Raw genomic sequence first — 144,179 nt, 5'->3', positions numbered from 1 at the left:
CTATGTAGTGAGACCCTGCTTTAAAAAAAACTGCAAGCAAAATAGGAGGTTGTGGATGTAGTTCATTCAGTTGAGTGTGGTGATTTGAATAAAAATGGCCCCCATAGGCCTATAGGGAGTGGGACTATTAGGAGGTGTGGTCTTGTTGGAGGAACTGTGCCACTGTGGGGACAGGCTTTGAGTTCTCAGATTCTCAAGTTAGGTCTAGTGTGGCATCTCCTCTGCTGTCTGTGGATCAAGGTGTAGAACTCTCAGCTCCTTCTCCAGCACCACGTGTGCCTGGGTGCCGCCATGCTTCCCACCATGAGGATAATAGACTAAACCTCTGAAACTGTAAGCCAGCCCCAATGAAATGTTGTCCTCTATAAGAGTTGCCATGGTCGTGGTATCTCTTTATATCAATAAAAACCCTAAAGGAGATACCTAGTATACACGGAGTCCTAGATTCAATCCTCCCAGCATCACACAAGCCAGGCATCATAGCACAGATCTGTAGTCCCAGCACACGGGAGCTAGACACAGAAAAACTCAAAGTTCAAGGCTGTTCTTGTGGGCATAGCAAGTTTGAAGCCAGCCTGGGACTACATGAGATTCTGTCTCATTAAAAGAAAACAGAATGCTTGGGTCAACAATAGCTACAAAGCACCACAGTATTGTTGAGGCGGTAATAATGAGCTCACTTGGAGCTCACTGTACACAGGGCACAATGTGCTCTCTGTATAATCCTTCATTTTTTTTTTTTTTTTTGGTTCTTTTTTTCGGAGCTGGGGACCGAACCCAGGGCCTTGCGCTTCCTAGGTAAATAATCCTTCATTTAATTGTCCAGTCGTGCGAGGAACATGTTATCTTCACTCAGTGCAGAAGGGACCACTTATACCTGCCGGGAATGGAGCCGACTGGGCTTGCCGGGAACGGAGCCGACTGGGTAGCCTGGCTGTGTACTTGGAACCAGCATCTCTGAAGCCGTAGTTATCATCTGTTGCTCTCGGCCAGGGATGAGTAAGATGAAATCTGCAGGCAAGTTTCTTCCTGTCAGATGGTTGGTGATGTTGGCTTAAGGACTCAGTGTTCTCCTCACTAAAACATCCTGAATACGGTGCTGTGGGGCCAGGGGTGTGGCTCCGGGTAGCATATTTATCTGGCATGGTCAGGGCGTAAAAAACAAGTAAATTGCTGCAGCCTGAAACCATTCTGTCCAACTCTTCCTCCTCCCCTCTGCCCTTTTGAAGGAAGAAACCTAACCAGGCCACACACGACTCTGCCCAGACCTGCCAGCTTGTAGCTGGCAGCTTCTGAGATGGCGTCCAGTGATCTCCACCATCTGGTACTCATTCAATCTTTGTGTGACTCCTCCCCTGTGAAGTTGACTGGACCTGGAGATTAGCTTCCAGATAATAGAACTCAACCAAGAGGTGAGACGTCGCTGTTGAGAGTACTTTACAAAAACGGAACCCCACAAAGTACGTGCAAACAAACCAACTTGGGGGGCTATAGTCTGTACTGGCTGGTTTTGTGTCGACTTGACACAGGGTAGAGCCATCAGAGAGAAGGAAGTTTCACTTGAGGAAATGCCTCTATAAGATCCAGCTGTAAGGCATTTCATCAAGTAGTGATTGATAGGGGAGGGCCCCGCCTATTGTAGGAGGAGCTATCCCTGGGGCAGTGTTCCTGGGTTCTACAAGAAAGCTGGTTGAGCAAGCCACCCTTCCATAGCCTCTGAATCAGCTCCTGCCTCCAGGTTTCATCCCTGCTTGAGGTCCCGTCCTGACTTCATCCAGTGATTGACTATGATCTGGAAGTGTAAGCCAATAAACCCTTTCCTCCCCAACGTGCTTTCTGGTCACGGTATTTTTGTCACAGCAATAGAAACCCTAACTAAAGTATGGTTCAAATGGTTTGCCTAACATGCAGGAAGTCCCAGGTTCAGTCCCCAGAACCACATAAATCAAATATAGTGGTATATACCCTTGATCTCAGCATTTGGAAATCAGAGGCAAAAAGCCTAAGTTCAAGGTCATTCTTGACTACATAGTGAGTTTGAGGCCAGCCTAGGACGTGGGAGACCCTGTCTCAACTGCAAATACAAGGAACCCTCCTAGAGAAGAGTGTTACATGTACAATGAGTGTGGAAAAGCCTTCACTCATAGTTCTAACCTCCACAAACTCCAGACAAACTCTCACCTCTGACTCTCAAACAATATAACCTCACCAGGACTCCAAACTTGAACATCTTTTTCCTTTGCTGGGAGGAAAGACAGCTCTTGCACCACGAGATGATCTCCAGGGATCATGTAGGATGGAACTGTGGGTTGATGTTGGACAATACCATTAGGGACCAAAGGTCCTCACCCAACAACCTAGTGTAAGGGTCCAAGAATCACCGAAGACTGACACCCAAGACTCATAGTATGCAACAGTAAAAAGCACTTATTCGGCAACATTTCCTGCATGCTGGAGTTGGTCTCTCCATTTTGGAATGGAGACCCATAGTGGGCTTGAGGGCCCAGCTTCTATTGTCAGGGTAATTCCCGGGAGGGCGTGTGTTCTTTTACCTTCGTTGATTAGCTCTATCTCTAGAGGTCTGACTGATTCTACCATTGGTTGGGCTCTGAAGACTTCCCAGGAGTTGCTTACTCATTCTAGTTACCTATTCTTGCTTCTGGCCAGATGACAAGGTGTTCTTGGATCGGCTACCCAAGGCTGTGGTTGGCTGACCATGGGTTCCTGGATCCAGGTTCTTACTTCTGGGAAACAGAAACTCAGGCCTAGTCTCTCAAATGGCCAGTTTGCAGCCTGTCATGGAGTCAACCTGGTTCTGGCTAACTCAGTCCTCTTATTCACCCCTCTGATTTGTAACTGAATCAAATCATTAATTTGTCAGTTCTTTTTCCCAGAGAGTCAACTGGGCCTAAGAATCATAAGTTATTGCCAAAATGCAGGCCTTTCTGACTGAGCACCTCAGCCTGTGAAATGAGGTAATGGATGTCATGTTTTTCTTCTGTAGCTGCTTCCTGCTGACGTTAGGACATTCTTCTGGGGGGACCAGGAAGCTGAAATGCTAGTCAAAGACTGTGCAATAGAGCATTTATGAGAAGCATCTGATTAGATGATCCAGCTGAAAGTCAGGAACTGTCATGTCGACTGGACTGGTTAACATCAGCTTTCAGCAAGTCAGAGTTTTGAAGGCTTGCGGTCCTCAGGTATTCCCCGGATGGAGTCTCTCAGCGTCGGCCAGGTGAAAATCTGCTGGGACAAATATAGACTGGAGACAGAAGTTAAAATTATCTAGCAATTGGGGAAGGCAAGAAATCCCAAGACCAAGGGGAAAATCCCATTTTTAAGGACAGGTGGATGTACTTACCTGGAGTCCATTTGATCTGTGGCAGACAGAGCCAAGTCTCAGGACTCTTGACTCCCTGAAGCTTATGTGTGGTTTAGTTTACAAAAAGAAGTGCATTAGTAGCTACCATTGTGTTGAAATCCATATTTTAGAAAAAGTAGATAGCAGGTATCTGTAAGACAACAGACCTGCTGGCCATTTGTTCTTGCAAACAATGGTTAGTTTCCTGGACCGTGCAGTTAAACTTAGATTCTCTGCCAGGGATCTGATGTCGTCCTTGAGGTGTAACCAGACTAGGTCCAGCAGAGCGGAGCTGGCTCTCTGCCCGTGGTGTCTCTTTAGGTAAGAGGGGAGAATAAAGAATCTGTAAGCACATAAAACACATGCAGACAGAAAGATGTTCCTGGGAAAGCAAAAAGCAAAAAGCTAAGGCTGTCTTGGATGGTCTTCCTGCTCACAGAAGGCCACACGCCCACAGCTAATTCAGAAATCAGATGAGCAAAGCCTCCCAGATGGGAGGTTCAGAAGGATGTCCCAGGCTGAATGACAGAGAATGCATCCACTGTGTCCCTCTCGGCCTCCAGATGGACAGCAGAGAGAAAAACAGACTCAGAGATAGATGAAGCATGCCCAACTTACCGGTCGGTGGGGTGAGAAAATTCCCCCAAAATGCTCAGCTATTTGAGTGGGGAGGGTCAAACTTAACAGGAATTGATAGTCAGCCTAACACCTGATATAGTTAATTATAAGTTAATGCTTTATTTAGACTCCAGTTTTATGATTGCAATGTACAGTTTAGAACAGATAGCTAAAGGAAAGAAAGATTGTTTAACTCAGATATGCTAACCATCAAACCAGTCAGAGATCTGCTGAATGTGGCATTTAATATATTTAAATCTACTGTAACAGAAACTCCCAAATCCTAACAATCCCCCCCCAAAGATCTCCATGAAGAAAAGAGCACAACAAAGGATTCCACAGGGATTGTGGTATGTTAACCACTGAGCTTAACTGCCTCGATGTCTCATCCAATGCCAGGGCCTACTCTGAACTGTGAACACAAGATGAGGTCATCTCTCCTAAGTTCCTCCTCCTCAGGAGGGCCTCTCAGACTTGCCAAAACTGACAGCTGAAGATTTACCCTATCTGGAGACCTATATATCCCCCAACAAAGCCATTCACATCACAGGAACCTAATAGGGTAGTCATCTGTGTAATGAGTAAACCTGTCATTCTAACTGATACATAGTCAGTTTATTACAATGTATCCTTCTGGTGGTAAAATCATGAGTGAAATTGGATGGATCTACTCCCCAAGTCAAGTATGATCAGAAGAAAAGAGACCACAATTCGGGCTGACATTGAGGACTTGAACATGAGGATGATCTAACTTCAACAACTGTCACTCATTGATCACTGGATAGACGTCCCCTTCCTCCGTCACCACTTCTTGTACCACTCCTCAAGCTGAGCATGGGAGAATGACCTTCCCACAGAGGAGAAACTTTTATTTTAAGATTTTTACTTCAGTTTCAATTATGTGTGTATCTGTGTGTGAGTTCCGGTGCTAATGAAGACTGGAAGAGGGGTATCAGATACCCTGGAATGGGAGCTACAGGGGTTTGTGAGCCCGCAGCCCAGTGTGGCTACTGGGAACCAAACTACTGAACCATTTCTCCAACCTCAGGAGGATCGTTCTAGAGTTAAAGGTAGACAAGTAGCTGCGCTTCTTTGCTATAACCTGCAAACAAGCTTTCGTCAGAGCCTTGTGGGAGACTTTGAAGAACAGGAGGGCAGCTGAGCCAATCCCAATGTACTGAGCTACAAAAACCTGGGCTAATAAGTGTATATTGTGGCAGGCCACTAAATTCTAAGGCAATCAATCATGTTGTACTAGCCAGTGAGGCCCACTAACTTGTTTTCCTTACAGATGCTTTTCTCCAAGACAATTTTTTTTCATTAAGCATCATCTTACAAACACGCTTTTTTCAAGGACACAGTTGTAAATCTCTCATTACAGACAAGAACACCAGTATATAGAGACGGTAAAGCTTTTTCCCAAGATGAAATGAATATTAAGTAGAAGGACAAAGATTCATATCTGCACTTCAAGGTCCATGTTCTTGCTAACAACAGAGCGACCATATGGGAATTAATGTATGTAAATATTAACTAGGAACATAGTCGTAGAATATTCACTAGAATGTTCATAGAAACATCTTCACTAGAGTGACTTTCTCTGCAGATGGAGAAAATGAAAAAAAGCAGGGGAGAGGAACATAAAGACTTCCCAACTTGTAAATAGTTATTTCTCTAGAAAGACACATTTCATCTCAAAATCATCTTGCATAGTGAGAGGCTGGATATTCTTTTACGATTTTTATACCTGTGTTTATACAATTCTGTATCATACGTTGATGAAAAAAATGTTTCTATCTTGGTGTGGTGGCACAAGAATTTAACCCCTACACTCACGGGGGAGAGGCAGGCAGGTAGATGTCTGAGTTTGAGCCTAGTCTGCATAAAGAATTCCAGGCCAGCCAAGGATACATAGCGTGACTCTGTCTGGGTGGGTGAGGGGAGGAGATAAAAAGAAATAAAGCAAAAAAGGTTCTGATATTTTTGTGTATATCTACATTTTACACAACTATATTGTGTGTATGGGGGGGTGTCTTAGAACAAACCTGCAGAGAGACAATCTCCAGGAGGTAAAAAGGCAAGTTCAGTTTAACACAACTAAGTAACTGACGGTGGTTTAAACTCTTGCAGTCTGAATGTAAGTGGTTTCTTTTAGACATACTTAGCCATGGCACAACTGGGGAAGAATTATTTTGGTGATAATTAACCCAAACAAAGCACTCATTAAAAAAATATCCTTGAGGAGCAAAGTAAGCTAAACATGGATTGGGCGCAACTGCATCAAAGCCCTTTGGAAACTCCGTAAAGATAGGCTCTATAGATTGACTGAGGAAAACCAAGTTTATGATGAGACTCTGGTAGATGATCCAGTGGTAGAAAGGTTGGTCTCTAGCCACACTGACAAAGCAGAGGAAGGTCACCAGGCTAGTAAAGTCTGCTCCCATCCTTCCCGGTGGAGAACAGTAGTGCGTTCCTTCCAGAGAAGGAACGACCCCGTGTGGATAACACTCCAGGTTGCCCAGTACCTATCTGTGAACATGAAGACCTCCATGCCTCCTGCAAATTATAATTATGAAACCTGAAAACAAGTGATTCTGGAAGACTCTGACTCTACAAAAGATAAAATGGCCGCTTCACATTTAATAGCATGGGTTTCTGTATTAGTCCCATTTTGTTGTTGCTAGAGCACCATGACCAAAAGTGACTTAAGAACAAAACAGTTTATTTTGGCTTATATACCAAAGAAAGAATCCATAAGGGTATGTGTGCTGGTTTAAATATGCTTGGCCTACAGGAAGTGGCACTATTAGGAGATGTGGCCTTTTGGAATAGGTGTGGCCTTGTTGGAGGAAGTGTTACACTATGTAGGTCTTCTAGTGCTTAAGCTTAGCCCAGTGCAGAAGAGATCTCCTCCTGGCTGCGTATGGCTCAAGATGTAGAACTCTCAGCGCCTCCAGCAACATGTCTGCCTGTACCACTGCCATGCTTCCCGCCATGATGCTAAGGGACTAAAATACTGAAATCGTAACCCAGCCCCAATTAAATGTCCTTTATAAGAGTTGCCTTGGTCATGGTCTCTTTACAGCAGTGGAAACCCTAACTGAACAGCAAGAAGGTGTGGGTGCAGAGAGCTCTAACAGGACACTGAGATCTCGTATGCTCGACCACGAACACAGAGCACAGAGGGCGAGCTGGAAGGTGAACAAAGTTATGAAGAAAGCTATGAAAAACGATTACTTCCTCCAGAAGGGCTTCACCTCCTCAGGTTCTACACTCGCCCCTAAACAGTGACACAACTGACGGCTATAATTTTTAATTACAACATACGTGTTTGTTGGGTGTATGCAGAAGCTAGAAGCCATGCACTTTGCTAGTGTGTGTAATCAATGGCACTGAGACAGCCACAAAAAGTTAGAATTCCCACATGACCCTGCAATTCTACTTCTAGGTATGAACCTAAGACCTGGCATTTAAAAAAAATACTTTGTACATTAACACCAATACCGGTTTTATTTAAAAATAGCTAAGTACCAAAGATGACTGACCCATCAATAGATTGGTATAGATTTTTTTAATATACAAATAAATGTATTCAATAACCAAAGAGCTACTTATAGGACATCTAATTTATACAAAGCACTAATTTTTGTTTTGTTTTAATTTAAAATAGGTTTTTAATACAATGTATTCTGATTTCAGTTTCCCCTTCTGTGATGACTAGTCTTGGTTGTCAACTTGACTACATCTGTATTTAACTAAAACTCAAATTGCTGGGCACACTTTTGAGGGATTTTTTTTTTAATTAAATAATTTGAAGTAGAAGACCCACTTTTTAAAAATTTTAATTTAACTTTTTTACTTACTCATTTTACATCCCACTCACTGCCCCCCTCTCAGCCACTTCTCCTCTCCACTTCTCCTCTAAGTGGGTGCTTCCCCTACATAACCCCCCAACTCTTTGAGGCTAGACAAACCTTCTCCCATTTAAGCCAGACAAGGCAGCCCAGCTAGAAGAACGTATTCCACATACAGGTAACAACTTTTGGGATAGCCTCTGCTCCAGCTGTTCAGAACCCATATGATAGCCAAACTGCATATCTGCTACATATGTGCCTGGAAGCTTAGGTCCAGCCCGTGTATGTTCTTTGGTTGGTGGTTCAGTCTCTGAGAGCTGTAAGGATTCACGATAGTTGACTCTGTTGGTTTTCCTGTGGAGTTCCTATCCTCTTTGGGGCCCCACAATCCTTCCTCCTCTTCTCCCATAAGAGTCCCCAAGCTCCATCCACTGTTTGGCTGTGGGTGTCTGTATCAGACTGAGTCAGCTGCTGGGTGGAGCCTCTCAGAGGTTAACATGCTCCTCCTGTCTGCAAGCATAACAGAGTAGCATTAATCGTTCAGGGAAAGGAGCTTGCCCATGGGATGGGTCTCAAGTTGGGCCTGTTATTGGTTGCTCTATCCCTCGTCCCTGCATCTCCTGTAGACAGGAAAAATTTGAGGAAGGAAGTTTAGTGAGTGGGTTTATGTTCTTATCACTCCACTGGGCTCCTGCCTGGCTACAAGGGGTGGCCTTTTCAGGTTCCATATGCCCAATGCTGTGAGTCACAGCTAAGGTCACCCTCCTTGATTTTTGGGTGCCTTCCTTATCTGAGGCCTCTCTAGCCCTCCTCCTAGGGATGACTTCACCTCCCCACCTTGATCAGTTGTAGATTTCCATTCATTCTTACGGCCATCTGGCCATCTCAGCGGTCTCTCCCCACACCTGTTTCTAACCCCCATCCCCCTTCTCATCCCCTCTTGCACTCAGTTCCCTTCCTCCATCTGCCTCCTATGAATAATTTATTCCCCCTTCTAAGTGAGATTCAACCTACCTTTGTTTGGGCCTTCCTTCTTGTTTAGCTTCTTTGGGTCTGTGGAGTGTAGCATGGGTATCCTGTATGGCCAATATCCACTTATCAGTGAATACATATAAGTCATGTCCTTTTGGGTCTGGGTTACCTCACTCAGGGTGATGCTCTCAAGTTCCATCCATTTGCCTTTATGATGGGTTAGGGTTAGGGTTAGGGTTAGGGTTAGGGTTAGGGTTAGGGTTAGGGTTAGGGTTAGGGTTAGGGTTAGGGTTATGATGCCTTTGTTTTTAATAGCTGAATAGTTTTTAATTATGTAGATATACCACTTTTTTTATACATTCTTCAGTTGAGGGACATCTAGGTTGTTCTAGTTTCCAGCTATTATGAATAAAACTGCTATGAACACAGTTGAGCAAGTGTCTTTGTGAAATGGTGGAGCATCTTTTGCCCAGGAGTGGTATGGCTGTGGAAGACCCACATTTTTTTATTGGATTTTTAAAATTTACATTTCAAATGTCATCTCCTTTCCTGGTTTCCCAGTCCATAAACTCCCGATCCTATCCCCTTCTTCTATGAGGGTATTCCCCCACCCTATTCACCCACCCCTTCCTGCCTCCCTGCCTTGACAATCCCTGACACTGGTGGGTCGAGCCTTGGCAGGACTAAGGGCTTCTCCTCCCATTGGTGGCCAACAAGGCCATCCTCTGCTACATATGCAGCTCGAGTCATGGGTCTGTTCATGTGTACTCTTTGGATGGTGGTTTAGTTTCTGGGAGCTCTGGTTGGTTGGCATTATTGTTCTTATGGGGTTGCAAACCCCTTCAACTCCTTCAATCCTTTCTCTAACTCCTCCAGTGGGGACCTTGTTCTCGGTTCAATGGTTGACTGCGAGCATCTACGTCTGTATTTGTCAGGCTCTGGCAAAGCCTCTCAGGAGAATACCAGGCTCCTGTCAGCATGCACTTCTTAGCATTGGCAATATTGTCTGGGTTTGATGGCTGTATATGGGCTGGATCCCCAGGTGGGGCAGTCTCTGGATAGCCTTTCCTTCAGTCTCTGCTCTAAACATTGTCTCTGTATTTCCTCCTATGAACATTTTTGTTCCCCCTTCTAAGAAGTACTGAAGCATCTGCACATCTATCTTTCTTCTTGAGCTTCTTGTGGTCTGTGGATTGTGTCATTGGGTAATCCGAGTTTTGGGGCTAATATTCTTTTATCAGTGAGTGCATAACATGTATGTTTTTTGTTTTTGTTTTTTTTTTTTGTGATTGGGTTACCTCATCCGGGATCATATTTTCTAGTTCCATCCATTTGCGAATTTCATGAAGTCATTGTTTTTGATAGCTAAGTAGTATTCCATTGTGTAGATGTACCACATTTTCTGTATCCATTCCTCTGTTGAAGGGCATATGGGTTCTTTCCAGCTTCTGGCTATTATAAATAAGGCTGCTATGAACATAGTGGAGCATGTTTCCTTGTTGTATGTTGGAGCATCTTTTGGGTATATGCCCAGGAGTGGTAAAGCTAGGTCCTCAGGTAGTGCAATGTCCAATTTTCCGAGGAACCTCCAGACTGATTTCCAGAGTGGTTGTACCAGCTTTCAATCCCACCAACAATGGAGGAGTGTTCCTCTTTCTCCACATCCTTGCCAGCATCTGCTGTCACCTGAGTTTGATCTTAGCCATTCTGACTGGTGTGAGGTGGAATCTCAGTGTTGTTTTTATTTGCATTTCCCTGATGACTAGGGACATTGAACATTTCTTTAACCACTTCTCAGCCATTCGATATTGCTCAGCTGAGAATTCTTTGTTTAGCTTTGTACTCCAGTTTTTAATAGGGCTATTTGACTCTCTGGAGTCTAACTTTTTTTGTTCTTTGTATATATTAGATATTAGCCCTCTATCAGATATAGGGTTGGTAAAGATCTTTTCCCAATCTGTTGGTTGCTGTTTTGTCTTAATGACAGTGTCCTTTGTCTTTCAAAAGCTTTGTAATTTTATGAGGTTCCATTTTTTGATTGTTGATCTTACAGCATAAGCCATTGTTGTTCTGTTTAGGAAATTTCCCCCAGTGCCCATGTGTTCGAAACTCTTTCCCATTTTTTCTTCTATTAGTTTGAGTGTATCTGGTTTGATGTGGAGGTCCTTGATCCACTTGGACTTAAGCTTTGCACATGGTGATAAGAATGGATCGATTTGCATTCTTCTACATGCTGACCTCCAGTTGAACCAGCACCATTTGTTGAAAATGCTATCTTTTTTCCACTGGATGGTTTTAGCTCCTTTGTCAAAAATCAAGTGACCATAGGTGTGTGGGTTCATTTCTGGGTCTTCAATTCTATTCCATTGATCTACCTGCCTCGAAGACCCACTTTTAGTTCACATCTTCAAGCTTGGAAGACCCACCTTTAATCTAGGTCATACTTTCTGCTGGAAGCCTAAATAAAGGGGATGGGAGAAGGAAGCTTCCTCTCTCTTTGCTTCCTCTCACTCTTGATAGCAAGTCGATTCTTTCACCGGCATTAGAATCTACTTCTTCAGGATTCTGGTGTATACTAAGGATCAGGTGAGATATCCAGCATCACAATTACTGGATTCTTGGACCTTCTGTTGGTAGACAGCCATTGTTGAACTTACTGGATCATATCCTGTACATTTGGTGCATGGCATGACATCATGAGGCATGCAACCTACCCTTAAGAGTAGTTTGAGGGGTTGGGGATTTAGCTCAGTGGTAGAGCGCTTGCCTAGGAAGTGCAAGGCCCTGGGTTCGGTCCCCAGCTCCGAAAAAAAAGAACCAAAAAAAAAAAAAAGTGTATGCCCCACACAAGAGTAGTTTGATTCCCCAGTAAGACTCCCTTAGAGAACATTAAGTTTTCATTTGCAAGTGATTATAATTGAAGATCACTTCTGGGTTACAGATAGGTGTATGTGTTCACTTCTCCTGCCAGCTCTAGGACCCCATCTGGTGCAGTCCTGTAGAGGCTATGTGCATGCTACCTCAATCTCTGTGAGTTTATATATGTCAGCCCTCCTGTGTTTGTAAGGCCTTGTTTTCTAGGTGCCCTCCATACTCTCCAGCTCTTACACTCTTTCTTCTTCTGAAAGGTTTCATAAGCCCCAAGGGCAGGACTTTGATGGAGACATCCCATTTAGAGCTGTGTGCTTCAGGGTTTTTCTCTCTCTGCATAATGTCCGTCTGTGGGGTCTCTGTATCCGTTCCCATCTGCTTCAGGAGGAGGCTTCTCTGATGAAGGCTGAGGAAGGCACGGTCTATGAATGTAGTGGATGGTCATTCTGAGTCGTTTTATTGCTGTATCTTTTTTTATTTATTTTTTTTCGGAGCTGGGGACTGAACCCAGGGCCTTGCGCTTGCTAGGCAAGCGCTCTACCACCGAGCTAAATCCCCAACCCCTTATTGCTGTATCTTTAGTACAACAGTAGTATTTGGCTTTCCCCTAGGTCCACGGTGTGTCCAAGTCCACCCAACTGCTGGGGTGGCAGAATGTGGGGAGTTTGACTGAGCTTATCCCACACCGCTGAGACATGAGGATGCTGTGACCAAGGGGGTTCTCTGATTCTTGGACATCCAGGCACCACTGTAAAAGAGTCGAGAGTGGAGTCAGGGCCCATGGGCTGAGGACAGTGTCAGGCCTGTCCAGGGCTGGGGAAAGGGGAGCTCAGGCTTAGTTCAGCGGTAGTTGTCCTTAGCTTGGCTGTGGTTGTCTGGGAGTGCAGAGAGGCCTTCTGTGGCTCTATAGGCTCCCCACAGCGGATCTTGATGAAAGAGACAGTCCATGGTTCTAAACTGTTTATTGACTGTTCATGTCAGAAAATGGATGCATACCCATACTGTACTCACTTTTCAGGGTGGATCAGAGATTACCTTTTATAGGGAGGAATGTCTGGGAAGGGAAGCTTATTGGCTAAACCCTCAGGGCCTCTAGGTACCTTATTAGCGTGGAGGACTGTTCTGGGCCTATGGGACCACAGGTCACCTTTCCTTATGTGAGGAGTGTGGCATGTGTTCCAAGCCAGGGATCTGGCAATGAGTGAGGAGTCACCCAAACCTCAGGTGTGTGCCCACCGAGTCTCTGGCTCTCAACCTGTTCTACCTTACCAAGCTTCCTGGCATGGTTTCACTGTCCCACAGCTCATAGCTATCCAGTCTCAAGTTCTTGGTCACCCAACTAGCATCGGGTCTGACCTCCATCTATTGGAGTGGGCTTGAAGTCGAATGAGATCTTTGTTGGTTACGCCCACAAACTCTGTGCCACCATTGCACTAGTGTATCTCACAGGCAAGAAAGCGTTATAGATTGAAGGATTTTATATGGGTTGGTGTTTACCTTTCTCCTTTGGTAGCATGCAGAGTACCTTCAGTACCAAGAACACTAGCTAGTAGGGGTGAAGGTTCTCTGTAGGCACCAGTTCCACTTCTCCATGTTCAGTGAATTGTGCAGGCGTCATTTCCAGCAATAGTTTGTAGAGAGTAAGGCCTGGGTTGTTTGGAGTTTTCCCTGGGAACACTTTGAACAACAACTTGATTAAATGTAGCCCATCCCCTGTACTGAAACTTCATGCATTGATGAGAGATGTCTAGCTGGGACTGTTTCTCCTGTTATTTGGTGATTTTTGTTTAGATTAACTTTATATATGTATATATCTTAGGAAGCGTCTACTGTGTTGAGTTTTCATACTACACTTCAAGTGGCTCTTAATCTTAGATGTCCCTTCCTGTTTGCCCTCCCCCTCTCTATATGATCTTCTCATTCTTTCTCTACCCCCCCCACACACTATCTGTCCATAACTATTTCTCCTTCCCTAAGGAGATCTGCCCCACCCATCCCAAATCCATTACTCTCTACATAACCTCTGGGGTTCTATGCATTGTAACTTGATTATCTTTGACTTAACAGCTGGCATACACATACAAGCCTATACATTCCATACCTAGCTCTGGGATATCTCACACAGGATGAAATTTCTAGTTCCATTATTTACCTGCAAATTGTATGATTTTTTTTTAACGGTGGAGTAATATACCTTTGTGTAAATTACTCCATTTTCTTTATCTATTCATCCACTGACAGGCATCTAGGTTGCTTACAGTTCCTGGTTGTTCTGAATAGAGCAACAATGAATATGGATGAACAAGGTTCTCTGTATTAGGATGAAGCATCCTTTGGGTATATGCCCAGGAGTGGTTATGGCTGGATCTTGAGATAGATTGAAGATCAGTGTGTTTTTAAAAGTCATGATATAATCCTACTTGCAGTAGAATATTGCTCATCTGAATGATAATGAAATTCTGATACACGATTGAACCTTGGAAACACTATGCAAAATGATATAAGACAGACAATAGAAATGTCTTAAAATTCTCTTTCCACAAAGTTCCCACAGTAAGCAAATCCATATAGATAGAGATTAGAGCAGAGAGGAGCTTTTCCCAACAAGATGGGATTTTAGGAGCCAAGGAGGGATGAGGGGGGATGTAAGATGGGCTCCAGCAGCCGGATTAGTGCAGCGGTCATCATGGTCAGAGCGGCAATGACTGCAGAGACTCAGGTCTGGTCAAAGTGATCCAAATAAAGCACGGTTGAATGCTTAGCCGCAAATGTTATCTCACCCCCTCTAAGGCAAAGAGGACCCTGGGGAGAGTGTGGAAAAGCTAAAGAAGCTAGAGGGAATTCTGGAATGTTTGGAAAATGGCATCTGGGCATGACGTCGTCGATATGTTCTCTTTAATTTTAGGTCTACTTAATTTTATTTCTATATACATGTATGTCTGTATACTGTAGAGGTAAGAAGAGTGGATCAAATCCTCTGGAACTGGAGGTATAGGCTTTTGTGAGCCACCAGAAGAGGGTGCTGGGAACCAGATTCTGGTCAGCTGTCACACTCGAGTTTCCTCAGAGAAACTGTGACTGCTTGCACAGGAGGGGAGGGGCTTATGAAGGCTGGTTCCTACCCACCCCTGACGATCTCTAACCAGTTGGCGGTGGCTAGGAGAGGGGGAGATGTTCTCTTCAGGGTTTGGTTGTTATGGATACACCGTGATGAATATGCTCAGTGTTGAGAACCTGTGTCCTGTAAATGGTTAATGTGGCTGGATCTGAGGTGCACACCTTTCATCCCAGCACTAGGAAGACAGAGGCAGGAAGAACACGAGTTCCAGATCAAGCAGGATTAAAGGAACCCTGTCAGCAACAACACCAAAAGAAAAAGTAAATTTTTATGCTGTGCTACATATTGTATTAGTTACTGTCCATGATGCTGGGACAGGGTAGCCAAGACAAGCGGCTTAAGGTTTACTCTGGCTCTCATTTGGTGGGTAGAGTCCATCATGGGGGCAGCGGGGAAGGGGGGGTGACATGGTAGCTCACATTGCAACCTGAAGTGTGATGTTGCTGATGACCTCACAGTGCAAAAGCAGATGGAGTGATGCTCAAACGTAGCTTCTCTAATTTTGAAATCCTCAGAAAAGCTAGGGACGCCTAGAAAACAGCTCTAAAAATGTTACAGTTTTAACAGATCTAATTTTCAAAAGGTCACCGAGAAAATCGAAAGGTCACCCCATGAGCTAAGGAGATGGTTTGGTGCACAAAGTACTCATTGGGAAAGCGGGCAGACATGAGTCTGGGTCATCGGCACTCACACCATTAGCAAAAGGCTCAGCATGGTACCGTGTACCTGTTATACTGGTGTTGGGGGACAGAGACCTGAGGATCAGGGAGCTCACTGGCCAGTCAGTGGTGTGGCTCAGGGGCAGAGCATTTACCTACACATGCAAGAGTTTGGGTTTAATCCACAGCACATAGACAACAATACGAAAGGCTTGTCCTTAGCGTAAGTTTGACCACTATTCTCCATGCTCTCTTACGATGGGAGATAAACTAAAAGTCTTCGAATGACAAAATGGGTGTGTGCGTGCCTGAAGAAAAAAAGAATCTTGTGACCAGGAAGGAACAGTAAAGTAAAGCACTGAGGTGCAAGTTTTTTTTTCTTTCTCCTATTATTAGTATGAAAGTCGCTCGAGAAAAAAAATAATAAAATCACACTGATTTGGCAAATGAAATGTCTCAGGATGATCTGTCCACGTCACTTCTTCAAGCTGATCCCGGCTCCTTCAATGAGTGCACTTTGGAAACATTCCTAACTCAAAGGTGAAGTATTACTTCTAAGTGAAGACTCCCTCGGTGCCTTCTTTCCATTCTAGTGCTTTTAAAATATGAGCTTGGTGGCTTTATTAGTTACCTTCATTGTTTCCATGGTGATAAATCCACAGCAGAAAGCAGCTTAAGGGAGGAAGGCCTTCTTTGGCTAACAGTCCCAGGGGATATGGTCCGCCATGCCTGGGAAGCCCATGGCAGCCAGAGCTTAAGGCACTTGGTTTCATTGCATCTGCAGTCAGAAAGCAAAGTACGATCAATGAGATTTGTCTCTCCCTTTTTTCAGTCTAGGACCCCTGTCTATGGATGGAGCCACTGCCTTTTTGATTTGCCTAGTCGGGATGGTCTCTCGCAGATATGCCACCATCATACCCAGCCACATTAATCATTTACAGGCATAGGTCCTTAGTATTGAGTAAGTTTATCACTTCCTATCCATAACCATCAATGTTCAGGACGTTCTCAACTTTTCAGCATAAGCTCTGTATTCACTAAACTGGACTTTCATGATCATCATGGTCATCATCATCATCATCACCACCATCATCATCATCACCATCATGACAGTGACATAGACGCATACACCTTATTCTACAAATAACCCAAATCAGTAAGATATATTTCTAGCTCTTCATTGGTATGTTGACAATATGCGCCCGTTCAGTAAAACAGAAGCACATACAGGGGCTCGTGAGCCCCCTTCTCTCCCTGAGGGACTGTTGACATTTAATGGTTGCTGAGAAAAGAGTGCTCCAGGGAACATCCTCCCACCAGCACGCGTGCGAGCGACTCTAATTAGACTCAGCGGGCATAAAGTATGGGGGTGGGGGGAGCCCGCTGGGAAGATGGAAGCGGGGCTGGGAGAGGGTAATGGGGCAGGGAAAAAAAGACTAAAAGTCATTATATACATGTAGGAAACTGTCAAGGAATTTAAAAAATGAAGCCCATATAAAGTAGACCAGTAGTAGGAAAATATGTGTGCATTTTAGTTTGTGTCAACTATTTTAATTCTGGCATAAACTAAAATAATGGACTAGATGTCGCAGTAGTTGAACTAAGTTGATCTACACAGCTGTTTGTCAACCTTCATAAGAAGAGAGTTTGAGGGCTGGAGAGATGGCTCAGCGGTTAAGAGCACTGACTGTTCTTCCAGAGGTCCTGAGTTCAATTCCCAGAAACCACATGGTGGCTCACAACCATCTATAATGAGATCTGGTGCCCTCCTCTGGTGAGTCTGAAGATAGCTACATTGTATTCATATATAATAAATAAGTCAAATTAAATAAAAAAGAGTTTGAAAGAAGGAAACACATTCCTTTCATCCCATTTGTCTTTAGTCCCCTTTTGGATGTGCGCAGGAAGTGAGAGATGCGGCCACTGTGAAGTTCAGATGCTTTGTTAACTTGACCACATCGGATCTGGACAAAGCTGTGGGCGTGGCTTCGAGCGATCATGCAGATTAGGGAAATGAAAATGGGGTGGCCCCATCCCATAGGCGGGCGTCCTAGACGGCATAAAAGGGGGAGTGGTCACAGGACATCAGCATTCATCACACTTTGCTTTCTGACTGTAGACGCAATGTGACCAAGTGCCTTAAGCTCTGGCTGCCATGGGCTTCCCAGACCATATCCCCATGGGCGGACCATATGCCCTGGGACTGTCAGCCAAAGGCCTTCCTCCCTTAAGCTGCTTTCTGCCCTGTATTTATCACCATGGAAACAACGAACACAATACAGCCGCCACGCATACTCTTAAAAAGCAACAGAATTTGAAAAGTCTAGCTGGTTGTCGTACTTACTTCTGCTGCTGGGATAACGTGGGGAATAGAGATAGGAGATTCAGCCCAACTGTCACTGCTAGCTACCCTGGAGTACGAAAAAAACAAGAAAGGCCCCGACTCCAAAAGTGGAACCAACTCTCAAAAGTTGTCCTCTAACCTCAATAGTGCTGTGACATGTGACACACTCCACACACATATTGACAGACGGGTCAAGCAATCAAACAAAGAAAAAGTAGCAAATTTCCTTCATACAATAATGCAGAATTTGGGACAGGAGAAGTTGCTCAGTGGCTAAGAGCTCTTATTGCTCTTCCAGAGAAATGGAATGGGATTCCCAGAGACGATCTCCTTTAACCGAAACTCCAGAGGATTCAACACCTCAGGCTTCCTCTGACTCTCTACTAATATTCTCATATCCACATGTTTATGCACATGTACTCACTGCATACAAATGCACACACACACACACACACACATGCACACATGAACACACATACATGCACATGAATACTCACACACATAATTAAAAATAATTAACTTTTTAAAAAGAATAATACAAAAGATGAGGGAGGAAAAAGAAAAAGCATGTTTTGGTTTCCTAGATTGCTATTGGAATTTATCTTCTGTCTCTACGGTTCAAGTGTAGTTATGAAATTAGGCCAGTTTTTCCTCACGGCCACATCTGTAAACACCTTTGGATGGCAGGGTAGTTACAAGACCTCACAATCATGAAGATGACATTTCAGGAGCTATTCTCCATCAGAGATGACGTAGGAGGTTTTTACTGAGTCTGTCCATCTGTTTAATTGCCAATTGTTTTATGGACAAAACCAAGCCAGCTACCAGTGAATCAAAGCAATTTCACTTGGCTTGGTTCCTTCTAATGAGAACAGATCTACTAATGCTAGCGAAGCCCACCCTTCCCCTGATGTATTATCTACACTTGTGCTTCCTACAGTCTACCTTAAGCCAGCAGAATGGAATGATTGGGTATTGTTCTGGTAAACCAAGCCCCCAGAATAATTTGAAAGACAAAGTACATCTTGCTAAGGTACGGTATGGTTACTTACTTACACTGGTTGATGTTTTTTATTGCTTTTAAAAATATCTTTATTACATTTATCTATCTTGTCTTTGTTGGGGTTGGGCACAAACATACACACACATGATAAGGCCAGAGGTCAGTATTTAGGAGTCAGTTCTCTTCTTACACCACATTGGCGTTCTTGGTCATCATCCTGCTTGGCAGCACGCACCTTTACCGACAGAGCCATTTCAGTGATTCATTTTGGTTTTTGTTCTGAGACAAGGTCTAAAGTGGCCCAGGTTGACCTTGAACTCAGTATGTAGGTGTGAATGGCCTTCAGTGCTCCATCCTCCTCCTTCCTTCCCCAGCCCTCCGCCACCCACTCCCTCCAGCTGTGATGCCAGGCGTGCTCTGCTGTGGCCAGCTACACTAGCTGCTTCTTTTACGTGGTTAATATTCGTGAGATAGCATGTGTGTCACTGAGCTGCAGAAATGAAAACGATAATCACAGTCATGTGGGCCTCCATGCCAGAGGTTTCCACTGAGATCTCTGGTCTGGCTAGGTTGGCGGGTCCAGGAGAAAGGAGGACTCCCGCAGGTGTTGTTCTGCTTCCATTTAAGGCGGGGCTTAGCCAGTAGGAGACCGACTAGCAGGCAAGGGGTGCAGGAGGGCTTCTGGCAGAGATGATTTAGGGAGAGTAGATCTCTTCCCCAATCAGCGGTGTTGCAGAAGCTCTCAGACAATGCAATAATTTCTGCACACCTTTAACTCTGAACACGGCCCTTAAATACAGTTTTTTGGGTGGGTCACTTCATCTACATATTTAGGGGCATGGTCCTGTCTCTACCTCTGATCAAGTCCTCACCTGCGGAGGAGGGGCTTGGGGCATTGCTCTACTCCACTGGTCTGTCTCAATCCTCTCTACAGGGGTTTGTGTGGGCTGCAGCTAGTGAGACCCTGACCTGGGAGGCTGGGAATGCACCTGCTGTCCCTTTTAGGGTCTTCTGGGGATCAACGTGTCTCAACCAGGAATCAGGGTACCTTTCACTGCCCACTGCCCCACACAACCAGGCTGGCACTGCAGCAGAGCTCAGTTGATGGAGCGCTTACCTAGCATGTGTGAAGCCCTGGGTTTGATCCCCAGTCGCGGATAATCCAGGTGGTGCACATCTGTAGTGCCAGCAGTTATTGAGTACCAGTGGGAGGATCAGGATGTTCAAGGCCATCCTCTGCTACGTGGAGAGTTTGAGGCCAGCTTGGATTATTTAAGACCCTGTCTTAAAGAAAATTAAAAATATGGAAGAGAAGGCTTAATCTCTATGGCCTATTGGACACATGTGGAGGACACATGGCCAGATGAGGTGCTGGTACCTTGAAGGACTCCAGCGTCAGAATCTGACTTCAAATAAGATTGGAATCATGGCAGGTCTACAAACTGATACCCAGTTCTAGTTTGATGGCATTAAAACCACCCTCAGAATTATAATGAACTGTGTGCTGGCCACAAGTGAAATGTTACTTTGATGTTCTTCTAGTTCATGTTAAGGTCTAAAATCCTCCAGCCTTAGAAGGAACAGAAATGGACACTAACACGTTAAGCTCCCATGCCACCAGGAGATGAAGCCACCTTATGCAATATTGCATTTGTATGATAAATCATGAATCTGGATGGGTGTCATGCGCTCATATACACATCCCACATCACATAAAATGGTATGTAAGAGGGGCTGGCTAGATGTCTCAGTGATTAAAAGCACTTAGTGTTCCTCCCACGACCGTAGGTTCCTGGTGCCCAGGTGGAGCAGCTCACAGCCACCTGCAACTTCATCTCCCAGGAGTCAACACCCTTTCTAGCCTGAATGGGCAGCTACAGGCAAATATACACAATTCCAATGAAAATGAAGTTTTCAAAGTTCTATAGGGGCTGGGCCGTGCTGGTGCGCTCCTTCAGTGCTAGCACTCAGGAGGCAGAGGCAGGTGGATTCCAGGGCACCCTGATCTACAGAGCGAGCTCCAGGACAGCCAGTGCTACACACAGAAACCCTGTCAGGAAAGGAAAAAGTCATATAAGGGCTGAAGATGTATCTGAGCGGTACAGTTCTTGTTAACATGAGAGGTCCTCTGAGTTTATCCTCAGCGCCTCAGAAACGGAGCATCATGGCACACGTCCATAACCCCAGCTGTCATTGTGTGGAAGCAGGAGGAAGACGTTCAAAGTCATTTAAAATTTTTTTTGAGACAAGTCCACATATACTGTTAGAAGTTAAGTGAAACAGGCACCTTTAGGGTCAAGCTCCCTGATTGACACATCTTTAGAGCGTCTTTTCATGTTTTCAGCTAAAAGGAATACAAAGGAACACATCTGGGGGTTCCAGCACCCCATTTTTATACCCAGGCTGAGCATGCCCAGTGGAAATGGAACTACTTTGATATGGTCAAATTTCGTCATATAGAGATGGGTAAGTGCCACAGCAAACCCATGTGTAAAATTAATATATACTAAGAAAAAGCAGTCCAAAAATAGTTTGCTTATCAGATATTAACATATTTTCCTGCTCATCTCACTTATCGTGCTGCCTGTCCATGTCACATTTGTAGTTTGGCTGCTGAGAGGTTCATCTGGACCTGCACATGTTGAGGGAAATTCCAAAATGCCTGTACTGAAGATCAAAAAATAATTTAATAACCAATTGTAAGAACTTGGAGTTTTAAACGTACTTAAGACACATGTTGCCCATGTCCAACACTTGGGAGGTGGAGGGTAGGGGGATCAGGAATTTGATGTCATTTTAGCCACACAGAAAGTTCAAGGCTGACCCTGGCTATGTGAGACCGTCTGAGGGAGGGAGGTAGACACCCAGATACAGAAAGAGTGGCTAAATGGTTTTTGCTATTTCCATATTTTGGCTTGAGATAAATTCTTATGTGGCCCACATTGACTTTGAACTGTGTATGTAGCTATGAATGGGAAACTTCGGATCCTCCCCATGCACCGAAGCACTGGGATTACGGGCATTCTGGTGCTGGTGATCAAACCTGGGGCTTTGACCACACTAGGCAAGCACTGATAGCCGGAGGCACTCTCACTCTGTCGCTGCCTCTCTTGTGCCTCAGCTTTTCACTAGGGGCCCCTTCTCTTCAGGCTGGCCTCTTTACCCATTTAATACAGAGTACCTTTGAAAACTCCTTTGCTTTCTGGGGGAAGAAAAGGTCCAGGTTTATCTTGATTTTGTTTTCCTTTCCCAAGATGTAGGATCAGATATTTTGAAAAGTCCAGTTGTTTTGAACTGAGAACAGTATTAAAGAAAGAATGGGGCAAGCAAAGCTGGGCACTGAGAATGCTGGGAGGCAGGATGACGTCAGAGAAGGCACTACTCAGGTTCCCCGGGCAAAATAAGAAACTCAAAAGGAACAGGGAGATCATATCCAGGTTTTTAAATTCGTCTCTCAGTTCTGTTTGGTCTTGCTGTGTTAAAGAAACTTATTTTTCAAGTTTGGTAAGTGTAGTCCTAGTTCACTTGTTTGTTTGTTTAGCCCTGACAATTGGACCAAAGGTTCTGAGGTGACACAGTGATTTTGGTGATTTTTATTTTAAGACAGGGTCTCATGAAGTTCCCTAAGCTGGTCTTGAACTCACTCTGCCACAAAGGCAGGCCTTGGAACCTGTGATCATTCTCATCCTCTGGTGTAGCTTGGTTAGAGGCCCATCTTATTTTATATTAATCATAAAAAATTTAGTCTAAACTGTCTCAGGAAGCTGTGTCTCCTAATTTTATTTTCTCTGAGACTTCACTTTCTCCTTCTGTTTCATTTATCTATCTACTTGTCTGTCTGTCTGCCTATCTATCTATCTATCTATCTATCTATCTATCTATCTATCTATCTATCTATCCTGTTTGTTACCAGGAGAGGCCAGATGTGGCCATTAGATCACCCTTGGCCTAGAGTTACAGACAATTGTGAGTCACCCAACACAGGTGCTGGGAACTGAACCCCAGTCCTCTGAAGAGCTCTTAACCTCTGAGCCACCTGTCCAGACCCCCTTCTCCTTCATCCTCAGCCTAAGTATTCTGGATGTGCTCCCAAGATGTGCAGACCCAGGGTCTTCAACTGCATGTTCCCTTCTCTCCCATACCAGGAGTGACAAGTATCTAAAAAAGGTAACCAATCCTTCAGGTGCACCTCCCAGCTTCAGACCCATCTGATAAGGAAAAGCAATAGACAATAATGGCAGATAACAATATTCAATGGCAGACTATTGGTGTCCCAGGTGTGCTTGGTTTTGAGTTCTCTGTCTTCCTTTCACAGTCTCCCAAGTGTTGGGAGTACACGCATGCACCCCCAGGCCCAACAAAAACCTTATTTTAACTTGATTTTTTCCATTATGTTTTTTTAATGTTTATGCCAAATGACCAATGTGCTTGGTATTTGCATAATCATTTGTTTGGGCTTCTCCGAGGACTGTGAACCACTTTCAGCAGTCCTTAGACGGAGAGCTGTCTTGCTGTTGTAGAACTTGGTGCCTAAAGCAGACAAAAGTAACAGAAAATAGAAAATGAAACTAAACCCTATTTCTAAAAAACAAGAAAAAAGCCTAAGCTAACACCAGAATGATTGGAAAGCTATATTAAGCAGACTAGAAGAGTCTTCCCTTAGGAAATTGATTGCAAACCTTCTCTATTTTTATTGCTGTCTCTGCTTCATTTCATGGAACCATTTCATAAGACCAGAGCTACAACATCATGTTTCTGGATTCAAGCTGCTTTCAGATATCCCCCTGACAATATTGCCGGCGATTCCCAGGCACCTTGGCCCATCTGCAGAGACTTGTGGAAGACTTGCTTTTGACTCAGCGACTTCAGATAGAGGCAGTTCTAGTAGACTCTTCTTTACCTTGTTTTTAAGTGAGGGCTCCACAATATTGGCCCTGCTGGTTCTCGCTCCTGAATTCCAGGATTCTCTCTGCCTTGGTGTCTCTTTAACTAAAGCACAGTCTCTCGTGACCAAACCAAAATCATTTGGGGATTTTTTTGGTGGTGGTGGTGGGGGTAACTGAAGCCCGGGAATCACACATTGGGGGGCAGGGTTCCCATGGAGCTGTGTATTCTCAGTCCATATTCTAAAAATATTATAAGGTTGGGATGTATCTCAGTGGTCGGGCAAGGTGGCCCAAGGCCCTGGGTTCGATACCCAGGACCAGGAAAGAAAGGAGAAATCTTTTCATTTTTCTCCCTTTTTTAACTACTTGCAGGCACACACACACACACACACACACACACACACACACACGCATACATACACATATACTCACATACATACATACACACACATGCATATACACATCATACACACACATGCATATACACATCATACACACACATACATATACATCATATACATACACATGAACACACATATACACACATACATAAAACACACACATGCACAGACACACATACATACACACACACACACACACGCGCGCGCGCGCGCGCGCGCGCGCATAGAAATTGACCAGAATCAGTTCTCTTACCATGTAGGTCTCAGGAATGGAACTCAGGTCCTCAGTCTTGGCAGCAAGCACCCTTACCTATTGAGCCATCTCCCTGGTCCCTTAAGAACTTTTAAAAAGAAAATGACTGAGGAAGAGAGAAAAGGGTGGAACGGGTCTCATTTTGGTGAAAAGAATAGATGGGGATATCTTACATCTCAGAAGCATCAATTTGTTCAGTTTTATTTTATCATCCAGTCATAAATGCCAGTTTTTCTCTTTTTTTTTTGAGCTGGAGTGGGGGTCTTATACTGTCTGGATGACCTGGAACGTGCTTTGTAGACCAGCCCTGGACTTCCTATGATCTGCCCATCTACGCCTCCTGAGTGCTGGGATTGCAGACACTGTACGGAAAAGATGACGGACAGAAGCTCCCCGTGGGTAACCAGTGAGAAAGAACGAAAAGGAAGACCCGCGCAGGCAGCTGTACACATGGCTGTCAGGCAGACGAGCTTGCGGAGGTCTCAAGAGTTTGTTAAGTTGTCAGCGAGGGTTCATGGGAAGAACAGTGTGCAGGAAGGAGTGCAGGATGTTTGCAGGAAGATAAGCAGATATATCAGTTACCTGGGCATGGTACACACCTGGAGAGTGGAAAATCGGGGACAGAAAGCCAGCCTCAGTGAACTAGATTGTTGGGGGGAGGGCGGCAATGGGGGGAGGATGGGGAGGGGAACACCCATAAAGAAGGGGAAGGGGGAGGGGGATGTTTGCCCGGAAACCGGGAAAGGGAATAACACTCGAAATGTATATAAGAAATACTCAAGTTAATAAAAAAAATAAAATAAAATAATTGATATAAAAGAAAAAAGAAAAGAAAAGAAAAGAAAGCCAGCCTCAGGCTACAGAATGAGTTTGAGGACAGCCTGGGCTACATGAAACCCTGTGACAAAAAAGAAAAAGAAAAAAAGAATGAGAAAGGACACCGCCGGAACCTGAAGGAAACAGACCGCATAAACAGTTCTCTGCACCCAAATCCCGTGGGAGGGAGAGCTGAACCTTCAGAGAGGCAGACACGCCTGGGAAACCAGAAGAGACTGCACTCTGTGCACATCCAGACGCCAGAGGAAAACACCAAACGTCATCTGGAACCCTGGTGCACGGAGGCTCCCGGAAAGAGCGGCACAGATCTTCCTGGTTGCTGCCGCCTCGGAGAGGACTTAGGCAGTACCCCACGAGCAAACTTGAGCCTTGGAACCACAGGTAGGACCAACTTTTCCCCTGCAAGAAACCTGCCTGGTGAACTCAAGACACAGGCCCACAGGAACAGCTGAAGACCTGTAGAGAGGAAAAACTACACGCCCGAAAGCAGAACACTCTGTCCCCATAACTGGCTGAAAGAAAACAGGAAAACAGGTCTACAGCACTCCTGACACACAGGCTTATAGGACAGTTTAGCCACGGTCAGAAATAGCAGAACAAAGTAACACTAGAGATAATCTGATGGCGAGAGGCAAGCGCAGGAACCCAAGCAACAGAAACCAAGACTACATGGCATCATCGGAGCCCAATTCTCCCACCAAAGCAAACACAGAATATCCAAACACACCAGAAAAGCAAGATCTAGTTTCAAAATCATATTTGATCATGATGCTGGAGGACTTCAAGAAAGACATAAAGAACTCCCTTAGAGAACAAGTAGAAGCCTACAGAGAGGAATCGCAAAAATCCCTGAAAGAATTCCAGGAAAACACAATCAAACAGTTGAAGGAATTAAAAATGGAAATAGAAGCAATCAAGAAAGAACACATGGAAACAACCTTGGACATAGAAAATCAAAAGAAAAGACAAGGAGCTGTAGATACAAGCTTCACCAACAGAATACAAGAGATGGAAGAGAGAATCTCGGGAGCAGAAGATTCCATAGAAATCATTGACTCAACTGTCAAAGATAATGTAAAGCAGAAAAAGCTACTGGTCCAAAACATACAGGAAATCCAGGACTCAATGAGAAGATCAAACCTAAGGATAATAGGTATAGAAGAGAGTGAAGACTCCCAGCTCAAAGGACCAGTAAATATCTTCAACAAAATCATAGAAGAAAACTTCCCTAACCTAAAAAAAGAGATACCCATAGGCATACAAGAAGCCTACAGAACTCCAAATAGATTGGACCAGAAAAGAAACACCTCCCGTCACATAATTGTCAAAACACCAAATGCACAAAATAAAGAAAGAATATTAAAAGCAGTAAGGGAAAAAGGTCAAGTAACATATAAAGGCAGACCTATCAGAATCACACCAGACTTTTCGCCAGAAACTATGAAGGCCAGAAGATCCTGGACAGATGTCATACAGACCCTAAGAGAACACAAATGCCAGCCCAGGTTACTGTATCCTGCAAAACTCTCAATTAACATAGATGGAGAAACCAAGATATTCCATGACAAAACCAAATTTACACAATATCTTTCTACAAATCCAGCACTACAAAGGATAATAAAGGGTAAAGCCCAACATAAGGAGGCAAGCTATACCCTAGAAGAAGCAAGAAACTAATCATCTTGGCAACAAAACAAAGAGAAGAAAAGCACACAAACATAACCTCACATCCAAATATGAATATAACAGGAAGCAATAATCACTATTCCTTAATATCTCTCAACATCAATGGCCTCAACTCCCCAATAAAAAGACATAGATTAACAAACTGGATACGCAATGAGGACCCTGCATTCTGCTGTCTACAGGAAACACACCTCAGAGACAAAGACAGACACTACGTCAGAGTGAAAGGCTGGAAAACAACTTTCCAAGCAAATGGTCAGAAGAAGCAAGCTGGAGTAGCCATTCTAATATCAAATAAAATCAATTTTCAATTAAAAGTCATCAAAAAAGATAAGGAAGGACACTTCATATTCATCAAAGGAAAAATCCACCAAGATGAACTCTCAATCCTCATCTTCGGTTGGTTTATATACAAGTGTGCAATTTCTAGGCTTGAAAGTAAAATGATGCTATCTGGTGCTGGATAGAGGAGCCTTATTTTTTATTATGGCAGCTTGCTATTTTTGTAACATGGTGATTTGGTTGAACACAATAAAGTACAGTAGTAACTGATCTCCCCTTCTTCCTGGATGAGTGAGGAGATGATTAAATGTTGATGTCAGCATCCTTGAGCATATTCAGATGAGCTTCTGCTTCTGTTGAAAAGGATGCTGTGTTTGATTGTGGTCCGAAGCTTTGAAGCACTACTTGGCATCTCCTTCCTTGGAGGTCTCACTGTTTAAACATAACAGATTTGATAGCTTGTTGGTAAGGTGAGGTCCAGCTTGTCTCCACTAGGTCATCTTCATGTGAATCCGGTGGTTATACGTTTTTGTTCTAGGTATATTTCATTTTTTTAATAACGGTTTTAGCTGACATTCATGGAGAGAATGAATCCTTAGAACTGTGCCACTAGTGAAAGGAAATCCTGTCTAGAGTATGTTTCTTTACAAAGCTGTGTCACACAATCCTTTGGGCCCTCTGCTGGAAAAGTAGAATCAAGTCTCAAATAATGCCTTTTAAATTGTATCCTCTAGTATTATAGATGTAGGACAGTACTGTATCATACCTCTGTGGATGTAAAATAGCTTGTACCTGCTTTATGATACGTAGTAGTGACCGTGCTTTATCAGAGCTGTTTTTAATGATGTTGCTCAGAATGTTTTCTTTCCAGATGATGATTGAGAAGCTAATTTTAAAAAAAAAATGGTGCCAGGTACCACAAGAGTAACAGAACTGTGCTGTTTTCTCGGGTTTTGTTTTTTTACTTTTTTTTTTTTAATGGAGTGTGCTGGATGTCTCTACAGTTTTGTTCAGATGACTGCAGAACCTGGAAAAGCTGTTGCTGCTGTTGATGCATAACACACTGCTATTATTGGTCTTTTTATATAAATATATATATACAGAAATATAATTTGAATTTTTTGAAACTTTAGCTGTGCTGTCAACTTTGGAAAAAAGTATCCCCGTTTACTGTGTTGAGTTGGCACTGTACAGAAATTAACAGCCATATTGGTCTAGAAATGTTGAACTTAAGTTTTTTCCATTTGTACAGGGGTAACACACTGTATTAAATATGTAAGGTCTTATCTACGTGGGTTTGATTACAAAAACTAATAAAGTATTCTCTAAATTAAAAAAAAAAGAAATCTAACAAATTCAGCAACACTCACAGAACTTTTTATTTCAATGCTTGTTTCTTAGATGCCTTGGGTGTTTTCTTCCTTAATTTTATACATTATTGTTATTTTCATATGTAGTACATCTTTTACCATCTTTGGTAGAAAAACATTTAAGACATTTTGTAATTTTTTCCTTATTCCACAATTTAATTAGTAATGTCTTTAGAGGTACCTTTAATTTCCAAATTATAAAACTCAGGACTTATGACCACCTATGCCAGTATTTTCATATTTTTTGCTTCCTTTTAGGTTATTAATATCACATTAAAAATAATTTAATAAAATGTATGTATTTGTTATTTAAAAAAAAAGAATGAGAAAGAGTCAGGCAGTGGTGGCACATGACTTTAATTCTAGCACTCAGGAGTCAGAGGCAGGTGGATCTCTGAGTTTGAGCCCAGCCTGGTCTACCAAGTAAGTTTAGGCAGGGCTACACAAGCACTGTCTAAGGAGAGAGGGAAAGAGGGAGGGAGGAAAGGAGGGAGGGAGGGAGAGAGAGAGAGAGAGAGAGAGAGAGAGAGAGAGAGAGAGACTGGTCAATGGAAAACAGTAAGGAACAGAACAGACTTGTCTGTAAGAGATTATGACCATGAGTTTAAAATAAGGGTATTTTGAAATAGAAACTTCTAGCTCTTTGGAAAGTTAGTTATGTCAAGTGATGTTTTGCTGGGGCAAACATGTGAAAGGGGCCCGGATGAAGGACTATAGATATGATGCCACAGACAGTGGAGGATGGGCACCGGGCACTGGTTGGTCCGCCTCACTATTCTTTGGTAACAATACAGCTGTATCAGTTCGACTTCCATAGCCCTGTTGAGCCCAACTTGTGGTAGTGCTGCCATTGAAAGAAACTCGCCAGGAACTGCTCCTGAGGTTCCCGCGGCAGCTTACCACTTCAGCGGCCTCGCCTCAGGCGAGTTGGTGAGCCTTTCGGTTTTGACAGGATTGAACTATAGCTACCGGTTCCTGCCTGCTGTCTGCCTGCCTAGAGGACAGGTCTGCAGCTGCTGAGTCATATTTAGTGTTTGCTACAGGACTGACTGCTGAGAAAGAAAGTCGAGCTTGCCCCCAAAGAACTATGAGGGTCCATTTCCCCATAACCTAATAACTTCTCTCTCCCTCCACCTCAGCTGGAGGAGGGCTAGAGGAGAGGTTGCACCCTTATTTAAAGTAGGTTGAAAAAAACTTATGCCTACAGTATTTCCCTGACTGGGTGGTCCAAAAAATTTTTATCTGCTAAGGTGGTAAAGGAAAACTGTCACTCTCTCCATTCTTAGGATGAATACAAAAGGGTAAGAAAGAGATGAGATTACCCACAGGGAACTGCAGAAGTATTAGTCCACAGCGTCCACAGCAACAAGGAAGGAAGGCAGCTGCAAGGGTCAGGGCTAAGGTCGTCAGTGATAGAGAACTTGCATAGCTCGAGTGAGGCAGGAGTGTAACAGTAAGCCAGTGCTGTGACAAAGACAACCAGGAGCTAGGACAGCCTCTCCCAGAATGTCTGTCAGTGAGATTTATGTATCTTTCAGTCTGTGACTCTTGGCTGTCTGTAAGACGCACACAAGGCACTATGAAGAGATAGGGATCATTTGCTTGGTGGTTCATTTTCTTCTTTCTTGTTTGGCCTGAACTGCAAATAAGCCAATTTTTCTGTATCAATTCGTCTGTGATTCTAAGGGGATGGGTCGTGGATTTGAATATCAGGTTATTAGTGGGGCCTGATACTGGCAGCCTCAAGAGACTGGATGGGCCAGGTGTGGGGGAAAATACCTTTAATCCCAGGACTCAGGAGGCAGAGGCAGGCAGATAGCTGTGAGTTTAGGGACAGACTCATCTGTATAGTGAGTTCCAGGCTAGCCAGGGCCATAAACTGAGACCCTGTCTCAAATAAACAAACAGATAAACGAATAGAAAGAGGTCATATGGCCCAGGAGGTTAAGAATGAGTGATGTTTAAGGTAAAAGTACAGGAGTGGGTAGCTGGGGAAACAAGATTTCAGAAAGTTAAAGGCTTTTTTTTTTAACATTGGCATTGTGATATGAGCATTGGAAGTGGTTGCCAGAGATCAGGTAGGAAAAAAGGACGTTAGAGACGTCTTGGGTCTTTTTCATCATTACATCTTAATGCATTGTCTTAGTCAGGTCTCCACTCCTGTTAAGAGATGCCATGACCAAGGCAACTCTTATAAAGGACAACCTTTAATTGGGGCTGCCCTATTGGGTCAGAGGCTCAGTCCATTATCATCAAGGCAGGAAGCATGGCAGCATCCAGGCAGGCACGGCCCTGGACGAGCTGAGACTTCTACAGCTTGTTCTGAAGACACACAGGAAAAAACTGGATTCCAGGCAGCCAGGAGGAGGGTCTCAAAGCCCACCGCCACAGCGACCCACTTCCTCCATCAAGACCACACCTATTCCAGCAAGGCTACACCTCCTAATAGTGCCACTCCCTGGGCCAAGCACATTCCAACCACCACATGCATTAACAGTAATATTAGTAAAGAACAACGGTGAGGGTAAACCTTCCCTGGATCATCCCTTCTGTTCAGGAGTCCCTTTCCTCAAAAAACAACATGAAGGTGGAGAAGGCATTTGCCATCCATCTGACTGACCTGAATTCGAGCCCTCAGACCTGTAGGGTAGATAAAGAGAACTCCCTCTATGACCTCCACACATGTGCCATGGCACAGGTATATACCCCTCCCCAACATACACTAAATAAGTAAAAGCAATCTATTTATTTTTATAGTAATAATGTTGATTGTGTTTATATCTTATATCTAACTGCTTTATTTTATTCTAATTATCTTTTTTGTATGTCTGTGAGCATGAGTGTACACACACACACACACACACACACACACACACACACGGTCAAAACTAGAAAAGGATATCAGATGTCCTCTTCTATCTATCTCTCTCTCTCTCTCTCTCTCTCTCTCTCTCTCTGGGTGTGTGTGTGTGACTTATTCCTTTGAGGCAGGGTCTCTCCCTGAACCCAGAGCTCCTGTTTTTTTTGACTAGCAAGCTCTAGATATCTCCCTCTCTCCTCCCCTTCTTTTTCAGGGATCATAAACGTGCATGGGACCACACCCAGCCCACTATGCCAGGTTGGGATCAGGACTCAGGCCCTCTTGCTTGCACAGCAAGCATTCTCACTGGGGGACCTTTCCTCCAGCCTTGGTTCTCATAATCTGAAAGTTCATTTGTCCTGAACTATCACCTACCAACAGTGGCAGGGTCATCTCATGGCCCTCTCCCAGTAAGCCTTTCCCTCTTCTTGTAGCTAAAATACCCAGGAAAGGTTGACTTACATATTAGAGAGCATTTACTAAGACTCTTTCCACTGTTTTGTTAAATATGGCCTTGGTTGTGTTTTTTTCTTGGCGTGTTCTCAATCTCAAACTACCTTCTCAGGGTATTCACGGTGTCTCAGTTCTTGCTTGGCCGTTAAGATTACTTCATTTTCATCACTTATTAAATGTATATCTCTTTCTGAATTTCTTAAAATAATAGATAAAATTTATGAGGAAAGGTTTCAGGTTCAATCCTCGTCACTGGGAAACACAATTTTAATATGGTTTTAAGTAATTAAACAAGTTAAACCAAGACATTTGGATGCTGATGATACGTCAGTCTCTAGTTGAAGCTCTGGGTATTCTAGTGGAAGAAATTTTACAGAAATTATTTGTCTTCATTAATTGTATATTATCACCAGCTAAGGGACATACAATTGTTTGAGGTTAGCTGAGACAGGAGGAGTATGGGTTTGAGGGTAGCCTGAGCTGAACAGTGAGCCTCTGTCTCAAAAACAACAATAAAGACAAAAGTGTACCTGCTAGAGATCTGTTTAACCCAGCACTTCCTCTCTAGGGATCTATCCTGGGATGCATTGAGTTTGTTCATGTCTTTTCCCATTTTCTTTTATCATGAAATTAAGCCCAGGCTGGCTTTAAGCCTATTGTTTGACCAAGGATAAATAACTCCCTTCCCCCCCACCACCCCCAAGTTCTCAATTGTTAGGATTATAAGTGAGAACCACCTTCTCACCCTTCTCTACATTCTGAAATCCGCATAGGCACAAATACAATCCTGCCGCCATTTTCTATCTCAAAGAGCAGCTAGCAACATGGAGTGATAAAGTACTGATAGGAAGGTAAGGAACCAGTAAAAGTCTGAGACCAAAAGCTGGTCATGGTGGCGCATGCCTCTAATCCGAGCACCCAGGAGACGGAGGCAGGACAATTGGAGTGACAGGCCATCTTCAGCTGCAGAGTGAAATTGGGACCAGCCTGGGCTACATGAGACTGTCTCAATAAAAAAAAAGGGGGGGGGATGGGAAGGCATCTTGGCAGGGGACACAGTGTGAAAGAAGGGTGAAGGAGAACAAATATGTGTGCCAATGCTATAATAAAACACATTACTGTGCATACCAACCTAATAAAAAGGCAATAAAGTGAGCATACATCACCAAGTCATGTGTAGCAGATGTGTGCGTCTATGATATCTGTGTGCAGAAAAAAGAAGTGAGGGAGATGGCTGAAACTGTCGGTGACAGTTAACTCTGGAGGAAAATTAGGAGTGGGAACGAGGTAAGTTATGATCAATCCTTATAAATTTAGTACTGTGTGAACTACTTGCAATGATAATATATTTGTGTGTCATTTGTGTATATTTTTTAATAACGGGTAAGGGGTGGGGGGAATCGCATGGTGCTTCAAAGAAGCCAGAAAAAAATTCTGACAGATGGTCTGACAGAACAGTGGGGAGGGAAGCATAGGAAAAAAAGCATTAGGAGGAAAACATAGGAAAAAAAATATCAAGTCAATATCCTCAGTTAATTAAAAGTAGGAGGGAGGGAGGGAGAGAGAGAGAGAGAGAGAGAGAGAGAGAGAGAGAGAGAGAGAGAGAGAGAATATCCAAACAGCCAGAACCTAAAACCAAAGTAGGAAATTCGAGAGACCTTGAAGCTGTGCCCTGTGACCACAGCTCATTACATCTGTGATTTATGAAGATTGTTTTGTCAAACCCCGAGCACGGAGAGTGTTTCTTACAGCTCTATTTCAAGAGGCTGGGAGGCATCGTTTCATTTCAACACCCAAGAGGGAACAATCATGAGCCAAGAAAGATTTAAATATCCCCAGAGACAAGAATTTTGCCTGCCAACTTCTAAGGAGCTGGGATTTTCTTGTCATGATGAACCGAGATGCTGGGCACAGAATGAATTCTCAGGAAAGAGCCAGGGACTAGCAGGGTGGTACATTGACAAGTCAGGCATTTTTATTAAGTCTGGTTTTGCTTACTTACTTACTTACTTACTTACTTACTTACTTACTTACTTACTTACGTACTTACTTTATTTAAATAAAAACTATTTTGTTTGATGCATGCTATTCCAGATAAATATCACATTCCAGCCAGCAGTTCTTGATTTTTAGCTGTCCTTTTGAATTTTCATATTACTGCTGTAACCTAGCAGTTTATAAGACACCACCTCACAATTATCCTAGGTGGTTCTTGAAAGAAGCCTAGGTGGTACGATCGGACTTGGTTTACGAGTGAGGAGGCTGAGCTCCTGTTGGAGGAGGGTCATGAGGTTCCATTGCAAAAGGTAGAGCTGGTGCAAATCTGTCAGCTGACACAGCGTCCTCCATGTTGCCCAGGCAGAGATGGTGTTTGATATTTCCTTGGATGGTATTTGTAGTGTAAGGGAAAGATGGTAGATGGTTTGTGGAGGAGCAGAAGTCATAGGGTCGTAAATGATGTGCACAGGCTTAGAGAACTAGGGAGAGGGCAGGTAAATGAGAGACCTTGTGTTAGTCACAGGGTTTTTAAACCTGTTATGCAGATGTGTATAAAGCACAACTGTCACACTGAAAAGGGACAGGGCTTAATTAACACCGTGTTCCACCAGACATATTATCAAATACCCAAGGTTCTATCGCTTGGGAGGAGGAGGCAGGAGCATCAGGTCCGGGGTCACCCTCTGCTACATATGGATGTTGAGGCCAGCCTGGGCTACTGTCACAAGAAACAAACAGACAAAACAACAACAAAAACTAAGCAAAGCAAAGCAAAACAAAACAAAAAACCAACTGTGAATTCTTGTCAAATTATAGATAAATGTGAGGATGGACATGAAGTGGGGGAGGGGCCATACGAGGGACTGTACCAATGAAAGTGCAAGAGATGGCCAAGTGGTAGGAACCCAGTCATTTGGTAGTTGTGTTCATTCCCCCCCCCCCAACTTGTTACAGTAACAAAGGTGACTGAAAGAGGGAGGTTTTATTTGGTTCAAGGTTTTAGACTCTACAGTCCAAGATGGAGGGACGGCCATGGCAGTGAAAACCTGAGCAAGCTGACCATGTTGAATATACAATCATAAATGAGATGTAAATGCTTCTGCTCTGCTGGTGTCCTGTTTTCATTGCTGATGCTGTGATAAGAAAGCAACCTAGGGGAGAAAGGCTTTACTTTAGCTAAGATGCCGGGCTCTAGTCCTTCACTGTGTGAAGGTACAGAAGCTAGAGCTTGAAACCGATGGCTAGATTTATACCCCCAGGGTGAGAGAAGGTGAATCATGTGTCCCTAATACTCCACTCATTTTCTCTACTCTTATAGAACCCAGGACTGAAACCCAGAGAATGGTGCTGCCCAAAGTGGACTGAGTCTTCCTACGTAAGTTAGTGCAACCAAGACAGTCTCTCAAATCATGCCCAAAGGCTGACCTGAGGCAGGTCGGTAGGTGATTTTTGGACCACAACAAGTTCACAAATGTAGCTCAGGATAGCCTCAAACTTTTGAGGTAACCAAATAAGATCTTCAGATCCTCCTGCCTCTACCTCTTTTGTGTCACTGTGCCCAGTTTGTGTGGTGCTAGGAACTGAACCAGGGCCTTTGTGAATGTCAGTCATGCCTCCTACCAACCGGGCTACATTTTTCCCCACAGGCAACCTTTTTTTTTTTTTTTTCTATTTTTCGGAGCTGGGGACCGAACCCAGGGCCTTGCGATTGCTAGGCAAGCGCTCTACCACTGAGCTAAATCCCCAACCCCTCACAGGCAACCTTTTACAAGTAAGTACACGCATGTCTTAGGGTTTCCACTGCTGCAACGAAACACCAAGACCAAAAAGTAAGCTGGGGAGGAAAGAGTTGATCCAGTTTCTGATTCCAGATCCTAGTCCTTCATTGGAGGAAGTTAGGGCAGGGCAGGAACCTGGAGGCAGTTGCTGAGGCAGAGGCTGTGGGGGATACTACTTCCTGACTTGCCTTCCCTGCCTTGCTCAGCCTGCTTTCTTATAGAACCCAGGACCCTCAGACCAAGCAAGGATGATACCACCCACCATAGGTTGGGCCCTCCCTTACTAATCACAAGTTGAGAAAATGCCTTACAGCTGGGTCTCATGGCGGCATTTCCTCAACTGAGGCTCCTTTGTCTGTGCCGACTGTATGTAGCTTGTGTCAACTTGACACAGGAAACCAGCCAGTACAACAAGTGTGTGGGGTATGTGTCTGTGTACACATGTGCATGTGCGTGTGGAATCCAGAGGTTAATGTTAGACACCTTCTTCTATTACTTACTACCTTACTTTCTGAGATGGAGTCTCTCCATATCACTAAACATGGAACTTACTTGAGACATTCTCAGCTAGGCTATCTGGCCAGCAACCCCGTAGGATCCATCTATCTTGAGCACCTTCTAGCAGTGGGAGTACAAACACATGCTTGTGTAGTAAGCACTTTACACACTGAGCCCTCCCCCTGCCCCTCATACACCACTTTTAAAATCCCTTCTTAAGGCAAACTTCGACAAACTGGACTCCCGGAAGTGATGCTGTGTGCAGAAGAGGGCTTTGTTCGAGTCCTGTAGTCTCGTGTCTGCATGATAAAGGCATTTGGCTTCTGCTTCTGTTGGCTCTTCATTATTTAAATGATAGGATGGAAAAGTCTAGTGGACACCTGAGACTCAGCCAGTAACAGAGCCTCTGTTATCCTGAGTGCTAGTCCCTAGTCAGTCTTCCTGTCAGCTCATCCAAAGACTTCAACTAACAGACCCATATCTTTTTGTTTGTTTTCAGGCTGACTCTCCCTATTTAGAACTCACCACCTGTAGTGCAGGTATTAAAAGGAATGCACCTTCACACCCAGATCAAATCTTTTTTTTTTATTAGTTATGACTGAGTAGGCTCCTTGCTTTCTTCATGTCTGAAAGAAAACACTGAACATTGAGATTTTGGGTGGCCTTTTTTGGGGGGAGGGGGTGTTGTCAAGACAGAGTCTCTCTGTGTAGCCTTGGCTGTTCTAGAGCTCACTCTGTAGACCAGGCTGGCAGCATTGATTTTCAGTCAAGGCTGTCAGTGCATTATTTTTTCCTGGCGAGGGGGTTGTAAGGATAGAAAAATGTAGAACTCGCAAGCGTTAATTTTCTGATTTTATATGGATCGAACCTTGATGATTACTATAACATGAACCCCATTTAAAAAACAAATTTAGATATATTGTAATTTATGTATATGAGTATTTGGCCTTTGTGTATGTACCGTGTGTGTACCTAGTGCTTGTGGGAGCCTGAGGAAAGCATTGGATCTGGAGTTACAGGCGGTTGTAGACCACTGGGTGGGTGGGATCTGAACCCAGATCTTTGGCAATAATTGCTCTAACAGCTGAGGCTCTTCTTTAGCCCTGCCACGGTTTTTCTTGTTATTGTTTCATTGTTTTACTTATTTGTGTGTGGACACAGGGTCTTACATAGTCCAGGCTGGCCTTGAACTTGCTATGAAGCTAACACTGTTTCTGAATCCTCCTGACGCCACCTTCCTAGTGTTAGGAATACAAGCTTCTATCACCACACCCTGCCAAGGAAAGCCTTTTGATTTCTCAGATGTGTCTCCTGAAAACTCTTGCTCTCTACAAATCTGCTTATGTGACCATTAATGCCATGGGCATCTGTGCACAAAGGAGTGAACCCTCATTGTCAATGAAGAGCCCTGCTGGAAGTTCGCTAATCCGTAGGCTAAGAAAGACTTGAGCACAGTCTAACCTGCACAGTGACTGTCCCAACCCAGTGCTAGGTTCCATCCCAGCACCGAAAACAAAAGGGAACAATGGCAACCACACTGCTGGAGAAACAAAGGTGTTCAGTGGGGGGAGATGAGAAATCTGGTGAAATACTTGGTTCATGGTAATGTTACAGACTGTCACTCTAGTTTACTGTATATCCCTGAAACATGGGTTTGTCTCTCTCTCTGTCTCTGTGTCTCTGTGTGTCTCTGTCTCTCTCTGTCTCTCTGTGTCTCTCTCTCTGTCTCTCTCTCTCTGTCTCTGTGTCTCTTTTTCTGTGTGTGTCTCTCTTTCTCTCTCTCTTTCTCTCTCTCTCTCTCTGTGCAGTGAATGTGCAAGTGTGTTTTCAGGTATGTCTTATGATGCATGTACATGCAGAAGCTAGAGAAGACCATATGGAGTCCTGCTCTATCAGCACCTGCCTTATTCCCTTGTGACAGGGTATCTCACCAAACCTGGAAGTAGGTGGGCAGCCCGCAAACCCCAGTGATTCTTCCATCCCTGTCCCCAACAGCATAGGGGTTATTGGTATGCACAGCCATACCAGCTTATTACATGGGTGCTGGGGATCTGAACTCAGGTCCTCATGCTTGCATAGCAAGTGACCTTAACCACTGAGCCATTTCTTCAGTACTGTTCTTGGGTCAAGAGTCAAGGGTGAAGGGTCAATCTTCACTCTCCAGCTAGATCTTCCAAACAACTTATCATGATCATTCTGTATTATTGCTGTAGCCATAGACCAGAGTATTGCTCAGCCCTGGCTTTGGAGAAACTTCCTCTTGCAGTAGCTGGCAATTAACACAGAGACAATGTGCAGAGAGTGAGAGACCTTGGAGTGCTCGTCCTTAAAAATGATATCTTTATTAAATGTGTCACTTCAGAGCTCAGGGACAGATGCAGAAGAGGAGATGGAAAGATTGCAAGAGCGGAGGTGGTAGATGACTCCACAGAAACCGTGTTCTCCACACACAGCAGGACCAAAATACACATGAAAAGAGAGACTGTGACCGCACAAGGTCTGCCCAGCTTTAAGCCAGACAGGGTGGTGGCACTGGGAGAGGGAAGTGGACGTGGTGTCTCACTCCTAACTAGGAAGCCGTTCCTGATTGATGCCTGCTGGCAAAAGAAAAACCAGTTTTCTCCAATAGAGTGCCATTGGTTATATCAACAATAATCCGGGCAGGCCCCATGCCCAGTCGTTGGCCAACACAAGATGGACACTGTTCTAGTGCAGTATTTGTTTTTGCAAAAGAGAGAATGAGAACATGAAGTTGGGTGATAGACGGGTAGGGAGGATCTGGGAGGAGTTGGGGGAGGGGAAATATGATCAAAATATATGAATTGTTTGCTTTTTTGTTTGTTTTTAGTTTTGTTTTGTTTTGTTTTGTTTTGGTTTGGTTTATAAAGACAGGGTTTTTCTGTGTAGTTCTGGCTGTCCTGGAACTCCCTCTAGACCAGGGTGACCTCAAACTCACATAGATCCACCTTCCTCTGCCCACAAGAGTTGGGATTAATGGCGTACTCCACCACTGGAAAAAAAAATCAGTGAAAAATAAATATCCTTTTGAAGGAAAATGTAAAAGAGTCTGACTTTTGAGACTAGGGACACACCCAAGTGTATTGCAAGGAGAAGCCTGCTTTCATGTCCTTGTTTGTTTATGGCACACGCATGTGCACACACAATTTCTTCCCCACCACCTCTTTCTTTTACGCTTAGGCACAGAAATGAAGGTCAGAAGAGATCTCTGTGGAATTGGTTCTCTCCTTCACCCTTACAGATGGAGTTTTATAGGCTAGAACACAGGGTGCTGTGCTTACACAGCAAGCACCTTTAGCCACACCCACTGGGCCATCTCGCCATCCCGGTGGTTCGATGATTGTGGAGGATTGTGAACTTTGCAAACTCCATAGACAGTTTCGATCACCTCTCACTCTTCATCAACATTTTCCAAGATAAGCTTGCCCAACCTTGTCCTAGCCTGTGTGAATGGCTGCCTATGAAATGCCTCCCAAGCATGGACAATGGTTGTAAGTAAGCCTGGCACTGGTGACAAATGTCTTTAGTGCCAGCATACGGGAGGTAGAGGCAGGTGGATCTCTGAGTTTGAGACCAGCCTCAGTTCCAGGACAAACAGGGCTATACGGAGAGACCCTGTCTCAAAGAATGAAAAAGTTGTAAGTACTTTATCTAGTGTGCTACTAACTCCTTTAGAATTTTTCTACAACTCTGTAAGGTAGCTATGGTTAGTGTTTCCACTTACTAAAGAAAAGGACGATCTGGGTGTCAGCCTGTAAGGGGGTCAGCAATAAATGAAATAAAATAAAATAATAAAGCAACCATGGTGGCGTGGGCCTGTAATCCCCGTGCTCAGAGTACTGTGAAGTCAAGAGGAGACTGGGCTCTGTGCCAAGGTCAAGGCTAGCTTGCACTACCTCACTAGGCAGTGTTTCAAAAAGAAAAACTAACTGGGGTAAGGGACTCAGTTGGAGGGACAGTCAGGAAGGGCAATTGAAGAAGGAACAGACAAGGACAAAGTATAGTGACACAAATGCATGACAGACGATGCCATGCTGAAACACTGGATGTTAACCTAAAAAAAGCTAACAAGGGGCTGGGGATTTAGCTCAGTGGTAGAGCGCTTACCTAGGAAGCGCAAGGCCCTGGGTTCGGTCCCCAGCTCCGAAAAAAAGAACAAAAAAAAAAAAAAAAAAAGCTAACAAAGGTCAATGAGAAGCTGGGCCAGCTTCCTTTTGTTTGTTTTGGTTTTTTGAGACAGGGTTTCTCTCTGTAGCCTTGGCTGTCCTGGAACTCAGTCTGTAGACCAGGCTGGCCTAAAACTCAGAGATCCCCTTGACTCTACCTCTGAATGCTGAGGCTGAAGGGGCAATGACACCACCGCTGGGGGAGACTTTTATTATGTCCTTCGAGGGTAAAGTATTTGCCTAGCATGGGCAAGGTCTTGAATCTGGGCCCTAGTACTGTATGGTGGGTGTGGCTGTGGCTGTAGTGTGGGTATTTGGGGGAGGAACACCTCAAAGTTTAAAAGCAGGTGGGCTTGGTTAGTTACTTCCTTCTCCCTGCAGTCTCCTTTGTGAAGCTGAAATGTGGAGGCTCAGGATTTTTTTTCTTCCCTCAGTAGTCAGTTCTAAGGTACGTTACCTTAAATGCCTTATCCGAATGCTGTAGGACCAGCATGCCTTTGTAAGAATCCCGTGGGCGGAGAGCTAGAACCTCTCAGACTCAAGTAAGTGACAGAAAGTCTCATGGCCTGAAAGGCCCGGAACGGAGCCTGATTTTATTCAGTGTGAGGGCAAAGCCATTTGAGTATTCCGAACAAAGGAACATCATAATTTGATTTCTTTGCTTCTTACAGATCACTGTGACTAATGTATAGAAAATAGACTGGGATGGGAATTGAGGCTGAAACAAAGAAATTGCTTACAAAGCCACAGAAATACCCAGGAGCACCAGGACTGTGGCTTGAGCAGTGATCCCAGTCCATGGGAACTGCAGGCAGGAGCTGCAGGCCAACCTGGGCTAAGAACTGCAGGCAGGAGCTGCAGGCCAGCCTGGGCTAAGAACTGCAGGCAGGAGCTGCAGGCCAGCCTGGGCTGTGAGACAACACCACAAAATAAACAACCACAAACAAATAAACAGAACAAGTCCCGGTACAAAGTATAAACAGTCTGGGACAGGGTAATAGCAGCACAGGGGTAGGAAATGGGTTTTTCATCCATTTTATGACTAAAGCTAACAGGGCCTGTGTGATGGCTTGGCTCTGGGCTAGCTCCAAGTTTTCAGGCCCTCATGGCCACTTGAAAAGAAAGTTATTACCTTTCTGCTTTTCTCCAGAAAGTGAAAGGATGACATTAACCCCCGTTTGTCTTCATTTAAAGACCAGGCCTGATTTCTTTTTTTTTTTTTTTTCTTTTTTCTTTTTTTCGGAGCTGGGGACAGAACCCAGGGTCTACCACTGAGCTAAATCCCAGGCCTGATTTCAAAAAAAGGTCGTGAGGCCCCAGCTCCAGGGACAGACCATAAAATCCAGAAGAAGTTCATAAACCCCCCTCCCAATGAACAGCCTGAGGATAACCACAAAAAATGGGGGAATGTCTTATCTCAGAATGGTTCATCTGCACTGTGCAGCCCTACCTCATCCAATGGTTGAACGTTCATGACACAGGGATGCAGCCCACTGATGACATGTGACCCCCCTAGCACCCACCAATGAAATTGTAGATTACCTAATCCCTCTAGAAAGTCCCCACCCCCACACCGGTCCCTGTAAGAAGCCCTGTGTGCCTTTGTCTGGGGTCGACATTTCAAAGAATGGTCAACCCCTGAGTGCTGGTTGCTTCTACAGAATAAACGCTCTTTGTGTTTGCATACTCTCTGAGTCTGAGGTCTTCCCTCAGCGATTCTTGGACCCTTACAGGAGAATATTTATAATTGCACAGTTCACACGTTTTTATTTCCCAAGTATTTTGGAATTATGTTAAATGTGGATCCACTTGACTTTTTGCAAATAGATGAAACAAAACTTTTTTTTGTTGTTGTTCTTTTAACAAATTCACTAACACATCTTTTTTTTTTTTTTTTTTTTTTTTGTTCTTTTTTTTTCAGAGCTGGGGACCAAACCCAGGGCCTTGCACTTCCTAGGCAAGCGCTCTACCACTGAACTAAATCCCCAACCCCTCACTAACACATCTTAAGTACTAAAGTCTTAGGTACTTATGAGTCTTAGGTACTAAAACTTGAACATTCAGGACACAACCAAGGTGCTGAACTGCACAGGGAAACATTGCTGGGCCTCTAAGTCTCCACAGGTGTAACCCTCAGATTCTGCAGGAAGAGTAGGAGTTCAAAGTCAATCTCAGCCCAAAAGAGAGTGCTGCAAGCCTTTAAGTGTGAGGCAGAGGCAGGCAGATCTTTGAGTTCGAGGCCAGCCTGGTCTACTGAGTGAGTTCCAGGACAGCCAGGGTTATACAGAGAAACCTTATCTCCAAAACAAAACAAAACTAAACTTCAATCTCAACTGTGTGGTGAGTTTGAAGCTAGCCTAGGCTGTGCGAGACACTGTAACACAACCAAACCCCACCCCCACCTGCACTCCACCTCATCCCCCCCCAACCCCCACCCCAACTCTAACCCCACCTCCACCCACCTCCACTTCCACCCCACCCCCACCTTCACTCCTCCCCACCTCCACTGTACCCCCATCCCCAGTCAACTCCACCCCCACTCCAGTCCCACCCCCCACTCCACCTCACTCCCAAAGACTGAAGCAGAGCCCCAGAATTCACGTCTCTGACTAGTCACCAGTATTGCTGCTGCCGTTGCTCTTGTGCCTGCTAGAGCAAAGGTCTTGTAGAATGAAGTTTGAGGTAAACGGTTCATCACAGTGAGGCAGCCGGTCTTGTAACACACGTGAAGTCAGGATTCGGGGAGCAAAGGGTGTTTTCTATCTGATGGTGTGGAGGAATCCTCAGGAAAGAAGGGTAGAAAGTATGGGGCTGGAGAGAAGGTTCAGACCTGATGCGCACTTGGTGCTCTTGCAGAAGACTGGGGTTTGGTGCCGGCACCCACATGGCACTCACAACCTTCTGTAGCCCCAGTTCTAGGGTACCTGACGCCTTTTCTGACCTCTCTGAGCTCCTTTGTGTATGTGATGTACATTCCCATTCAGGTACACATGTACATACATGTACATATTAAAAAGTAGTAGAAAAGTGAAGTGGGTTTTTTTCATCCGTGAGAGCAACAATAACTAGCCAAGTCTTTCCCCCCAAACCATAGAAACTGCAGAAATGTGAGATCCAATCCTAATCTAAATATAAACACCATATTTCAAACACTTGCAAATCATTTCCCTTTCCTTCCTTTTTTAGAAACAGATGACAGAAAACCTTAAATGTTATTTCATAAGTAGATGCAGCAAGGGGGAGTGTTTATAATACTGGAGTTCAAACGACTTAGCTTTGATTCATCCTGTCGCTGTTATCTAATTCTGAGGGGTATTTGAAAAGCTCATCAGAATGCTGAGGGAGGGGCTGGGGGACAGCTTGCTTCTTAGAGCATTTGCTGTTCTTTCAGAGGATTGGAGTTTGGCTCCTGGCTACTGGATCCAGGTCCAGGGGGATCCAACAACCACTCCTGTATGTTTCCTGAGCATGCATGCTCACGTGCGCGCGCGCGCGCGCGCACACACACACACACACACACACACACACACACACACACTTTCTTTCTCTTTTTTCTTTTTTTTTCGGAGCTGGGGACCGAACCCAGGGCCTTGCGCTTGCTAGGCAAGCGCTCTACCACTGAGCTAAATCCCCAACCCCACACACTCACAATCTTAAACCAGGTTAAACTATCTATACAGGTGCAAGTTACCCCCAAGCATGTCAAACTCCCAAATTTAGTTAAAAATAGCAAGGGAGAGGGAAATAATGTAATAATTCTACAAATCCTTTCTGGGAGACATTTTTTCAATCTCAAACTTTTTATTTTTTTTTTATTTTATGGATATGGATATTTTGCATGCATGCACCACATGTATGCCTGGTGTCCTCAAAGGTCGGAGAATGTTTTGGAATCCCTTAGCCTCAATACTATGCCTCTGTTTTTATTATGTAGGTGTATGCTCACATGCAAAATCACTGCATCTCTTTCCTGGAGCAAGCTATGAAACTCCCTAAAATTTGCAATTATTTAGATATATCCAGTTGAAATATGGGGTGGGGACAGTAGTTAAAGCCTTAAGTGAACTTGTTTTCCATTCATGACTTAAAATTTTCAATCACATGGAGCTGGATGGTGGTTCAGAGATTCAAGGTACTTGTTGCTCTTTCAGAGGATCTGGGTTTGATTCCTAGAACACACAGGGTGGCTCATCTATTTTTTTTTCTTTTTTCTTTTTTTCGGAGCTGGGGACCGAACCCAGGGCCTTGCGCTTGTTAGGCAAGCGCTCTACCACTGAGCTAAATCCCCAACCCCGTGGCTCATCTATTGATAACGCCAGTTACAGGGTATTCAGTGCCCTGTCTGACATTCATGACTACCAAACACACATGGTGCAAACATCTACGTCCACATTCACAACCACACCCACATTCATATACACTTACACACACACATACACATACACACACATAAACATATACACACACATACACACACATACACATATACACACATACACATACATACATACACACACATACACATACACATACACACATACACATACACATACACAAACACACACATACAACACATACATACACACATACACATACACATACACACATACACATACCCATACACATACACATACACACACACATACACATACACACATACACACATACACACACATATACATATACACACACACATACACACACATACACATACACACACACATACACATGCACACACACACACATACACACACTCAGGCAAAACGACTCACACATAAAATAAAGTGAATAAATCTAATAAAAAATTTGTCACCTAAGATTTCTCTATGAAAACAATATTGAAAAATTTAAAGAATACATGTGCAAAATCATGTTCTTCAGTCACATAGCAATCTTATTCTATTGTCTCAATCTTGCAATTTTAAAATCATTTCAGAAAGGGCTGAGAAGAAGGCTCGGGTTGGCCACTAAGACAATATCCTCTTCTCTTCCATAGGACCCAAGTTTAGCTCCCAGCACATGCTGGGTAACTTAGAGCTCCTGTAACTTCAACTCTGGCGCATCTAATGCTCTCTTTTGCCCTGTGGGCACCTGGGCACACACATGGCATAGGCATGTATACACATATACATACATATAAATAAAAAATCTCAAAACATAATTTTGAAAAGATGAAAACATTTTCTTCCATTAGAAACATCCACCTTCCTGTGTTCAAAGTACACACCTTTCTGTGTTCAATGTACACTGTATGTCAGAGAATGGCAAGTGTCTGGATGTAGTGGTGCATGCCCGCAGTTCCTGCTCTCAGGAGGCAGCAGGTGGTTCTCTAGGAGTGCACACATGCACGCGTGCATGTGTGCATGTGTGTGCGTGCGTGTGTGTGTGCATGTGTATGTGTGTGAGAGAGAGTCTTCAAAATTAAATGCATTATTTTGCTTTCTTTGATGATATAAACCTGTAATTCCAACACTTAGGAGGCTGCAGAAGGAGGATCCACACAAGTGTGAGGCCAGCCTACATCATACAATAAGTTTTTTCTTCCAGCTTGGAATAGTGAGCTTCTGTCTCAAACAAGCAAAGCAGGGGACAGGAGAGATAGCTCACTGGTTAAGAGCACTGTTTTTCCAGAAGGCTAGGATTCAGTTCCCAGTATCCATATAGTTGTACACAAGCAGCCATGGCTCCAGTTCCAGGAGATCCAACCACCTCTTCTGGTCTCCCTGAGCTCCAGACCTCACATAGTGCATGGATATACATAAAACTAAAATCACTCACATACATAAGCAATGACAGATCTTGTGTCAAGGGAAGTGGACAGTGTTTCTGAAGATAGTAGCAGAAGTTGACCTCTGACCTACAGACACACACACACACACACACACACACACACACACACAAATTTAAAAAAAAACAAAATGAAGAAAAATTCACCTTTCCATACTATAAACACTATGACCGAGACAACTTATAAAAGGAAGGATTTATATAAGACTATGGTTCCTGAGAGCTGGGAGACCATCACCCCCATGGATGGGAGCCTGGCCACAGTTAGGCAGACAATGCACTGGAGCAGCCACTGAGAGCTCACACCCAGTTCCACAAACAAGAAACACAGAGAGAGCACACTGGGAATGGTGCTAGTCTTCTGAATCCTCAAAACCAGCTCCAGTGACACAGCTCCTCCAACAAGACCACACCTCCTCATCCTTCCCAAACAGTTCCACTAACTGCTGACCTAGTATTCAAACATGTGGGCCTTTGGGGGCGGGTGCATTGCCAGTCAAATCACATCTTGTCATAGGTGGTGAAAAGTCTAGAACTTTGTTCTCATGTGAGCTTACATTTTGCTGGAGCTCTGAGTGGCCAAAGCCTCTACCTTATCTAAGTCTTGGTTTTCTTTTCTGCAGAATGAATGTAATATTCATGACTGTAATATCAGTGCTTGATATTAGTGTATATGTCATGAATATCAATTTTTTTCCTGGTCTTGTTAAAGGAAAAGTAAAGTCATCTAGAATGTCATGCTTCAAAACCACAGGTTTGAAATATTCTTTAATTTTGGTGGTTCACCCTGGCTTCTTGCTTCTGTCCCCTCACAGTAAGGCATACTGTGACTGCTAATGCAGAACTCAAAAGTCTGGCCTTGGTGTCCCACTGATGGTGAGATTGGCACCGGTAATTGAAGTCTCCTCCTTACCCATGGGCTGTGAATGCCCAGTTCACTATATTACCCAGACTGGACTCTAGCTTTTAGGCTCAAATGATCCTCCTGCCTCAGCTTCTCGAGTGCCAGAGATTTTAAGCGTGTAATACTCTGTCCCATGAAACTCTTACATTTTAAAATTCCATCTTTTGGTATGGTAGTGAGACTGCAATTTCAGCACTTGGCAGAAGAATCGTCCAAAGGAGGCCAGCTTGTTCTGCATAGTGAGTTCTAAGCCAGCAAAAAGATGAAAAATTAATTGAATTCTGTCTTTAGACATTTGGATCTATCAACGTCCTATCATCAAGTGCGACACTAAGTTCTTTTCAAAGTCTACGCTTCCTTAGAAGTCACTTTGAAAGCCTCTTCAAATAGACCCCCGAAAGGAAGCGGGACCATCGTCTTAAGGGCTTAGCCAGCAACTGAGAATTTGATAGCATGCAGCAGAATTATCTCTGTCTGACTAACAGGGGAACAGCGCCGCTCAGTGGGAGGCATAGGAACTGCGCCACTAAACATCTGCGTGCTTTGCCAGTCGCCTGGAAGCTTCTACATCATTCACAGTGGCCAAAAACACGACCTGCCCTGACTCCATTGCTTGAATCTAGGAGGCAGCTACTGGTGTGGTGTAGGGACCCAAATAGTGGACGGAAAGAACTGATTCTAGAGGTTGTCCTCTAATCTCCACATGTGCATGGTGATACTCTGGTGACTCCTCCACCCCGCCCCTCCCATCACACATCTATGAATGTAAAAGGGGGACCAGTTGGGGGGATAGTAAGGGAACAGAAGGAGTTGGGGGGGGTATGATCTAGCACAGTACTTTCCTGCATGATAATGTCGCACTGAAACGTTATTATGTTATATTAATTTATAATAAGAAAAAAGAGTTCTTCCCTTGTAGGGAAGAAATGTTGGGGAAGGCCTGAGGGGATTGGTGACACACACCTACACTCCCAGTACTTACTGGCGAGGTGGAGGCAGGAGGATCAGAAGTTCAATGTTGTCCTTGGCCTCATACTTATTTGGAGTCCAACCTGGGCTACATGAGACCCAAAACAAAAGTAAAACAATAAATAATATTTTGATAAACTATTTGGGGAAGGGCTAGGGCATCAAGAAATTGCTCAGTCAATTCACACCTACACAGAAAAAAAGGAGGACTGTTCCTTTGGGTTTTTAGCCAATTAGAGATATATGGAGGAGAGAAGGGGGCATCGCCAGCAAAACAGAAACAGGTGAAGACCCCACACTCCTCCCCAGACTTTCAGGAAATTATACAGAATCAACAAACATTTGGCCGTGACTGATTTCTTGCAGAAGAGCAATGGCAGGCGAACAAAGGGAAAACGTAGGTTACTTCTGAGAGCTACTTGTGCAGGACAGTCTGCCGTGAGGTGATGGCGTGATAAACCACAAGGCACTCAGCAGGCTTGCCCAGGAGCCCTCAGGTTCTCAGCCTCTTTGGCTCTAGGTTACATAACTCTATGATTGTGGTGATTAATCTTGAGTGTCAACTTGATGGGCTTTAGAGTCACCATGGAAACAAACCTGTGGGGAGGCGTAGAGGGAGCTTTTAGATTAGAATGAAATAGGAAGACTTACCCTAAATATGGGCAGCACCATTCCATGGGCTGGGATCCTGGACTGAGCCCCAGATCCATCCCTAAAGGCGAGTGCTAGCTTCATCTCCATCATCTGAGAGTGGAGCCCCAGCTTCATCCCTCAGCCCCCGTGAGCACCAGCTTCACCCTACACCCCCACCTGTACTTCCTGTCTGCTGAGATGAGTGATTGCCTGGGGCGCCTGCTGTTTGGGTATCCTGTCAGGACGGACTATGTGCATGAGCTGTAAGCCGAAATAAACCCTCCTTCCTTAAGTCTTCCTGATAGTCTGTCTCCAAATCAAGAAAAGTATATGATACGTTGACCAAAAGGCAGGGTCTCATATTCCAGAGAGAGGCGATTGCCCAGAGGTGGGGCTGGGAGGCAGGTATGAGGGTGATCATCCCATCTCTGAGGAGAGATGAACAGAAGCCTCATGGTTTGCTAAAATTCACCAGTATTGGATTTAGTACCTGTGCCATCTGAACTTCTTCCAGGGGAAAAACATCTAATCAGGGAGATTGAGCAGAGTGATTTTCGCTTGCTTAGGACGATGCTGAAATTAATCAAAAGGCATTTATTAAATACGTAATTGGACTTAGTGCAGCACTGGATGCCCCCGAAGAGCACAGTGTGCACCTGGCCCCTTCACCCCAGCAATTTATAATAAGGAGAAGTGGAGAGACAGGGGAGGGGGGAGGGGACCGGAAGGAAGCTAGAATTTCGTGAGTTCCTCAAGTGTGGCAATCTTATGCAAAGAAAAGATTTCTTTTTCAGTGCTGGAGATTGAAGCCACTCTTCCTCTACCCCAAGAGGCAAGCTTCTACCACTTACCTACACCGTCAGCCCTTGTTTTCCCTTTATAAATGTCGGTCTATCCACTTTACAGACAAGGAAAGTGCTGGAAGTCAAATTTAAGTTGAGTTTGGTGATTCTGAGGCTCTCTGCTCGGCCCTGGTTTGCCCTGGAAGGAGGGCAGACTGACAAGAAAACATGCTCAGGATATAAGGATTTGTTAAAACTGTAAGACATGGCTGGCACAATGGCTAAGCAAATAACAGTGCATGCCATACAAGAGATGACCTGAACGCTAGAACCCACGGTGGAAGATGAGAACCAACCATGTCCTCCACACATGGTGTAGTGTGCATACACGCATGCATTCACATGTCCGTGAGTGCACACACACACAGTAGTAATAATAAATATAGATAATAATGAGCTATGTGATAAACTGGTGCAGTGGCTCTCGCTGTAATCCCAGTGCTTGGGCAATAGAAACAAGAACATCAGGAGTTCAAGGTCATCCTGTCTACTATACAGCAAGGTCAAGGACAGCCTGAATCCATAAGTGTGTGTGCTGAAGAGGAAGAAAAACATAAAAAGAGATGACAAGACAAAGAAAGGGAAAGATGTCAAGAAGGGAGGAAGGAGGAAGAAAGGAAGGACAGACGGATGGGAAATACTCAGAGAATGAGAGGGTGGTTGCCCAGTTTGATGCCCCTCAGCCTTCCTGATCTATTTCCCGTCTTCTCAGCGACTGCACACGAACCCTGTTTGTTCTGTTCCTTACCACATCTCTCATTTTATCCTTCTCATACCTTGCTAACCTATTCTTATTGCATCCCGTGCTCCCCCACCCCCTGTCTTCTAGTAGAATCTCCTAACCATGCCGTCATTTTCCTTTGAACCCAACTACTATTGACTGTGAGTTCACAGCTGGGCTGTGTGATGGCTCTGCCATACAAGATCAGGAGTTCAAGGTCATCTGTAGCTACAGAATGAATTGGAGGCCAGGCTAGGCAACATAAGACTCTGCCTCAAAACACAAAAGAAAAAAAGTCCAACTCAGCTAAACTGGATCTGAACTCAACCTTCCTTATTTTTAAAATATGTTTAGATATTTTTATTTATTATTATTTGAGGGGCAGGGTGTCCGTGGTTTGGTGTACATAGAGGGAGGTCAGGGGATAACATTGCAGAGTTGGTTCTTTCCTGCTACTTAAAAAAAAAAAGATTTATTTATTTACATATGTGAGCAGACAGATACTACCTTCAGACACCAGAAAAGGGTATCAGATCCCATTACAGATGGTTGTGAGCCACAAGGTGGTTGCTGGGAATTGAACTCAGGACCTCTGGAAGAGCATCAGTGCTCTTAACCGCTGAGCCATCTCTCCAGCCCTTTCCTGATACTTTTCATGGGTCTTGAGGATTGAACTCAAGTCATCAGGTCAGGCTTTCAAAGCAAGCACCTTTACCTGCTAAGCCACTCAATGGCCTGACTTTCTGTATTAAATCAAGGGGGGGGGGGAGAGAGAGAGAGAGAGAGAGAGAGAGAGAGAGATTCTTTAGGAATGGAGGTGATTGGTAAGTGACACATGATACTGTGAGTATGAAACCTTAAACTCATTACATCACACACAAACATGCACATGCTCGAGCATGCACATACACATTCCACATTGCTGCCGTGAAATCAGAAAGGAGACTAGTTGGGAAAAGGAAGGGAATCAGTGGGAGGGAACACGAGAAGGCAACGGGTGCTATATAAGCCAAATTCCTTATAAACACGTATGAAAATGCCACCATGAAACCTATCATTACATATAATTAACAGGCGCCAGTAAACGCTTATTTAAAAGAGCAAAGTCCAGTTAAAACTGTGCAGCACATAAGGAGATGTTCTTTGAGGATTTCAGGGTTATTCCTTTCCAGGGCCTGTAGAGAAGCTGGTTTTAGGGAGAGGAAGGAACCAATATGATTCAACTACCTGTTCCAGGACAGGAGGACAGGCATTCTTCCCAACGGACAAGTCCAGCCACTGTCCTTGGGGCCCAGTCTGCTCAGTGTTGATGACACCTTTGCTTCCCAATTCCTCCTCACCCACAGACATTACGGACTCTTCCTCACTTCTCTCTTTACTTCTTCATGAGATAGTCTCATGTGACCCAGGCGTGCCTCTAATCTACTATAGAGCAAAGCCTGGCCTTGAACTCATGATCCTTCTGCCTCTTCTAAGTCCTGAGACTACAGGTGTGTGCTACCACACCCAGTTCCCCAGTACGATTCAGTGTGTGTGTGTGTGTGTGTGTGTGTGTGTGTGTGTGTGTGTGTTAAAACTTGGGCTGCAGAGATGCCTCAGTGCTACTTAGATACACTAACCATTCTTCCAAAGGACCTGGGTTTGATTCCCAAAAACAACTGTCAAACTCTAGTGTCAGAGGATCCAATAGCTCCTATGGCCTCCCTGGGCAACAGGCATGCACACAGTGCACAGCCCCCCATGCAAATAAAACACTGAAACACATAAAATAAAAACAATTTTAAAATACTTTGTATGTACAAAACAACTTGTCAGGTGGGTGGTGTGTACTAACAATGCCAGATTTCACTGTGCAAAGGCAAGGGGATCAGGAACTGAAAGTCAGTTTCAGCGCACATCAATTTCTAGGTCAGCGTAAGCTACTTGAGACCTTGTTTTAATTTAAAAAAAAAAAATGAGGACTAACCAATGGCTTTTGCTACCAAGCCCGGGATTCACATAGTGGTGACACAAGCCTTTAATTTGAGCACTCCACTAGAGGAGACAAAGACAGGTGAATCTCTGAGGGTTCAAGGCCATCTTGGTCTACATAGTGAGTTTCAGAACAGCAGAGCTATGTAGAGAAACCCTGTCTCAAAAAGCAAAACTGAAACCAAAAATAATCAAAGGACAGAAAAAGAGATGGGGAAAGAAAAAACAGAAACAGAATACCTAAAAAAACAACAACAACAACAAAAACAACAAGAACAACAAAAGCTACAGGAATTTCCTGTGGAGACAACTGTAAATTTGTTATACAAATTAGAATCTATTCTAGGTCAGTCCCTCTACAGGTGGAATTACAATTTTTACTGCGTCTTTTTCCGAACACAGAGCTATCGCTGCAAACAAAAACTACGCAACAGAAATAAGTTAATGTTTAAAGAGTAGTTGACGAAACATGGTTTAAATGGTTGCTCTAGAAATTCATTTTTTTAATTGCCAAATCTCTGATAAACGGATGAAACAACCGCCTGGGCTAGACCGACACCCAAAGCGGGAGTCTGAAGGGAGGGCCACACTCCTCCTGGCTTCTGATCGGCTGATCTAAGTCGAGGGGCGTGGCCTTAGGGGCGGGGCTGGCGCAGAGTGGGTGTGTCCGGGGCGGGGCGCGCAGGTCCAAGTAGGTGCGACTGTCCCGGGCCCTCGGCGCCGGGGCGCTGGTGGAGAGGTCAGGCTGGCGGGGCATCGGCCCGCGACGGCGGGTCATGGCGGCGGGCGGTAGGCTGGAGGACGTGAGTGAGGCGCCGAGCCCCGTCGCCGCCATCCCGCTTCCTGTGCTGAGCTCAGGGGGCGGAGACAGCGGGCTGGGAGCTACCCAGAGTCGCAGCGGCTCCACCATCGGGGACGCGGGGTGCGGGGTGCGGGGTGACGCGACGGGCGGGGACCGCGGATTCCGGGAGCGTCTTCCTGTGTAATCGGAGGGACACGGCAGGGTTGGCGCGGGGGACCCTTCAGTCGGCGGCTCACGTGCAGTGCGCGTCTTTGGTTCCGGAAATGAGAGCTTCACGTGATGCTCACTACCCTGATCGGTCCTTCCTGGGAAAGACTGACAGGCGGACTTTTACGCCCGGGGTGACCCGGCTTATGTGGGCCCTCCTGCTGCGACTGGAGAGCACTGGGTTCCTGGTGTGACACTGGTGCTTGGGCTAATAGCCTCCCTCGGGCGGACCTGTAGCTCTCATCTCCCGGAAACGCAGATTGGAGCATAAGTGTATCATGTGTTTTGAATGTAGGCATGATAGGAACGGAAAGATGTTTGAATCTTAGATGCATGCCTGCTTGCTTTAAAAAAAAAAGTTCCAGGTGGCCCACTTCGCGGTGTAGCCAGTATAGAATGATAATACAATTGGAAAAATCTTGAGTTTATGAACTCATTAAGACACTGATTAATTTGAAATCAGGTGAGAGGGGGGGTGACACTTTGAGAGGAAATTTGCATTTGTTTCCAGAACAAACTATTTTGTCTATTGGCATAATAAAAGCCCTGCCCTTGAGAAATGCAAGGCTGACATTATGTTAGCACAATGACCTGAGCTAATAACTAATAAAAACATTAGCATGGTCTTACATTAAAAAAAAAAAAGTTCCAGAACTGTAAGAGCTTAGATTCTTGTGTGTTTGGGTCCTGCAATCATTTATTTACTTATTATAGATGTGCTAGGTAGCCCTAGCTGGCCTGGTACTCATTATATAGCCTAACCTGGCCTTAAGTTTGCCTAACTGTTCCCTGACAGCCCATTTTAATGCCTCAATGGTGGGAGTACCTTGCCACCTAGCTAGTTGAATTTTCTCCATGAAATATGTTTCTAACAATGGAACTAATCTAAAGCATAGCGCATTGCTTTTGAAATTTTACGAGTGAGATTTCATGGACTGACAATTTCTGGAAGGAATAAATAAGAGGAAAATGAGTGGTTTAGAAAAAACTCGAGCAGTGTTTCTCGGTGCTAACCTGCCCTGGAGTTCTTGGATCTTTCAGAAGTACAGTCCTGGATATTTCTTTCGGCAAACAATCGGGGATGGGTATTTCACCAACAATGAAGTGGCTGAACCTATGGACCTAGGGAGGTTGCCTGCCTTTGGTATTTTGTAGATAACAAAGTGCACATTTAGTGAGCTGTACATGGGCTATGTTGCAAGCCCAGGTGCTTAAGCGAGTCAGTGAATGAATGGCTCGTTTATAAAGACAAGGACTTGTTGCAGCTTTGAATAAATGAACACCCAGGCCTCTGAAGGACCCAAACAAAGGCAGCTCAAAGGGTCTTAAGTAATAGGAGGCATTTTAGAGTCCTCACTGGGGTGAGTGTATAGCAGGCCTAGCTCGTATATAATGACACTGAGTTTTTAATATTTTAAAGCTTAGGCTTTTCATCGAGGGCTGTCTTCTAGCTACTCTAACCTGACTAATCCTGGCACTACGTCCTGCTGTGGCCAGCTCTACCTCTGCTCAGCTCAGGCGCCTCTGTTTATTCCCTTGTCTGCTGTCTGAATCCCTCACCTCTGATTTCTTCTCCCAGAATCCCTTTCTCCCCTGGAAAAGTCACCCTCCACCCCCTGCCTAACTACTGGCTGTCAGCTCTTTATGACAGCCAACTAGAGACAATTCTAGATCAGAGCAGGAAGAACAAATATTTACAAAAATAGAAACCCAGTAATGGGCCATAGAAATGGGAAGACCAGAATCCTAGCATTTAGCTCTCTGCTGGTACAGAATTAACAATTGAAAACAGAGACACACCTTCACAGTATGTACTCTGACATGAATATGGTGCTGTGACCTTACCCGAGATCTGTCTACAAACCATCTTTTGTTGTATGACAACCCTCAGACCAAGAGAGGCAGAGGGGAAATATTTAAAGATATCCCACATGAATTTTGGTTTTTTACAGGCTCACACTAGGTGACTCAGGCTAGCCTCTGGCTTACGGTAATCCTCCTGAAGCCACTATACCTGGGTCCTAGTAAGACTTAATACACTATAGACATAGGTCCCCAAAGGAAGTAGTTACTGGGGGAAGAAAATGAAGAGGTAGTGTAGGGACCAAAATAATAGCTGAATTCTTTGGTAGTAACTCAGTCATAAGTCATGGAAATGGGTTGGGCGAGCATGGTAGAGTTCTTGCTTGCTTAGCATGCACACATCCCTGAGCTCAGTCCTTAGCACCACAGAAACCAGGCATGGTAGCACACATTTGTAATCCCAGCACTGAGGAAGTAAGGGGAAGGAATCTTAAACTTAAGGTCACCCTTGGTCTTAGGGAGCTGTCGGCCAAAATAAAGGAAATGAAGGAGTAATTTGGGGTTCTGGGGGTGTAGCTCAGTGTTAGAGCATTTGCGTATCACTCATGTGGTCCTAGGTTTGTGGTGGGGAGAGATTTGTAAGAAGACAGAAAAGTTGATCGATAAGTTGATTGAAAATGATTCAAGCCAGGCAGTGGTGGCTCACACTTTAATCTCAGCACTCAGGAAACAGGCAAGTGGATCTCTGAGTTTGAGACCAGCCTGGTCTACCTAGTGAGGGTCTACGATAGCCAGGATGACACAGAGACACCTTGTCTTGAAAAACCACCAAAAAAGAAAGAAAGAAAGAAAGAGAGAGAGAGAAAGAAAAAAGAAAAAAGGAAAAAGAAAGAAAGAAAGAAAAGAAAAAGAAAGAAAATGAACTTTGTAAAGCTACAACTTGTCCTATGACAAGTTGAGAAATGAATTAAGCAAGGAGAAGGTGGTGAGACAGGTAGGAGTGGTGTAGAGATGGAAGGGGTTTCCTGAGAGCTCGGGACATGAAGAAGAGAAATGAAGGCTCAGGCTGGAAGTGTGTGTAGAGTTCTTCCAGAGTGCAGCGAGTCCGGTGAAGCATTTGGGTTCTGACCTGAGGGTAATGGGGAAGTACTCACAGCTTTTGTGAGGATAAACCTGAGGGTTATTGTAGACCTCTTGAGAGCATCGAGGAAGACTCCTCAGGTCAGAATACTGAAAGGTTCTAGCAGAAGACCAAGGGAACTCGGAGACAGAGTAGGAAGGGTGGCAGAAATCAGAGATCACATAAAGAACAGGAGAGTAATGAGAGTTCATAGAGGCTGGTATGTGTCTCAGTGACAGAGCACTGCTCTAAGGTTCAGCCCCCAGTGGCAGAAAATAGCCGATTAGTAGAATAAATAAACACATCCCAGGAAAAGAAGGTAGGAAGATGTTGGGCTCAAGACTAGCATGGGCCACATTTTGAGTCGAGGGGAGAGGTCGATATAGAGGTCAGATTTAGTGGCCTCCTTCTTTAATCCCAGCACTTGGAAGGAAGAAAGATGTGGGTCTGTGTGAATTCACAGCAAGTTCAGTCTTTGTAGTGAGTTCAAGACCAGCAGGGTTTTGTGTGTGTGTGTGTGTGTGTGTGTGTGTGTGTGTGTGTATAAAATGGCTCAAGTCAGGTGTCTCCTAGAGGCAGAGGCAGGCAGATCTCTTGAGTTTGAGACCAGCCTGGTCTACAGAGTGAATTTCAGGACAGTAAGGGCTACACAGAAAAATACTGTCTTGAAAAATGAAAAAAAATTAAAAGAGAAGAAAATAACAAATCACTCAGTCAGCCAAGTGCTGTACTAAGCAGGTTTTTTTTTTTTTGTGTAGTAATTTGTTTAAATCTTCCTAAATTTTTATTAGTGCCTTTTTCAGAGAGGAGGAAATTGAAGCTGGAGAGATTGCTCGTTGATTTTACAGAGGACTCAGGTTCTATTCCCAACACCGACCCCCCCCAACCCTCCCACCCCCGGCGTCACAACTTTCTCTAGGGGTCCTGATGCCCTCTTCTCGCCTCATTGAGTACCTCCATGCATGTGGTGTATGTACAATACATACACATAAAATAAAAAATAAATCTTAAAAAAGAAAGAGGAAACAAATAGAGAGGTGGACGTAACTTCCCCATAGCCTGGAAGCAAGGGGACTTGAATTTTGTCTTGGTTTAACTTGGGGACTCCCTATCCCAAAAGCCACAGCTCTAACGACCTCTGATCACAGTTGACCCCCCTCCCTGTGGCCTAATTTCTTCTGATGAGCCTTTGTGCTGCTGCGTGAGCTGTGGAGACCTGTAAAGATAGATGTGGACCATATCCAGATTCCTGCACCAGTGTCTGCCGAGTTAGTCCCTGTGACAGACAAGGAATTAGTGTGTCTAATGTTCTCTACCAGGAAGGATGGACAAATAGGCCTTGGACAAAAGGAAGAAACAAAAACTAGGGAAAGCCTTATTGCCTCTCATGACAGGGAGACACACATAGTGTGTCGGGGACAGCAGTGACATGCTCCAGGTCTTGGGTGTCCAGGAAGGAGCCCTGATGGGAATTAGAATTGTAAGCCAGCCTGGTGGCGATGCAAAGGCAAGAGGCTTGCCACAAGTTGAGTTGAAGTCAGCAAGCTCCTGGTCAGCCACACGTCTCTAGAGAGATTTCCAGGCCCCCCAAACACAAGCAAAATCACACCATAGATTGTGGCAGACAAAGTGGGAGCTTCCTTGTATTGAGTACGAACGGCACAATAGCAGCATGAGGTGTTCAGTCTGAAAATCAAGCAGCAGCAGCATCCAAGTCTGGGTGACACCTTAGAGTCCCATATTGAAATCTAGTACCGAGTGTTGAACCAACCCAGGGCTTCACACGTGCTAGGTAAGAGCTCTGTCTCTGAGCTGTTATCATCCATCTTACTTCTTAGTCTTTAAAAAATAAATTGTGTGTGTGTGTATGTGTGTGTGTGTGTATGTGTGGTGTGTGTATGTGTGTGTATATGTGTGTGTGTATGTGTGTGTGTATGTATGGTGTGTGTATATGTGTGTGTGTGTGTGTGTGTGTATGTATGGTGTGTGTATGTGTGTGTGTGGTGTGTGTATGTATGGTGTGTGTGTGTGTGTGGTATGTGTATGTATGGTGTGTGTATGTGTGTGTGTATGTATGGTGTGTGTGTATGTGTGTGTATGTATGGTGTGTGTGTGTATGTATGTGTGTGTATGTGTGTATGTGTGTGTGTGTATGTATGTGTGTGTGTATGTATGGTGTGTGTGTATGTGTGTGTATGTGTGTGTATGTGTATGTGTGAATGTATGTGTGTATGTATGTGTGTGTATGTATGGTGTGTGTGTGTGTGTGTGTGTGTGTTAGATTTACTTTAGCTATATGAGTGTTTGGATGCACACTTGTATGCATATGTACATGCCTAACCCCTGGAACTCAGGATCTAGAGGTACAGATGGTTGCGAGCCACCATGTCAGTGCTGGGAACCAAACTGCCTCCCATACTTTATTCTTTTTGAGACAGGATCTTGAATATCTTGCCTATGCTAGCCTGGAACTCACTATGTAGCCCAGGCTAGCCTTCAATAGACATTGGATCTGCAGCCTCTGCCTCCCGGGTGCTGAGATTCTAGGCAGTTGGCACTGCTCCTGCACATAGCAGTGTCTAGTAAAGCTCTGAGACTGAGATATACTTTACTTGTCTGCAGCAGAGAACGAGGAGCAACGTGACTGCAGAAACGGCACCTTTAAATGTGGCTGGGATTTTTAGGGTACCACCCAGGACTTGATTTGTGCGCTGTTTTAGTGACCAACAGCTGGATGGTTTTGTGGAGACTCACACTGGTGTCTCCCTGACTGGGTAATGTTGCTCCTGGTACTTAGAATATCTCTGTTTAAATCGACAGCTTGTCTTAGTCACCTTTGGGAGAAACAGGTGGTGCTGGGGACAGGCCCCAGCCCCTCCCACACGCAAGGTGAGCCCCTGACCAGTGAGCTACATCCCCTCTACTAGACACTCTTAGTGAGATCTCTTTTCTAAGTACTGTAGGGCACCAGACAGTTTAATGATCGCATTTGAGGCCTAGTGTGGGAGTGCATGTCTACAGTCCCAGTGGTTAGAGGTAGGAGGGTCAGGAGTTCAAAGCTAGCTTCAGCCACATAGTGGATGTGAGGCCAGCCCGAGCTATCTGTGTGTGCGGTATATAAACTGAGCATGTGTGCCCCCATGCTCCTCTAATTCCACTCTTCCCCTCAGTGCTGCTCTTCCTTTCCTATAACCCACTGAGCTTTAATTAGTGTTACCTGCATGCCCATGGGTCTGCGGCCGTCTACTGGAGCATGGGCTGTCTATCAGCCGCCATACTCCAGAACAGAACGACTTTCCCTCCCCAGCACCTGAGTGCTGGATCAGAGGTGAGTGCTGGATCAGAGGTGGGTGCTGGATCAGAGGTGGGTGCCACCACGGCCCTGCTCCAGCCCCAGCTGGTGGGTGCCACCATGGCTCTGCTCCAGCTGTGCCTTTCAAGGGTTTGATGAAATAGGTTGAAGCAGGACATCATGCTGTAATCTCAGCACTTGAAGTTTGGGGATGAGAGGATTGCTGTGGCTCAGGGGTTTGAGGCCAGCCCGAGCAAAATGGGGAGACTTTATTACAATAAAAAAAATGGATTGCTTAAATTAACATCATGTATGACTTTGTTCTGGAGTTACAGAAATGACTGAAATAGTTGGGCATGATGGCGCATAGCACATTTTTAATTCTAGCACTTCAGAAGTAGAGGCATGTGGATCTGTGAGTTCCAGGACAGCCTGGTCTACATAGTGAGTTCCAGAAGAGCTGGGGCTATGTAGAGAGACTTTGTCTTAAAAACAAAAAGAGAAAGAAAGAAAATGAAACAAAACTACTTCTATGTTGGCAGCACACACCTTTTAATTCCAGTACTTATGATGGAGAAGCAGGTGGAGATTTCTGGGTTAAAGGCCATCTGTATAACAAGACCAGTCTCTGTTTGTCTGTCTGTCTGTCTGTCTGTCTGTCTGTCTGTCTGTCTGTCTCTCTCTCTCTCTCTCTCTCGGCTCTGTGGCTTTCAAAGCATGAGTGGGGAGCCAGTCTTGCCTACACAGTGAGTTCAAAATCATCATGAGGTACAGCGAGTATAAACCCTGTCTCGGGCCGGGCGGAACACACTATTAGTCCCTACACTCACGAGGCAGGTAGACCTCTGCGAAGGATTCTGTTTTAATAGAAGTTTGTCCAGCCACCCAGTGATGGTGAACACCTTTAATCCCAGCACTTGGGAGACAGAGACAGGAGAATCGCTGTGAGTCCGAGGTCAGATGGATCTGCACAGCTAGTATCAGGACAACCAGGGCTACACAAAGAAACCCCATCTCAAAAACAAACAGATAAAACTAAATAAAATTAAGTTTCACCAAGTCATATTGCATTATTTTCTGAAGGGAGATCCAAGTCAGGACCCCACGTGTGTCAGGGAAGCTGCCTACCACTCAGCCCCTTTCCAGTTTTGGGATTTGCCATGTTGGGGAGCAAACCTAGGGTGTTACATACGCCAGGGGAGCATGCTGCTTTCCAGCTGTATCCCCAGCTAGTTTTGTTTTTTAGAGAAAGGGTCGTGCCCAGTATTCTAGGCTGGCCTGGAAGGAGCTCTGTTGCCCACACTAGCTTCAGATTCTGGACGACGCTGTCTTAGCCTTAGAACTGACATCACAGTTGTGTGCCACACACAAACAGAAATCATACAGCATAGTTTCAACAGCTTCAGTGTGGTGACTCATGCCTGGGGTCACAGCACTCTGAAGGCTAGGACAGGAGGACTGTCACAAGTGGAAGGCCAGAGTGTGCTACATGATGTTTCTATGACAGCCTTCACAGAAGAATATCTCAAACAGCCAAAAATGCTCATTTTTCTTTTTAAATGCTTTATTGGATGTGTCTTAGAAACGGGATATAGAATGTCTTGCCTGTAACTTATGTGTTTTTCCCTCACAGGGTTCCTTGGATATCCTACAAAGTACGGATGATGACCCGCTTCTGGACACCCAGCCTCTCCCACACCACTCCCTGCATGCTCACTTTAGACCCAGATTCCATCCTCTTCCCACGGTCATCATAGCGAATCTTCTGTTGCTTATACACGTAAGTTCACTGCACAGCTTGTGTTCTTAAAGCACACCAGCATGGAGGCGAAGAGATAGTCCAGTCACAAGATGCTAGAGGACCTGTGTTCTACCTCCAACACCCAGCACAAACCTGGGGACGGATGGGGACACTTCTGGCCATGGGGAGGTGGAGCTAGGAGGATCCCTGGGACTCTCTAGACAGCCTAATCTAATAGGAGGTGAGCCCCCAGATCCTAGTGGGAGACCCCCATCTCCAAAACAAAACAACAAGAATGTCTCCAAGGAACAGCACCCGCGTTCCCCTCTGACTCCCAACTACATACACATGGGCACACATATACAATACATAGCTCTTCGGGGACATTTGAGCTGTATCTATCAGGTTTTTAAATGTATATATTTTTGTACAAATTTTTGTGCTTATACTTCTATATCAAAAGAAAGATGTATTATAGAGATGTTTGCACACATGTAAAAGCATTGTGAATGGCAGTGTTGCTTAACATACTAAGAAATCATAAATTACCTGGTATCCCGAGGACTTCTGTTTCTGCTCCTGAATTCCAGACTAACTGGTCCATGAAGACTGCCTCCACACGAAGTAGGAGAGGGCCCACTCTGGATATGTTGTCCAGCATCCACATTCATGCTGTTGAAAAGTGCACACTCACAAGCACAATAAAGACATAAATAAAGCCAGGCATGGTGGCGCAAGCCTTTAATTCTAGCACTCGGAAGGCAGAAGCAGGCAGTCTCTGTGAGTTCAAGGCCAGCCTGAGCTACTAGTCAAGTTTAGGCCAGTTAAGGCTATACAGTGAGACCCTATCTCAAAAAAAACAAGCATTAGCAGGCAGAGGCAGGAAGATCAAAAGTTAGAAGTCAGTGGGGCTGCATAGTGAGACCTTAGCCTTTTGTTAAATTCATGCAGAGATCAGCATATATACAAATCCATACTAATTAATTAATTTCATCTTTATTTAGTCTTAATACTCTTCTTCCTGTTCTAAGCCCCCATTCATCCCTCTCCACTAGAAGGTGGGCTATGCCTAAGGCTGGCTCCAGAGGGCTAGTGTGGTTGGAGAGTACACTTCTAGCGGGCCCTGGATCTTGCTGGCTTGTCTGCATGCTGCATTTGAGCACTGCTCCTCAGTTCACCCCTTTTCTGTGTTACGGGCCTCTGTTCATCAGTAGTGACTAGCTATGGGCCAGTGGCTGACAATCCCTTCAACTACTTGGACATGCGCCTGGAGTGCTTTTTAACCCCCCCTTTAAAGACACGCTCTCACTCTGTAACCTTCCTGACCTTGAACTCATGATATAGACCAGGCTGGCCTAGAACTCAGAGACCCGTCTGTTTCTGCTTTCCACGTGCTGGCTATTGAATTGTTTTTGAGGGGTAAAATCCTTAAAGGAAGGTTGCTGAATCAAGGTATTTTCAAATTACTTGAGTCAAGATATTTACAAACCTTTCCTGAAAGTGATTCTCAGCCTGGTCAGCCATAAATAATTCTCTTTCCCTGTACCCTGGCCCTGTTTACATTTTTGCCAATCTCTTTAGATACTTGTTCTCCTTCCTTCCATATTATGTGTGTGTTTTGGTGTCCTCAGAGGTAAGAGATGTCAGAGCCCACTGCAGCTGGTGTTAGGGGTAGTGTAGAGGAGTGCCTAACAACAAGGGTGCTGGGAACTGAACTCAGGTCCTCTACAAGAGCACACGTGCTTAACCACAGAGCCGTCTCCCCAGGCTCCGGGAAGTAAACTTTTAAACCATGCTTTCATTAGTTCTTTTAAAAAATATGGGGCTAGAGAGATAGCTCAGTGATTAAGAGCACTGGCTGCTCTTCCAGAGGTCCCGAGTTCAAATCCCAGCAACCAAATGGTGGCTCACAACCATCTGTAATGGGATCTGATGCCCTCTTCTGGTGTGTCTGAAGCCAGCGACAGTGTACTCATATATAATAAATAAATAAATCTTTAAAAAATTTAAAAATGGGGTTCAGAACTAAACAAAGAATTCACAGCTGAAGAATGCTGAATGGCTGAGAAACACCTAAAGAAATGTTCAACATCTTTAGTCATAAGGGAAATGCAAATCAAAACAACCCTGAGATTTCACCTCACACCAGTGAGAATGGCTAAGATCAAAAACTCAGGTGACAACAGATGCTGGCGAGGATGTGGAGAAAGAGGAACACTCCTCCATTGTTGGTGGGATTGCAGACTGGTACAACCATTCTGGAAATCAGTCTGGAGGTTCCTCAGAAAATTGGACATTGAACTGCCTGAGGATCCAGCTATACCTCTCTTGGGCATATACCCAAAAGATGCCCCAACATATAAAAAAGACACGTGCTCCACTATGTTCATCGCAGCCTTATTTATAATAGCCAGAAGCTGGAAAGAACCCAGATGCCCTTCAACAGAAGAATGGATACAGAAAATGTGGTACATCTACACAATGGAATATTACTCAGCTATCAAAAACAATGCCTTTATGAAATTCGTAGGCAAATGGTTGGAACTGGAAAATATCATCCTGAGTGAGGTAACCCAATCACAGAAAAACACACATGGTATGCACTCATTGATAAGTGGCTATTAGCCCAAATGCTTGAATTACCCTAGATGCCTAGAACACATGAAACTTAAGACGAATGATCAAAATGTAAATGCTTCACTCCTTCTTTAAAAGGGAAACAAGAATACCCTTGGCAGGGAATAGAGAGGCAAAGATTAAAACAGAGACTGAAGGAACACCCATTCAGAGCCTGCCCCACATGTGGCCCATACATATACAGCCACCCAATTAGACAAGATGGATGAAGCAAAGAAGTGCAGGCTGACAGGAGCCGGATGTAGATCGCTCCTGAGAGACACAGCCAGAATACAGCAAATACAGAGGCGAATGCCAGCAGCAAACCACTGAACTGAGAATAGGACTCCCGTTGAAGGAATCAGAGAAAGAACTGGAAGAGCTTGAAGGGGCTCGTGACCCCTTATGAACAACAATGCCAAGCAACCAGAGCTTCCAGGGACTAAGCCACTACCTAAAGACTATACATGGACTGACCCTGGACTCTGACCTCATAGGTAGCAATGAATATCCTAGTAAGAGCACCAGTGGAAGGGGAAGCCCTGGGTCCTGCCAAGACTGAACCCCCAGTGAACGTGATTGTTGGGGGGGAGGGAGGTAATGGGGAGAGGATGGGGAGGGGAACACCCATACAGAAGGGGAGGGGGAGGGATTAGGGGGATGTTTGCCCGGAAACCGGGAAAGGGAATAACATTCGAAATGTAAATAAGAAATACTCAAGTTAATAAAAAAAATTAAAAAAATATGTATTTCTAGTTTTGTGGTGAGGAGGATGGCAGGTGTCCTGGAGGCTAGAAGAGAGTATGGGGCCCCTTGGGCTGGGAATCAGTGAGCCACTTGACATAGGGGACAGGGGACTGAACCTTTAAAGTCACACACACACACACACACACACACACACACACACACACACACGTACACGAATGAGAAAGACACAAAACCTCGACATTAATTGGGATTTAGGGTGGTTTTACTCTCTTATCTGTGCTGTTGTCTGTGATTTCCTACATGTTTTTTTTCATCTGTGATGTGCAATCTGCCTACGTAGCCCAGACTAATCTGAAAATTTCCATCCTCCCGAGGGTTAGGACTACAGGGATGTGCCTCTCTGCCCAGCTTCTAGAAATTTTTATAATGCTTTTGGTTAAAAAAAAAAATCAAATCATTTGTAAGAACAGAGTAGCAGGGGGAGGACTGGCTGTCCTCCTAGAGGACCCAGGTTCAGTTCTCAGCACCCACGTGGCAGCTCACAACTCTGTGACTCCAGTTCCAGGGGATCTGGTACCCTCCACAGACACGCGTGCAGGCGGAACCCCAGTGTACATAAAGAGAAATGCATCTTTAAAAAGAAGCGTGGGATCGCGGAAGGCAGAGGGACTGTTAGGAGATGCCAGTGCCTGTATTTGTTAGGATTTTTGTCACGTCGGTGTGTGAGCACGTAGTCACACCTGTGTGCGTGGAGGTGTGTGTGCCACAGCACACAGAGGCGTCAGGACAGAGTCAGTTCTCTTGTTCCGCTGTTTCAATCCTAGAGTCATACTCAGGTTGTCTGTCTGTCCTGGTGAGGTGACCAGTGCCTCTCCCCGCTGAGCGCCTCACGGTCCCTGACTGAAACCTTCACATTTACTGTGACCCCTGTGCTTCTGTCTCCACCAGGTCGTGTTTGTCACGTTAGCATTTCTAACAGGTGTGCTGTGTTTGTACCCTGATCCCAATGAAGACAAGTGCCCAGAGAACTACACCAACCCACTGAAGGTTCAGACGGCCATAATCCTTGGGAAAGTTATCCTGTGGATTCTGCATTTGCTCTTTGAACGCTATATCCAGTATCACCACAGGAAAGTCCGGAGCCGAGGCTATTCCCAGATCTACCGGTCCACGAGGCATCTCAAGGCACTGGCCCTCACCATCCACTCTTCTGGTAAATACCATGTCTCTCAACTGCTCTGTGGCTTGAGTGCCAAAAATGACCCCAAAAAGGACATGTGGAACTTGATTTTATTGAGTTTATATAAGCAAATTTATTCTCTTTTTGAGAGTGAGATGTTTTATAGCCCCTATTCTGAATTTTTCTTTTGGTGGGAAGAAGGAGGGACATGCTAAGGAAGCACTTTGTCACTGGGCTATGTCCTGCCCACCTCTTGAAGCTCTTCTTACATTAGTCTCCATGGTTGTTTTGAAATAGGATCTCACTGTGTCTTATAGGCTGGCACTCCTAAGACTCTTTTCCATCAGGCTGGCCTCCACCTCGTGACAATCCTTCTGTCTCTGCCTCCCAAGTCAGTGCTAGGATTATAGGTGTGTGTCACCATCCTGGGCATATAGCCTTAATTTTCATTTGAAATTTGTATTTGCTATGGAAGTGATACTAGTATGTCCCCTTTCTAAATGTAGAATTTTCCGTCTTTATGCTATCAGCTATCTCATTTGCTCAAGGAGGAAGGGTGCTGCTGCTCTTTGGCAGTCTGAGAAAAGGTTAGATTAGAAAAAATTAGAAAACCTCCCCAAGGTGGAGTCAGGAGGCCCTGGAGTTCAAAGCCAGCCTCGGCTATGAAGCAAGTTTGAAGCCATTGTGGACTACCTAGGACCTTATCTCAACAAATAAACAAACACTCAAACAAAACAACAACAAAACCCAAAACTCACCCTCCCCTAAAAAGGATTTTTAAAATGAAATCTTTTGCTATAGGAAATGATAGTAAGTTGTTAGGAAACAGGAAAATAAGCTGTGTTATTCAAAACAGAAAATTTAAACCACTGTGTTTTAAGCTGTGCCTGGTAAGTCTAGCTACCTGGAAGGCTGAGCCAGGCCTGCTGGAGCTGCAGACTTTTATTCTGGGTAACTCAGTATCATGGTAAAAATTATCCCTGTGCTTCCGGAATAAGCACTCAGACACCAGTGACAGTGGGGAGATGTTAGCAAGGGACCAACGTTGAGATAGCTCTGGGAAAGCCTTGGTCCTGGGTCCAGTTTGCTCTCATGTTTTTTGTTGTTTTGGTTTGGTTTTGTTTGGTTTTTGGAACAGGATTTCTCTCTGTAGCCCTGGCTGTCAGGAATTTACTCTGTAGACCAGGCTGGACTTGAGCTCAGAGATCCACCTGCTTCTGCCTCCAGAGTGCTGGGATTAAAGGTATGTGTGATCACCACCACCGCTACCTGGCTGCACTCCTGTTGAATATGCTAAAACCACAGGTGACTTTTTGGAGGTGTACATGGGTGGTAGCAGGTTTTTAAAGGCAGCAACCCATTGTTTCTCCAGGTCAGTGTGTTCAGACCGGAACAGGTCATTGTTCCAGGTAGCAAGTGAAAGTCATGGTTGGCAAACAGGCAGTACAAACAGTTCTTTAAGCAAGTCACTACGTAAACCAATAAATCAGTATCTCATAATTGAACTTTTCTACCTTCTTCATTAGTGTTTTAGTTGGGGTTTCGATTGCTGTGAGGAGACACCATGACCACAGAAACTCTTAGAAAGATTTGACTGGGACTGGCTTACAGGTCAGAGGTTTAGTCCACTGTCATCATGGCAGGAAGCAGAGCAGTACACAGGCAGACATGGTGCTGGAGAAGGAGACAAGAGTTCTACGTCTGGATCCACACACAGCAGGAAGAGAGACACTAGGACTGGCTTGAGCATCCAAAACCTCAAAGCCCTTCCCCAGTGACACAGTTCTTCCAAGAAGGCTGTACCTCAAGAAATAGTGCCACTCCCTGCGAGTCTATGGGGGCCATTGAAACCATCACGATTATTAGAAAGATCCCGTCACAAAACTCGGCATAAACAGGACTCAAGATTCGCTTGTGATGAAATACTTGGCTGTCTTTCCCAAGGGCCATGGTTGAATTGCTGGTGCCTACACATACAGTCCTACTGTCTACAGGAGCTGCATGGGTCCTGAGTCAGGGCAAGATTAGTACCACACACAGGGTCTAGCCTCCCTCTCTCAATTGTTGTATGGCTTTCAGAAGCTTAATTGAATGAAATTGAACTGAACTAGGGAGTTTTGGGACAGTGTCAAATTTTGACCTTCTTAGAAAAAAAAGGCTTGTAAGTTAGACAGAATTGAGTTTTCTTCTATATTCTGTTAGCACATGACCAAAGGGTAACTCACAAGCTCTTCCACACAACAGAGGTCTGAGCGGCAGCTAAAGCAATACACTCAGCAGACAGAGCACAGGGTAGTGGTTATTACTCCTAGACTCTACATGGATGATCGCAGGTTCTAACTGATGTATAGCCACTGTGTGACCAGAAGATGTCCCCATAACATTAGAATAAAAACAGAAACGTAACCATTTTACCTACCGTATGTGACCATATGAGAGTAAAGAAAACTCTCAAGGAATGATCTGGAAATAATAGTTTCGGTTTGTTTCTTTGTTTGTTTGTTTTTGAAAGCCTGTAAATAATAGCTTTCAAATTCACCAAGATATTATTTGGTCTTTACCATTTTCATATCTGACTTTAAGTTAGATATGATGAAACCTGAGCCTTCAGGATGCTGAGACAGGAGGATGGTCAGTGAATTCAAGGCCAGTCTACATTATGTTGGAGCCCTATCTCAATAATAATATTTTTTCACATGTTCAGAAGAACCAAAAGAAGTCAGTTTAGTAATGATATAATTCTATAAAGCCAAGAAATCATTCCTTAGTTTTAAAACAAGGTCAGATTCTTTGGTTTTTCTGCTCTTGTTGGTAGTGCTAGAGGCTAAACCCAGGACATTGAACTTCCTGGCAAACATCTTACCACTGGGATAACTTTTAACTCCTTGTGTTTTGGAGATGAGGTCTCATGTAGCCCAGAATGGCCTCAAACTCATTATCTAGGCTTCATCCTCCTGCCTCTCTCTACCTTTTGAATTCAGGGTTTACAGTTCCTGTCTTTGATTCCATGTGGCTCTGGGGATCGAACCCAGGCTGTCATTCATGCTGGACAAAAATTCTACCAGTCAACCTATATAGCCAGCTCTCCAGATATTTTTTTAATGAATTTTAATTTCCAACCTCTTGAGCTTCCCCAAGTCTGGCCAGTGGAGCAGAAATTCTACTGATTGCTGGTCTCTCTGGTGACTGGACACATGTTTAGGCTGTGTAGAGCCTACCCCTATTAGCATAAACTCTTGTTGATCTTATGGGTTTGCTGTATATAACAACCCAGTTCTTTCATGTAGGAAATTACTACAAGGGCTTAATGAAATTGGAGGTGGATGGATGGATGGATGGCAACAGACAGACAGACAGATGACAACTTATGGAAAGCAGGCCAAAACATGTTAAATGAAGAGCTGTGTCCCATTGCTTTCTCTTTCCCTCCCTTCCTTAGGCAACACAGCTCTCCTCCTCCTCCTCTGTGTGCAGTACTCTTTCCCTGAGCCCAACAAGCTATACCTTGAGCTCATTCTGGCTGTTCTGGCCCTGGAGCTGATCTGTTCCCTGAGCTGCCTGGTCCTCTATACAGGTAAGAATGGAAGCCGCTGTCCTGTGCTCTGCCTGTCTCTCTTCTGTAGTCAGAAGAGAAGCATAGCCTGCTATTTTAGGGAGCGCCTCCCCCTTAGCTGAGGACTCCTTTAGCACCCCTGTCACTGACTATGACCACTTCCGGCCACTCTGCTTTCAGACCAACAGCAAGAGAAAGCCATTACCAGTGAGTCAATTTCTACATCAGTACTGTTCATAGATTTTTGGGAACCTTTAACATGTCAGGCAGCTCACAATGGACAGGAGCTTCACTCCAAGGGCTTGGTGCCTCTGGTCTCCAGAAAGCACAGGGACACACATCCTTTAATTAAGACAGAATTTTCAGCCAACAGAAGCCAAGCTTTCTTAGAAAACAAAACAACATCTTTGCTTCCCACAAGGCAGTGCTTCTCAACCTTCCTAATGCTGTGACCCTTTAATACAGTTCCTCATGCTGTAGTGACCCCAACCATAAAGTTCTTCTCATTGCCACTTCATAACTGTAATTCTGTTATTAATTGTAATGTAAATCTATGATATGTAGGAGATCTAATCGATCTCGGTGAAAGAGACATTTGACACCTGAAGAAGCAAAGACCCCCAGGTTGAGAGCTGCTGTTATAGCAACCAGAATGGCCCTGAATTCACAACCAATTCCCTGTTTTTGCTGCCCACGTGTTGGGATTATAGCTGAGTCAGCACATTAGACCCTGCATATAAATTTGGCATCTAAATTAAAAACAAAGACCAGGCCAATGGCACACACATTTAATCCCAACCAATACTTGGAAGGGAAACCCATGCGAGTCTCTTGAATTTCAGGCCAGCCTGGTCTACAGAGTGAGACCCTGTCTCAAGAAAAAACAAAGTACCCACTTCATGATGTGGTCAGGGGAGTGGGTCATCTGTCTAGGAGAGTCAAGCTGTGCCTCATATGTTGTGATGGTCACCTATTGTTTCGTCATTGTTATTTTGTTACTAATGATAATCTTGGCAGTCCCTGTGACTAGTCCTTTCTTAGAAGACTTTGAAATGTGTACATTGAAAAGTATGCATATTCAAGCTGTTCACTCATTATGCAATCTCATATATATTATCTGTGCAAAAGAGTAACAAGTTAGTGTAATGTGGACAAATGAATATAGCCAGTTCTGCAGAAATAGGTAATGACTGAAGATGATTTTATTATTTCAGTAAAGATTAGGAGATTTAACAAAGCCAAGCCACAGCCTGATGTACTTGAAGAAGAAAAATGTTATGCTTACCCCAGCAATATTGCCTCAGAAACTGGCTTCAGGTAAGAATTGAATTGGCAGTAAACGTTGAGATTAACTTTTCCTCCTTCACTTACCTGATGGTACGCGCCTGTGATCCTAGCTACTTGAGAGGCAGAGGTGAGGTGGGTCCCTAGCTGAGGCAACTTAGCAAAATCTTGACATAAGTAATTTTCTTGTTTTTATAAAAGCTAAGGATGTAGTCAGAGGCTATATGTATGAGTTTCAGGGTCCGTCCCTAGCATCTGACACACATGCATATGCACATGCATGCACACACACATGCACATTCACACACATATGTACACGCACATACACACACAGAGGCTAAGGTGGGAGAACCCCAATTTTGAGGCCAGCAGAAAGAATTTTATTTCAGAGAAGTAAGCATTTTTCTTCCTGTAAACCATTCATAGTATTTTTGGTTGTTTTGAAACAAGGTCTTACTACGTAGTCTTGGCTGGCCTTGAACTCACAAAGATCCTCCGGTCTCTACCAGTTAGGATCAGAGGTATGCCCCAGGACTCCCAGCTCTAACATAAGTTTTTAACGAGCCTTCATTACTGGAAAAGTAGATTATTTATAATAGAGCTGGCAGGCTGACCAACCCAGTTACCACCAGGCCCACACAATCACTTACCCTATCTTTTCTTAGTTAGGTTTTATTGCCGTAAATAGGTACTGTGACTGTGGCCGCTCTTATAAAGGGGAACGTTTAATTGGAACTGGCTTACAGTTCAAAGGTTTAGTCCATTACCATGGCGAGAAGCATGGCGGCATGCAGGCAGACATGGGGCTTCAGAAAGAGCTGAGAGTTCTAGACTGTTCCACACTGGGTATAGCTTGGGCATAGGGGATCTTAAAGCCCACCCCCACAGTGACACACTTCCTCCAACAAGGCCACACCTACTGTAACAAGGTCTCACCTCCTAATAGTACCCCTCCCTATAGGCCAAGCGTTCAAACATAGGGGTTTATGGGGACTATACCTATTCAAACCACCACACCATCTGGAATTCCTGAAGGGGCCTGTCCTGCAGGTCCAAAGCTGCAGGATCTCCATGACAGGACAACAGGATATCCAGGAGGAGTCCTGTTAAGGATCCAGTATTGACAGTGTAGCAGAAGCTAGTGGCCTTGGACCAGACCCATGACTCATTGTAGTGAACATTTGCCAGTTAAGATGTTTGGATAAAAACTTAAACTGCGTGACACACTGTAACACCCTACAGCTGGTGTGTGTCACACTACATGAGATGTGACACACTACGTTCACAACGAGATGGGTTTCTGTTATTGTTTTTGTGAGGGTTGTTTGGTTTTTTGGGGGGGAGAGGTTGCAAGACTGGGGTGCATGGCATGAAACTCACAAAGAATCAAAAAATTCTTAATCATTCAAGAACAAAATCCATGTAAATTTTTAAATGAGCAAGTATTACTCAGGAAAATAGAAGTTTATATATGAAGTATAATGGTAGACTTTACCTTAGCTTAGCTGTGAAAAATTAATTTGTATAGTGATATGTATATTCTGAATGCAGATTTAGCCTGAAATTGTAATATTCACTGGATTGAGAGAACGGGCATGCGTGATGTGACAATGGAGTGGGGAAGAGCAGAGCTAAACCCCTGCTCTTTCTGTGTTTTGGGTTCAGGATCACATCTTACCTGGGTTGAGACTAGACTCCTGCTTGCTGTGTGGCTATATAGCCCAGGGGAGACTCTTGGCATCTTCCCTTAGCCTACTGAGTCCTGGGATCTGGCTGTGTTGCTATGTAGCCCAGGATAGACTCAAACACCTGACCCTCTTCTTTAGCTTTGTGAATACTGAACTCACTATGTAGACCAGGCTAGCCTCCAACTCACAGAGATCCACCTACCTCTTGCTGTGTTTCTGTGTAGTCCAGGGTGTGAGTTCCAAGACAGTCAGAGCTACTTAGAACAAGACCATTATGTGTGTGTGTGTGTGTGTGTGTGTGTGTGTGTGTGTGTGTATGTATGTTTTTGTTAGCCAACAATGACTGTCTCTGGGCACAAAGGCCAAGAATCTGGTTGTTGTTTAGCCCATAAGACTAGTGTCTGACTGGGTCTGAGCAGTCCCAACATGGTTCTGGACTCCCGGAGACATCCTAGAGAGCTGCCAATTTTCAGTCGACTTTGGAATCCTGAAGAAGTCAGTTCTAGTACCAGGAAGGAATGGCTCAAGGACAGGATAGACAGAATGCCAGTGAGAAGCAGGCGAGAAGCAGAAGTTCCTCCATCGTGTCCTTTATGGGGCTGCCACCAGGAGGTGTAGCTAGATTTAGAGAGTGGGTCTTCTGCCTCCATAATCCAACTAAGAAAACTCCCTCGTGGGTGTGCCCACCTGCTTGAGTTTGAGAGAATCCCAGATGTAGTCAAGTTGACAACCAAGATTAGTTGTCACATTCATTCCCAACACATTAGGATGGTGCTTATTTTGCAGGAATGGGTTGGCCATTGAGACAGGGTCTTACTAATTAGCCCTGGCTGTTCTGGAAGTTGGTTGACTCTGAACTCCCAGAGATCTGCCTGCTTCTGCCTCCCGAGTGCTGGGATTAAAGGCACCAACATCTCCCAGTTCATGTGTTGACTTTAAATTGTAAGAACTTAAATGCCTTTTCTGAGGTCCAAAAAACAAAACAAAACAAAAAATAAATAAATAAAGGCAACGTGTACTAAGCAGGTTGATTTCCAGAGCAGAAGTCACTAAGTTCATTCATGAAAGACTGGTGTTGGGATATCCCTGGGGAATAAAACCTGAGAGAAAGCACTGGGCAAAGCGTGCCTTAGTGAAGGCCACTGAGGACTCAGTGGAATGAGACCAAAGAGTGCTGGTGCTTTCGTGTAACCCACTTATATCTCGAATTCTGCAGGACTGTTTCAAGCCTAGAAGAAATTGTTGAAAAGCAAGGGGACATAATCGTGTACCTGAAGCGACACAATGCCCTGCTGAGTAAGCGGTTGTTGGAGCTGGCGACTCAGCCAGCCAGGACGTGAGAGGCTCAGGGGCATGAGCCACTGCCTGAGCCACAGTGACTGCAGACCGCCTGGCTGCATGGCTGCCACGGGAAACCTCAGCCTTGCAGGAGTCACGTTCACAGTGTGTGCTGGGAACCTGAATCCAGTTCTACCGGTGTAGAATGCAGCATATGTCCCAGAGGCGGGGTGGGCCTCCAAGCGGCTTATAAAGGTCTAGAAAACTTGAGAATGTTTTGTATGTTGTGAATAATTTAACTTCTTGACTTTTCTGGAATCTGGGATATAGTTTAAGTACCCCGGCATAACGTGGTTCTTTATCAAGGAAGTGTGACATAACAATCTGCTGGAAACGGGAAGTTCCAGCAGGAAATCAGTAAGTTCCTGCCACAGTTAAGCTGCTGAGAGAGGGCATTATTTGCTGTGGTTGAAGTTCTCTCCTAAAGAGTCTGGCATGATTTATATGTGTATGGGCACGTTGGATGAGGGAGAGGCCTCCTGAGCTGTTTTCTGCTTGCTTGTTTGTTTTCCAGAGCTGGGGACCAAACCCAAGTGCCCCCTCACACATGATAGGCAAATACTCTGCTCTGAGTCACTTTCTATAAAGGATTTCCTTCAGCCAGTCATGATGACTTACACCTGTAATCGCATCCCTTGAAAAGCTGAGGCAGGAGGATCATCACTAGCTTGAGGCCAGCCCAGCCCGTAGTACAAGAATTTGTCCAAAAGCACAAAATGTTTTCCACATTACAGGACCAAGATCGCGGCAGGACACGTACTGTGCAAGCTCTACAGTGGATGTGGTTGAAAAGTAAAATGCAAAGACGTTCTGGGCCAATGGGTGGCAAAGAGGTGATGCCTATCACGCCGTAAGGCCTTCCATCAGTGAGAGTTAAAGACTTAGGAAATAATCTGCCGCTTGCACTTTATTTTTGCCCCTCTTTAAGGAGTTTCCATATATCTCTGTGTTCTAACTTGATTTGAACAGTAAGTTTAGTCAGCTGAGCATGGGGCCTCACACCTGCCATCCTACTACTTGGACACAGAAGTTTGAGGCAGATCCGGTCCAAATACTGGGTTCCAGGTGAGCCAGAGATCTGGTCTCCTCTTCTGGTGTGCAGGCATACATGCATGTTCTGTACTATGTACATGGTAAATAAATCTTAAAGAATGGATTTAAGTATAAGAATGAGACCATCTGTGGCTTACACTTTGACCAAGTAGCGCTGGTAAGATGGCTCAGGAGGAAAGTGCTTGCTATGCAAGCCCGATGACCTACCTGAGTTTGATCCTAGGAACTCTTGGTGGAGGAGAGACCAGCTCCTGGACATTGTCCTTGATCCTCAGACTCTCGGACGTGGCACTCTGGTGCATGTACTGATACACCTGTATACGAACTTTTTAATTGTCTAATGAATAGATACTTTCGGTCTTGGGTTATAGTTAAAAACTGATGGGATTAAACTGTCAAGTCAATTCATGTATAGGTATTAAATAGATAATTCTGGCAGTGAAAATGAAGTGTTTCTACGTAGTACTATTTCTCTACTTCTAGAGCTCCTTTTAATTGGCACCTTTATGCTCACCTTAGAAAGACTGTTTCATTGTTGTTGTTTGTTTTGTTTGTTAGTTTGTTTTTTGAGATTGTCATTTATGATGTGGCTAAGGCTAGCCTCAAACTCTTGATTCTCTGGCTTCCCACCTCCCAGTTGGTGAGATCAGGGTGTGATCTCACGATTAGCTGAGAAAGACTCTTCTCTGAGGGCTTACTAGTGAGTTCTTTGTTCTTTCTGCAGGCTGCAGGTTTTAACTACTTAGTAGCTACTTGCAGAGCCACATGGTTCTGTAGGGATGAGATGCATGCAGCATGACTGGCCAGGACTGTTCACTCGATCCTGGCCTGTGGACTGTGAAGTCCTATTTTCTTTAGCTACAGCCATTGCTGGGATAACCTAAATGTTTTCTTCCTCCAACATAAACATATACATGTCATCTGGTAATATTGCTGACTCTCCAAAAAGTAAGAACATTCACGCCTTGAAGCCTCATTATACTTGACCAGTTTCCAGGGGCTGGGTAGATGTGCATATGGAGCTTGCAGAAGATGGAGTTCTGTTCTTTCCTTCGACTATGCATGAAATTGGTACTTATTCCAGATCTGGAGCCTTTGAGAACTCTTGTGAAATACATCCCAGATCCCTTGCTCATCTTTCTCCTGGGATATTCTTGTGTGACTTATTTTTCTTGTTCTTGTCTTTTGAGAAAGAAGTCTCGTATAGCCTAGGCTACCATTACACTCCTTTTGTACCTAAGAATGAGACAGGGTCTCATGTAGCCTAGGCTGGCCTCACACTCCCTTTGTACCCAAGAGTGACCTTGAACTTCTGATGCTTCTATCTCTGCTCTCAAGTGCTAGGATTACAGTCCCCCTCTCCCCTGCCGCCCCCTTGTCCTCTCTGTGGAATAGGAGTTGGACTCGGGCTTTGTGTATGCTAGGCAAGTATGCTACCAACTGATTTACATGTTCAGCCCCTTTATTCTTAAATATGGTTTTAGTTTTAATTCTGCTATGTGTAAATAGTTTTACTTGCTATAAGCCTGTGTCAGCACATGTCTGGTGCCATGGAGAACAGAAAGGAGTATCAGATCTCCTAGAGCTAGATTACAGGTGGCTGTGAGCCACCATGTGGGTGCTGGGAATCAAACTAGGGTCCTTTGGGAGAGCATTAAGTGCTGGTAACCACTGAGCCACCCATCACTCTGGCCCCAGGATGTCTGATTCTGATCATCCCCACTCTCTCTTCTCTAAACACTTATGTTTTAATTCAGCAGTCGGAGATCTGTATTCTAAATTACCATTCTATGGTATGTGTGTGAATATTTTGCCTACATGCATGTCTGTGCACCATGTGCATGTCTGCTGCCTGAGAAGGCCAGAAGAGGGCGTTCAATCCCCTGGCACTGGTGTTACTGGTGGTTTGAGTTACTGATGGGGTCGCAAGGGATTGAACCTGGATCCTCTAGGAGAGCAGCCAGTGCTCTATCCACTGAGCCATCTGTTCTACCCCAGAGATCTAGACCACAGATTTGGACATGTTAAATATGTATAATTTGTTTTCAAAACTAAAGGCCTGACAGTGAAGGTCCTTGGAAAATGGACTCCTCCCTGCCCTGGATTTTCCTAGTCCTCGGTTGGCACTGTTTAACAATGCTTCAGCTGAGAGTCTGGATCAGCTCCTGAGACATCGAAGCTGTCCCCCTGCCAAACAATCTTCCAGCATCCTGGAGGATAGGGGACTGCCTTTCCCCGATGGATAAGTCAGCTTTGCAGATGCCAACTGCCCACTCCAGCTTCTTTCCTCCCTGCACCTCCCAGAAATGTCTCCCAGAATTAAAACGTGGAATCCCCAACATGACGGGGCTCTTGGTAAACCTTGAAAAACCAGGCACACATTGCCTTTCCTTTGTGTATGTTACACATGTTCTAGCCTCAGAAATAAGCAGGTTTGGGTGGGCCGTTTTCGGGTCTAGAGTAACATGGTCTGTAAATTGTTGTATAACCTTCCATAGGGCGGAATATTGGAGAGGGAAGTTGTATGCTTCTCTTAACTGAATGGGAAAATGGTTGGGCTGATGACTCATAGCCTTCAGGTAAAAATCCTTGACCGTGAACAGCACCTTAGCTTCGGAGAGCCCTCCAGTCAGCATCACCTGGCTCAGGAGGTCTCTGAGCACGGAACCATAGCATTCTAATGGTGCTATGTTACCAAACAATTTCTTCTCTTTCTTCTCCTCCTCCTCCTCTAACCCGGAGAATGCTGCCTGCTCTTCACAATGCAGAAACCGGAGGAGCTGCTCAAACTTAGAAGTTAGTTCCGACCTCTACGCTTCTGCTTGCTCCCTCTGGGCCAGCGTTATTCTATTTTGCCTGCTTATTAACTCTTGAACCTCTTCCACTTGCCGCTTCAGGATATTGATGTAGCCCTGAAGGTTTTTCCTGCAGAGAGAGGCAGCCTCTGTACTGGGTGTCACCTCATAGTACCTGTGGCTCTCAGACTTGGCGCACTGGTCACGCAGCAGCTGCAGGTCATCCTCACAGAAGACGCTGAAGAACTGGTTATGCTTCTCGCAACTGGTGCTGGGTTCCTGCATCTTGCTTTTGCTCCTCTTGGAGCAGCTGGGCATTGCTTCTGAGGGTCCTGTGTTGGCACTGGTGTTGGCAGACAGGACAGGAGAACATAGCTGGATGCTTTGCCCAGCAGTCTTTGATGCAGCCTGACAGAAGTTGTGTTCGCACTTGATGGTGACTGGTTTTGTCCTGTCATCCAGACAGATGGAGCATCTGGTCTCTTTCTAGAGTCTGGCCAGGACCTCAGCCTGTGCCATCAGGCTGGGAATAAAGGTCTGGACCCAGGTGTGCTTCCTTCTGAAGGTTGGTTCTGGGGTGCCCTTTAGGGACAATCAAACTACATGTCCTGTAGTTCTCACAGTCCCTCCTAGAAACAGCTGTCACCCCACTGATGCCTCCTGGATTCCCAGAGTGGTGAACGCATTTGTAGTTCTACTACACTGGATAATTCCAGCTGCCAGTGAGGTCTTAGCATACCCCAGCGACTCTTCTGAACTCTGGTAACTCACAGTGGGTTTGAGTAAAAAGTACTTTCTTTTTAAAAAACGAGAAAAAGTTTACTCCATTCAATACCTGGCTCCCGGTAAACTCAGGGTGGCATTACACTTCCTTCCCAGCCTGTCATCCCCAAGCCTGTAATACTGAGCCCTAACTCCTCTGCTCACTTGGCCGAACAGCCCATGTGGTTAGCAGTCCCTCCAGCCAGAGCTATGGGGAGGACAAAGAGTAAACCAGGCACAGCCCAGTGTTGATTAAATAGCCCTCCCTTTAACTCCCGAGTCTCGGGCTTCACCTCCCAAGTGCTGAAATTAGAGGGCTGGGGTCACACAGTCCTGCTGGGGATGGAACACAGTCTCAAGCATGCTAAGAAAACACTCCTCAAACTGCGATAGCCCATGGCTTTGTCTATTTGTTTCGTCTCTTCAAGACAGGGTCTCACGGTGTAGCTCTGGCTATCCTGAAAATTATTGTGTAGACCAGGCTGTCCTCGAATTCACAGAGATCACGTGCCTCTGCCTCCGGAGTGCTGGGCTGAAATACGTGCATTTGTTTTGGATCTTTTGATGCCTGTGTGTATATCCATCACCAAGCCTTACCTTGGACTGGAGGGAATGCGCCTGAGCGCCACTGGGCAGGGCTTTGTCATAATGATGACAGAGATGAAATGCAGCTTGGCCCAAACCAGAGTTACATCTAGGAAAAAATGCAAGGACCGAGTTCCATCCGAGCCACCAGCCAAACTCCTGGAGTCAGGTAAATGAGGACAACCTGGCTGTAACGTCCACCTTTATCTCCTTCTCTGCTTTCTAAAAACACCTCATACAATGTGGGTTTCATTTTTCATGTTTGTTTCTGGGTTTGCCGGATGGTGGTGGCAGTGGGGGTGCACCCTTTTAATCCCAGCACTCGGGAGGGAGGCAGAGGCAGGAGATTCTCTGAGTTTGAGGCCAGCCTGGTCTACAGAGTGAGTTCTAGGACAGCCAGGGCTACACAGAGAAACCCTGTCTTGAAAAACCAAAAACCGCCACCACTACCACCAATAATAATATTAGTAGTAGTAACAACAACAGAAACAGAACAAACAAGCCTTCAAAAATGTTTTCAGTATTTGCTCATATCCTCATCTTCTTTCTCCTCTTTTTCCTTAAACAGGGTCTCACTGCCTCTCACTTGCTTGCCTGGAACTTGCTGTGTAGACCAGGTTGACCTCTGCCTCCCCTGTGCTAGTATTAAAAATATATGTCACCACGCCCAGCGTAAGCGTTTACTATTAAAATGTCACTACCTGGAGGATTTAGCTTCACAAGGGGAAAATGCAAGGCGAACCTTGGCTATTTAGTGAACTTGAGGACAATATAGCCTATTTGAGACCCTGCCCCCACACCCCCAAAAACCACAGTTGGGTATGGTGGTACACAAATGTAATATCAGGAGTTAGGAGGCAGAGGCAGAAGGTGGAAGCTAGTTCAACCCAGTGTTTACATAGAGTACCAGACCAGTCAGGACTACATGAAAAGACCTTGTCCTGACACCGAAATAACAAAAGATGTCATGACCCATGAGAAAAGAATACCAACAAGGGTAAGGCGCTTGCTTCTGAGCCTGAAGACTTGAGTTCAATCCCCAGACCCATATGATGGGAAAAAAAATTACTCTCACAAGTTGTTCTCTGACTTCTACATGTGTGCAATCAGTCCCCAAACATGGAAACCAGGGTGCAGGGCATGGGGGTTCAGGTAGAGTGCTTGGCCTCCTAGCACTTCATAAAAACATCTTGAGACAAATCACTCTGCGTTGTCCCTTGTGTAGCCAGCCTAGTCTGGGTGCTGGGATTACAGGCATGTGCCAGCTAGTCAGCTTGATAGTTTAAAACTCCTCAGAAGAATCTAGGAAGGACTAGTGACCAAGGGACACTAATGGCAGAGAGAAGCAAGCACACTGCGTTAGCCCCAAGGGTTAAATCCAGCAGGACCTGGCTTCAGCAGCTCCTTTCTGGGCTCCTCCACTTTGGAGGTCACTCATCCAGTTCCATTTTAATCCCGTTAATGTGACCCATCAGTGTATTGGCTAGACTTACCACAGCTACAGTCTGCAGAGGGGAGGGAGCCTCAACTGAGAATATGACTCCATATGATCAGGCTGTAGGACTGTAGGCCCGTGGGACGATTTCTTAATTAGTGATTAAGAAATGGGCCCAGCTCATTGTGAATGGTGCTATCCCTGGGCTGGTGGACCGGAGTTCTGTAAGAAAGCAGCTGAATGAGCCAAGAGAAGCAAGCCAGTAAGCAGCACCCCTCTATGGCCTCTTCATCAGCTCCTGCCTCCAGGTTCCTGCCGTATATGAGTTCATGTCCTGACTTCCTTCGGTGATGAACAGTGATGTGGAAGCATAAACCAAATAAACCCTTCCCTCCCTAGCTTGCTTTCGGTCATGGTGTTCACCACAGCAACAGAAACTCTAAGATAATCAGACACCTCCTTTTGCCAAAAATAACATTCTTTCTGTCCAGATCTGTTTCTTCACTAACTATCCAAAGTTGGATACATATTTGTTGAATTTGACTTTTGGTCAATTATGTTTTGGGCATTCTATGGGTTTTGTGACCTTGAACAAGCTACCTAGCCTCTAGTGGCCTCAGTCTGTCCTTTGTGGGCAACCAGAAGAATTATGCTCTGGGTAATGAAGAATTGAGTAGGTTCAGGCACTTCAGACATAAGCACCATATCAATTAGCACCATATCGGGACTCTGATCATACCTCCCCATCTCTCTTTCTGGCTTTGAACAGAAACCATTCATCTCTGTAAAATCCTGGAAGAGGGATTTACAGCCTCCGTTCACAGCGCCCCCAAGTGCTGTTGCCAAACAGTCATTAGTCCTTTCTGACTTCATGAAGGTGTCTTTTCACCATCGAGGTATCAAAAGCCACAACAAACAGCAGATCTCCCCTTTGATGCAGAGAAGCCTCAGGAAACCCAGCCTCTCTGCCTCTCATTTTGCCCCAGTTCCCCACTTACTTTGAACAATCTGTTCTGACCTTAGGGTCACAGCAAAAGCAATACCCTATGTGTTCCACACATTTATGCAAATGATGCAAGCCATGAGAACTCCATTCAGAAAAAAAAAATCAGTGTTTCCTGGGAGCAGGAGGAGTGAGGGGCAGGGAAAAGACAAGTTGGAGAGTTCTCATAGCTCAATCTAAACCAGAAGCTGTGGTCTTAACCCAACGTCTGGGATTACAGGCAGGTGTGTGCAATGTTGGACATCAAACTGTGGGCTTCTTATATAGGTACACAGGCTACTAGGTTAGCACTTTACCAATGGAGACATCCCTAGTCCCCTCTAAAAATTTGTTAAGTGCTGCACACTGAGAAGTAGGCAGATCTCTGAGTTCCAGGTCAGCCTGGTCTACAGAGCAAGTTCAGTGACATCCAGGACTACACAGAGAAACCCTTTTTGGGGTGTGTGTGTGTGTGTGTGTGTGTGTGTGTGTGTACGTGCGCGCACCAGCTATATTGACCCACACCTTTAATCCCAGCCCTCAGGAGACAGAGACAGGAGGATCTCTCCAAGTTCAAGACTCCAGGCTATCCAGACTCTCTCTCAAAAACAAACAAGTCTGAGTAAGTGTTAATAGTAACAGAAGTATTTGGAAGCCTCTTTTGTAGAGGGCGCTGAATCCTGCCTTTTGTGCACAAGTATGGAAATGAAGAGAACAGTGCTATCTTCTCTATCTTCATTCTGTATCTTTTTGGCTAAAAGTATAAATAAAAAGTCTTTGCCCTAACCGAGTCACCTTGGATTTGAGGAAGACCAAAACCTCGAAGGACAGAAACCCCACTCCTACACACACCAGATGAGAACAGTGTCTTCCAAGATGGTGAGAGTCTGCACCCTGGAGCATGAGTGATCATCTTCCAAGAGCCATATTTGATCCCCTCCAGAGTGACGATGGTGAGGGCTTATGATGTTACAGAAGCGAGATTGAGATTGGCCAACCAGACACACCTCAACCAGGGCTAGTTAATTATGTACGTCCATGCCCAACCCTGGTCCTTGCTCTACCAAACATCAATATCTCAGGGCTCCATGAATGTTGAGCCGGCATTTTACCAACTCATTTACATGCCTAGACTTAAGCAATTAAATTAATTAATAGCAGAGGGATGACCTCCAAGTCTGGATTCTTTTTCCTTTCTAGGGGCCAGAATTAAATCCTTGATCTACCCACCGTTGGGTTCAATCTCCAGGCCTGTTCTTCACCATTCCTGGTTTTGTTCACTTGTATATGGTGGAAACAAGTGGTTAGAGTGGAGCCTAGCCTGCTGGGCCTACCTAGGCTAGGCATTTCTTCTGAAAACCTCAATAACAACCGCTGAACATTTCTCTCTTGCTAGAGTGTTTTCTAGCAGTCAGACAAGGTGCTGTGGGCACCTTGCTTGCACTTGTGGCTGACATCTCCAGGTTCACAGTTCCAAAGACGAAATCAGGGTGCCATTCCAACTCATGGAGCTCAAGACTGTACCTGCTCCTCTACCCCCTATCCCCTAACCCCCATCCCACTCTCCGGCCCAAACTCCAACCCTCCTCACTCCCTCTCCTCCTCCCCTTACCGCTCCTCCCCACCACCTGCTCCTCCCCCTCCTACTTCGCCCCCTTCGTGAAGCACCATTGGTTTCTTTGCTCTAGCAAAACTCCTTAGGCATCTGTCCTTTGCCTTGTTCCTTTACTGGAAAGTTCGGTGGGCCCCTCCACACTGTGGCCTTAAACCTCACACCCATCTACAAGGACACCTGGGTTGCCTAACGAACCCCTCACCCTTCTGCCTTAGAATCACTACCTTTTCACTTTGCAGAGGGGGTATACTTGGCTTCCTTTAGGCTCCACTGAGGTACAGGCAGAACTCAGATCACTGACCCTGGACAGACCTTCGGAAGGAAGGAGACCTTAAGATGTAGAGACAGGAAGAGCTCTCTTCCAAAGAGGCTGTGAGGCAGCTGGCAGAAGCAGACAGCATTGGCACTCTGCAGAGATCCTGAACACTTCCAAGGCACTTAAAGATTTGAGCAACTCCACAGTGTGACAGTTTTCTGTGTTAAGTGACGGGTTTAAAGTCACTGGAGTGTAATAACTTACGGTGAGGCAGAAGCAGAAGCCTCTAGAGGGTGCAGGTACTCCCAGTAGTCGGGGAGCTGAGGCAGGGGTGTTGCTCGAGCCTGTAGCACTGAGCTTTTCCTCTGGCTTGCTTACACACTCCTCCAGCACTGGGCATAGGCATCATGGTGCACGTATGGGCGTGGGAGGTTGGAGGACAATTTTTTCTGAAATTGGTTCTCTCCTTTCATCTTTATATGCATATACTTGAGATCAAACTCAGGTCCTCCGGCTTGGACCGGTATGGCAAACATCTTTCCCAGCTGAGCTGTCTCACTGGCCCCTGGTCTTCTCAAAAGATCCCTTATCTTTCAGAGATATCCCTTGAAATATCACCGTAGCCCAGACTGAGCTGGAACTTAGTCCTCCTGCCTCAGCCCCCAAGTGCTGGGACTGTGGGTGTGAGCCACCACGCTCAGACGGACAGTGCACTTTCTGTGTTTGAGATTTGTTTACATGCGTGCACGTATGCCATGTGTGAGCCTGGTGCTCACTGGAGTTAAAGTTGGTTGTGGGCTGCCACATGCGGAATGAATGAGACCAGCAAATGACTTTAACCACTGAGCCATCTCTGCAGTCCCTGTGTCTTTATAGCCGTCCCTCTTGACCCATACAATCACAGTCTCAGCCTTGTGAGTGTTTGGAATCACAAGCCTGAGCCACCAGGCCCAGTGCGGCCACTCCTTTTTTTTTTTTTTTTTAACTTATTTTTTTACTCACATATTTTTTATTGGCTATGTCTTTATTTACATTTCACTTGATCTTAGCCAAAAGGCCGAGAAGCGATTTTTATTTACATTTCAAATGTTATTCCCTTTCCCAGTTTCCTGTCCATAAGCCTCCTATCCCCTCCTCCTTCCCTTCTATAAAGGTGTTCCCCTCCTCATCCACTGCCCCTCCCACCCCTCCACATTCCCTTACACTGGTGGTCCAACCTTGGCAGGACTCAGGGCTTCTCCTTCCATTGATGCCCAACACTGCCATCCTCTGCTACCTATGAGGTTGGAGCCCAGGGTCAGTCCATGTAGAGTCTTTCGGTAGTGGCTTAGTCTCTGGGAGCTCTGGTTGGTTGGCATTGTTGTTCATATGGGGTTGTAAGCTCCTTCGGCTCTTTCAGTCTTTCTCTAATTCCTCCAACAGTGGTCCTGTTCTCAGTTCAGTGGTTTGCTGCTGGCATTCACCTCTGTATTTGACATATTATGGCTGTGTCTCTCATGAGAGATCCATATATGGTTCCTGTCAGCATGCACTTCTTAGCTTCATCAATCTTATCTAGTTTTGGTGACTGTATATGTATGGGCCACATGTGGGGAAGGCTCTGAATGGCCATCCCTTCAGTCTCTGCTCCAAACTTTGCTTCCATATCCCCTCCTATGGATATTTTTGTTCCCCCCTTTTAAGAAGGACTGAAGCATCTGCATTTTGGTGATCCTTCTTGAGCTTCATGTGGTCTGTGGATTATATCTTGGGTAATCCATGCTTTGGGGCTAATATCCACGTATCAGTGAGTGCATACCATGTGTGTTTTTCTCTGTTTGGGTTATCTCACTCAGGATGATATTTTCTAGTTCATTCTATTTGCCTATGAATTTCACAAAGTCATTGTTTTTTATTGCTGAGTAATATTCCATTGTGTAGATGTACCACATTTTCTGTATCTATTCCTCTGTTGAAGGGCATCTGGGTGCTTTCCAGCTTCTGGCTATTATAAATAAGGCTGCTATGAACACAGTGGAACATGTGTCTTTGTTGTATGTTGGAGCATCGTTTGGGTATATGCCCAGGAGTACTGGGACTCTACAAGACTAGGTTTGAGCTCAAGAGAACTTAGACGAATATGTCTGCCATAAAAGTTACTACATAAACAGTAGCTACTTAATGATGATGAATAGGCCATGTGGATCTACCTGAAAAATAAACAGGAGCTCTGCATATCTTGAGATTTTCTATACATTTAAATTTATTTTGCTTAATTGTTTAACTTTATAGAAAGAAGCATGATGTGGTCTCACCATCTTTAGCTCACAGGTTAATTCTGAGACTGAAGGCTTAAAAATTCACAAATTTCTTTCTTATATGAGATACACAGTAAGAAAAAAGTATCTTTTCGGAATCACAAGAACATGTCTAGAGCTTAGAAGCAAAGCTTTGGGGCAGGTGAGCAGCTGCCTAGAGGCGGCAAAGGGAGGGGAGAAAGGAAAAGGCGTTCTACAAAAGTTAGCATGGAGATCAGACTGGTGGCTGGCAAGCAGATGCCTGATGGAAAGGGGAGCTTTACAGAGAGCACAAGGAAGGCCAAAATGTTCCAAATGTGGCAGAGACTGTGGGGTGACTGAAGAGACTCGATGGAGTGGGGGATATGGGGGATGATGGCAAGGGACACAGACACACATGTGCATGCAACACAAACTGTTAAGGAATATATGCTTACAATATAGAAATAAGAGATGCAAGTTATACTTTTCTGAATAATTCAGAAAATTGGGTAGACTTGCAGCCAGCCTTGTAGCCCTGTAAGCTTTGCCTGTGCATAGTATCTTTTTTTTTTTTTTTTTTGGTTCTTTTTTTCGGAGCTGGGGACCGAACCCAGGGCCTTGCGCTTCCTAGGTAAGCGCTCTACCACTGAGCTAAATCCCCAGCCCAGTATCTTTTTTTTTTTTAATGAAGAAAAATTGAGGTTTAATAAAGATATTTTAACGGACCAGAAAGATGGTTCAGTGAGGAGTCAGTGCTGGTGACCTTAGCAGAAATATCCAATAGTAGGGATATGTGACCTGAAGAGACCACCTATAGTAGCCAGACAAGACCCCCAGGGGGGATAGGGACACCAACCTGTTGTTGTAAAAATATAAAAAAAATTAAAAAAAAGTTTGGTTGTCTTTTATCCCCTAGATCCAGCTCCTCAGTGCCGCAAGATTTCTGCTGGATATCTTTCCAAAAGCACACATTCCAATTCCGTGGCAGCCCAGACCAGCCACCCCACACTCTGTTACACTTAAATCTACACATGAAAGAACACACAACACAATAACCTTTGACCCAATTGGTAAGATATAATTGCCCACCTAAACATACAAAGCCCAGCACCATCCATCCCTTAAGACCATAATAACAACCTGTAAATACACAGAGCGGAATCTTAACGTCACCTGCCATGGCTTCTCGCCCTCTCCCTCCTGTCTCTTCCTCCTTTCTCTTCCTGTCTCCTCCTCTTCCTTCAAACTTCTCTCCCGCCCATCCTTCCTTCTCCTCCAATGACAGGCCTCCTTCTATCCTGTACCTGCCCTCACCTGTATTTTACAAATCCTATGGGGAGAAGGTTCTGGTGAAGTCACGTGAGTCCAGAGTACGTGACTAGGCAGCTGTCCTTGAGGCAATGGAATTAGCCTCAAAATACAGATAACTCCAGGGCAAACCACAATGCCAACCCACCCTCAAACTTTCAACGAAACACTGGTCCTGTCTGTAAGAAATGCAGGGACACAGATGGAAAAGAGACTGAAGTAATGGCCACCGGTGGTTGCTATTGAGACCCATGCCATGGGCAGGCACCAATCCCTGACACTACTACTAGTGATGTTATGTTGTGCTTGCAGAGAGAAGCCTAGCATGGCTGTCCTCTGAGAGGCTCTACCAGCAGCTGACTGAGACAGATGCAGATACTCACAGCCAAAATCAAGGACCCCTATGGAAGGTTAGGGGAAGGGTTTCAGGTCCTGAAGGGGATGACACCCCCACAGGAAGACCAACAGTGCCAACTAACCTGGACCCCTGGGAGCTCCCAGAGATTGAACCACAAGCGAAAGAGCATACAGAGACTAACCCCACCCCCACCCTATCCCCCATCACAAAACATATGTAACAGAGGGCTGCCTTGTCTGGTCTCAGTGGGAGAGGATGTGCCTAATCCTGCAGACTTGATGCACCAGGGTAAGGGGATACTGGGGGTAGAGAGCACACTCTCAGAGGTGAGGGGGAGGGAGGAGGAACTGTGTGAGGGTGACTGGGAGAAGGGGCAGCAGTTGGGATGTTAATTATAGAGGGGGGATGGTTCAGTGGTTTAAGAGTGCTTGCTGCTCTTTCAAAAGGGTTCCGGTCTGGAGTCTCACAATCACCTATAATTACAGCTCCAGAGGATCTAACACGTTTTTTGAGCTTTGCACACCCATGCCAGACTTTTGCATGTGTGCACACCGGTGAACATGCATACACACAAATAAAAATGCAGAGGGCCAAAAGGCACCCAGAGGTAATTCACACGGAAAAGCCTAAGTTGACCTTCTGGTGAGGACAGATAGCCTAAAACATGTCAAGCGCGGGTCCCAGTTCATGAAGTGAGAGCTGCCTGAATAAACTCGTTTTCAGACAGGCTCTTCCATGTACCCCAACCTAGGGTAGAGTTAGAGCCTAACTACCCTAGAACTTGGAGCAATTCCCCTGCCTCTGTCTCCTGCATGCTGGGATTAGGTGTGGGGCACCACACCCAACCCATCTGCTTCTGCCAAATACAGTTCTCTCAGTTTCGCCTATGAAGTAAATGTGGAAGGAGAACAAGAATCTGGCATGTTGGTCACTTTATGAAATTTATTTTTAGTTTTTGAGACATGGTCTCACTTTGTCTCAGGCTAGCCTGGAACTCTCTATGTAGACCAGGCTGGCTTCTGACATAGAGATCCACCTGCCTCTGCCTCCCTGGTACTGGGATCAAAGGTGTGCGCCACCACACCCGGCATGTTGGTCTTAATGAATTTGTTTCTCCCACCAACGTCTTACACATATACAGAAACATGAAGGGTTCATGTGAGTACAGCTAGACCTACGTCGTTGGAGGCTACCACCAATTTGAAAGGAATAGGAATTACCAGTACTTTCTGCCATATCTCAGTCACAAACTGCAGAATCAAAATATTTATCCCAACAACTACATGTGAGTTTGGGGTTTTTGTTTGTTTGTTTGTTTGTTTTGATTTTTGCTTTTTTTTTTTTTTTTTTTTTTTTTTTTTTTTTTTTTTTTTTTTTTTTTTGGAGCCTGGGTCTCTTGTAGCCTAGGCTAACCTAGAACTGGCTATGTGTCTGAGGAGAGTCTTCAACATTAGCTCTACCTCCATGAGTGCTGGGAGCACAGGCTTTTATTTTATTGTATGTATTGTATTTTATAGGATGTCATTATAGAGCCCAGACTGTTCTGTAAGCTACAATCATTGTACCCCAGTTTTGGAAGCACTGGGATTAAGGCCGGCACCGCTGCACAGCATAAGGGATAAGCCATTTAAGAGATGGCCCAGTTGTCAAAGAGCTTACCTTGAAAGCATTAGAACCAGAACACGATCCTACCACAAGCCCATGGAAAAATTCTAGGTACTGCAGCATGCATCTGTCTTCCCAATGCTCAGAAGTCGGTGACAGAATACCCAGGACTCATTAGCTAGCCACTCCAATCTAACTGTGCAGCTACAGGCCAATACGAGACCAGCCATGCACCTGTCAGTTTCACAGAAGTAATAAAGTTGACTTAGTTGTCCAATGTTCTTACTTCCTTTTTTTCAAGATAAGATCATCTGAGGTAGGTGGCTAGAGACCTCACTTTTCTCTTTTTAAAATTGTTGGCGTGCATATATGACATGTGCGTGTTCATGTGTGTGAGGATGCTACAGGGCACATGTTCAGGGTAGAGGACAGCCTCAGGGATTGGTCCTCCCTTTCTCCTTGTGCTAGGTAGGGTCTGTTGTTATGCATAGCGTCTTGAATGCTGGGATGCCACCTAGCCTAACAAAAGGCTTGTGTTTGATTTTCCAACCCAGTACTGACATCTGGATCCGGGCATAAGGCAGTCATGTGTTCTACCTGTGACTACGCCCTACCTCTTATTGGCTGTTCTAACCCATCTTCTCAGTCGCTAATCCTTCACACAGTGCATGCGTTCTCCTATCTTAACACACAGTGGCTACTTCAATGAATAAAATCTCCATCCCACATGGGTCAAACCACTCCATCTTTAGTTTGTCTCCCAAATGGGGCGGCGGCGGCAGCAGCTCTCCCTTAAGTCACTGTTTTCTTGCCCTAACTGGTCTATTCAGTGCCTCTTCCCCAATACTCTGTTCTCTGACCTGCATTCTTATTGTGTATGGCAGGAGACGATGTGCACTTACATGTGTGTGCAGGAAGAGGCTAGAGGACAACCTCAGCTGCCATCCGGGGGTCTCATATTGACTGTCTTACTCTTGGTACCCACATCTCTCAGGTGCTAGGATGGGACAGGTGTGTGTCACACTATCCTGTTTCTTAGAGTTACTGAAAGCAATAGTTAAAAATGCAGTCCGGTTTTCAGTGCTTAAATTTAAAAGACTTGGGTGTTTTGTGGGTGGTGGATTTTGTTGTTTGTTTGTTTGCTTAATCACTAGCTTAAATGTGCTGGCTAAATTATCCTAAGTAAGACCCTGTGTCTGGTGTGGGGTGGGTTAAGATTTCGAGAGATTCAGAATCTGTTCCTGTAGAGAAATAAGGCCAAAGAGTGCTGGTTAAAGAATTCCCGAAAGTGTAGAGAAGAGATCTGTCATTCATATTGTAGAAGGAGAGCTCACCCAATTCATAATCCAAAAAGCTGCCAATCTTGCTGGGCCGCACCACTGGCAGAATTCAGTTCTTGAAGGCCCACAGGTGACATAGGTACTCTCAGTTACCTCCCAATTGCCCAGAGGCCCTCGGCAACCAAAGGCTGATTGCTCAAGTCCCCAGAAAAGCAGGCTTGACACACACCCAGTGCCCACCTGGGCTTGTCTCCCACTTTTACTCCCCAGTACAGTCAACCCGAATGGAATCCTTCACACCCCAGGAGAGCAGCCCAGAGGTGAAATTTCCGAGGGCCAGCACACACATGTTGCCTTGCTTCTTTATAAAGCACAGACTTTCTATCCTCAGAAGTAACGAGCTGAGGGTGTGCTATGTCAAGACCACAAGTCATACCTGTTTGAAATCACTTAATGATTCTGTCCAAGCCAGAATACTGTGGCGGGAGGCTGAGGCCATAGTGCTTTGACCTGAATGACTACAGTTTGGGGGTATCTAAGGTTTTGCAGCCTGTGGTAGGCTCTCAGAGTGCTTGTCAGGAGTGTGACATCTGACCCTTCATGTATGGCCTCTGCTTCCTTCAACAGATCTTTTGCTGTGGAAACGTGGTCTGACAGATTGTTGAGATATTCATTCAGTTCTGATAAACCCACAAGCTCCTCAATGTGTATCTCATTTACATTCACTTCATACTCATTTTTCAGGAACAGATTGATTGGCCCAAATTCACAACTTATTTCTTTTATATTCTGTCTCCTCCCTCACTTCAAGAACTCTTCTGCACCCCAGAGCTAGGTCTTCTTCTTCTTTTGACTCCTTTCACCTTGCACTTCAAAGTTTCAATGGCCCCCTCTAGAATTCTTCTGTGGTAAGAGCCAGCTTTCTTAATGGGGCAGGTGTAATGGCCCTGGTGTTCAACAGAGAGGCTACACTGGGTACATAAAATATCTAGATCCTTCACGCAGAGCTGGACCAGAGGCTGATCATGCTTCTGACACATCGTGTGCTCTTCCTGCCTCTTGCCTGTCTCTTCTGCAAGAGGCTAACGATTTCCATCACGTGACCATGCTGGTGCTTTCTGCTCAAGCTTCTCTGTGGGAAGCCAGCTTGGCAGACAGAGCAGGGGAAGATGTGTTTCAGATCACTCTAGAACAAACTGAGGCAGGCACGACGGTTGTGCCCACATCTAGTGGTCCCTGGGTCTTCTAAGAAATCCAGGCAAATGGAACAGTCACACTTGTCCTGCAAGTTTTCTAGAGTTCTGAAGTCCATTGGCCTGGGAGGAAAGTAGATGGAGAAGGTCCTTGGCAGGGCCTGCCTCCCAGGAGCTCAAGACTGTGAACTGTGTCATTCCGAGTCCTTGTAGGTGTCACTGGCCTGACACTCTGATAGTGTGCACTGACATCCAACCAAAGTGCCTTAACTTAGATGAGATGAAGAGCAGAGTTCAGAGCTTGTAACTGTCTCACAGTATAGGCCATGAGCTTGGGTTCAGAAAGCAGGCAGGGTTGTAATACACCTAGAATTCCTGTGGATGAGAAATAACTCTTTTTCAATCTATTTTTATAATTTTTGGTTGTGTGTGTGTCTACATGTAGGAAGGCAAACATTAGTGCAAATACCTAGGGAAGCCAGAGGTGTCAGATCCCCTGAAGCTGGAGTTTCAAGTCATTGAGCTCAACGAAGCATTCAGAGATAGAGGAGAGCCAGCAAGGTGGCTCAGAGGGTCAAGGTGCCTGAGGCCAACCACGGTGACCTGAGTCCTTTCCACAGAACCACACGACAGAAAGAACCAATCTCTAAGTTGTTCTCTGGCAGCCATGTGTGAGCTCTGAGTCCACAAACGCACATACAAAAACCAAAGTAAGAGAAGGAAACCAACTCCATAGTCAGCCTAGAAACTCCAAATTCACATTGTGGCTCAAATACCCAAACACATCACGCGTGTACATGTGTGTAAACAGACAATATAGAAGCATTAAGCAACTGTGAAAACTACACCCATGCTCTTGGTCTCTTTACTTTCCTTCTCATCACATTAAAAAAAAGTCTATATTTAAAAAAAAAAAATCAAGGCCAGGGTTGCAGCTCAGTGAGTTAGCGTTTACTTAGCATGTGCCGAGCTCTGGACTTGACTCTGTATAGCACACACTGGGTAAGCACCTGTAATCCCAGCAATTGGTCCGTGTGCTCAGTGCTGGGCTCAGCATTTCTGTAGAGCTGCCCGTGTGCCTCCCACAGGTAAACTGGGGTGGTGTGTGTTGGGGGAGCATAGAAAGGGCTGATGGGAGCATAACTAAGTGCAGAAAGCGTCGGGGCACAGATTGTACCTTGTCTGGTCTCTTTAGACTCTAGAGCAACTTTTAAGGGGGGGGGGGACAGAATCAGTCGGATATGGTGGTGCACGCCTTTAATCCCACCACTTGGGAGGCTGAGGCAGGTGGATCTCTGGGAGCCGGAGGCCAGCCTGCTCTCAAAATTAATTATAAGTCAGTTAATTAAGACACGATCGGCGGTCCCCAGCTCCGGAAAAAAAGAAAAGAAAAAAAAAAAAAAAAAAAAAAAAAAAAAGACACGATCGGGGTTGGGGATTTAGCTCAGTGGTAGAGCGCTTGCCTAGCAAGCGCAAGGCCCTGGGTTCGGTCCCCAGCTCCGAAAAAAAGAAAAGGAAAAAAAAAAAAGACACGATCACTCGCGGATCTGCACGCAGGCCAGCAGGTCAGATTCCAACTCCTCGGGAGGCTCAGGCAGGAAGATGAAAGTTTATGGTCCGTCTGAATTACTCATAATGAGTTCAAGGCCAGCTTGTACAAAACCAAAGCCAAATTACTTTATTATTGTGTCCTTGTGAAATGTGTGGGAACACGTGTGTGTGCATCATGGTCCTTGTGGGGCTGGAAAGACTGCTCTGTAGAGCCTCTCCTTACAGCTTCAAGTGGGTCTTGGGGACTGAATTCAGTTGGTCCTGTGTATGGCGTGGCTGCAAGCACCCTTACTCCCTGAGCCATTTTGCTGCCCCATCCTCTCCAATTTAACGCACCCTTTCTAGTTGGTTTTATTTTTGAGACAGTGTTCTCTGCTTAGTATCTTGGCTGGCCTGGAACTCAGAGAATCTTCCTGTCTCTGCGTTGATGATGAGGTCCTTATTTGCATTAACAAAGGCAAAAAAAATGTCTTTTGACTTCTGCAAGTATCATGGTGTGCACAAATATGATAACAACGTTTTTCAAAAGTTAGGCAGGTTAGACTGGCCTTGAAATAATTCTGTAGCTCGGGCACCTGCATGGCGATCTCTAGCCGTCTGTAACTCCAGTTCCAGGGGATTCAACAAGCTTCTCTGACCTCCAAGGGTCATGGCCTTGAAGGTGTGAAGCTCTGGTTTTAATCCCTAGCAGGAAAAAAACAAACAAAAAAAAACAAAAAGCAAACAAAAACAAAGCAAAACACCCTCCCACCAGACATGCCTTATGCAGATCCGATCATTACATATTGAATTTGAAGTGTCATATTGCAAACTATAAATTATAGTATGCATTTCTACATGCTAATTAACCACAAACACTTAGGGCTGGAGAGATGGCCCAGTGTCTAAGCGTATTTGCTACTCAGTCAGGAAGATCAAGAACTGCTAAGAGTGTTGGCTGCTCTTCCAGAGGAACCAGAAGTCAATTTCTCACGCTCATGACATGTACCTCCAAAATATCTCTAACTCAGGGTCTTAGGAATCTAACATCCTCTTCTGAACTCCTGGAGCATCTGCATACACTCATATGGATACACATAAACACAATAAAATCTAAATAAATAAAACATCAATTTAAAAAAAAAAAAGAATCAAGCCGGTAGCAGCTGGGCCTGCAGCTGTAGGGGCTATGGACTGAGCCATGTCCACAGTCCGAATTTTAACAATCAGACGGAGCCTCTGACACACTTCTGGATTGAGAACTGCCGACTCTTATCCAAAACAGATAGCACAGGATGCCAGCTAGAAGCTCTTAAAGTGTAGAGAACATGGCAGAGCCTCACGTCCAAAAAGGAGAGGCTCCATTGTTAATGGCTGTCAGTTTCAGAACTGGGCTTAGACGGCGGAAAGAAAACTAGGAAGAAGGCGTCTTCGTTAAGGAGTTGGTCTGGGCACTTTCTTGATTGCTAACTGGTATAGGAGGCGGTTCGTTGACCAGGTTACTCAGTGGCAATGAGACAGTGTCACCAACAAAATGGAAGGTTGGAACTGCCCCTTCCCGGCTGTCCTCTGACCCCAGGAGGGCATTTGCATGTCCACATGCAAATAAAATAAAATAAAATAAACCAAACACTGGCGCAGGAGGGAGAGCTCAGTGGTTAAGAACACTTACTACTCTCGCAGAGGACACAGGTTTGGTTCCTGGAACCCACACAGGTGGCTCACAGCTGCTTGTAACTCCAGTTCCTGGGGACCCAACACCCTCTCATGGCCTCCATGGGCACTTGCACTCACTTATACACATGACTGAAAAAAAAATCCTTAAAAAAAAGACAGTAAGGACAAAGCAAGTTAGTTCAGTGGGTAAGGTGCTGCCTGCCAAACCTGATGAGTTGGATCCCCAGGGCCCAGGGGAAACAGTGTAAGTTGTCTTCTGACCTCCACAAGCAGGATGTGGCCCTGGTGAACAGACACAGGCAAGTAGGTCAATTTAACAAGAAATAATTTTAAAAGGACAGTGAGGCAAAGAGCTGGGCTCCATTCTAACTCTCAGAGGTGTCTAAGCACCCTTTTTCATTTGTTTTTGAGATAGGCTCTCTCTACATCGCCTAGGCTGGTCTTGAACTCAAGATCCTCTTGGTTGAGACTACAAGTGTGTTTCGTGGCACTAAGCTCTGTGATTGGATGTTTTAAAGGGAAACTGAAGTTCTGTAATGAGCTGGAGTTTGCAGAGTCAGAGCCATGAACAACATTACATCCTAGCGCTAGTGAAAAGCAGTTATTTCTGCTTGGTGCCAGCTATGGAAGTAAGAATTCCGTCTTCCACAAAGACTTGAGAAGACACTTCTAGTTGTGAGAGCCATATATAGTGGTATGAAGGGCGCTTCAAGAAGTGATTCCAGAACCTCTCACCAATACCCAAATCCAAGGATCCAGGCAAAACTCATAGAAAATGACAGTGGCTGGAGTGGGTGTGCACGCCCTGAATCCCATCCTTCCTGAGGCAGAGACAGGTGGATCTGGATGAGTTCGAGATTTGCCTCAGCTACAGGTCAGAGATCAAGACCAACTGGAGTTACATGGCAAGACACTATCTCAAAAATAATAATAATAGAGTGACTCAAACATGATAGCGCATGTTTATTCTTTCAGTTGAAATATTTTTAATGTTCAGACGAGACGTGAATGTATATTGAATGTGTAGTGGGAAAAATAATTACTCAGACCAGAAGCTCTGGTACCTGGAGTAAGTTCTTGATTATTCCTTGAGTGGAATCTTAACTAGGAGAGCAGCTGTAGGTATTTGGTTTTACCATCGTAGAATTGTCCTGCTCACCAACTAATAACAGTAGCCCCTTAGACTTCTAACACTGTTGGAGAGTAAACAAGCAAGCATAGTGTAGAGTGTACTGAGTTTAGTCAATGAGATTAGGAGTAGGTAAAGAGCCAGCCTGACTCCATCTCAGGTTTAAAAGTTACCTTATACTAAAGACAAACCAGGTTCATTCCCATTTATGATTAAACCTCTGTTTCTCCAAGACTGGTCTATGCCCCACCTGGAACCTTAACTACAAATGCTTCTGTATTGCCCGTTCCAGGACATGGCAACTGTGTCTTTGTTTCAAAACCATTTTGCAACTCTACCTTTGTTTTAAAAGGTTGTTAAGACTATCCTGTCAGGACCACTTATTATGACCAACTTGTTATGACCACCTTGCATGACCATCTTGTCATGACCACCTTGTCATGGCCACCTTGCTATGACCACCTTGCTATGACCACCTTGCTATGACTACCTTGTCATGACCACCTTGTTATGACTACCTTCTCATGACCACCTTGCTATGACCACCTTGCTATGACCACCTTGTCATGACCACCTTGCTATGACCAACTTGTTATGACCACCTTGCATGACCATCTTGTCATGACCACCTTGTCATGGCCACCTTGCTATGACCACCTTGCTATGACCACCTTGCTATGACCACCTTGTTATGACTACCTTCTCATGACCACCTTGCTATGACCACCTTGCTATGACCACCTTGTCATGACCACCTTGCTATGACCACCTTGCTATGACCACCTTGTCATGACCACCTTGTTATGACCACCTTGTTATGACCACCTTGCATGACTACCTCATATGACTACCTTGCAATCATGCCTTTGTTTCAGGAGGTCCTTATGACTAACTTGTTATGTTTATGTCCTGCTGCTGTAACTCCTCCTATTTTGCCTTCCAGTTCCTCCATTTGGAAAACCCCTACCCCTGAGCTATAAAAACCTTGTCTTCTTCATCTTCAATGCTGACCTCTGCAACCTCACTTTTAGAGAGAGACAGCTTGTGTACAGAAATAAAAAAGCTTGCTTTAACCAATTGCTTGCTTTATTTAATTTAGCCATGATGATTTGGGTCTTTCTCCTTGGATCTCCAGAATTGACATAGGAAGGATATAGGATGAGGAAGGGTACTGATTAAGTATTAGATCGACTGAAGAAAATAAAAGAAACTGTCAGATGTGGGTAACGTAGCTAAGAAGGGAAAGGTGAGACATTGTTGGTGGCTGTGGATTTTAAAAGATCGTTAAAGTCATGGAAGGCTGTAGTTAAGTCAAGGGGGAGGGGAAAGGATGAAAGGGAAAAGACAGGACTAAGAGGGAGAGGGTATATGAGATTCGACTGAAGGTAAAGAATGCTTTACATGAATTAAATGAAGAAACAGAAACAGACCTAAAACGTCCTGAACAATAAACCAAAGGAAAGTCACCCTGAGATGTATATGTAAGAGCTGATGGTAAACAATAGAAAATGAAAGACAAAAGAATACCTGTGGGCCGAACTGCTGGTGCAGTTGGGCTGAAAGGTGAAGCTCTCAGAGCCCTCTGGCTCCGGCGTGAGGCTCACTGATCTCTTGCAGCCTCAGTATCGTGGGCTTGAAGGAGACCTAACACCTAGGTTTCAGGTTGGAAAGCCAGGAGCTTCTGTCAGAGATGCCACCAACCCAAGATGATGCTATATGTCCAGCTGGCCCAGAGAAGTGTCACCTTATTCTGAGGTACTAGAACAGAACCAGGCTCAGGCATGCCCAGTGGACCAATTCCTTGAAGGTGTGTGTATTTTGGTCTCAGCCTGTAGTTCTGAGATGTCCTAAGTCTGAGCTCTGGGGAACACTCCATAGTTCTCCACTGTGCCCAGGACTGGGGTTCAGTGAGCAGACACTACTGGCTCTGGGGCCTCACTCTGTCCGTTGTGCCCAGTTGAATTAAAACATGCATCCCTGGGACTTAAGTTTCAGATGGTCTTGAGCCACCATGGGGTGCTGGTAACAGATATTGGTTTTCTATAAGAGTCACCAGTGTTCTTAACACTGGAGCCATCTCTCCAGCCTTAAGTTTCCAGGTATGTTTGTATGTATGTATGTATGTATGTATGTATGTATGTATGTATGTATTTATAAAGACAGTGCTTCAGGTGGTAACATCCAATCTCTAAGTTCCAGGTCAGTCTTAAAAACAAACAAACAAAAAACAAAAATCCAAAACAAAAGCAAAACAGAAAAGAGAACATTGGTTGCTCTTCCAGAAGATTTGGGAAACTACCAGCTGCACAAAGTAGCTTAAAATGCCTTTAACTCCATTCCCAGTGGAGCTAAAGCTCTCTTCTGGCTTTCTTGGGCACTGCCATTATACCATCAAACAGCCTTCAGAACTAAAGCAGGGTGTTTGAAGTCCACTCTTGGAGAGATATTTTGTGGTGCTGAGAATTAAGCCTGAGACCTTATCCATGCTAGGTAAGACCTTATCCATGCTACAGTATGGGTTGTTATCACAACAGCTTTTTGTCTTTTAGGGGTGTAAGAGTTTGGAGACCATGTAGCCCCAGCCTCTTAAGTACTGAGATGACAGGGATGTGCCACCAATGCTCAACTTCAACAGATTCCTTTGTTGGCTTGCTGTCACCCTGGCTACCATTCACCCTTCCATACTCCTTTAGCTCCTCGAGTAGTTGGCACTGCAAAGTTCCTACCTGTAAGAGAATATATATATATATATATATATATATATATATATATATATATATATATATATATATGGAGAGAGAGAGAGGTGAGTGGTGTGTGAGCTCCCTTTTGTCCATAGTGCAGTCAATAAAACAGACCACTAACTCCATCCCCAGCACTGCAGAAAACTGGGTAGTAGTCTGGAGAGGCTCGGTATGCTCAAGGCCAGCCTACTCCACACAGTGATAGCTCAAAAAATAGAAGAAAGAAAAGAAGGAAAGAAGGAAGAAAGGAGGGAGGGAGGAAGGAAGGAAGGAAGAAAAAAGAAAGAAAGAAAGAAAGAAAGAAAGAAAGAAAGAAAGGAAGAAAGAAAGAAAGAACGAACCCACCCAGAACTGGGTGCATATCATTTTGGTGAGAAACACTGAGGCAAACCAGTGAGTGCTGGAAGTTCCTTCCTTCAAATGCCAGCATGAACCTCTAAATACAGTGCCTGGAAGAAACACAGGGGGACCCCAAGTGTCGCGCGCCCAATGTCCCGCCAGCAAGAACGACGCGCGGCAACAGGATTCTTCTGCGAGCAAGCCTTTACTGTGTTACAGCTCTTCTCAGTGTTACAGCTCTTCTTAGTGTTACAGCTCTCTTGAACAGGGACCCTGAGCAGCAAAATCGCTCGGCTTATATAGCCAACAGTATGCTAATTATCTCTCAGGGATTGGTGGGGCTTGGAATACCCCACTACTTGTCCTCCAGGGATTGGCGGAGAATGAATCACCTCATTAGCATATTAACGGTCAACTAACACCTGGTGCATAAACTGCACATGTGCAGTACCGCTGTTCACCACTAGAGGGAGCCCTAGCAAGGGGACAAGCCTGCACATGCGCAGTAAGTCGTTTATATCCAGACAAGGCTGGATGTCGGCGCCATCTTTGTTTCGCCGCGCCGCTCTCTACACCCAAGTTCTGCACCAGCCTGGACTACACATCAACACCTTTAAGAAATACGAAGTGGGGGCTGGGGATTTAGCTCAGTGGTAGAGCGCTTGCCTAGGAAGCGCAAGGCCCTGGGTTCGGTCCCCAGCTCCGAAAAAAAGAACCAAAAAAAAAAAAAAAAAAAAAAAGAAATACGAAGTGATGACATAAAAGAGTATACATGCTTACCATTGGTAAAGGTTTTTCTTTTTATGTTAAAAACAAAAGCAAAACCACTTAAGGTTTTATTTTTATTTCTAATGATGTGTGCCTCTGTGTCATTATTGGACATTGTTTCATCAAACAGGCTACTCCTGATGCAGATTAAAAACACAATAACAATCGTGGTTGTTACAGTGAAAACTGCAAAACAAGGAAAGCAAAACAAAAACCCTCACCGCTCTATCCTCTGCTCACCCTCCCCACCGCTCACCCTGTCCCGCCCACTCTATCTACTGGTTGTTCTGTCTTGTTGTCACTCAGGATCTGCAACTGTGCAGAGCTTCAGAGGATAGGTAGCCATAGCCAGTGTTAGCCAGTGTAGAACAAAGGCCAACATGTGCCACTGGGACAGTCGCTAAGCCTGTGCAGAAGGGACTTAACACTCAAAGTGTAAAACAGAACTCATGCATTTCAGACTCTAAAAAATTCCCAATCCTATTAGGTGCTACTTTGGACAGAAGATTGGTTTTTCTCATGGCCTAATGCAACATAATTTGCCAAATCGTTTAGCCCAACTCCCCATAATCCATCCTGCACTGAGAGCCGTTCATCATTTCCATGCCCAGGAAAAGGCTCTCTACAGACCCCCAGGAGCCATTCAAACTTGTGTTCCGCATTGACGTCCCAGTATTGTCTGTCTAAGCTATCTCCCTCAGAGCCCAGAATGGCAGGGTAACAGCGAAATCTTCGTGTGCTATAGGATACCATCCCCTAGTCCCATATTGATCAGCTTTTTTATCCTTTGAGACTAAGTCTATTTGCTGTTTCAGGATCCAGAATTCCATCACCTTGAAATTGCTTGATAATTCTGTCTAAGTCAGAATACTGTAGAGGCAACTTGTAGTCATATCCTCTCTGTTTTACTGAGGCAATCTCAGGCCATCCCGAGTGTTTGTATCTCTCATACAAATCTGTAACACTTGCCAGCAATGCCAGGTCTGACTACACCCTTGTTCTTTATCCTTTTTAACAGATGCTTTAATTAAGAAGCGTGACCTGGTAATTTCGCTAGGTTTTTTGTTTTTTGTTTTTTTTTTTTAAGTTTGGCTAACCCATTCATCTCTCTGCTTTGTAACTGCTCAAGAATCTTCTCTTGTTCATCCTGGGGAAACCATCTCTACTGTTCACATTGAGACTTCATTTCTTCTCTTCTGTGTTCTGCTCTTTTTCTCAGTTCTAGTGATCTCCTCCCCTGTGTGGCAATTACTTTCTGGACTGACTCCACCATCTCCCTCCACAGCTGAACGGAAAAGTCGATTTGTTTCCTATGGCAGAGGGAGGCGTTCTCCATGGGCACAACAAGGTGACTTGGGGGGAAGCTGTGCAGCAGACAGGAAGCCTGCTGTGGCTCCCCACTTGAAAGCTTCCCTTCCTGCCATTCCCTACTGCTCTTTTTTTTGGGGGGGGGGCACCATGGTAACGCCCGTCAACTCACCTGGTGGCTGATTGCTCAACAATTCCTTCCTTGTTGGTTCAAGTGACAAGAAAGGCAGGGGAAACCACCCTTTAGATCCTTCCAGAACACAATGATGTAGGAAGGACAGACTTCATGCCCACATTCCATGGTCACTGGGTTCTTGAAGTAGTTCTTACAGATGGACAGTAGGCCTCTGCTTGGAGATTGGCCAGCCCTGCAGCAAGCTCCATTGAGCCCTGAATAAAGGTTGTGGACGAGGACACCCTGCTTCTGGAAGGCCAGACTCTCTGCAGCTCAAAACCAGCAAGCACCAGTCCTCCCTTAGCGCTGGAAGACTGACCAGCTTTGAGCTTCAGTGCCTTGTTGATGGTGGCCTTTAAAAGTTTGCTGAGACCTGTGTACCTTAGCACCAGAGTCAGCTGGCAGGGTGCAGCACCCACAGCCTACTGTATGTCAGAACATGTCAACTAGGCTGTTGCTTTCTCAGCTCAGTGACCTGAAGTCAAGCAAAGTTTTCTTGTTCAAGAAAGACGCCTCACCTCCAAGGAACTAAGTCCTTCCTATGGATGAGGTAAGAGACAGGAGTTTAAACAGCAGACTTTGTGACCGCCCGTGTATTAAAGCACCCACATAAGAACCCTATGCAGATGGGCTCAAGTTCAGCCCCTGAGACCCACATCATAGAAGGAACCAACTCTTGCAACTTGCCTCCATGGTGATGCCTATGTGCACATACTTGTTCGAGAGCACACACATTCCACATGCACTGAATGAAACGTCGATAAAAACTATGAGTGCAAAAATCATTGGGCAAAGTTAGAGATTAAAGGAATTTCGATACAGGGAAATACAGGGCATTTCTACTGCACAGATTTAACTCATAAATCAGCTATAAAACAAAACCAGCAACATGTATACTGGGAAGTGATGGTGCCCGCACGCCTTTAGTACCAGCCCTGGGGAGGCAGAGGCAGGAGGATCTCTGTGAGTTTGAGGCCAGCCTGGTCTACAGAGCTAGTTCTAGGATAGCTGAGGCTACACAAAGAAAACCTCAAAATCAAACATCAAAATCAAAGCCAAAGCAAAAGCAAAAGCAAAATCAGCAACATAAGCTGGTGAAGTGGCTCAGTGGTTAGGGCACTGATTCTTCTTGCTGAGAACCATGGTTCAGTTCCCAGCACCCACAGGTTGGCTTAGGACCACCTATAAATCCATTTCTTGGCGATCAGGCCTTTCAGAAGCAGGGTGTTCTCTCCCACATCCTTTGTTCAAGTCTCAATGGACCTTGCTGCAGGGCTGGCAGATCTCCAAGCAGAGGCTCACTGTCCTATCTGTAAGGACTTCTTCCAGAACCCAGGGACCGTGGAGTGTGGCACAGTCTGTCTCTCCTGCATTAGTGTGTTCTGGAAGGACCTAGAAGGCGGTTTCTCCTACCCTTCTTGCCACTTGAACTGTCCAGAAAGGCAGTTTTGAGCAACCAGCAGATAGTCTGAATTTGGGGGGCAGCAGACACACTTGCGGTACACATACATACATTTGAGCAAACCAACTATCGCACATAAAATAAAATGAATACATCTAACACAACATGTTGCTGTAAAATTATAATAAATAATATGGTTGTCTTTTACCTCCACTAGGTCTGGCACCACAGTGCCCTAAGATATCTGATAGATATCTTGCCAGAAACACACATCTCAATTCCATGGCGGCTTAGTGTCCTAGCCACCACATACTTTCTTAAACTTAATTCGCCACAAGAAAGAACACACCATACAATAACCTCTGATCAATTGGTAAGTTATAATTGCCCACCTAGACATTTAAAGCCCTGTACACATCCATTCCTTAAGAACATTCATAACAACCTGTAAATACACAGAGTGGAATCTTAACATCCGCCTCCATGTTCTCTCTGCGGCTTCTCCTCCTGTCTCCTCTGTTCCAGTCTCCTCCTCTTCCTTCAAACTCTTCTCCCGCCCATTCTTCCTTCTCGTCCAATGACAGGCCTTGTTCTATCTTGTACCTGCCTCACCTGTATGACATCCTACAACAAGATCAAACGAAACAAAGCACAAAATCCAGCACTATAATCCAGGCTTAGGGTGCATCCCTGTAACTGCAGATTTGGGAGTCGACACAAGAGGACTAGGGATTTGGCCTTCTAGACCAACCACTAGGTCAGTCTACCCAGTTTTTCATTGCTTCAAAGCAATAAAATAAATAAAAATTTAAAACAATAAGGAAAAAAAGATTGTGATCGGGAACTCTACATTGACATCCCTAGGGAGGTAGAGGCAGGATGAGGTTGAACTCAAGACAGCTTTGGCTACATCGTGAGTTCTAGGACAACCTGAAGTATGTGAGGCCCTATCTCAAAGAAGAAAAACAGCAAAAGCCTGTAAACAAAAATACCAGTCAGGGCTGGAGAGGGCTCAGTGTTGGGAGTACCAGGGGCTGCTCTTCCCAAGGACACAGGTTCAATTCCCACACCCATACAACGGATCACAACAGCCTATTAACTCCAGCTCCAGGTCATCTGACACCCTCACGCAGACATGCAGACAGGACCTGGGTTCTGTTCCCAGCACTCACTTGGTAGCTCACAACAGTCTGTAACTCCAACATCAGACACTTCACACAGACACACATGCAGGCAAAACACCATGTGCGCTAAAAAGTTTAAACATTTTATTTACAAAAAAATAATTATTAAAATTAAAAATGCCGGTCAGAGTGGGTCTGTGTCTCAACGTGTAAAAGTGCTTGCACCGCAAGCCGGACCACCTGAGTTCCATCCCCAGCAGGCACACGACTGTCAGATGCAGTACCTGGCCGTTTATAGTCCCACCACCCAGGGAGCTGGGAAATGGAAGCAGGAGGATTGGTTAGAGCTTGTGAGTCGGCAAGCCTGTAGTACACTGTGCAACAGAAGAAACAAGAGACCCTGACTCAAAAAGCAAGGGGGGATGTGTGTGGTGGGGGCACAGACTGGAGAGACAGCTCAGTAGTTAAGAGAGAGGGCTCAATCCCAGCACTCAAACGGAAGCAAAAGAAAAGGATCCCGTTCCAGGGGATCCGACTCTTTTTTTTTTTTTTTTAGGTTTATTTATTTATTATAAGTACACTGTCACTGTCTTCAGACACATCGGAAAAGGGCATCAGATCTCATTACAGATGGTTGTGAGCCACCATGTGGTTGCTGGGAATTGAACTCAGGACCTCTGGAAGAACATTCAGTGCTCTTAACTGCTGAGCCATCTTTTAACTCTGTCTTCTGGCCTCTGCAGGCACTAGGCATTCACATGGTGCACATACATACATACATACATACAAACATACATGTGGCAAAACACTCACACACATAAACTAAACAACAAAATCCCAAACAAGCCAGGTGGTGGGTGGCAAAATGGCTTACCAGCTTAAAGCACTTACCATCAAACCTGACAACCTGAGTTTAACCCCTGGGACCCATGCTGTGGAAGAAGAGAGCCCACATCTGCAGGGTGTCCTCTGATCTCCACGCCTGGGCCATAGCATGCATACACCCACACATAGACACATAAATTAATAAATACAAGGTTTTTAAGGTGGAAGGCAGAGCTGGGATGTGGCAGCCACCTTTAATCCCAGTACTTGGGAGGCAGAGGCAGGCAGATCTCTGCCATGGAGGTCATCCTGGTCTGCCAAGGTAGTTCAGGACAGCCAGGCTCCATATAGAAACCCTGCCTCAAAAAACAAACAAACAAACAAACAAACAAACAAACAAACAAACAAACCAATATAGAAATGGCGGAAGGCAGCCAGGTGTGGTGCACATCTAAAATCCCAGCACCGACTTGGGAAGCAGGGCGCAGAAGCAGGTTGATCTCAGGATCGGAGGCCAGCCTGGTCTACATAATGAGTTTCAGTACAACGAGGGAGTCAGTCTCAAAACAGAAATAAACAGCAAAAGGTGAAAGGTAAGAACCAACTCCCACAGGCTGTCCTCTAATCTTCACATACCTCCCTTTCTCCCACGGAAGAAACTGGAGTGAGTACGAGCATAAAATGGGTTGGAGTAGAAATCCTCAAGCCCTGCCCCTGAGTGTCTTCTATCGGAACTCCACCTTCCCCAATAGCATCGCAGCTGTAGACAAAGGGTCCAAACACATGAGCCTATGGGGGCCTCACATTCAACCCACAACTATCTATATAACATTTTGGTGAAAAACAGTTAATCTTAACCCAAACATAAATTCTGTCAGACAAGCATTAGAGATAGCAGGTTCTACAGTTTACACCAGACACTGTATCCGTGCATATGTGGGCTGTTCCTGCTTGTGGTCTGGTCCTGCCTACATGGTGGTGGGCGGCTCCATGGAAAGTGGGTGAGGATTGGGACTGCGCATGCCCAATACCTCTCTTTCTCTGCTTGCTTTGTGCCTGAAGAGCAGCAGGTAGCTTCCCTAAAGATTGGCCAACCCAATGAAACAATCATTTAATTCCTTCTGGCGACCTTCTCCAAGTCTTGCTACTGTAGGTTTGTTTTTAAGAGCAGCTAGAGGACCATATTAGGGCTACAGGCTGATTTAGAAACTTACTTTGGTCTAGAATGGCCATTTTCATTAATTCATAAAAAAGACAAGGATAAAGGGAGACTGAATCTGTTCTGTGGGCCTTTCAGAGAGCATGGACTTGTTTCTTTGATAACATAGATGAGGTGATTCAAAGAAAATGATGTCACCATGGCAACCCGGAAGGGTCTAAACTAGCTAAAATTAAGGGCAGGATTCTTGCCAATACCTTAGAGTCGAGTATCTAGCTTCCTAAAACAGGTAAAGGAAAGGGCAGGGGAAAAGAGGGAAGCTAAAGAGAAGATAACTGTACTCCACTGCACCTCCCCGGCCCAGAGACACGCCCCATTGTGAGAACTAAGAAAAGACCATGACCTGCTGGAGCGAATCTATTACCTTATGACATAGCTAAGTGTAAAAGAACAAAACACAAACCCAGCCTGTAAAGTAAAAAAAAAGCAAAACCCATTGTCTCAAAAGGTGGGGAGAGCTCTGCAGCAAACTACTTCACAAGGCCCGGAGGGCAAGGCAAGGTAACAACAGAACCGGAACCAGCACCTCACAGTTTCCCTCTTAATGGGCCAGCAGGTGGGGCAGTCTACCCTTCTGTGGAGCTTTGATCCATTCTAAAGATCAAATTCACCAGGTAGAAGATTGGTTATGAGATGGTTGGAGAAATTTGAGGGTAAAAAGTTTTCATGGCTGAGCAGTGCTTGTAAAAATCTTGGCTTCAAGTAATTTGGTTCCCAAAGGGCTGAAAGAGGTCCTTCGGGGACACTATCAGGAAATAGGGACATACCCTACATAGGGAAATCAAGATACCGAGATGGCCAAGTCAATGCCTGAGGCTCTTTAGGGCTTCGTCATCATCATTAAATGGAAGGGAAAGACAGTGAAATAATTTAAATGTGATGTAATGTCTGGAGTTGGAGAAATGGCTTGAGCATTTGCTGCTCTTGTAGAGGATCCACATTGGGTCCCCATCACCCACACAGTAGCTCACACTAACCATAACTCCAATTCTGGGGGATGTGATGCCCTCCTCTTCCTTCCAAGAGTGCCAGAAAGACAGAATGGTGCAGACAGACATACAGACAAAACACTCATACATATAAAAAATCATTAATGCTGAAAAATTAAGCCTGGTATTTTTATTATTATTTAAACAAGGTCTTACTGTGTAGCCTTGGGTGTCCCGGAAATTGAGCTATAGATCAGACTAGCTCTGGACTCAGAGGTCGGTCTGCTTCCACCTCCTGAGTGCTGGGCTTAAAAGCAATACCACCATGCCTGGAAATATCTGAATCTTGAAAGGACATCTAGAAAGAACTGAAAGAAATCTTTTGATGCCCTTAAAAGATCCAAGAAGGGAGGCAGAGACGGGTAGATCTCAATGAGTTTAAGGCCAGCCTGATCTACATAGTGAGTTCCTGGACTGCCAGGACTACATAGAACATACCTGTCTCAAAACAAAACCAAAAAACAAAAGAATCTTAAAAAACTAAACAAAAAACCCCAACCCAAAACAAAACAAAACAAACAGTAAAATGAATAAGATAAAAGCCAGCAGTTAGAAAGTGGTGTGAACTAGAGAAGCGATGATATGGTATTGATAAAGTCCTAGTTCTTCGTGTATGTGTGTGTGTGTGTGTGTGTGTGTGTGTGTGTAAGTGTGCAAATGCGCAGGTCCACCATGTGTGTCCCAGGGACTTGGTAGCAAGTGCTGTACCAGTCACACCACTTATACTGTTTTGTTGATTTTGTTTTGTTGAGACAGGATACCACTGTACAGCCCAGCTATCCTGGAACTTGCTCTATAGAAGAGCTGGCCTCAAGCGAGCAGAGATCTTGAGTGTGCCTACTGAAAACCGGGATTAAAGGCATGTGTCACCATGCCAAGCCTGTTACCTATCCATTTGGGGTGTGTGTGTGTGTGTGTGTGTGTGTGTGTGTGTGTGTGTGTGTGTGTATGTGTGTGTTGAGACTCTCATTTTGCAGCCTAGGCTAATCTCAATTTTTTTCTCTTATTTTTTTTTTTTATTTTCAAGATTTAGTTAGTTTTATGCATGTGGGTGTTTTGCCTACCTGTTTATGTCTATGCAGGATGCGTCGTGCAGTACTCACTGTGACCACAAGAGGGCATCAGACTCCTCAAAACCGGAGTTAACCACTGTGTAGATGCTGGAGAATGGGACTTCAGGTGGTCTTAACCACTGAGCCATCTTTCTAACCCCTAGCGTTTGTCCTCTTGCCTTAACTTTCCAAGAACCACGATTGCAGCCTCCAGCACTTCGCCTGGCTAACATTCAAATTGTCAACCGAACTGAAGCAATTTCTCTATCCCGGAGAGAAAAACCCGAGGCTTACGGACCTCCGTGTGCGTGCTGTGGCTTGTGCGCGCCCACAAACGTGCACATGCACACAAAAATAAATATGTGTGATTTTTTTCTAGGTTAACAAATTACTTCAGATAAAGTCCTGTTTGAGTGGCAATGCATCTAGAAAAGCTAATCATGCTTTTCAGGAATTACAACGGGACGAGTCCGGTCTATATCATTAACTTAAGCGTTGAGTTTTAAGCATTAATGTATTCTCCTGGTTCAATTGTCCTTAGGCTTTGTCTGAGGAAAGATCTTATGTAGCCCAGGCTGGTTTTGTCACGTGCCTCCTAGCTCTACCCCACAATGCTGAGATTGTAGGCATGTACCATCTAGCACTGTTTACATGGTACTGGGGGTCCAACCCTGGCCGTTGTACGTGCTACACAAGCCTTCTACTGAAGGAGGGAAATCCACAGCCCCCGGACCAATTGCTTTTGGTAACCGACAGTTCCTTCCTCACCAGAATAGAGAGTTTGGGACAATCTTTCACTGCTTCCTCTTTTACCGAGCCTGCAAACTTTATCACTGTATGAATTAGCCTCTCAGGCGAGAACTATCTTTCATGCCTGTTACTCATCGATGCTCTGTAACCTCGCTCCCTTCTCTGATGTTCCACCTGGCTGTAGCGGATCCGTCTCCTTGCAAGGATGCATGGCAGACTTGTTGTATGCAGTATAAAATGGATGTCTACGAGACGGCACAAACAGATATGTCGATGCACTTTGTGTTGTCGGGGTGGTTTAGCCTCACCTTTCAACCACGTCTCCGGGAGTTCAAATCCAAGCCTGGCCCGCTCTATATGGTTTGACCTTTGTTATGTCCCTCCCCACCCTCCCTCCCTTCCTTCCTTTTTCACCAGGGTTTCACTATACATCCCAGGCTGGCCTTTATGTATCCTAGGCTGTAACAAGAATATTTAGTAAATAAATCCTGGCAGTGGTGGGTGGTTTCGCTACCCACCCCAATGCTTTACGTGCCTGACTGAAGGACACACACACACACACACACACACACACACACACACACACACACACACAGCCTTTATATCTTGATATGCTTTATACAGTACAGTAGCTGGGCCACTGCCTAACCACCATGCGGTTGATCCACCTCCCGCCGATAATTCTGAGTTATCACTTGCTACATCCTGCATTCTACCTCGGCTGCCCTGTACCTGTTGTTCAGCTGTCTTGGGCTGCGCTCTCCTGGCTCCTTCACAAGGAGTTAGTTTAGTTAGTGTATGTGTGTTCTGTCTTCTAAACATCCATAGGCCAGAGAGGGCATCAGATCCCATTACAGATGGCTGTGAGCCACCATGTGGTTGCTGGAATAGAACTCAGGACCTCTGGAAGAACGACCAGAGCTCTTAACCGCTGAGCCATCTCTCAGCCCCACATCTGAATACCTTACAAGGGAAATATATCTTCCTTCTCTTTCAACTTACAAGTTTAGAGGATTTTCGTTGTTGGTTTTTCAAAACTCATTAAGGACTTGAGCGAATGTGAGGAACTACAACCGTTTCTATTTTGGTTTCTGTGCATTTCTACTGCCCTTGCAGAGGACTGGAACTTGGCTTCTAGCACCCACGATAAGAGGCTCGTAACTGCCTGCAACTCACCAGAGAGGGCGCGCTCTAAACATTCGTTTCTCTTCTTCCATCCTGAGAGACGGGGTTGTTTGTCTGTTTGTCTGTTTTGTTTTGGGCTTTTGTTGTTGTTCTGTGGTGGTGGTGGGTGCTTGGTTCTATTCATTCATTTGTTTGTTAGTTTGCTTTTGAGGTAAGATTTTTTTTTTATCTGTAACCCTGACAGGCAGGCCTAGAACTGTGTTGCCCAAGCTAATCTCAAACTCACGTCAATCCTCCTGCCTCAGTGTCTTAGTTATGGTTGCTATGAGAGACACCAAGATCAAGGCACGTCTTTATAAAGGACAGCATTCAATTGAAGCCGGCTTACAGGCCCAGGGGTTAAAGTGACCTACAATTGTTACTTTACTTCTACAGCCTTAAACGGGTATTGCTCATAAAAGCATACATTCAGAAGGCCTTAATTAAAACAATATAAAATGGTAGCAATGCAAATGATCTTTTCCTTCCTCCTTCTTTTTAAAGGTTCCTGATTCTCCTGCCTCCAGCTCCTGAGAACTAGGATTTTAGGTCTGCACTGCCATGTCTAGGCTGCAACTGATTTTAGATTTCACATGAAAAAAACCCCAAACATATAAAATTGATAACTGTAGGAATATAAACTAAATTACATTTTAATATTTTCTTTTCTTCCTTGAGGTAAGTCTTCCTACCAGCCCAGGCTGGTCTAGAACTCCCTGTGTAGACTAACCTGACCTTGAACTCAGGTCCACCAGCCTCAGCCTCCACAGCTGAGGAAGGTGCTACCACATTCAGCCTAACTTCCAGTTACTTAAGACAGGGTTTCCTATAGCACAGGATGTCCCCCAAACTGTATAGGCCAGAGATAACCTTGAACCTTTTGATTCTCCTGCCTGTTCCTTCTGAATCTGGAGGCAAATGTGGACCACACGCATATCAATGTTGGCATGGTAGGTGTTTTGCCATCATTATTCATTTTATTCAGTGCTGGTAAACTAGGGCTTTGGTCACATTAGGTAAGTGCTCTACCGAGCTCCTCAGTCCTTCCTGAGCTGGTGAGATTTCTCAGAAGGTAGTTGTTGCCAAGCCTGATAATGTTACTTTGCTTCATAGGCTCCACATGGTAGAAGGAAACTGGCTTTTGAAAGTTGTCCTCTGAGCTGCACACAGTATCATGCATGACACAGAGGCACCCATCCACACACAATAAATGAGCTCATAAATATAATATTAAAGTAGTTTTCTTTTTAATACATGTCAGAATAATAATGTGCAATAAAATCATTCATGTGTACATGCCACTAAAATAGAAACAAAACTGTCCAGGCGAATGAAAGGGACCAGCAGGAGGGTGAAGGGAGAGAAAGAGGAAAGTAAATGTGTGTAAATAGTGCACATGGCATACATGTGTGTAAATAGTGTAATGTGATGTACATGTGTGCAATTATAGTCACAGGACATGATGTACTTGTATGTAAATGCCTTCATGAAACCCACCACTATGGATCATGCATATGTCATATGCAAATAATGTGCAGAAACGGATGAGAGATTGTTATTCAGGCAGGTGAGTGTGCTCTAGTCTAGTCTGTCTTCCATGTCTATTACTTTCTTATCGAAGAAAATCCAGGAAGAGCAGTCTCTGGATCCGAAAAGCCATCCAAGGTACTTTGAAACAGCTTCTGTTGCATAGTAACTCCCAAGCTGCCGCACTGTTGCCATCCTGAGGACGTTTCCAGGTGACTGGGTATGTCTGCTTTCACCCTTCTTCTGGTAACCAAGGAGATCAGTGACTTTCTATTTGGGAGGCAAAGAAGAGACAAACACAGAGTAAGAGCTGCCGTACAGTACATCATTTTACCTATGCTTAAACTTTATTACCTTCAGTGTGTGTGGGGGCTTTGCCTGCAGGGGGCAGAAGGGGACATTAACTCCCATAGGAGTGAAGTTACAGGTGGCCCTGAGCCTGCGAGCCATCTCCCTATCCCCTACAAGTGATAATTTAGCAAACAAGGAATCAAAGTTTCTTTCAACAAGGGAGAAAGCAAAAACCAAAGGTGAGGATGCTCCCCAGAGCAGAGGCCAGAGGACAACTCAAAGGAATCTGTGCTCTCCTTCCAGAGGGTGACGGCTGACCAGTCATGAGATGCCGAGACGCACACAAGCGAGAGGCACACAGACCTGCAGCTATGCTTGTTTTAGGATGCAGGCTTGTTAGCATTTAAACCCTCGTGCTTACATCCAGCCCAAAGAAAGAGAAAAAAGAGGAGGACAGAGTGAGAGGCTCAGGTACCGTGACCCCGCTGGAGGAAAAGCCATTCCTTTCATAGCAGCAAAAAGAGAGTAAGGATGAACAGGGCATAGGGGAATTGGGTAGATTAGGATCACCTGATAACTTTTCCCCCCAGTGATGTAAGATATTAGACTAGATCTTTATAAAAGGTAAGACTTGGGAATTTGAAGGGATAGAGAAGGTAAGGAATAGTTTCTGTGGAGGGCCAAGAGGCAGCTTCACCAGAGAACCGCAATAGCTTGCCAAACACAACAGACCTGAGATGAAATTGTTTCCAACTGACTTTGTGGAATTCTCTGGCCGCAGTAACATTCCACGCATTTGTGCCCAGTTCTAAAACAGTTCACCTGGTTGTAATCGTTGACTAATTAAAAAAAAAAATGACTAAGACACTTAGGAGCTGGGCACAAGGCACATAGCCATGCTTTGGCAGGAGCATGAACCCACAACCCCAGGCTGAGGCAGGAGTGCCACTCACACCCAGGATTTCAAGGTCAGCCGGGCAACAGAGGAAAAAAGCATAGAGAAAGATATAGTAACCACTGCACCTGAAGGATAGGGACCAGAGAGTCAGAAGTACAAGGCTATGTGGAGTAGAAGACCAGCAGGAAGATACAGCAGCGCCCTCTGCACCCCAACACACAGACAGACACACACACAGACCCCCCCCACATAGAGACACACACAGACACACACATAGACCCCCCCACAGACACACACACACAGACACACACACAGACACACACACACAGACACACACAGAAAGACACATACACACACACACACACACACACACACACACACACACACAGACACACACACACACTCCTCAAAGCAATAAACCAAAAGAAGCTCAAGTCTGTAATCCCACAGCACTGTGAGCTTAAGGCAAATTGAGTCTACGCAAGATGGGAGGAGTAAGCAGGGGGGAGGGGTGTAGCCTGATTTATAGAGTTCATTATTCACCTTAATGGCAGGCAGATTTTTTTGGATGCATATGTCATGTGCATAAACCAGTGACAGATTTATTATAAACATGTATTGCAATTATCCATCTATTTTTATATAAATTGGATTTTCTGCTAAAAAGTTTTCTTTATCTGTTAGACTTGTTAAGGATTGTCTCTGGGCAGGAGCACTGGATTGACTGAAAATTAGTCATTTCCAGCTGCTTATGCTACATGCTCACAATCCCAGCGCTCAAGAGGCAGAGGCCAGTGGATTTTTGTGAACTGAATGCCAGCCTGGTCTACATAGTGAACTCAAACAACAGCGACAACAACAACCAAGCCTTTTCTACGTCTGACTCCATTCTAATTGCATGGATGTGCTACAGGTTTTACAGTGCACACGGGAACCCCTATGCAAGCTCTTCAGACCATTTATATTAAGATTTGCATCCCACAATTAAAGGGACAAATCTTGTCTTCAGGGTGGCTTCTAACCTAATACCGATAAAAATCTAAAGAAACAAAGTGGAGTGTGACAAATGGCTTTAAAAGTTTAACAAGAAAACTCTATGAGAGAGTGGTGGTGGTGATGTCTCTATTCTGTACTTGAAAGGAGGAGGATTAGGAGTTCAATGCCAGCCTGAACCACTTGAAATGTCTGCTGTTGTTATTTCTGTTTTGGTTTTTTGAAACGTTGGTTTAAATAATAATAGTAATAGTAGTAGTAGTAGTAGTAATAATAATAATAATAATAATAATAATAATAATAATAATAGGCTAGAGAGATGGTCCAGAGGTTAAGAACACTATCTGCTCTTCTGGAGGACCAAGGTTTAATCCCAGCACCTACGTGGCAGCTCGCAATTGTTTATAACTTCAGTTCAAGGGAGTCGGACATCCTTACACAGACATACGTGCAAGCAAACCACTAATAATAAATCATAGCAGGAGAAAATGACTCGGTCACAAGAACATGGCTGCTGTCCAGGAGGGACTCGGTTTGGTTCCCAGCACCCACAGCAGGAGGCTCACAACCTGGCCTTCAGGTTCAGTTCCAGCTCATGCACAAACTCTGTTTTACACACATACACACACTCACACAAATTCACACACAAATATACTCACAAATACACATTCAAACACACACAAACAGTCATGCACACACACACACACACACACACACACACACACACACACACACACACACACACCCCTAGCCATAACTAAAAATAAAAATTAGTGGCTATAGAGATGGCTCAGTGATTAAGAGCATTGGCTGATCTTCCAGAGGTCCTGAGTTCAATTCCCAGCAACCACATGGTGGCTCACAAATGCTGTTAGCCCAGTTCCAGGAGATCCGATGGTATACATGCTCTCAACCTCAGAGCCATCTTTCTAGTCTCCATCTGAGACCTCAGTGAATCAAAAAACACAACAAAACAACAACAAAACCCAAACAAAGCCAACAACAAAACAGGACTTGGAGATTTAACCTGGTGACCCAGCACTTAGTAAGCACAAAGTCTTGGGAGAGATGGTGGGAGGGAAAAGAAATGAACCCGGCATATAGCACATTTGCCTAGCATGCTGGGGCCCTAGTTTCCATCCACACCATCCACATACAGTCACACACACACACATACACAAACACACACACTCATTCATACACACACCCATACACATACACACTCACACACATATTCATACACACATACACTCACAAACACACTCATACAAACTCTCACATATGCACACACATACATACACACACTCACACATACACTCACACACAACACACACTCATATACACACTCACACACACTCACACGCATACACTCACAAACACACTCATACACACTCTTACACACACATACACACTCATACACACATACATTCACACACACACACACACACACACACGAACTAGAAGTGTCAGAAGGTGTAGCACACAGGTGCTAAAGGAGGTAGGAGAAGCATTCTTCTCAGAGAACACCAACGGGAGAGGACGGGCCCCACCCAAGCGGAGTCTCTGCGTGGTGGACAGTGGACACACCAGTTTGGAAAGGAATTCTACGCCAAAGGCGGAGCTGGATTTCAGTGCCGAGTGGAACGAGGAAGACTGGGACAGATTCGAGGGGGCGGGGCGCAGCGGCTGGGTCAGGAGAGTCAGAATACTACCATTTTAAACCTTATTTTTTATTCTGGAAAGGGTCTCGCTATGAAGACCAGGCTGGTTTGGACCTCACAGAAATCTACCTGCCTCTGTTTCCTCGGTGTTGGGACTCAATGGATGCACCACCATGCTTGGAAGGATACCATGATTACTTGAAGAGAAGAATAGGAGAAAAGGGGAGATAAAAAGCACACTTTCTTTTGAGGTTGGCTCGCAGGAAGCTTAGGCTGACCCTGAACTACAGATCTTCCTGCCTCCACCTCAGGGATTATAGATGTGGTTTAGAAGCATATGGTAAATGGACAAGGTGATGGCAATGATTTATTACTTATATTTTATATTTATTTGCTTCTTATTATTAGTTCTTTTGAGGCAGGGGGGTCATGTAGCCCAGGTTTACCCTGATCTTGTCCAAGTACAGGAAGTACACGTGTAGGCTACCACATTGACTTAGAAGCACATCTTGAATGTGCCAAGGAACCTAAGCTAGGCGGATGAGAATTAGTATTTATAGGCAGGGTCTCATGTAGCCCAGGCTAGTCCTGGTCCTCCTACCTTACCTCCCAAGTGCTAGGATTAGAGGTATGTGCCACAACATCTGACTGAGAAAAAAGCTACTTAAGATATGATACATTAAAAAGCAATTTTAGCAAGAAAATCTTTTCATAGCCACCATCTCTGAGAAGTGAAAAATGGGCCACAGGGTAGGGTGGGGGACTTTTGCTTTGCTAGTGTTTACAGTCTTAGAATACATTTTATACTATGGAGATGTGCTGTGCTTGGAGAGTCTGTGTAATGGGCGAGTAGTTACGGAGTGAATGTTTCTAAGTGAAAACACTGCAGTCGGGAGGTTTGTTGGAAAAAGGAAGTCACTGGAATCTTGCACCCCAACTGTCTTTACCCTCTCACATCATCTCAAAGCTTACATTTCCTACCACCCCCTCTCTTGCCTTCCTATAGACGAATTCTCTTAGAGCGGAAGTATTTCTGTGAGAAAAACGAGATATACCAAGGAGATGTGCCGCACGCAGCACCTTTAACTGAGTCAGTTTTAAAGGCTTGGTGTCCTCTGAGGGTCAGCAGGAACACCGCAGGCGGGCATTTTAAATGAACAGAAGAAAGATAATAGACATTCTGTTAGACGAGCTGAAAGTCTCAACCCCCAGAGGTTAATAATCTGCAACACGGCTGCGGTCAATTTGTTTACCTTAGCAGCCCCATTGCACTCTTACTGGGTCCTGAGTCAGATGAGCACGTGGGATTTCATGTAAAGCATGTAGAAAATGTGGAGAGGAAGAATCGATTTGATCTCCGCTACCTGAGTCCATGGAGGCTTATGCCACCCAGTATTCATCATGTCTTTGTTACATTTCCATGTGAAAGAGTGACAGCCTAGGTCCCTCAAGAATTGTCCTCAAAGCCAAGGTGGGACTTACAATTGGTACTGGTGGAGCAGGGCCTTGGGAAGTTATCTTAATGTTTATCTTCCATAGGCTCTTATAATAATTACTGGATTCCGACAGGTGACGTTTGTGTACTGGATGTAGAGCTAACATAAACACTGGGTAAATGGATGCAGTAACCTGAGCAGGCTACAGAGCCCCCAGCTCTCTTTTAGCAAGGATCCCTGCTATTAGCAGGCCTACACTGGTTTTATTCAAATTTCCCTTGGGTTCGTAAACCTGGCGTCTGGGTCAAACTTTTCCTTAACTTTGACCAGTCAAATGGCACCGCTTTATCAAACTTCCTTACTGCCCTGATTTTTATAGTAGGGCATTTGTGCAGAAAGCCAAGATAAAGGGGGGGGCTAACTACGGGACCTGTGTTTGTATTTTTCCGGGCATCTTCTTTGTATATATGGGAATTCTTTTGCTACTGTGAAACACCCCCCACCCCCATGTCTTTGTTATTTATGGAGGAATGCTGGGGTGGGGGTGGGGGTGAATCTGCAACTCCCTCACTTCCCCCAAACACATTTTACTGCTGTCTTCTTACAAGGTGAGGCAGATCAACACACTCCAAAGGACAAGGCTTTAACAGATTCAGCCCCGTGAAAGCCCTTCTCAACCACTACTCAGTAGCCTCTCAGGAGCCTCTGACTGCACTTTTCCAGCTTCCCTTATGGGACTCTTCATAACTGACGGTAAAGAGCAGTGTGCGTCAGATGTGTGCACCGAAGGAAGGCCTTATCGTTCTGTCCCCTCTGCTGATAGATGTTCATTACTGACTTGCTCTTTCTCTTCCCCCTCTAAGGCTTTCCCTGGGCTTGAAAAGCTCCTATTAAACAATAGTCTGAAGCAACCATTCTTTACTCACAGTGAATAGGCTCGTAAAAGCTACAGTCCACAGACCAACTGAATAAGCTAACTTAGCAAATGCCTGTGTGCCTTAAGCCAGCTTGTGTGTGTGTGTGGGGGGGGGTTGTGGTGGGGGTATCTCGATATTAGATACTTTTTATCTTTCTCAAGACATACTTTAAAAGAACCAAAAAGCTAATGTTAATTACAAGTGGATGTCTAATTCTTCTTTCGTCCTTCCTTCCTTCTTCCTTCCTTCCTTCCTTCCTTCCTTTCCTTCTTTTCTTTTCTTTCTTTCTTTCTTTTTTTTTTTCTTTCTTTTTTTTTTTTTTTTGGACTACCATGGGCCGCACTTGGGACTAATCAAAGCTAGTCATATAGTACTGTTACTGCTGGAGGTATGCTGGAGAAATCGCCAGCCTTTTAGTGTGAGACACAGAGGGGGTGAGCAAAATTCTTCTGAAAGATGCAACCATCCAGTCTATCGCTGTGAACAAGTCTGAAAAGCCGTCCAGCTGTTGATATTATTAAGTTGATTCTGTACATTAAGCTTGGAGAATTAAGGCTGTCCTGTCATTGTCAAGAGGTCGGGCTAAAAATCTCCAAATGCTTTCAAGCCCATACTGCTCTAAATAGGATACGTGCTTGTTCTAGCCAGTGTTCTCTAAATCCATGTATAGGGAGACTTTTATGCTTACATCCTCCAACCCACCCCACAGCGTGATTTTCTTGAAATCATGCACAGTGTATTGGTTTCATATAGCTGTCGTTCGGATCAACAGCCGCCAACATCCTCCCACTATCGATCTAGCCCCTTTTCTTCCTTTCACCCTTCCATATGTGATACGTGCAGCTCTTACACTTTTACATTACTGTAAGTCATGATTCTGTCACAAACTAGGACTACCTATGTGTGAGCACGGGGCGGGGCGCTGGGGCACAGGGTTGGGGGTGGGGGTGGGGGTCTGTCCAAAAATACCTCATGGGAAGGGCACTCGAGAATGAAGTGAAATGCATCTCCGGCGAAAGCAGTTGTGTCTGTATAGTTTTCTTCTCCTGGGAAAATTAACTGAAGAAAAGAGAAATAAGGTCAATTAGGGAAGAAGAAGGGGCGGGGTGGAGGAGGAGGAGGGGAGGGGAGGGGGAGGAGGTGGGGGAGGACTATCACTGTATCTGCAGAGTGTGGCAGCATCTGCACAGCATAAGTTTCTGAGGTTGTTTGTTATTCTTGCATCAGAGATTAAACTGTAAACAAATCACCGGGATACAGGCACACAGGTACATCCCTAACACCCATGTCGGCATTAGACCTCGGCAGTGACAGCCTCCTGGACTTGTTTGATTCACCACATCCGTTCGCTTCTTTAGGGAATCAATGGCAGTTCTTTTACAAGAACATTGCCCAAGATATTCTGTATTTTAGACAACTAGAGATCTGATGTTTGGATTGAGTATCGATTGCTACTGCAGCAAAGGAGGACTGGCTACCTTGTAGTTGTTTTTCCTCCTACATACGTAAAAGGAACCATTTGAATAACCTCAGAGCAATCAAAGTCATAATTAAAAGCAGTCGTTCACTTTTCAGCCAAGACACATCATCTTCATCTAACCAAAGGAACATTTTATCTGGTCCCCACTGACACCCTTGGATGTGACTATTGTCATCTTTTGGTTGAAACTGGATTCTGCAGCTTTGTGTGTCAGAAAACTTAGAGCAGACACAATCCTTTAAAAAAATTTTTTTAAAAAATTTGACCATACATACATTTTATATTGTTGCCTTAAATGTCATAATGATAAAAAACAAACAGTAATAAACAAACAAATAAAACCTTGTCCTGTGTAGTTAAATAACCAGAGATTGCAGGCAACCAGTGGACCAGTTTTATCATTTCACATTCTTACATCATGATTTTGGCTACCTCAATTTACAATACCCTCCTCCAATCAGCAACATGCATGCTCTCTTGATAAATCTATTTAGATTTTGCATTTGACCTAAAAATCTAGGTTTCTTAGTAGACCCACATTATCAGGTCTATTTACTTGTATTGTTTTGAAATTTATTTTCAAATAGTTTTGAAAGTTATTTTCTTAGAAAAATAATTGTAAAATATATAACAATATTTCAAAATGTAGCCACTTAGAAGAAAATGCCCAAATAGTATCCCACAATGAGATAGCTAATGTAGTTCAGAAATCCTATATATTTCCCTCAGTAACTTTAAGTATACCTAAATCGTCCTCAGTGTAAACAGTCACACTTACAGAAGCACAAACAGGCAAACGAGTTATCCTAAGCAATTATTTCAGAGACCTACCTGATTTCTCTTCCGTGATAAAAAGGAGACTCATCGCAAAGATAAAAAATACCCAAAAAAGGGGCTGGAATCTCATCTTTTTTCTTTTCTTTTTTTCTTTCCTTTTTTCTTTCCTTTTGCTTTTTCTTTTCTTCTTTTTCTTTTTTTCTGTTTTTCTTTTTACACGCAAGTGAACAATAGCTCTCCAAGTAAAGAAATTGTCTGTAAAGCGCCTGGGCAGTATCTGTCCGGCTCACCCCACATCCTATGGCCAGACCTCAGAGGGCTGCCAGCTGCTTTTTCCTGAAAAGGTTAATGATCACATCAGACAAGGTTACTGGTGCGCGGGGCTGCGGCCAGAGCGCCCAAGCCCCGCCTCCATTCCGCTCCGCGGCTCCCCTGCCACTCCCCCTTATTTCCATAAGCAAATATTGGTGAAATGGACCATTCAGGCACGCAGTAACTTCAGCGGGAAGTTTCCTCCGCAAAGCTCTAAGGGGAGAGATTCCAATTCAATCTGCTTGTGAAGAAATATGTAAAATAAGGCATTGCCTGCCTCCTCTCCCCTGCACTGCATCTGTTTAAACTTTGCATTGCCCATATTGGTCCCACATGCCGAAACCAGTGGTAAGGACGGGAAGTCTCCCTTTTGTCCTCTTGCAGAAGGAATGCTGGAGCCCTAACTTAAGATTCCCAACTGTATGGTCTCTGTGTTGGAGCACTTCCTCTCTGCCAAAGCTACTACAAAGCAGTGCCGATTTATATTAAATCTCCAAATGGCTTAATGCGGGTGGGTTCCCACCTCCAGAGATTCTTGGAGTTTAGAATGTTCAGAAGTAAATCTGTAAAGTGTTTATGTTTTCGTTTATGTACAATGTAAAAAGTGATGGAGAGATCATTTTCATCTGCAAGCATCCAAGAGTTTTCAAAAAGCAGTTCGGGCAAGCCACAGACATAACATCAGCGCTCTGCTGTAAACTTGCAATGGTGGAGTGTCAGGTTACCATCACCTGCACGGGGACCGGATTATAGATGGAGCAAGAATGTTGCCGTTCACCTCCAACAGTCAGAAGAAGCAAAAGCAGTCTAGTTTTTGTCTTGCTCGCCCACCCATACCTCCTAAGGGCTTTCTTACCTGTAATTAAAAGCTATCATAATGAGAATTACTGTAATTCTAACTCAGAAGGAAATGTAGTTACAATTTGAAATATAAGTTGAAATATAAGTAGACCAGAGCACTTGTAAGTGATTGTGAATTGTCAGGAATTTTGTTCCATTGGGCATCTTTAAAGTCAGGTGGTGGTCACACACAACCTTGGGCTTCTTAAGGTTTGAAATGCGAAAATTATTTTGATTTTACAAATCAGTCTGTAAAATTCCATATCTGACCAGTTATTGAAGATTATATAGAATTTTAAAAAATTCTCTAAAATGTCTTTTAAAAAATTATTTAAAGTCAAGTGTGGTGCCACCTATCTTTAATCCCAACACTCAAAAGTCACAGGCAGGCAGATCTCTGTGAGTTCCAGGCCAGCCTGGTCTATAGAGTGAGTACCAGTATAGCCAAGGCTGCATAACAGAATGACCCTGTCTCAAAATTAGATGATAGAAGATAGTTAGGTGGGTAGATAAATAGATAGATAGGTAGGTAGATAGATAAATAGATAGTAAAAATTTTACTTATTTTTTGCCTGTATGTATGTCTGAGCACTGTATGCAGTGCTCCCAGAGTTCAGAAGTGGACATCAGCCCCTAGAGCTGTAGTTACAGGCCTGTGTGTGTGTGTGTGTGTGTGTGTGTGTGTGTGTGTGTGTGTGTGCCTGTGTATGTGTGTGTGTGCCTGCCTGTGTGTGTGTGTGTGTGTGTGTGTGTGTGTGTACCGGAATGAACTCAGGTCCTCTGACAGATCGGCTCCTGCTCTAACTGCTGAGACACTTCTCCAGTCCTGTTTCATATTTATTGTTGTTGGGTTGTTTTGTTTGCTTTTTTTGTTTTTTTTGTTTGTTTTTTTTTTAAAGAAACTTTAAGGCACGCCTTTTAAGGTGTGGTAGAACATGCCTTTAATCCCAGCACTCAGGAGGCAGAGTCAGGTGGATCTGAGAGTCTGAGGCGAGCCTGGTGAGTTCCAGGACAGCTAAGACTACACAGAGAAATGCTGTCTCAAAAAACAAAACAAAAACAAAGAATTCCGTGTGTGTATGTGTGTGTGTGTGTGTGTGTGTGTGTGCGTGTGTGTGTGTATCTGTATATATGCTATGTATGCCGTGTCTGTCTTTATGTATGTATGCTGTCTGTGTGTCTGTGTGTCTGTCTCTCTGTATGTTGTGTGTGTGTGTGTGTGTGTGTGTGTGTCCAAGAAGGTGAGAAGAGGGCGTTGTAGCACCTGTAGTTCAAGTTACAGGCAGTTGATTACCCTGACACTGGTACAGAGAGCACAATTCAGGCCTTCAGGAAGGGTGCTCTTAACTACTGAGTTGTCTCTTCAGCCTAGTGCAGAGTCTTTTACAGTTGAAATAATGGCCTAAACTACACAGCGAGTGTTGGTTTAAGAGAAATTCCATATGTGGGGCACTACCTTTAAGTCCAACAGGGGAGACATAGCCCAGGCAGATATTAATGAGTTGGAAGCCATTCTAGCCTACAGAGGTCATTCCAGGCCAGCTTGGATTATAGAGAGACCCTGTTCTTTCTGGAGAAACTGAGGTTCCCTTTCATGAATTCTTAGCCTGGTTAATAAAAGAATTTTACAGCAGAATTGATGAAGGGAAGCTCAAGGATCGTTTTATTTGCATATGGGGGGACAAAGGACAAGACAGGCAAGATGTAAATCTTGGAAGATGCCCAGAAGAAGAACACACACACAGACACACCCATAGACACACACACACACACACACACACACACAGACATATACACACACAGAAAAACACACAGACAGACACACACACACAGATACACCCACAGACACACATAGAGACATACACACACAGAAAAACACACAGACACACAGACAGACATACACACACAGACATACACACACACACAGATACACATACACACAAACACACAGAGAGAAAGAGAGAGAGAGAGACAGAGAGAGAGAGAGAGAGAGAGAGAGAGAGAGAACATGACATTTGTGTGCAGCCCCATAGCAGATGATTGGGTAGAGCAAAGGAGCCCTGAGTGTCACAGGAAGCAGTATCAGGTTCCAAAGTGGGTTAGAAAAAAAGTAATGAAAGAAAAGAAGGGGCAGTTGCATCTTTCTAAGTTCAAGGCCATAGTGAGTGACTCAGAGCAGTGGATGGTGGCCCTCTACATGACAGCTCTTCGAACAAGTGTAGGGGAGCGGGTGCTGGGAGGATAGTGTATATCTCATTGAGGAAATAATTATTCCTCCCATTTCTGTTTCCTTAGTGTGGCTTTAGGTGAATCAACTTTCCTGGGGAATAGCCCTTTGGCCTGATGGTTGACAGATGTACTAAATCCCAAGGAAAGAAACAATAATGGGATATAATGTTCCAATCTTTGGAGCTAGTCAGAACGGCATGGGTTACCCAGGGACGGAGGTGGATTCTGTTGTTTTGACCAGGAAAGGAAGAAATAGTTTTCTCTTGGTGGACTTCAATAAAGCCCTAGTTGTCCTCTGTCTTCTGTAGCCTCCAAGACTATTGACCACTGCCTCACAAATGGCAATGAAGTCTCTGAGGTGCCTTAGTGGTAAAGGCTTGCTATCGAGCCTGACAGCCTGAGTTTCATCCCCAGGATCCATGTCGCAAAAGGAGAGAATTCTTGAACCTTATCCTTGACGTCCAAAAGCACACAGTAGCAATTGTGTGCTCTTGTGTGCTCGTCTCTCTCTCTCTCTCTCTCTCTCTCTCTCTCTCTCTCTCTCTCTCTCTCTCTCTGTCACACACACACACACACACACACACACACACACACGCACACACACACACACAATAAATGAATATATAAGTTAAAATTCATTAAATAACAACAAACTGCCACACAAATACAGATAAAAATACTGGTTTGTGTTTTGTTGCTGTTATTTGGAGACAAGGGGTTACAAAGACACTGTAGACTCCAGTTTACAATGTTTTTATCTCCTGATTCTCCTACCTGCATCTCTTGTGTGCTGGGATTACAAGTCTGTACCACTCTGCCTAGCTAAATACTTGGAATTTCTGTTGGTAGAGTTATAAAGGTTTGGTGAAGGAATAGATTAAACTTGTGAGATGGTAGACATTTTTTTATATAGTTTAAAGTATTTCTGAAAAATTGCAGTGCTTGGTGGTGGTGGTGGTGGTGGTGGTGGTGGTGGTGGTGGTGGTGGTGGTGGTGGTGGTGTAATCCTTTAATCCTAGCCCTTGGGAGGCAGAGGCATGCAGATCTCTGAGTTGGAGGCCAGCCTGGTCTACAGGGCAAATTCCAAGACAGCCAGGTTACCCAGAGAAACGCTGTTTAGGAAACCCAAAAGAGAAAAGAAAAATGGGTCTAACTATGCTTGCCTTCAGCAGTTATTTTTACACATACAACAGCACACGAGTATAGAATTGGTGGACCTCCGAAAAGTCAGGCACTGAGGAACAATGTCATGTGACCAGCGTTTGCCTGGATGTATGGCAATGCTGATGGTCAATCTTTCATCTTGGCATTGAGCAATCAGGCATGGAGAAATGCTGTCAGGAAGGTGGAGTCGGAATGGTGCGTGTGGCCCTGCACAGCTCCCAGCCGTATGAAATGGCGAATTCCACTCTAGTCCCCACACAGGCCAGCCTCCAGCAGGTGAGCCAAAAGCACTGTCCCCCTGGGGACACACTGTGCTAAATATATTTCATGAGTTACTTCATGGGCTCTACCCCTTACTTGATGAAGGAATTGATAGCTAAGGAGGAAGAGTAGATAGGGGTCAATTCCATGATCTGAGTTTCCAGCCATTTTGCTCTATTTTCTTCTTTAAGGTGCAAATTCTAGTTCCTACTTTAAAAGTAGCTTACTGAAGCCAGTATAAAAATAAGGGTCCGATGGGCATGGGCGCACCCACCTTTCATCCCAGGATTTGGGAGGCAGAGGCAGGCAATCTCTGTGAGTTTGAGACCAGCCTGGACTTCAGAGCCAGCTCCAAGACAACGAGGGCACAAAGAAACCTTATCTTAAAAAACACAAAAAAAAAATGATCGTAAAAATGAGGGTATTTCTTGGATGTGTAGAGCATACCTTTAATTCCAATGCTAAAAGGGAGAAAGAATTCAAGGCTGTTCTTTACCACATAGGATTTCCAGGCTCGATAGCTATGTATAGATTCTCCCTTTAAAAAAAAAAGATATCCAAATGGTTATCTAGATTTTTATCTACCCCTAGCTTAATGCAACTCTCAGTCTTTGTCAGAGGATAGCAGAGGAGCTTCATTTGCAATGGAGTATAGAGTTCAGACAGAGTCATCAGTGAAGGAAGTTTGGAGAATGTGACTGCGGGGTGGTATGCTATCACCCCAACCCCATGACTTAAGGAATACAGTGGAAAGGGGCTGAAAAGGTGACACAGGTTGGAGGAGAGGCCGTCAAATACTGTCCTCTGGACATAACATGACTGATGAGCTCGTGAACTCACCACAACTGTGGTTATCCACACAAGGCATCCCTCAACATCTCATCGTGGAAGGGAGAAGGCCTACTGGGGTCCCGCCCCTCCCTGAGGGACTATTGCCAGTTAATGGTGGCTGAGGAAAAGGGTACCATTTTGTTCAGTGGTGTAGCTTCTTAAAGGTTGTCTGTGCTCCAGCAAGTATCCCCGATTCCCCATCTAATCCGGCAACCCTAGTTAAACTCACCAGTCAGACACAGGCAGGGAGGCAGGATGAGAACTAGTCAGGAACAAGAAAGGTTTCCATGGGAGAAGAATAGGGTAAGACAAGGCAATGAAAAGAACTAAAAGTCATTATATACAGGAAGGATAACCTCAAAGAATACTGTTCTTAAGGATACATTAACAATCTATTTCTTGAATAAAGTTCAGTAGAGTTCCTTCAAAATTTATGTCACTCTAGAACTCAGAGTGTGGGGCTGGAGAGATGGCTCCGCTATTAAGAGCACTGACTGCTCTTCCAGAGGTCCCAAGTTCAATTCCCAGTAACCACATGATGGCTCACAACCATCTATACTGGGATCCTATGCCCTCTTCTGGTGTGTCTGAAGACCGTGACAGTGTGCTCACGTACATGAAGTAAAAAAATAAATCTTTAGAACTCGGAGTGTGATGAGGAATAGGAATGACTCCCATAGACTCGTGTTTAAATGCTTGGTCTCCAGAGAGTGGCACCATGAGGAGGTGTGGCCTTGTTGGAGTAGGTGTGTCACTGGAGGGTGTGCTTTGAGGTTTCAAATGCTCAAGCCAGGCCCACTGTCTTTCTCTTTTTGCTGCCTGCTGGTCTACCAGTATGCCACCATACTTCCTGCCATGACAATAATGGATTAAACTCTGAGCCTATAAGTCAGCCCTAATTAATTGTTTTTCTCATAAACAATGAAAAAACCCAGAGTGTGACCCTATTTGAAAATGGAGTCGTTGCTTGTTTGGGTGGCACTCAGGATAGAATTTAGGGCCTTGTACATGCTAGGTACAAGCTGGGGCCTTGTACATGCTAGGTCTACCACTTAGCTACATCCCCAGGGGATCTTTGCAGGTATAATTAACACTGAGACCACACAGCGGTAGGGTGACTTAAATCCAATGTGATATCTGTCCTTATAGGAAAAACGATACTGAGATGGATAAATTGTCATATGCCTTACTTAATCTTAGGAGACAGAAGCAGGAGGATTTCTGTGAGGTTGAAGCCAGTCTGCTTACATAATGAGTTCCAGGACAGTGAGAGATAGTTTGCTGTGGAAAATTCTGCAAACTTGAAGAAACACTTGGAGGGAGAGGAGGAGGAAGAGGAGGAGAAAGAGGCATTCAACCATAAACACTGAGAACACCAGGCAACAGAGGCAGAAATTAAGGCTGAGGGTATTGGCTCATGTCTGTGCAGACGTGCTTGCTCATGTATACACCGATGATGGTCAGTAGTTTCTCTCAGGTTTTATCAATTCTTGTATCATCATCATCACCACCACCACCACCACCACCACCACCACCACCACCACCACCACCACCATCATCATCACCATCATCATCATCACCATCATCACCACCACCATCATCATCATCCATCACCACCACCACCACCACCACCACCACCACCACCACCACCACCACCACCACCACCACCACCATCATCGTTGTTTTGTGTCTGGTTCATGATGTGTGGGCCCATGGGCATTTGTGGTGGTCAGAGGACAAGTGTGGAATTGGTTCTCAGTTTGCCAGGCCTATGCAACAAGCCCCTTTGCTCACTGAGCCATTTAACCAGGCCTCCAACTGATCTTAATTTTCTACTGACATTCTTGGGTTCCAAACTAGCACCAATGAGGATGCCCACACTGAGAGAGGGCAGAATAAAAAAATAAGAAATGGAAACCTTGAAAACTTGTGTAATCGAAATTGGCATACTCCCTGCTTAGAGGAAATGGCAAATTAGATATGTTGGAGATATCATAAAATATATAAAATTAGAGTATTGAGTGTGGTAAAAACATTTACTCCGTACAATACTTGCTCAAACATTTTCCCAGGATCTTCTTGGGCACATGTGCTGGTTGAAAAAACATCACTGAACATAAATGCAGCATCAAGTTAAGATCTGAGCCAAAACATATATTTTCTCAAGAACCCATAATGCCAAAAAGAAAGGACACACTTTTGAGAATATGACTATCTTTCTAAGCCTCATATATCTGGCAAACCTGACAAGAACAATGTGGTTCGTGGGTATAATAGACTCCCCACTTTGTCACATATAAAAATAATAATTGTAACATCTGTGAAACACTGGGGGTGATTCACATCAAGCCAACTGAGCTAGAAGGGCTAACCAAGAAGATCTTTTTGTTACAATGATACAGTGTAAGCAAGATTAGGAATCTGTACACAATATTCTAGTGAGGAACAAATTAGATTTAAAATCACTCTGGTGTGTCTATGGAGATGGCTCACTTGGTCAAAGGCTTGTTGGGCAAATGTGGGGGTGAGTTTGGGTTCCCAGGACCCCTGTAGAACACTGGGCACAGCAGCGTGTGCTTGCGATTTCATGGGTAAAGGAGTGGAGATACAAAGACTCCCTGGGGTTTGCTTGTCGGTTTGCCTGTGGTAGAGAATTTCAGGCCTTATCTCAAAAGTTAGGATAATGTGTGTTTGAGGAGGATTGTCCTCTGGCTTCCACACATACACACAGATACATGCTACGTACATGTACATGCAACACACACATGCAGTATGAACTTGCTGACTAGAAGAAAGTCCGCTACAGTCAGACATATTTGGGTCTTCCCTCATGCTTCCTGCTTGTAACTTTACTCATGGACTTTTTTAAAATTGTTTTTAATCAAAAACAGTCTCAGGAATTTTTCGTCATAAACCTCAGTCACTCCTAGGCAATAATTATCATGAAATGATATAAATTACATGATATAAATTACATAATTGCACATGATATAAAACTCCTAAGAAACTGTCAAAATTCTTTAGTGGCTTTACGATATGTGGAATTCTTGTCTTTGTTTAACTCTAGAGTCTGAAGATCTGAGTGTTTAGCTCTAGGCAGATAACAGAAAGAACCGCTGTGTGAATCTTAAGCTTGGAGGTTCAGTTTGAGACAAATTGAAAGCAGCTAGGTGTGACATAATCCATGCCACACCGTGACCTTAGGGCTTAAGTAGGTCTGATTTTCTTGTCCTGGCTTCTGTCACTAAGGCATTTGGTTGTAGTCAAAAGAGAAAACGCAAATTGTTTTTCGAATTGCGCTCTTCATTTAAAAAGCCAGGGAGGGCAGGAGATGGCTCTGAGGTTAACAGAGCTGGTTGCACTTCCAGGGATCTGAGTTCGATTCCTGGCCTCCACATTAGGAGGCTCACAACCATCTGTAACTCCAGCTCCATAGGATCTCATGTCTTTTTCTGGCCTCAGAGGGACCCACACCATGACAACCATACATACATACATACACATAAATAAAACATTTTAAAAATTGCATAGAAGGGATGTTGTTCTATATTAACTAAAAATTAGTGAAAAATAAAAAGTAATTAAAATTTAAAGTGACGCATTTAGACTTCAAGTTGACATTACAAAACTCTATGATTTATCCTTTCCCATTTTTGAGATAGGGCCTCATGAGATCGGGTCTTACTATTTAGCCTTGGCTAGCCTGGGATTCGATATATGGGCTAACTAATTCAATATACGGACTAGAACTTAGATCTGCTGCCCCTGCCTCCCAAGTGTTGGGATTAAAGCATGGACCACTATATCTTGATACCCTAACCTTTGCATTATTTGAGGGGCTAGAGACATGACTCAGTGCTCAAGAGTACATAGTTCTCTCAGAGGACCTGAGTTCAAAATTCTTAGCATCCATACCAGGCAGCTCAGAACCACTTATGACTCCAGTTCCAGGGGATTCAGATACCCTGGATTCTGTGGGCCCCTGCATTCTCGCACACACACACACACACACACACACACACACACACACACACACACACACACACACATTAAGTTTATAATATATGATATATATCATATATTATATATTATTATATTATATAGGAAGCGCAAGCAGCCTGGTCTACACACCGAGTTCCAGGATAGCCAGAGCTATACAGTGAGACCCTGTCTCAAAAAACCCAGCTGAAAATTTTAGAGAGTCTCCAAATTCATTCAATAAATGTGAAATGAGCACTTAGTCGATACAAGAATTTTGCTATGTTTTGTGAGGAAAAACTGAATATGCCAAAGCTTCCTGTCTCAAGTATATTTGGGTGTGAGGCAGGAGAGATTACACTCCGGTTAAGAATGCCCTTCCAGAGAACTGGAGTTCCGTTCCTAGTATCTCTCTCAGGTGACTCAGAGCCACCTGACTATAGCCCCAGGGGATTCTATCTTCTGGCTTCCGGGGACCCCACACTCACAAATATAGGCCCCCATACAAATGTAAAATAAATCTTTTTTTTGCCCCTAAAATAAATCTTTTAAAAATAAAATATATTACATGGTAAATAAAATATATTAGGTGGTAGGAGCATTTTGCTGCCATATTGTGTATGTGTTTACGAATTTGTTTTTGCTTTTGAGTTTGTACACGTGTTGTTGAAACAGGCAGAGCTCTGTGAGTTCAAGATCATCCAGGGTTACACAGTGAACCCCTACCTGAAAAGACAATGGACGGAAGGAAGGAAAGAAGGAAGGGAGGGAGGGGAGAGGGGTGAGGGGAGAGGAAGAAGGAAGGAAGGAAGGAGGGAGGGAGGGAAGGAAGGAGGGAAGAGAAACTTCACAGCGAGGTTAAGCTACTATCCTGTATGTTATTTTAAACATCCAGTTACTTTATAACAAACCAAGTTTAAAGTCTTCAGCCTTTAAACTTGTATCAAAGGGTCATTCAGGTCCACAATTGCAAGTGTGTACTCTGGATTTTCTTTGCTCACCGAAAGCCGAACACTACCTGGGAATGAAGTTCTTTGTAAAAGCTCCCAAGGCAGGATCCGGTTACTCCTGCCATTGCAGTGACAGTTCAGGACTTCTAGCTTTGGTCAGCCTGCCCTGTCTCTGAACGCAAGCTGAGGATGGCTCTTCTCACTGACCATCTGCTGTTTCCGGAAGAATCGGATCAGTTGAGAAAGAGGCAGACAAAGACTAAGAGACAAGTGATGTCTGTGGTCAGCAGCCCTCTATGCATTACAAAAGGCAAAGAGTAAAGTGAGGAACAAGGGTTGCTGAGGAGAGAGGAGAAGGGGAAGGAAGACAAAGGGCGAGCTGGACCAGAAGCTGGGAAGAAGGAATCTAACAGATTCTTTATTTGTTTGCTTTGGGGAAGACCTACTTTGCAAATGCAATTCCCATACAACAGGGGGTGGGGCCTGGTCAACAGGGGAAAGGAGAGGCTAAGCAGAGACCTCTGAGGAAGCTTTAGAGTAAGAGCAGAGGTCTCCTGGAAATGACCATTCGGTTCTCACACTTATTACCCCAGGCTGTCTGTCTGTCTGTCTGTCTGTCTGTCTCCCTAACTGCCTTCCCCTACCTCCGCACACACTCCTGTGCTTGTCTCTCTCTGGTCTCATGTAACCAACTGGCTCTGACCCTTGAATTCCTGGTCTCCCAAATCCTGAGAATATAGGGGTAAACCACTCCTACGACTGCCTGAGATTCTGTCTGTCTGTGTGTTTCTCTTTTCCTCTTTCTTGTCCCTTTGTTTGTTCATTTGTTCGTTTGCTTATTTCTTTACTTAGAGAGTTTTTCTATGTCATGAAACCTGCACTGTAGACCAGGCTGGCCTAGAACTCACAGGAATCTGCCTGCCTCTGTTTCCACCCCTGAACTGCCTGAGATTGGTGTCTCTTAAAAGGAAGACATAAAAGAAAGAGAAAAAGAAAAAAAACAAACAAACAAACAAAAAAACAGCTGAGAGAGCGTTGCTATACTTATTTTTTTTCTTTTTCTTTTTCTTTTTCTCCCCCCCCACCCCCCCCCGGAGCTGGGGACCAAACCTAGGGCCTTGCGCTTGCTAAACAAGCTCTCTACCACTGAGCTAAATCCCCAACCCCTGATGTACTTTTTAAGGTGGACTTTGAACCCAAAGCGTGCTAGGCCTTCTCCCAGTCAAGCAGCCGTCCGTGCCTGTGAGGAACGCCCTTATGTGGAGTTGTGCAAGGGCCTGATTTTGTGGTTGATTGAAGTCTGCAGCATCAGGGCATTCTCCACCAGAATGTCTTTGTCCTATGGCTGTCGGTGTGGATGTTTATAGGGAATTAAATGGGACCGTGGACTACACTGGCTCTAAGAATTGGATAAACAAGTAAACAAGGCAGCTGAGTGAACACACCCACATCTAACAGAAATAGGGGGTTTAGTAGAGATCTTTAAAATCCAAACATTAAAAAAACTCCTTTCCAGAGGCAGGACAGATGGCACAGCATAGAAGAGGACTAGTTATCCTCAAAGAGGGCCCGAGTTTGAGTCCAAGCGTCCACATGGTGGCTCTGAACCATCTATAGCTCCAGTTCCAAGGGATCCAACACCTCAGACCTCTGTGGGCACCAGGCATGCACAGAGTACACAGACATCCATGCAGGCAAAACATGCACAGATATAAAGTAAATAAAACTTTACAACAGTAATTCTTTCCATGATCACAATTTTAATTTTGGGGTAGGGGGTGGGGGGGTAATCTTTCTATGAAGCCCAGGTTGTATGCTGTGATTCCAAGTGTGATTCCATTTACAATAAAAAACATTGCTAAAGCTATCCTCAACAATAAAAGGACTTCAGGGGGAATCACTATCCCTGAACTCAAGCAGTATTACAGAGCAATAGTGATAAAAACTGCATGGTATTGGTACAGAGACAGACAGATAGACCAATGGAATAGAATTGAAGACCCAGAAATGAACCCACACACCTATGGTCACTTGATTTTTGACAAAGAAGCCAAAACCATCAAATGGAAAAAAGATAGCATTTTCAGCAAATGGTGCTGGTTCAACTGGAGGTCAACATGTAGAAGAATGCAGATCGATCCATGCTTATCACCCTGTACAAAGCTTAAGTCCAAGTGGATCAAGGACCTCCACATCAAACCAGACACACTCAAACTAATAGAAGAAAAACTAGGGAAGCATCTGGAACACATGGGCACTGGAAAAAATTTCCTAAACAAAACACCAATGGCTTACGCTCTAAGATCAAGAATCGACAAATGGGATCTCATAAAACTGCAAAGCTTCTGTAAGGCAAAGGACACTGTGGTTAGGACAAAACGGCAACCAACAGATTGGGAAAAGATCTTTACCAATTCTACAACAGATAGAGGCCTTATATCCAAAATATACAAAGAACTCAAGAAGTTAGACCGCAGGGAAACAAATAACCCTACTAAAAAATGGGGTTCAGAGCTAAACAAAGAATTCACAGCTGAGGAATGCCGAATGGCTGAGAAACACCTAAAGAAAGGTTCAACATCTTTAGTCATAAGGGAAATGCAAATCAAAACAACCCTGAGATTTCACCTCACACCAGTGAGAATGGCTAAGATCAAAAACTCAGGTGACAGCAGATGCTGGCGAGGATGTGGAGGAAGAGGAACACTCCTCCATTGTTGGTGGGATTGCAAACTGGTACAACCATTCTGGAAATCAGTCTGGAGGTTCCTCAGAAAATTGGACATTGAACTGCCTGAGGATCCAGCTATACCTCTCTTGGGCATATACCCAAAAGATGCCCCAACATATAAAAAAGACACGTGCTCCACTATGTTCATTGCAGCCTTATTTATAATAGCCAGAAGCTGGAAAGAACCCAGATGCCCTTCAACAGAGGAATGGATATAGAAAATGTGGTACATCTACACAATGGAATATTACTCAGCTATCAAAAACAACGACTTTATGAAATTCGTAGGCAAATGGTTGGAACTGGAAAATATCATCCTGAGTGAGCTAACCCAATCACAGAAAGACATACATGGTATGCACTCATTGATAAGTGGCTATTAGCCCAAATGCTTGAATTACCCTAGATGCCTAGAACAAAATGAAACTCAAGACGGATGATCAAAATGTGAATGCTTCACTCCTTCTTTAAAAGGGGAACAAGAATACCCTTGGCAAGGAAGAGAGAGGCAAAGATTAAAACAGAGACTGAAGGAACACCCATTCAGAGCCTGCCCCACATGTGGCCCATACATATACAGCCACCCAATTAGACAAGATGGATGAAGCAAAGAAGTGCAGACCAACAGGAGCCGGATGTAGATCGCTCCTGAGAGACACAGCCAGAATACAGCAAATACAGAGGCGAATGCCAGCAGCAAACCACTGAACTGAGAATAGGAGCCCTGTTGAAGGAATCAGAGAAAGAACTGGAAGAGCTTGAAGGGGCTCGAGACCCCATATGTACAACAATGCCAAGCAACCAGAGCTTCCAGGGACTAAGCCACTACCCAAAGACTATACATGGACTGACCCTGGACTCTGACCTCATAGGTAGCAATGAATATCCTAGTAAGAGCACCAGTGAAAGGGGAAGCCGTGGGTCCTGCTAAGACTGAACCCCCAGTGAACTAGACTGGTGGGGGGAGGGCGGCAATGGGGGGAGGGTTGGGAGGGGAACACCCATAAGGAAGGGGAGAGGGGAGGGGGATGTTTGCCCGGATACCGGGAAAGGGAATAACACTCGAAATGTAAATAAGAAATACTCAAGTTAATAAAAAAAAAAAACAAAAAAAAAATTGTTAATTTGTTGTGGTTTGTATTCTTTTTGTTTTCTTTAAAACGCTAAACTTAACGTTTAAAGGCCAGGAACTGTTTTTAAAGAAACAATTGTTTCCTTATGGTTACCTGTGTAAGTGTTTTGCCTGTTCGCTTTGCCTGTGGGTACTTATGTATGGATAGGCACCACGTGCGTGTCCATCTGGTGATCTACTGGGCTACCAGCGGTTTTGAGCCTCCATGTGGGTTCTGGGAACCAAACTTGGGTGCAAGGGTGATCGTGCTCTTAACCACTGAGCTGTGGCTCCAACCCCACAGGAACTACTGTAGTTCAGTTATTATTCTGTGTTGCCAAAACTGCCTGTACTTTCTTGACATTGTCTAAATCAGTGGAAGAATTAAACATGCAGTGTACAACAGTGACTTGAGTACGACAGTGACTTGTCTGAGCAGTGGGAACGATCACCGTCATCTAAGTGGCTTTCTTTACCTTTGAGTATTTGACCCACAGATTGTTGCTTCTTTGCTTTTGTTTATTTTAGATGCTACACGAGGACCTCATGTAGCCCAGGTAAATGTGGAGCTCCTGATCTCTGGCCGGTGAGATGCTCCATTGCATGCAGAGCATTGTGTATGGAGTATGTGCTAAGGCTCACAACCTGAGTTCATTTCCCAGGACCCACAATGCAGAAAGAGAGAGCTGGCAGATCATCTTCTGATCTCTGCATGTGTGCTGTGGCATGTACACAGCCTTACACACACACACACACACACACACACACACACACACACACACGCAATTTTAAAAAAAAATCCAGATTTTCCTGCCTGAACCTCTCAAATGCTGGAGTTGCAGACATGTGCCACCATGCCTGGTTCAAACCATAAATCTTTCTGTACTCACTCCATATTTTTAGACACTAGACTCATAAAATGTAGGTGTGGGAAAGAATGAAATAATGGCTACCTCCTTTGGGATAGATACTGTTATCAACATTTTGGAGTGTCCTTTCCTTTCTTTGCTTTCTTGCTGCCCCCATCTGTAATGAATGGATGTCCCTCCGCCCCTGTTCTGATGCTCGTGTTGCTTGTTGAGCTGACATTTTGTATGGAAGGCTATTGGCCTAAGAGTGGGAGTCTGGCTACATTTTATCCCATAATACCCAGCCTTAAGACACTCTGACAAACCTTGTCATGCCTTTAATCCCAGAACTAGAGAGGCAGAGGCAAGCTGGCTCTGAGTTCCAAGCCAGCCAGTGCTACACATTAAGATGTGTCTTAAACAAGCAAGCCAGCAAGCAGACGATACATGGAGCACAGGTAATGCTCTCTAGCTAATTGAAAAATAGTCCCCCCACACAGCTCAAGATCAGGGTTCAACTTCTTAGTTTTCACTGGTGCACTGAGATAAAGGTCGTGAATTGAACCATATCATTGAATAAGAGTCTCCCAGACTTATTCAACCCCACACTGTGTTATTCAGCAGGAAAGCTGTTCCTATTTTTCATTATATGTGATGTGAAACAAATGTAAATGCGGGGTGAGGGTAGGGGCAATCCAGGCTTCATGCATGCTAAGAAAGCACTTTCCTAACTGAACAAGACGTTACCTTGTTTCTTCTTATCTTTTTTCTTCTCCTTTGTTCTTTATTTTGATACAGGGTCCCATGTAGCCCAGGCAGGCCTCAAGGTTACTGTATATATTGCTTAGGAGCTCCTGCTTCTCCTGCGTCCACCTCCAGTTGCTGGGATTAAAGGCATGTACTTCCATACTGGGTGTACTAGGCCTGATTCTCTAGAGTTACAGAACTTATAGAACAATCTATCGTCTGTCTGTCTGTCTATCTATCTATCTATCTATCTATGATCTATCAATCATTTATATGAAATTTATTGGAATGACTTACAGGGTGCAGACCAACTAACCCAACAGTGGTAACTGTGAATGGAAAAGTCCAAGAATCTAGTAGTCGCTCGGTCACACAAGGCTGAGTGTCTCAACTGCCTTTTCTATATAAGCTGAAATTCCAAAGAAGTAGGCTTCAATGCCAACGAAGGGATGGGTGTGCTGGAAATGCGAAGACAAGCAGGCGGAGAATGAACTGTCCATCTTCAATTGTCCTTATATAGGCCTCCAGCAGAAGGTATGGTCCAGGTTAAAGATCTGCCCCAAGATCTGGTTTAAAGGCATGTGTTACCCTGCTTGAACATCTGGTCAAAAGTCTGTGTCTTCTAGCCTCAGTATCAGGACTAATACTGTTGTCTTCTTGCCTCAAGATTGGTATCACAGGTGTGCCCTCCATTTTGGAATTGTAGTTCAGTCCAGATATAGTCAGGTTGACAACTGAGAATAGCCATTACACCTGGTTTAAATATTTTTTATTAAAAAAAATAGAGTACAAAAGAATAAATTTCATTATGACAGTTTATATATACATATCTCACAGAGTAAAGTATCTTGAAACAGATTTGACTGTTGTCACACAGTGCCAACAAAAATATTAACAACACAACAAATAATTTTATACTTCTTTTAACTACTGCATTCTTTTTGTTTGAGTTGTTTTGTTCTGTTTGTTTTGTTTCTTTTAAGATTCTTTGTATAGATCAAGTTGTCAACTAGTTCCATAGACCTGGCCTTGAACTCACAGAAATCTTCCTGATTCTGCCTCCCAAGCACTGGGATTAAGGCTAATGATGCTATTTTAGTACCAGACATTTTTTTAAAATTTTTTTTATTTATTCATTTATTATATATAAGTACACTATAGCTGTCTTCAGACACACCAGAAGAGGGCATCAGATCTCTTTACAGATGGTTGTGAGCCACCATGTGGTTGCTGGGAATTGAACTCATGACCTCTGGAAGAGCAGTCGGGTGCTCTTAACCGCTGAGCCATCTCTCCAGCCCAGTACCAGACATTTTGAGAGAGCTGGATGTCTAAGGTAGGATTACTGCCGTTGTCATGAAATACCATGACCAAAAGCAACTTGGGGAGGAAAGGGTTTATTGCACTCAAGATTCCATGTAACAGTCATCAGAAGCAGTGGGGGCAGGAACTCAAGTAGGACGGGAGCCTGGAGGCAGGAGTTGCTGCGGGCTCCATGAAGGAGGCTGCTGACTGGCTTGCTCCTCATAGCTTGTTCAGTCTGCTTCCTTATAGAGCCCAGGACCAGTCCCACATCAATTACTCACCTGCCTACAGCCTGGTCTTACAGTCGCATTTTCTCTATGGACACTCCTTCGTCTCTGATGACTGCAGCTTGCATCAAGTTGACACAAAACCAGCCAGCACATCATACTTATTTAAATGTATTAAACGTCATGATTTTACACCACCCAAACGCATTTATCCATCTTTTTATTTTGTTTCCTAAACTTCTCCATTTGATCGGATGGACATTAATGATGAGTCTGAGAGCACCTAGCTTGATATAAGACAGATATGAAGCCTCCTGTGCTTTCTTGGATGATGATAGCCCTCACCCCCATCAAATGGAATTATTCTTGCCATGCCCCATAACTATCCTTTAAAGGGCAGCACTTTCCCACTTTGGAATGCAGATAATAATAGATTTTTCCCCAAGTGGCTCATGCCTGTATCTCTCTCTTTCTTTGTACATTGCATATTTACAGTTAGCCCACTAAATCAAGAAGTACTCGTTTCCTGTGAGAAGGCCGAATTGTATTTTCCGGTGGAAAAATAAAATAAAATAAAAGAGCACCAGAATCTCTACCTCCTCCAGTGATCGGCAGCAGCCGGTCCCAGGCGATAACATAATCACCCTGACGCTGGGACACATGTAGCACAGAAAACGTTTTTTCTTGACTCATTTACAGTGACGTTTTGTGTATGCAGCCGGAAACGCCATCCACATGTTTCACGTGGGAATGGAATTTGCCTGTTTGAGAAGAATTTTGGTTAGTTCTGCATGCATTTCTCATTTCTATTTCCCGTCTCCTCTTCTCATTAATTTTGATTCGTGGCTATCCCATTTTATTTCAGGGGAGACAGTATAATGTAGTGATTAAGAGCCCTAAGATCTGTAATCAGAAAGATTTGGGTACAAATTTTAACTCTACCTCAGGAATTAAATGTTTCCTGTGTGAGTGAGTATATGGTGTGTCAGGAAGGGGTTGAAGCAGGCTGAGAGGGTACACAGAATACTCAGGGACCAGGCCTATAAGCTGAATGCTTGCTTTCTTTCCTAGTGGTCTGTCTACTACACTCGAATTCAGACTGAAGGGCTAAGGGAGCACTTGCCTGGCACGCTCAAGGCCCAAAACTCAATCCCCTGTTCTGGAAGAAAATAGGGTTGAGAGTCAGAAAGATGGCTTTGTGGTTAAGAGCTCATTATGTTCTTCCAGAGGACCCGAGTTCAGTTCCTAGCACCCAAGTTAGGTGACTCATAGCAGCCTGAAACTCTGGAGGATTTGATGTTCTTTTGTGGCCTCATCAGGTGCCTACACTCATGCACAACACCCACACAGACATTCACACTCATAAGTAAAAATAATGAGAATGAATCTTTAGAAATATTAAAATTGAGACAATGGCTGATGGGTGAACTACTGAATATGAGAGGGATTTTTAAAAATAAATTAGTTGAAATATGTGAGTGTGTGGTGTTCCTGTGGAGGTTGAAGACAAGTTGCAGGAATCAGTTGTCTCCTTGTACCCGGTAGACACAGGAATCAAATTCAGGGCATCAGACTTTGTGGTGGCTGAGTGTTTTGCCAGTTCCATGGCTGTTGTCTCACAGGGTGCAAGAATTCTCGAGTCTCGCTTACAGGGCTCTGAGTCTCATTTCCTCCTCTTTGATTCGCCTGCCTGGTATAAGGTGAGAGGAGAGAGTGGAGGGAAGACAGTTAAGGTGGCTGAACAGAATGGGTGATTTCTTTTTTCAGGAGTTCTGAGGTCCTTAACTGACTCCACACTTTGTAAAGGTGAGCTCGATATTGTTCTGTATGCTCTCTCCCAGAAGGACATGTGTGGGGGCTTAGCAAATGCTTTCTGAAAGTCAGCAGAGACCTCTCTCCTCTACCCTCTGCTCCCAGGAGCACTCAGGTTCTCTGGTTCCTTCAGTAGAGATGGGGATTATGTCTCCCTTCTCAGTCTAGCCGGGATTTCACTGTTAAGCACATAGTCTCAGTTCCTACATTTGCCATAGACAGTAGATAGGATTTTTTAAATTAACTTGTGTGTTATTTTGTTGCTGTTGCTAAAGTGATAAAATACAGAGAGATAACATCTTTTTGATGAGACTTTAAAAAACATCTATTTTAGTGTGTGTGTGTGTGTGTGTGTGTGTGTGTGTCCATCCAATAAGGTCAGAAAAGGGTATTGGATCCTTTGGAACTGGAGTTAAAGGCAGTTGTAAATGGCACTGGCTGGTTTTTTGCCAACTTAAAAGCTAGTCATCAGAGGAGAAGCTTCCATTGAGGAAACATCTCCAAGAGATCAAACTGTAAGGCATTTTCTCAATTAGTGATCAATGGAGGAGGACCTGGTAGGTGGTGCCATTTCTAGGGATCCTGGTTTCTATAAGAAAGCAGGCTGAGCAAAACCATGTGGAGCAAGCCAGTAAGCATTACCCCTCCATGGTGTCTGCATCATCTCCTGCCTCCAGGTTCCTGCCCTTTCTGAGTTCTTGTCCTGACTTCCTTCAATGATAAACAGTGCTGTGGAAGTGTAAGCCAAACAAACCCTTAACTTCCTAACTTGCCTTTTGGTCATGGTGCTTCATTACAGCAGTAGAAACCCTAACTGAGACACCCAGCCATTAGAGTGCTGTGAATCAAGTCAAGGTCCTCTGGAAGAGCAGAAAGGTTTCTTAACTGCCTACCTATCATCTCTCCAGCCCCTTGTTTTGAGACAGGATGTTACCTACATATCCCAGGCTGACCTTGAACTTCTGATCTTCCTGCCTCAGCTCTTGAGTGCTGAATTACAGGTGTGCACTACCACTTTGAAGCCTGAATTGGAATCTTTGCTTGATTGGCCTTTGAGATGGAGTCTCACTAAGCCCAGTCTTGCCTAGAACTTGTATATAGCCAAGGAGAGTCTTGAACTCCCGAGTTATCTCCTGAGTGCCTGGATTACAGGTGTTTGCCGCTGTGCCTGCCTTTAATTTGCCTCTCACATGTGAAGACCATGACTGAACCGAAGAGGAAGCATCTCCCTGTGTCAGCTGTGTTCTCCCTGATTGGCTAGTGTGGTAAAAGGCAGTTGTGGACTCCTGGTCCTTTTTGCTGATGCAGCCAAACCTCCAGCCTCTCCGTGGAGTTGCTATGAGATAAATTCCAGGGTACAGAACCCCATACTTTTCATTATAATGGTTTTCAGGCCCATTACTGGTAATAATTTAAAATTGCCCGAATTCACGGCTGAAGGACTCCCTTCTGCTTCTCATTAAGCGTTCTTGAACAGGTGCTGAGCTCTGCACTGCCTTTAATGCCTTGCAGCCTCTGCTAAGCCACATTTCAAAGTAAAACGTTGAAATTTCTCCCTGGTTTCAGCATCCACATTAAGAATGGAGTTCAAATTTTAGGATTTGTATATCTGGTTTGCATTTGAAAGACACAATTCTCTTATATTAGAAGAGGTGGGAGTGGAGATAAACGGTTGGAAAAATTGCAAGTCTGTCTTTATAGATGGTTGCACAAAGTTCCGGCAGCCATAGTTTTTGCTTGCTTGCTTGCTTGCTTGCTTGCTTGCTTGCTTGCTTGCTTGCTTGCTTGCTTGCTTGCTTGCTTCCTTCCTTCCTTCCTTCCTTCCTTCCTTCCTTCCTTCCTTTCTTCCTTCCTTTCTTTCTTTTTTTATTCTTTAAACTGTTCTGAGATGAATGGAAGGGAGGGTTGCTCTACTGGGAAATGTTTGAAGTGATGAATTCGTGCCTAGGAGATGGGAGGTAATTACAGCACAAACGAGTCTCACATCCGGACCGTTCATGGAGGGTTAAACTAAATATTTCAAGCTGTTATTTGCTCTGTTTACTTATGTTTATATGAGGTTAACAACTTCCACAACAGCTCTTTTGGGCAGTTGTTCCCAGGTGTCTTCTGTTTAGCTATCGAGTTCATTTGAATTACTTTATGGCGAATATTTCAAATAGGAGTCAAGGGAAGAGTGAGAACCGTGGGCTTCTCACAGCCTGGGGAGAATCCTTTGTTCTGTGTCACAGTGGCAGCAATATTCAGTGGAGGGGGAAATGGGCAAAATCTTGTGATTGTGTCTCACACACATCTTGTGATTGTGTACTCACACACATCTTTATGGATGGGAGTTCTGCTGCCTCATACACGCAAACTTGAAGTTAGAGGTGTGGAGATGTGAGTTGGTGACACATCTCTTTGGCTTTGAAGGCCAACAGCTTTTGTGTGTGGGGAGGTGAGAGGACAACATAGGGTATTGGTCCTCAATTCCATCCTGTTTAGAGATGATTTCTTGTTTGTTTGCTTAGCCATTAATCTGTTTCTATTTTTCAACAGTGTGTGTGTGTGTGTGTGTGTGTGTGTGTGTATAAGTTAGGGCCTGGCACTAACCTTTAATCCAAGCATTCAGGAGACAGAAGCAGATGGATCTCTGAGTTCAAGGCCAGCCTGGTTTAATCCCAGGACAACTAGGGCTACACAGAGAAATCCTGTCTCAAACAAGCAAACAAACACAAACAAACAAACAAACAAACAAACAAAACAACCAAAGTAGGTTACAAAACATAAACTCATTTTGTTGAAGATCACAATATACATAAATTATATACAGGGAGTATGCTTATATCTGGAGAAATATATACAAAATTTTAGTAATATTTGATATTTGGATGGTAAGAATACAAATTTATTATATATACTTTTATCATTTTCTCATAAAACATGTTTTAGTATGTAATAAAAATAATCTAAGTGCAGCTTACGCAGTAAAACATGGTAGATATTTAGCATGATGAATTCTTTCTTTAGGAAAGCATTTAAAATTATAGTCTGGAAACCAAAAGACTGTGTGGTCTACAGTGATTAACTGTTAAATGACTTACTCATTCTTAGGCTTGCTTTTAAAACTTTTATTTTTGTCCCTCTGTGTATACGATTTATATAGGGGTGTGTGTGTGTGTGTGTGTGTGTGTGTGTCCACACGATTGCATGTGTGTTTGTGTGTGGTATGTGTGTTTTTTTTTTTTTAGGAGTTAGGATGTTTACACGCTGTTGAATGCGTGTGGAGGTTAGGGATAACACCAGGCCTTGGTCCTCACTTTCCCCATTGTTTGAAACAGGGTTTTTTGTTGGCCACTGTGAATGCCTGGGTGGGTAGCCACAGGGTTAGGGATTCTCTCTCTGCCTCTCATCTTGTTCACCTGCTTATCCTTACACAGGGCATGCAGGGAGCACTCGCTCTTGTATCTAGTTTATTGGTTCTGGGTATCTATCTAAAGTGTGTGAGTGTGTGTATATGTGCATGCATGAGTGCTTATGTATGTGTGTGTGCATGTGTGCATTTATCTGTGTGTGTACATGCATGTGTGTGCACGTGTGTGCATGTGCATGTGTGTATACATGTTGTGCATGCATGCACATGTATGTGCATGTATATGTGTATGTTTTACTCATTGAACTACCTTCCCTTTAATTCTTTCCTTTTACTGTTTTCCCATTCATAAAGTAGAGATAGTCGCTGAGAAACTGAAGAGACCAGCAAGCTGTGCTGAACTCATCCCCAGTCATTTCTGTACCTGCTCTTTTCTTTTTGTCCTTTCCAGCCAGGGTCTCATGCATCCTATCGTGGCTCTGATTCTCTGTGTAGCCAGGGATGACTTTGAACTTGTGATGCTCCTGCCTTTACCTCCTGTGTGCCAGGGTTACATGTGTGTGACATCATCACCCAATCTCTGCAGTGTTAGGGGTCTAGCCCAGGGCTTCACACATGCTAGACAGCATTTTACCAACTGAGCTGCCCTCCTAGTCCTTTCTTGTTTCCGCTGTTGAGACAGTCTCACTCTGAGCCCAGACTGATCTCAGATTCTCAGTAATCTCTCTGCCTCCGAATTCCAAATGCTAGATTACAAGACCATACCTGGTTTATATTGTCGTTCATGATAAAATTGTCTATAGTCATGAATGATGTAATATATGGTCTACTTCATATTTTCTGGGGCAAATGCAGAGTCTCTCTTCTGAACCTGATTTACAATAGGTCAGCAATGTTTTCCTCAGATGGTTTGCCTTGTTTGATGGCATCATGGTCTTGTCTTACAAAAACTAGAGACCTCAGAGTTTCTCATGCTGGAGGCTGGGAAGATGATGGCTCAGTAGTTGGGTGTGTACTGCTCTTGTAGAGGATGAGTTCAGATCTCAGCACCCACATTGGGCGGCTTACCACTGCCTGTAACTCCTGCTCCAGGGGATCTAATGATGCTGACCTCCACAGGCACTGCACTCACGTACAAACTCCTACAGAGATGGACGGACATATATGCATGAATGCATGCACATGCTTAAAAAAAATCTATTAAAAACAATGACGTCATGAAATTCTTAGGCAAGTGGATGGAACTAGAAAACATCACCCTGAGTGAGGTAACCCAATCACAAAAGAACACACATGGTGTGCACTCACTGATAAGTGGATATTAGCCCAAAAGCTTGGATTACCCAAGAAACAATTCACAGACCACATGAAGCTCAAGAAGGAAGATCAAAGTGTGGATGCTTCAGTCTTTCTTAGAAGGGGGAACAAAATACTCACGGGAGGTAGAGGGTGGGAGGAAGAAAGGAGGGAGAGGGGGAAAAGAGAAAGAAATATAAAAGAGATGTCCAATTTCACATAAAGTACAAAAATGGAAGTGAAAACTATTATGAACCTGGGAAAAAGGAATTAAGAGAGTAACCCTTCACACTTCCCCTATCCCTGTTTCATATCCATCTCACATCTACGATGAAAGAGCCTATAGTCTTTGCCTTCCTCCAGTTCCCTTCGTGTGCTTGTTTTTTGAGGTAGGGTTTCACTTTGTAGCCTGGCCGGCACTCACTATGCTGACCTGTCTATCCTTGCACTCGTAAAGCCTGCCTCTACCTCCCACGTCCCAAAAGTACGGCCACACCTGACCATGGATACTTGTTAATCTTATTATTATAATTTTGAGTTGGGGGTCTCGTTCTGTAGCCCTGGCTGGCCTGGAATTCACTTTTGCCTCTGAGGAACTAGGATTAAAAATGTGTGCCACCACGCCTGGCTTTGTGTTTGTTTGTTTATATGACCTTCCTTCTGCTGCCTACAATTACAGGCATGCAATACCACACTTGACTTATATTTCTTTCTTTCTAAATATGGGAATCATGGGCCAACAAGGTAGCTCTGTGGGGAGGGTGTTTGCCATAGAACCTAAGGACCAGAGTTCCATTCCTTATGCTGAGAGGAGAGAAATGATGCCCTCCTGTTGTCCTCCTATGTCACAGATGTGCTCTGACACATTCGTGGCTTCCTGTCATACACACAATAAATATTTTTAAGAATGTATAGGGATCAGAGGCATAGAAATAACCTTTATTTTATATGTTTTATACTATAAAATATGTACTTTATCTTATATAATTTATACTTTATTTTATACTATTTTACACTTTATTTATTTTATGTGTGTGGATGCACACAAGCTAGGACACATTTGTGAAGGACAGAGCAACC

At 44.5% G+C, this 144,179-nt stretch overlaps 4 protein-coding genes and 1 pseudogene across 5 annotated transcripts; 1 reads left to right on the top strand and 4 right to left on the bottom strand.

Moving 5' to 3' along the window:
• Nucleotides 1–52,759: 52,759 nt before the first annotated feature.
• Tmem192 (transmembrane protein 192) lies at nt 52,760–73,655 on the top strand. Of its 2 annotated transcripts, NM_001014141.1 has the most exons (6): nt 52,829–52,916; nt 60,971–61,117; nt 65,351–65,615; nt 69,022–69,156; nt 70,350–70,452; nt 73,324–73,655. In NM_001014141.1, the coding sequence occupies exons 1-6, from the start codon at nt 52,890–52,892 to the stop codon at nt 73,445–73,447; spliced, it is 801 nt and encodes a 266-aa protein (NP_001014163.1). In that variant the 5' UTR covers nt 52,829–52,889; the 3' UTR covers nt 73,448–73,655. The 2 variants fall into 2 exon arrangements, with proteins under 2 accessions (XP_063131584.1, NP_001014163.1); XM_063275514.1 differs by lacking the exon at nt 70,350–70,452 and having other exon boundaries at nt 52,760–52,916.
• A 3,294-nt stretch (nt 73,656–76,949) lies between these two features.
• Trim75l-ps1 (tripartite motif-containing 75 like, pseudogene 1) lies at nt 76,950–77,833 on the bottom strand. The gene has a single exon (XM_056984904.2). It carries the CDS (start codon nt 77,609–77,611, stop codon nt 77,309–77,311), a length of 303 nt encoding a protein of 100 aa, XP_056840884.2. The 5' UTR covers nt 77,612–77,833; the 3' UTR covers nt 76,950–77,308.
• Nucleotides 77,834–89,436: 11,603 nt separating this feature from the next.
• Nucleotides 89,437–91,049, bottom strand: Trim60 (tripartite motif containing 60). The gene is given in 7 exon segments (XM_008771198.4): nt 89,437–89,842; nt 89,845–89,889; nt 89,892–90,270; nt 90,272–90,518; nt 90,520–90,587; nt 90,589–90,800; nt 90,803–91,049. Coding segments are annotated over 7 exon segments (1,410 nt in total). The 3' UTR covers nt 89,437–89,630.
• Nucleotides 91,050–99,415: 8,366 nt separating this feature from the next.
• Trim60-ps1 (tripartite motif-containing 60, pseudogene 1) lies at nt 99,416–100,809 on the bottom strand (annotated as a pseudogene).
• A 9,541-nt stretch (nt 100,810–110,350) lies between these two features.
• On the bottom strand, nt 110,351–119,458 carry Apela (apelin receptor early endogenous ligand). The gene is made up of 3 exons (NM_001399424.1): nt 119,160–119,458; nt 117,818–117,907; nt 110,351–110,922 (listed from the first exon to the last, which is right to left on the bottom strand). The coding sequence occupies exons 1-2, from the start codon at nt 119,233–119,235 to the stop codon at nt 117,819–117,821; spliced, it is 165 nt and encodes a 54-aa protein (NP_001386353.1). The 5' UTR covers nt 119,236–119,458; the 3' UTR covers nt 110,351–110,922; nt 117,818.
• Nucleotides 119,459–144,179: the final 24,721 nt, after the last annotated feature.

Source organism: Rattus norvegicus, chromosome 16 (genome assembly GCF_036323735.1).
Source record: "Rattus norvegicus strain BN/NHsdMcwi chromosome 16, GRCr8, whole genome shotgun sequence".
Lineage (NCBI taxonomy): Eukaryota > Metazoa > Chordata > Mammalia > Rodentia > Muridae > Rattus > Rattus norvegicus.
Note: the sequence above shows the minus strand (reverse complement) of the source record. Positions and strands in the feature narration are given on the sequence as shown.

Coding starts and splice junctions, on each gene's coding strand:
- Tmem192 (NM_001014141.1), top strand. CDS start 52,890: ATGGCGGCGGGCGGTAGGCTGGAGGAC. Junction 65,616..69,021: donor CCTCACCATCCACTCTTCTG/GTAAATACCATG, acceptor TCCCTTCCTTAG/GCAACACAGCTCTCCTCCTC. Junction 69,157..70,349: donor CTGCCTGGTCCTCTATACAG/GTAAGAATGGAA, acceptor TTATTATTTCAG/TAAAGATTAGGAGATTTAAC.
- Apela (NM_001399424.1), bottom strand. CDS start 119,235: ATGAGATTCCAGCCCCTTTTTTGGGTATTTTTTATCTTTGCGATGAGT. Junction 117,908..119,159: donor TATCACGGAAGAGAAATCAG/GTAGGTCTCTGA, acceptor TCTTTTCTTCAG/TTAATTTTCCCAGGAGAAGA.
- Trim75l-ps1 (XM_056984904.2), bottom strand. CDS start 77,611: ATGCCCAGCTGCTCCAAGAGGAGCAAAAGCAAGATGCAGGAACCCAGC.